Here is a 144,179-nt window from a genome sequence, read left to right as displayed (position 1 = left end):
GGCGGGCGTTCCGGCAAAGGTTTGAACTCTTCCTGGTAGCAGTCGACTACAGGACGTGGCCGATGCTGAAAAGACAGCTGAAAAGACAGAGCTTCTGCTCACCATCGCCGGTGCCAGAGCAGAAGAAATCTTTAAAAAAGTAAACTTCTCCAAAAGGCTAAACGGGAACAACTTCCAGGCAGTCCTGGACAAATTCGGTAAATATTGTCAAGAAAACACACTCCAACCAGCAAGAAAAGAAGAGAAATGTCAGTACTTACCACGAGGCCAAGATCCCGGAGCTGAGAACAATTTTGATCGGCGGCCATCTTTGTAAAGGAACTGCACGTGCGCAGTTGCAAGAGAAGCGCGCCAAACGGGAAGGTCCGTTTGCACATGTGCGAGAAGCCGCGCAACCAAAGTCTGTGATGCATATGCTATTTGTCTCTCCCATCCACCCTCCATGCGGTTGGGTAGTACTGCCCCTATACCATAAGGTGAGGTGTCACACATCACCAAAAGGGGCTTGGAAGATTCGTAATGGGTCAACAACACCGATGATGTTAGGTGCAGCTTAACCTGGCAAAGGCTTCCTCCTGAGGCACTTTTGGTGCTTCTTCAGCAATGCGTGTAGAGGTGCAAGGGTGGTTGCCAAGTAGGGATAAATTTCCCGCTGTAGTTTAGAAGATCTAAGAACTATTGCAACTCCATCGTGTTTTCAGGAATGGGGGCTTGTCTCATCGCTCGCACCTTCTCCTCAACTGGGTGTAGGCCATCATGATCAACTCAATATCCAACTTCCATGGTGTGGAAAACGCACTTTTGCCACTTAAGGCAGATATCTGTCTTGGAAAACCAGAGGAGTTCTTCCAGGTTGCCCACGTGCTCCCTTTCCGTGGCTCCGGTGACTAAGACATTGTCCATGTAGACTACCACGCACAGTTGCCCTCTGAGGATGTTCAACGTGATGCGCTGGAAATCTGCACAAGCTATTGACACTCCAAGGGGGGACCTGGTATATTCATAGAGGCTTCTGAGGGTATTGATGGTCACATAACGTCTGGAATCTGCACAAAACTCAAATTGGAGATAGACGTGATTCATATCAAGCTTGGAAAAGGAATGACCCCCCAGCTAACTTCGTGTAAGGGTCTTCTATCCTCGGCACTGGGTACCTGTCCAGTTGAGAGGCTTTGTTTACAGTCAACTTCTAATCCCCACACAGGGTACGGTTTTGTCAGCCTTTAGTACCAGGACTACTGGGGCTGCCCAATTGGCAAAATGTATCAGCTGGATGATACTGCGGCCTTCCAATTATCTGAGCTCATCCTTGACTTACGCCAGCATGCATAGGGGACCAGGCAGGCCCTGAAGTATGTTGGCTGGGCCTCAAGGTCTACCTGTATCTTGGCCACGTCCCCCCTTAATTTTGCCTAGGCACTCCCGGAAGACCTGTGGAGACTTCCCAAGACTTCGTAATGTCTTACGGTGCCCATCTGGAAGATCTGTTGGCAGCCCAGCCAGAGGTATTGTAACCAATCGCAGCACAGCAGACCTGGTCCAGGGCCCCTCACTGTTATTAATGGCAGCCTGACGGACTGCTGTCTAAAGGTGACTGGGTTCATTGTCGTCCCTGCTATGGTTAGGGGTTCCCTTGTTGGTTGCTAGTTTACCTTGGTGTGCCGCAAATCCAGCTGTTGAATCCCCATCTTAATTTTCTCAAATGTCTGCCTCCCTATTATTAAAACCATGGCCCCCGTGCCCAGCTCCTTATCCAACAGGTGATAGTTCACCTGGACAATTATTCGGATGGGAAGAACCCGCAGTGCGATAATGCAATTTAATTGTTTTTGAACCTGTTAGTGCATGTTCTTAGACTTTTATATCTCTTGCCTGATGGAAGAAGTTGGAAGAGAGAATAATCCAGGTGGGAGGGATCTTTGATTATCTGCCTGCTTTCACTCCAAAAGGCTAGCAGCGCCGATTGTGATTGCACTTTATCCTCATTGCCAATATGGTAGTCAAGGAGGAGTCTAGAAAGGAGAGTCAAAAATGGTTGACTTTCAACCCCTGGTTTAGGAAAAATATACGTAACTGTCCAAGTCCCAGCCGGGACTATTCTGACACCCCAGCTCCTACCTGGGCCGGGTTTATCCTATGGAATTAACGAGCCTGCTGATGGGCCTCCGCTCCTCAGAGGTGGAGCTCATACTACACAAGGCTCACAGGAACATTAACCGAGTTGTCCTCATGGGTCTCCTGGGGATTATAACAGAGCTTTTACTATGCGGCTAGAATATTTAACTTTTCACTGGCCTATTTCACAACGTAGTTTGTGTGTCGGGGGAGCGCCTCTCTAATGAAGTTGTTTAGTCAATGGATGCTATGCAAGATGGAATATCTGCTGCTCGTCTTGTTTATAATAGCGAGCTTAATATTTGACTTATGGTTTTATTTGGTTAAAGGTTTATTATCACACCATTGAGTTTTTGTTGGAGCAGTTTGGGAGTGGAGTGATTGTTCTGGGGAGGGAGGGGGTTGGGAAGGATTTTTTTTATCCTGACAGTTATTGTCTTTTTGTATTTGGCCATTCTCACTGTGTAATGGATCCTTTTGGCATTGGTTTATTTTCCTTTAATTTCTCTTATCTGTTGGTAAAGTCTTCTATACGCATGATTAGTTTAGGTAGCCAGGGAGGTACGGGGCTCTCAGAAGGTCAGGGCGTTGAGCATTCCAACAAGTTTTCAAATCTCAAAAGCCTTAACAGTGCTTTCAGGAAACGCTTCTTCCAACATCTTCCATCGGGCAGGAGATACAAAAGTCCGAGAACATGCATGAACAGCTTCTTCCCCGCTGTTACCAGACTCCGAACAACCCTCTTATGGACTGACCTGATTAATACTACACTCCTGTATGCTCCACCCGATGCCGGTGTCTAGGTATTTACATTGTGTACCTTGTGTTGCTCTATTATGTATTTTCTTTCATTTCATGTACTAAATTATCTGTTTGAGCTGCACTGTACCTCAGTATATGTGACAATAAACAAATCCAATGCAATCTTCATATTAATGATCACACCAGGTTACATAAAGCTTGAGTCGGCCAGGTTTTTCATTCCAACTTTAATGGCAAAGCTAGGGGGAGAGCAATTTTGATATAATCTCAGATCCTGGAAGACTGGTACAGTTTTTCAATCCCCTGTAATGTTGGTGAACAACTATGCCCCTAACTGGGACGATATAAAATTTATTGCATCGCTTCTATCCTCCATTCCCAATCCAGACACCCAACATCCTATTTTCGGAGAGGATCTAAATTGTGTCACAGATCCAGGACTGGATCGCTCAAGCCCCAAGACTTTCACCCCTCCGGCGTGGCCAGAATTTTCAGTAACTTCTTCCTGCAGTGTTAATGCAAGCCTACTTGAGACACTAATAAAGATTATTATTATTATTGCCGTTACTTCCACCAGGCACGAGGGACTTTTTCTACCTCTCGCATGTCCATCAGGCTTATTCGCGCATCGACTACATTTATTTTGGATGGAGCTCTCCCCCCTCAGTCAAAACAGCCGAGTATTTTGCCATAGTTATTTCGGACCATGCGCCCCACTTCCTCATTCAAGGCTGGAGGTCAGCCCCCGTGCAAATTTAACACATCCTTACTGTCTGACAAAGGATTTTGTAAAGTCATATCCACTAGTACAGCCGATTTTATTAAAATTCTCTGGCTATGAATTGAATGACACCAAAAGTGAGTGTTTCCCTATTAACCCTATTGCCAAACAGATCCTCCCAGGAGCTTTGCCGTTTTGCATGTCTATTGCTGATTATCGTTACTTCGGTGTGAACTCTCTTGCCTCTCTTCATAAAACAAACTTTACCAGCCTGGTCACCAAAGTTTTCTTTTATAAATTTAGACTACCCAATTCATTTTTTTTCCAATTAAGGGGCAATTTAGCGTGGCCAGTCCACCTACCCTGCACATCTTTGGATTGTGGGGACGAAACCCACGCAAACACGGGGAGAATAAGCAAACTCCACACGGACAGTGACCCAGAGCCGGGATTGAACCTGCGACCTCAGTGCCATGAGGCAGCAGGGCTAGTCCACAGCGCCACTGTGCTGCCCTGGTCACCAAAGTTAAGGCAGATTTACAGCACTGGGATAGTTTGCCTCTTTCCTTGGCCGGCAGAATGAACATTTTACCCACACTCTTGTTTCTTTTTCAAGGTTTCCTTTTCTTCTTACTTACCAAAATTATTCTTTATGATAAATACGTTGATATCAACATTAATCTGGGCAGGCAGGACTCATGGAGTCCGTAGAGTGACACTACAGAGTGGGAGATGGGATGGTGGGCTTGCATTACCTGACCTACCATACTATTATTGGGCTGCTGGTATTATTAGATTTTATTTTCAGAACTTTTATTTCTCAGCTGCAAAGTATTGCAATACATAACGTGTTTGTATTTAATTATTTTTTTTTAAATCCTCATCAGCAATCTCTTCACATTCTATCTTTCGGAGCTATGTTGAATTCACAACGATCTTGAGATTGTCGTTTAGACAAATGGATTATTAGATTTTAATATGGTGTCGCGATCTAGGGAAAAACTGGTGTCTTATGGAAGCGCATTCCTGCTGTTCACCCTCTCTTCCTGCCTTAATTTGTGCCCCGCTGTTCTGAGCGCCTTCTAAAAATATATCAAACCCTATCGTAATTTTCACTTTAAAAATATGGGGCGTGATTCTCCCAAACCGGGAGAAATCGTGAGGCTGGCGTCAAAAATGGGCGGGTTTGACGCCAGCCTCCGCCCCCCCGACCGGGAACCGATTCTGGTCCCCGGTCGGGGCTAGCATGCCGCGGCCGTGAACTCCGGCATCGCCGGCTTAACGAATTTCGTTAAGCCCGCTTGCCAGAGTTTGCGACGGCTGTCGCGTCACATGACGTCAGCCGCGCATGCGCGGATTGGAAGACTCCAACCCGCGCATGCGCCGATGACGTCATCGCGCATTTGCGCGAAACCCGCGCGGGCTGGGATGCCCTTCAGCCGCCCCGCGAATGGATACAGCGGGGCGGCGGAAGGACAAAGAGGGCGCGATTCTCCCAAAACGGGAGAAATCGTAAGGCTGGCGTCAAACCCGGGCGGGTTTGACGCCAGCGCGCCCCTTCCCGACCGGGAACCGATTCTGGTCCCCGGTCGGGGCTAGCAGCCCGACGCCGTAAGCTCCGGCATCATGGGCTTAACGAATTTCGTTAAGCCCGCTTGCCGGAGTTAACGCCGGCTGACGCGTCATATGACGTCAGCCGCACATGCGCGGATTGGAAGACTCCAACCCGCGCATGCGCGGATGACGTCATCGCGTATTTGTGCGAAACCCGCGCATGCGCGGGCCGGGATGCCCCTCAGCCACCCCGCGAATGGATACTGCGGGGCGGCGGAAGGACAAATAGTGCGCGGGCATCGGGCCCGCTGCCCGCGATCGGTGCCCACCGATCGCAGGACCATGGCACCCTTGGCACGGCCGTGGTACTGCCGTGCCAATCGGTGCCATGGTTATAAAAAGCGAGTTGTTCCCGCCGTTTTTACGAACGGCCAGACCAGGTCTGTTTGCCGTTCGTAAAAACAGCGTAAAGGGCTGGGACTTCGGCCCATCGAACAGCTGTGAATCGCTGCCGGCCGTAAAAAAAACGGCGGCAGCGATTCGTGTCGGGAGTTGGGCGGGGGGGGGGGGGGAGAATAGCGGGAGGGCGGGAAAAATGTCGGGAAGGCCCTCCCGCTATTCTCCGACCCGTCGTAGGGGTCGGAGAATTTCGCCCAGAGTGCGCGGGGTAGGTACCCGCTGCCCGCGATCGGTGCCCACCGATCGTGGGCCCTTGGCACGGCCGTGGTACTGCGGTGCCATGGTTCCCAAGATCACAACTTTACGCCCGTTTTTACGAACGGTCGGAAAGGGCTTGGACTTCGGCCCATCGGCCAGCTGAGAATCGCTGCTCGCCATAAAAAAAACGGCGGGCAGCGATTCGTGTCGGGAGGCGGGCGTGGGGGGGGGGGGGGCGGGGGAGAATAGGGGAGGGCGTCAGACCAGCGTGGCCGTAAAAGTTTACGACCCCCGCTATTCTCCGCACCATCGTGAGTGCGGAGAATCGCCCCCATGGAAACAATTACAACTGTATTTTAAACTCACGGCTCCTTCGCTAGCCATTTATAATGACCTATTTATAATGACCAGTTATTCTTGTTTTTCAAGCTTGACGTGGTATTTGCCTTTTGGAGCGAGAGAGGACTTGAGTGTTTTACTGATATGTTTGCAGATGGGTCTGTTCTCAGCTTTAACGAGCTTGCAGATAAATTTAACTTGTCCCAATCTAGTCTTTATGTCTATTTTCAAAGCCCATAGTTTTGTTCATTTTCATTGCCCATCCTTTTCTCAGTTACCTCATTACTGGAAGGGATTTTGACTCAAACTCGCGGAGGTTTTATTTCAAGACTGTACAAGACTGTACAATTGCTTGCTATCCTCTGGTCACTCCCCTCTTCAGAAGATAAGAAATGATTGAGAAGCAGAACTTAGGCTTGACCTTGTCGAGAATTGGTGAGACGGGTCCCTTTTTCAGGTCAACTGCACATCCTTCTGTGCTCAGGGTTTTTTATTAAGGGCCAATTTAGCGTGGCCAATCCATCTACCCTGCACATCTTTGGGTTGTGGGGGTGAGACCCACACAGACACAGGGAGAATGTGCAACTTTCACATGGACAGTGACCCGGGGCCGGGATCGAACTTCGATCCTCGGCGCGTGAGGCAGCAGTGCTAACCACTGCTGCACCTCCTGTGCTCAATTAAGCTCAATTCAATTTAAAGTTTTGCACAGAATTCACTTCACCAGGGTCAGAATTAGCAAATTTTGTTCCCCAGTACAAACAACATATGTGACCAGTGTTCACTTGCTCGAAACTGGCTGGTTTTTGGTTATCCTTGTTTGACATTCTTTCCAAAGTTTTAGATTTTGATTTGCAGCCGTGTCCTTTGATAGCCATATGTGGAGTCACATCTGCACTGACTAGTTTCACTAAGATTGAGGCAGACATCATTGCAATTGCTTCATTCATAACCCGCAGGAAGATTCTATTAACTTGTAGATTCCCCCAAACCATCCACTGCTTCATTGTGGTTCAAAGACTCACGGTGAGATTCTCCAGAAAAATTTCCAAGTGTGGTAGTGAACGGGAATTGCTGTGAGCTTCCTGGCGCTCGGCCTAGCGAAACCAGCAACATAATTTATCGTTAATTGGCCCACTTGACGAGACCTCATGGGCGTCTCGCCGCAAATAACGCTTCGACAGCTGATTTGCTAGGATCGCGCTCGACAGCCCCCCGCTAACAAGGTCAAGCAGCACTTAAACTGCACTTGCTCAGCCAACCCCAGCCAGCTCACAATAATGGTGCCGGGAAGACCGTCCCCAAAGTTCGGGGATGCTGACTTGGGGAGGCCGCTGGATGCAGTGGAGACCAGGAGAGATGTCCTGTTCCCCCAGGGGCAGCTACAGGCAGCCAGTGCTGCCTAAGGTGAGGTGGCGACAGTCCTTAATTCCAACAGTATAACCAAGAGGTTATACTGTACAGCAGTGCAGGAAGAAGGTCGACCCTTGGTAGCATGAGTGAGTAGACACCAAAACCCAACCCTCCCGCCCAAGGGAGCATCCATCTCCCAACTCTCCAAGTGACCAGCCCTCCCTCCCCCAACCCTGGCTTCACAGCCCGTCTCCCACGACTGAACCATGTGTGTGGCTAACGATGCCCCTTCAGTGCCTCCGCAGGAAAATCTCTCCTTCAATCAGCGGGAGAGGGCCCAGTCGGTGGGGTGCCAGACAAAAGAGTCCTCACTTCCTTCGAGGAGCGGGCCATGGAAGTGACTGGGGTGGCCAAAGACAGCTTGGTCACCCACGCGCAGGCTGGCGTGCACCGCAGAGATGAGGAACCACTGGGCTCCACCCAGGGGACCTGTCAAACGTGAGTACTGATTGCCTTACAGATTGACCCATCACTCCCACTAACTCCAGCTGGGCCCCAGCCTGATGCTGAACCTCTGGAAATGGGTTACCCGGAGCTGATGGAGACAATAGCGAGCAGCCGGGACATTCAGAGGAAGATGTCAGCCACTCATCTCTGACAATCACACCAGCAGAATCATTGCCGCTTGGAGGAGACCCAGAGGCTACGGGCGAAGGAAATGGCGCCAGCAATGCGTGGCACCGAGGCCAACACTGCTAGGGTGGTGACCGGAGTGGAGAGTCTGGTGCATTACGTCGACACTGTGAGTGAAGGTGTCCAAGGCAGTGCACAGTCGGTGACAGCTAGGCTGAGTCTCGACAGAACGCCCGTCTCGCTGGGGGCTGTCACCCAGTACCAGGCCTTCCTTGATGAGGTTTAGCGGGATAGAGGATGAGAAGGGAGTTTTCATAATGGGAGATGAGGAAATGGCTGAGGAACTGAACAGGTTTTTTGGGTCGGTCTTCACAGTGGAAGACACAAATAACATGCCAGTGACTGATAGAAATGAGGCTATGACAGGTGAGGACCTTGAGAGGATTGTTATCACTAAGGAGGTAGTGATGGGCAAGCTAATGGGGCTAAAGGTAGACAAGTCTCCTGGCCCTGATGGAATGCATCCCAGAGTGCTAAAAGAGATGGCTAGGGAAATTGCAGATGCACTAATGATGATTTACCAAAATTCACTAGACTCTGGGGTGGTCCCGGTGGATTGGAAATTAGCAAACGTGACACCACTGTTTAAAAAAGGAGGTAGGCAGAGAGCAGGAAATTATAGGCCAGAGAGCTTAACTTCGGTAGTAGGGAAGATGATGGAATCTATCATCAAGGAAGAAATAGCGAGGCATCTGGATAGAAATTGTCCCATTGGGCAGACGCAGCATGTGTTCATAAAGGGCAGGTCGTGCCTAACTAATTTAGTGGAATTTTTTGAGGACATTACCAGTGCAGTAGATAACGGGGAGCCAATGGATGTGGTATATCTGGATTTCCAGAAAGCCTTTGACAAGGTGCCACACAAAAGGTTGCTGCATAAGATAAAGATGCATGGCATTAAGGGTAAAGTAGTAGCATGGATAGAGGATTGGTTAATTAATAGAAAGCAAAGAGTGGGAATTAATGGGTGTTCCTCTGGTTGGCAATCAGTAGCTAGTGGTGTCCCTCAGGGATCCGTGTTGGGCCCACAATTGTTCACAATTTACATAGATGATTTGGAGTTGGGGACCAAGGGCAATGTGTCCAAGTTTGCAGATGACACTAAGATGAGAGGTAAAGCAAAAAGTGCAGAGGATCCTGGAAGTCTGCAGAGGGATTTGGATAGGTTAAGTGAATGGGCTAGGGTCTGGCAGATGGAATACAATGTTGACAAATGTGAGGTTATCCATTTTGGTAGGAATAACAGCAAACGGGATTATTATTTAAACAATAAAATATTAAAGCATGCCGCTGTGCAGAGAGACCTGGGTGTGTTAGTGCATGAGTCACAGAAAGTTGGTTTACATGTGCAACAGGTGATTAAGAAGGCAAATGGAATGTTGTCCTTCATTGCTAAAGGGATGGCGTTTAAGACTAGGGAGGTTATGTTGCAATTGTATAAGGTGTTAGTGAGGCCACACCTGGAGTATTGTGTTCAGTTTTGGTCTCCTTACTTGAGAAAGGACATGTTGGCACTGGAGGGTGTGCAGAGGAGATTCACTAGGTTAATCCCAGAGCTGAAGGGGTTGGATTATGAGTAGAGGTTGAGTAGACTGGGACTGTACTCGTTAGAATTTAGAAGGATGAGGGGGGATCTTATCGAAACATTTAAAATTATGAAGGGAATAGATAGGATAGATGCGGGCAGGTTGTTTCCACTGGCGGGTGAAAGCAGAACTAGGGGACATAGCCTCAAAGTAAGGGGAAGTAGATTTAGGACTGAGTTTAGGAGGAACTTCTTCACCCAAAGGGTTGTGAATCTATGGAATTCCTTGCCCAGTGAAGCAGTTGAGGCTCCTTCATTAAATGTTTTCAAGGTAAAGATAGATAGGTTTTTGAAGAATAAAGGGATTAAGGGTTATGGTGTTCAGGCCGGAAAGTGGAGCTGAGTCCACAAAAGATCAGCCATGATCTCGTTGAATGGCGGAGCAGGCTCGAGGGGCCAGGTGGCCTACTCCTGCTCCTAGTTCTTATGTTCTTCTGATATGTCCCGTTCTCAGATGGGCATGGCCGAGGTACTTCGGAGCTTGTCCCAGTCGCAGGTGGCTGTTGCAGAAGCGCTGCAGAGCATGTCCCAGTCACTGAGGATCATTGCCGAGGGCAGCAACACGATGGTGCGGACCATGGGGAACCGCCAGCAACTCCGGCAGCATGGAGTGGCGTGAACCACTCCAGCGTTGGGCCAACCCCGATTCCATACCTTCAGGGGCTAGGCCCGCCCCGGAGTGGTTTGCGCCCCGCTGGCTGGTGATAAAGGGGCTTGGCACAACGCCAACCAGCACCGAAGGGCCTCCGCCGGCAGGTGCAAGTTGGCGCATGCGCAGGAGCGTCAGTGCATGCTGGCGTCATCCCTGCGCATGCGCAGAGGGCTTTGTTTACGCGCCGGCAATGGCGGACTGGTACAGCCGCCGGTGTGGAACAATAGAGTGCCCCCACGGCACAGGCCCGCCCGCGGATCGGTGGGCCCCTATCGCAGGACATAAATAGGGTGGTCAGTAGGACAAGCGACAGGGAGCATGGAGTTAAATGGCAAGATACGCAGGAGGATAACATGTAGGCAGGTGGATTTAAGCTTGATGCAGACTAGGAATTCAACAAAAAGGAAGGATAACTTTGGACATCTTAGGACTTCCAATATCTGTAATGATAAGAAAGTTAGCATTAAGGTACTTTACCTGAATGCTCGTAGCATTTGTAACAAAGTAGACGAACTAATGGCACAGATCATCGTGAATGATTATGATGTGGTAGGCATCACAGAGACATGGCTGCAGGGGGTTCAGGACTGGCAGTTAAACATCCAAGGATATACAACCTATCGAAAAGACAGGGAGGTGGGCCGAGGGGGTGGGGTTGCCTTGTTAGTTAAGAACAAAATTAAATCTATGGCACTAAACGACATAGGGTCGGATGATGTGGAGTCTGTGTGGGTAGAATTGAGGAACCACAAAGGCAAAAAAACCATAATGGGAGTTATGTACAGACCTCCTAACAGTGGTCAGGACCAGGGGCGCAACATGTACCAGGAAATAGAAAAGGCATGTCAGAAAGGCAAGGTCCCGGTGATCATGGGGGACTTCAATATGCAGGTGGATTGGGTAAATAACGTAGCCAGTGGATCCAAAGAAAAGGAATTCATGGAATGCTTACAAGATGGCTTTTTGGAACAGCTTGTCATGGAGCCCACAAGGGAGCAGGCTATTCTGGACCTAGTGCTATGTAATGAACCAGACTTTATAAAAGATCTTAAAGTAAGGGAACACTTAGGAAGCAGCGATCATAATATGGTTGAGTTCAGTCTGCAGTTTGAAAGAGAGAAGGCAAAATCGGATGTAATGGTGTTACAGTTAAATAAAGGTAATTACGAGGGCATGAGAGAGGAACTGGCGAAAATCGACTGGAAGCAGACCCTAGTGGGGAAGACAGCAGAGCAAAAATGGCAGGAGTTTGTATGCATAATTGAGGACACTGTACAGAGGTTCATCCCCAAGAAAAGAAAGATTATCCGGGGAGGGATTAGACAGCCATGGCTGACAAAGGAGGTCAGGAAATGTATCAAAGAAAAAGAGAGATCCTATAAAGTGGCCAAAAGCACTGGGAAATCAGAAGATTGGGAAGGCTACAAAAACAAACAGAGGTTAACAAAGAGACAAATAAGGAAGGAGAGGATCAAATATGAAGGCAGGCTACCAGTAATATAAGAAATGATAGTAAAGGTTTCTTTCAATACATAAGAAACAAACGACAGGCCAAAGTAGACATTGGGCCAATTCAAACTGATTCCGGAAGGCTAGTGATGGGAGACGAGGAAATGGCTGGAGAACTTTTTTTTTTTATAAATGTTTTTATTCAGTTTTCGTATTTTATATTGAACAAATTACAAATTGTTAGGAGAGAGAAAAAAAAACAAACAAAAACAAACACGCAAAAATTAACACACATATTTACAGGTAAGCATCTTCGTAGTAGTAAATGCGCCCCCCCCCCCCCCCCCTCAACATGTTTATTTAGCTTGGTTTTGGGCCTTAGCTAGCCATCGAACCCCCGTAACGAACCTGTAGCCCCCCCCCCCCTCCCGCTACCTTCCCCCGACTATTCTTCCTCTTGTACATTGGCCACAAATAGGTCCCGGAACAGTTGCATGAATGGCTCCCACGTTCTGTGGAAGCCGTCGTCCGACCCTCGGATGGCAAATTTGATTTTCTCCATTTGGAGAGATTCCGAGAGGTCGGACAGCCAGTCCGCAGCTCTGGGCGGTGCTGCTGACCGCCAGCCAAACAGGATTCTACGGCGGGCGATCAGGGAGGCAAAGGCAAGGGCATCCGCCCTCCTCCCCAGGAATAGATCTGGCTGTTCTGAAACCCCGAAGACCGCCACTATCGGGCATGGCTCCACCCTCACTCCCACCACTTTGGACATTACCTCGAAGAAGGCTGTCCAGTACTCCACGAGTCTGGGGCAGGACCAGAACATGTGGGCGTGGTTGGCCGGGCCTCTTTGGCACCGTTCACATCTGTCTTCCACCTCCGGGAAGAACCTACTCATACGGGTTCTTGTTAAGTGGGCTCTATGTACCACTTTTAGTTGCGTCAGGCTGAGCCTTGCGCACGTGGAGGTGGAGTTGACCCTATGCAGTGCTTCGCTCCAGAGTCCCCACCCGATCTCCATCCCCAGGTCGTCCTCCCATTTCCTCCTTGTTGCGTCCAGTACGGTGTCGTCCCTATCTACCAGTCGGTCATACATGTCACTACAGTTCCCTTTCTCTAGGATACTTGCGTCCAGTAGGTCTTCCAGTAGTGTCTGTCGTGGCGGTTGTGGGTACGTCCTTGTCTCCTTTCGTAGGAAGTTTTTGAGCTGCAGGTACCGTAGCTCGTTCCCCCCAGCTAGCTGAAATTTCTCTGTCAGTTCGTCCAGTGTTGCGATCCTGTCGTCCGTGTACAGGTCCCTGACTGTCAGTGTCCCCCCGTCCTGCCTCCACCTTTTGAAGGTGGCGTCGGTCAGTGCTGGTTTGAACCTATGGTTGTTGCAGATGGGAGCCCTGTTCGACATTTTGGTCAGGCCAAGTTGCTGCCGCAGTTGGTTCCAGGATTGGAGGGTGGCTGTCACCACTGGGCTGCTGGAGTGTTTTTTGGGTGGGGATGGGAGTGCTGCCGTGGCGAGGGCCCGGAGGGAGGTTCCCATGCAGGAGGCCTCCTCCGCACGCACCCACTCAGCTTCTGGCTCCTGGATCCATCCCCTTACTCGCTCGGCTGTTGCTGCCCAGTGGTAGAGTTGTAGATTCGGGAGGGCTAACCCTCCCCTGGTTTTTGTTTTTTGTAAGACCTTCTTTGGGATCCTAGCATTTTTACCCCCCCATACGAACGCCATGATGAGTTTGTCCAGCGCTTTGAAAAAGGCCTTGGGGATGTAGATCGGAATGGATCTAAACAGGAAGAGGAACCTGGGCAGTACGTTCATTTTGATCGTCTGAACTCTCCCCGCGAGGGAGAGCGGGAGTGTGTTCCATCTTTGCAGGTCCTTTTTAACTTCCTCCGTCAGGCTGGTGAGGTTCCATTTGTGGATCCCTTTCCAGTCATGGGCTATTTGGATCCCCAGGTAGCGGAATTTATGTCGGGCTTGTTTGAACGGCAGCCCCTTTAGTGCTGCCCCCCCCCCCCCCTTGCGGGTGTAATGGGAAGATCTCACTTTTGCTCATGTTGAGTTTGTAGCCCGAGAAGGCTCCAAACTCTTTCAGGAGCGCGATGATCCCGTCCATGCTGCTTTGTGGGTCCGAGATATAGAGGAGCAGATCATCCGCATAGAGTGAGACTCTGTGCTCTCTACCTCCCCTTCGGATCCCCCTCCAATTTTTTGCTGCCCTGAGCGCGATTGCTAGCGGTTCGATTGCTAGTGCGAACAGCAGCGGGGACAGTGGGCATCCTTGTCTGGTGCCCCTGTGCAGCTGGAAGTATTGGGAGTTGGTATTGTTGGTCTGTACACTCGCCATGGGAGCGTTGTACAGGAGCTTTACCCAAGCGGTGAACCCTGTTCCAAGCCCGAACCGCTCCAGTACCTCTATGAGGTATTTCCATTCGACTCTGTCGAAGGCCTTTTCTGCGTCCAGGGAGACGATCACCTCTTGTGTTCTCTCCCCGGAGGGGGTCATTATCACGTTCAGCAGGCGCCTGATGTTCGCGGTCAGCTGTCTACCTTTGACAAAGCCCGTCTGGTCCTCTGTGACCACCTCAGGTACACAGTCTTCTAGCCTTTTGGCTAGGATTTTGGCCAGTATTTTGGCGTCTGCGTTCAGCAGAGATATGGGTCTGTATGACCCACATTCCGTTGGGTCTTTGTCTTTCTTAGGTATCAGCGAGATTGAGGCCTGTGCTAACGTGGGTGGCAACGTGCCCCTAGCTAGCGAGTCTGTGAACATCTCCCGCATGTGCGGGGCCAGCGCTGTCGCAAATTTTTTGTAGAAGTCCGCCGGGAATCCGTCCGGTCCCGGCGCCTTCCCCGCCTGCATGGAGCTAATGCTCTCCATGATCTCTCCCAGTGCTAGTGGTGCTTCCAGATCCCGTTTTCTGCCCTCTCCCACAACTGGTATGTTCAGTCCGTCAAGAAACCGGTTCATCCCAGCCTTCCCCGTTGGGGGCTCTGAGGTGTACAGCTCTTGGTAGAAGGCCTTGAAGGTTTTGTTAATCTTCTCTGGTTCTGTTTCCAACGTGCCTCTGGTATCTCTGATTTGCGCGATTTCTCTGCTGGCTGCCTGCTTTCTCAGCTGGTGGGCCAACAGGCGGCTGGCTTTGTCTCCGTGTTCGTATAGGGCCCCGCGTGCCTGGCGGAGTTGGTGTACTGCTTTCCTGGTGGAGAGCAGGTCAAAGTTCCTTTGTAATTCTTTTCTCTCCGCCAGGAGTTCTACAGTCGGGGCCTCGGAGTATTTATGGTCTACCTCCAGTATGGAGTCGACCAGCTTCTGCCTAGCCACCCTTTCCTCCCTATCTCTTTGTTGGCTGGAGAACTTAATAAGTACTTTGCGTCTGTCTTCACAGTGGAAGACATGAGTAATATCTCAAAAATTATAGAGGGTCAGGGGGCTGAGTTGAGTATGGTTGCCATTACAAAAGAGATGGTGCTAAAAAAGCTAAAAGGTCTTAAAATTGACAAATCTCCCGGCCCCGATGGGCTACACCCTAGAGTTCTGAGGGAGGTGGCTGAAGAAATAGCGGAAGCGTTGGTTGAGATCTTTCAAAAATCACTGGAGTCAGGGAAAGTCCCGGACGATTGGAAGATCGCTGTTGTAACCCCCTTGTTCAAGAAAGGATCAAGACAAAAGATGGAAAATTATAGGCCGATTAGCCTAACCTCGGTTGTTGGTAAAATTCTAGAATCGATCGTTAAGGATGAGATTTCTAAATTCTTGGAAGAGCAGGGTCGGATTAGAACAAGTCAACATGGATTTAGTAAGGGGAGGTCGTGCCTGACGAACCTGTTAGAATTCTTTGAGGAGGTGACAAGTAGGTTAGACCAGGGAAACCCAGTGGATGTGGTCTATCTGGATTTCCAAAAGGCCTTTGATAAGGTGCCACACAGGAGGCTGCTGAGTAAGGTGAGGGCCCATGGTGTTCGAGGTGAGCTACTGGCATGGATTGAGGATTGGCTGTCTGACAGAAGGCAGAGAGTTGGGATAAAAGGTTCTTTTTCGGAATGGCAGCCGGTGACCAGCGGTGTCCCACAGGGTTCAGTGTTGGGGCCACAGCTGTTCACCATATATATTAATGATCTGGATGAAGGGACTGGGGGCATTCTAGCGAAGTTTGCCGATGATACGAAGTTAGGTGGTCAGGCAGGTAGTGCTGAGGAAGTGGGGAGGCTGCAGAAGGATCTAGACAGTTTGGGAGAGTGGTGCAGGAAATAGCTGATGCAATTCAACGTGAGAAAATGTGAGGTCTTGCACTTTGGAAAAAAGAATCCAAGCATAGACTACTTTCTAAACGGTGAGAAAATTCATAATGCCAAAGTACAAAGGGATCTGGGAGTGCTAGTCGAGGATTCCCTAAAGGTAAACATGCAGGTTGAATCTGTGATTAAGAAAGCGAATGCAATGTTGTCATTTATCTCAAGAGGGTTGGAATATAAAAGCAGCGATGTGCTACTGAGCCTTTATAAGGCTCTGGTTAGGCCCCATTTGGAGTACTGTGTCCAGTTTTTGGCCCCACATCTCCGGAAGGACATACTGGCACTGGAGCGTGTCCAGCGGAGATTCACACGGATGATCCCTGGAATGGCGGGTCTAACATATGATGAACGGCTGAGGATCCTGGGATTGTATTCATTGGAGTTTAGAAGGTTAAGGGGAGATCTAATAGAAACTTACAAGATAATACATGGCTTAGAAAGGGTGGACGCAAAGAAACTGTTTCCGTTAGGCGAGGAGACGAGGACCCGTGGGCACAGCCTTAGAATTAGAGGGGGTAAATTCAGAACAGAAATGCGGAGACATTTCTTCAGCCAGAGAGTGGTGGGCCTGTGGAATTCATTGCCGCGGAGTGCAGTGGAGGCCGGGACACTAAATGGCTTCAAGGCAGATATAGATAAATTCTTGATGTCGCGAGGAATTAAGGGCTACGGGGAGAATGCTGGTAGGTGGAGTTGAAATGCCCATCAGCCATGATTGAATGGCGGAGTGGACTCGATGGGCCGAATGGCCTTACTTCCACTCCTATGTCTTATGGTCTTATGGACAGGCCACCGTGGGGGCACCTCCCGGGGACCGATCCCCCACGCCCCCCCAAGAACCCCGGAGGTCGCCCGTGTCACCAGGTCCCGCCGGTAAGGACCTACTCCAATTTACACCAGCGGGACTAGCAAAAAACGGGCGGGACTTCGGCCCATCGCAGGCCGGAGAATTCGGGCGGCCCGGAGCCGATTGAGTCACGCCGGTCTCCGCCATTCTCCGAGGCGGGCGACGCGACTCATGCCAGAGCCATTTTTGGGGGGCCGGAGAATTTGGAGGACGCGGGGGCGGGATTCACACCGACACCCGGCGATTCTCCGACCCGGCGGGGGGGGTCGGAGAATCCCGTCCCCTCTCTCTAATCAGGTAAATGGATCACATTCTTAATGGAATCCTTATCTGGGTTCAGCCCCTTTCTTAGTTTCATTAGTTCTAATTCTTCCTGAGACCCCCTTGATTCGTTCAGGAAAGTGTCAGTCACTGAACAGGCGATTGGTTAATTAGACATTAATCAATTGCTCCAAATTAATTATCTTTTCCACGACTCTTGTCCCACGTTCAAACTTCCTACGTCATGTGTGGTCTCAGTTACGATATTGTTTCAAACTTGGTGAATGTACCCTCATATCTCTTACTGTCAGTAAGAGTATTTGCAGTACATTATTCGTAACATTTGTGACAGTCATGGACAGTATTCAAAACATTAGCCCATTTTATAACTTATTCATATTTCTACAAATTCAGTAATTTTCAAGAATCATTTTTTTTCCAGCATATTTTAGCTAATATTTTAAAGGACCCCCCTCTATAATTCCCCTCATTATAGGAAATATGTGGATGCTTTGGAGAGGGTACAGAGGAGATTTACCAGGATGCTGCCTGGACTGGAGGGCATAGAACATAGCCCTCGATGTTGTGCCGAGCATTGTCCTAAACCAAGATCAAGCTATCCCACTCCCTGTCCTTATGGTGTGCTCCATGTGCCTATCCAATAACCGCTTGAAAGATCCTGAAGTGTCCGACTCCACTATCACAGCAGGCAGTCCATTCCACACCCTCACCACTCTCTGAGTAAAGAACCTACCTCGGACATCCCTCATATATCTCCCACCCTGAACCTTATAGTTATGCCCCCTTGTTACAGCTACATCCATCATGGAGATCAAATTGTGATGACACTTACAGTCAAACAGACCACCTGCTTTCACTGCTTAGAATCATAGAATTTACAGTGCATGTCTTATGAAGAAAGGTTGAGGGAGCTAGGACTTTTCTCACTGGAGCGAAGAAGGAAGAGAGGTGATTTGATAGAGGTGTACAACGTGATGAGAGGCATGAATAGAGTGGATAGCCAGAGACTTTTCCCCAGGGCGGAAATGGCTGTCACGAGGGGACATCATTTTAAGGTAATTTGAGGAAGATATAGGGGAGATGTCAGAGGTCGGTTCTTTACACAGAGTGGTGGGTGTGTGGAATGCACTGCCAGCAGAGGTGGAGTCAGAGTCATTAGGGACATTTAAGCGACTCTTGGACAGGCACATGGACAGCAGTAAATTGAAGGGGTGTAGGTTAGGTTGATCTTAGATTAGGATAAATGGTTGGCACAGCATCGTGGGCTGAAGGGCCTGTACTGTGCTGTACTGTTCTCTGTATAATTGTTGAATCCAACATTATCGTATTGTTTCTTTCTTTAACCAATTAAGTACTGTTGATAAGTAATTTAAATTAGGATTTTAATGCATTGGGGATGTTTGCTTGCTTGTTTACTGGTGGCGGAGGGGGGGGGGGGGGGGGGGGGGGAGCTGCGTCAATGTATTGCATTGTAATTTGTTTGTGTGGTCCTAACCTCTTTCTGAAAAGTAATAAAGGTTTATTTTGAAATGATGTAGGTCCTCACAGAAAGATTATGTTATATCTAAAGACAAGACAGAACAATTGTGAGGCTTGATTGGTCAGGGGAATTGGGTGGGCACTGAGATTAAACCAGACACCAGTTTTGGTATGATGGAGTTAAGGACTTATGATGCAACACCCTAAAGTACAGAATCTCACAGTCCACAGGGTCTCTTTATGTGCAGATGACCTACTCCTGTATATTTCTGACCCGTTAGGGGAGATGGGAGAGATTATGCAGATCTTAGGGGAATTTGGACGGTTTTCGGAGTACAAATTGAACATGGGTAAGAGGGAGGTTTTTGTGATCCATGCGAGGGGGCAGGAGAGGAGACTGAGGGCGTTGCTGTTTAAGGTGGTGAGAGGGAATTTTTGTTAATTGGGTATTCAGGTGTCACGGGGATGGGAGCAATTAAATTTGGCCCGGTTGGTTGAGCAAATGAAGGAGGACTTTGGGAGGTGGGACATGCTTCCATTGTCACTGGTGGGGAGGGTACAGACCGTAAAGATGAGGATTCTCCTGAGATTTCTGTTTGTTATCCAGTGCCTCCCTATTTTTATACCAAAGGCCTTTTTTAAGCGGGTGAATGCGATGATCTCTGGGTTTGTGTGGGCGGGTAAAACCTCCCAGGGAGGTTGGATGGAGGGTTTCGGAGGTGGCATAGAGCAGCGATTGAGAGGCGGGGGATCTATTTATTGATGGGAGCTTTCCCTGTTTGAAGGATCTGGAAGAGGAGTTTGAATTGCAGGGAGGGAATGGATTTCGATATCTGCAGGTGAGGGATTTTGTGCGAAGGCAGGTTTCGACCTTTCCGCTTCTGCCGCCACAGGGGATACAGGACAAGGTAGTCTCTAGAATGGGAGTCGGGGAGGGGAAGGTATAGTCAATCTATAAAGAATTTATTGGGCGGGATTCTCCAATAATGGGGCTATGTCCCCACGTCAGCTTCAAAACGCAGGTGTTTCACTCTGGACTTTCCTTAAGTAAGTCCAGAGTGATTCTCCTACCTGCAGGGGGCTAGCAGGGCCCCGGAGTGCTCATCGCAGCTCTGGCTGCCAAAACGGGGCCCTGCACTTCCAGTCAGGAGTCCGCAACATGGTGGAGTCATACCATGGACCATGATGAGCATGATGAACAAAGCAGGTCCCCCCCGAGATTGCTCGCGCCCACGGATCGGTGCCGCCCAATCGCTTGCCTGGCCATCTATGAGGCCCCCACGGTGATGGGTCCCCCCACCCCACTAGGGTGGCCGCGGGCTGAGTCCGCACCCACCACTGCCCGTTCCCGACAGACGAAGCGTGGTTAGAACCACGCAGTCGGGAAGTCAGCCAGTTTTCCTGGGAGAATCACCGTGGAGGTCTCTGCCAATCGCCCCCTACCCGCGCCACCTAGACCGCGGAGACCGGAGAATCACAGGAGTGGTGTCGGACCGGATTTTGTTGTTGCCACCCATTCGCCACCCCGTGCAGATCGCGATTTCGTATGGGCCGCGACGGGTAAGATTTGGATGGGATCCCCGGGTAGGGCGTGCTGTGCCGTACCCGAGCTTAGCTGACCAGAGGGGGGTCCTCAGACAGGGCGGGGACCACTGCTGTTACTCCACTGCCTGAGTGACCTGACAAGAACGGGCAAGAGTGTATTCATCGTGGGGGTTGCTGTAATGGTTCTACCTTCGGAACCAGAAGAGCAGTTATGAATGTGGCTCTGGCAAATTCCCAGAGGTTTCGGCCAATAAGACTACCGTCAAATCAGAGGAGCAGTTATGAAGGGGCTCTCAGCGGTTCTCAGCTGACAAGGATGCCGGCAAGTTCTGAGAGGTATCGGCGGACAAATTGATCGTGTGTCCGCAGAGCTGCTGTTCCTGGAAAAAAACAAACACAAACAAACAAACATGCAACACAAAACTTGCAGGTTCCATCAGAAAAGGACACCATTTCTCTCTCAAGCGTCATCTGGACACCTCAATCATCATCTTCTGCGAACAGGGTCGCAAAGGGGTTCTGGTTTTGGGAGTCAGACTCATTGTCATCCTCTTCTCCCGGATGCCATACTCGCGAATGAACAATGGCTGCTAAGGCTGCATGGTGTGACCGTGGGTCCATCTCATCATTCCGGACGAGCCTGAACGAATTATCGCGGTGCCAAAAAGTTGTGTCCAAATTCGAGTGTGCAAAGTCGGGGTCGTCATTGTGGAGCGGGGGCTCTGGGTCCGGGGCATTTATGTATGTGATCTCAAAGGGATCACTCGAGTCAGGTTCAAAGTCGCTGTGTGTGTGGTCTGTTGTGTCGGGGCAGTAACGAGGAGTGCTGTGGGTTTCGTCAGAGTCACAGTCGCTGTCGCTGCTGTAGCTGTTTGTGGGCATCTTGGGGCGGAGTCTAAAGTCAATGGGCGGAGTCGAGGTCGAGTCCGTGGAGGTGCTGGTCTGTGAGGGGGAGGGTGGAAATGCGTCTCTTGTGGGCGGGGTGTGCTACGTCAAGCATGACGTGGTGTGCGTGGTTAGACTGCGAGCCATAGGCCTTTAGCTGGTTTATGTGGAACCACGCAGTCTTTCCGTTGGGATACTTTATTTTATAAATGGAAGGGCTAACTTTGTCTGCAATGGAATACGGACCCAAATACTTTGGTGACAGAAATGTGCTGGGGTTGTAGACAGACAGCATGACCTGCTGTCCTACCTGAAACTCAGTCGCATGTACTGTCCTATCAAAACAGGCCTTGCTCTGTTTCCTTTTCGTGCCTAATTTTAGCCGATTTTACATTGTCAACCAATTGTTTTACTGCAGTCTCGTGGGTGAGGGCCGTCACTTCGGGGCTGGTCAAGTCAAGTCCTGAAAGGAATTCTGTACGTTTCATGGGGCATCCGGTCATGAGCGTGTGTGGGGTGAAACCTGTAGAAGTCGAAAGTGTTTCTCAAAAACATTAACGCGAACGGGAGGACTGAATCCCAAGTCGTGTTATTCTCTTGGACCATTTTCCTGAGGGTTGATTTTAGAGTCCGATTCATGCGCTCCACGATACCACTCGACTCGGGGTGGTATGCGATGTGGAATTTTTGTGTTATGCCAAATATCGTGAGGACGTTCTTCATGGCACGTCCCGTAAAATGGGAACCTTGGTCCGATTCAATGCTTCGGGGGAGTCCCCATCTTGTCAAGATGTGGTGTGTCAAAATCTTTGCCGTTGTTTTCGCTGTATTGGTTCTAGCTGGGAATGCATCTACCCATTTAGTGAATGTGTCAATCACAACCAAAATGTATTGATAGCCATTCCTGCATGGGGGCAATGGTCCTATAAAATCGATCTAGAGGTTAGTCCAGGGGCCATTAACGGGGCGAGTGTGGCTAAGCTGAGCTTTCTTGGCATATCTGTCCGGGTTATTCTGGGCATAGATAAGGCAATTCTCTATGTAATATGTAACATCGTCTTTTAAATTTGGCCACCAACAGAGCTGTCTCAGGTGGGCTGTGGTGGGGTCTATTCCCTGGTGTCCATGACTGTCATGGAACAAGCAAATCAATTGACTCTTGTCCTGTTCGAACCACATAAAGGTTGTCTTTGAGAACCACGCCATCATGTGTGGTCAGGGCATGTTTAAACTTGTCGTAAGCAGCACGGTAGCATTGTGGATAGCACAATCGCTTCACAGCTCCAGGGTCCCAGGTTCGATTCCGGCTTGGGTCACTGTCTGTGCGGAGTCTGCACATCCTCCTCGTGTGTGCGTGGGTTTCCTCCGGGTGCTCCGGTTTCCTCCCACAGTCCAAAGATGTGCAGGTTAGGTGGATTGGCCATGATAAATTGCCCTTAGTGTCCAAAATTGCCCTTAGTGTTGGGTGGGGTTACTGGGTTATGGGGATAGGGTGGAGGTGTTAACCTTGGGTAGGGTGCTCATTCCAGGAGCTGGTGCAGACACGATGGGTCGAATGGCCTCCTTCTGCACTGTAAATTCTATGTTCTATGTAAGGGGCCGCAAACTTTCCTTTTGAAATCTCCCTGAGATTGTTGTCCTGTTTTTGGGCCTGTACTAAATCTTCAATGTTGGTCTGTGAGACCTGAACTGCACTCACAGGGGCTCTTGCGGGGGGAGTCCAAAAATGTCCATGCCTGGAACTTGCTTTTGCCAGTGCGTCGGCTTTCACATTTCCAGGGGGGGATGAACGGTGATGACTTCTAACCTTAGTTATGCCAAAAATCCTATCCTTTGCTTTCTCTAGAATATGGCGGAGCAATGGGGCTGATGGGAGAGGCTTACCGTCTGCGGAAAACCTTGTGTCTTCCACAGGGGTAGGAACTCAGTTAAACTGTTGCAGACATAGAGACTATCTGAATAAATGTCTGCCGTGCTGGGGAAGGAATCTGGGCGCTCAACAATGTACGCAATGGCCGCGAGCTCTGCTGCCTGCGCGCCTAAGTGACCTGGTAATTTCAAAGCGATCTCCTCTAGTGCGCGTCCCTGCGCGTCCTCAACGTAGATGCCGCATCCTGTAATGCGCTCACCATTTAAAACAGTGGATGAACCATCCACATAAATCCTCAAGGGTGCACACGTGTCTGTGTGCTGGGGGCTTTTGGCTGAACCTCTTATCTTTTTGGGGGGTGTCCTTGCAATAAAGGGGCCTGTATTGTGAAGTGGGGATATGATCTCACATTCATGGGGTGTTCCTGGGTACTGGAGGTTATCTGACAAAAAGGTGTGTGTCTTTGTCCGTTTCACAGTGATGTCCCGTCCCTGCAAAAGAAGGGTCCATCTAGCTGCTCTGATTTGACAAACTGAACCGTCCTTCAGTCGTCCGTCTAATAAAAGCTGTGTGGGGGTGTGTTCGGTTAGAATCGTGATGGGGTTCAGTCTGGTTATGTACGAAAAGTACTGCACTCCCCAGAATACTGCGAGTAGCTGCCTCTCGCAGGCTGAAAATCCTTGCTCCACTGGGTCTAAAATTCTAGAGGCATAAGCCACTGGTCTTAGCTGCTCGTGCCGTTCCTGAAGGAGCACGGCCGAGAGGGTCAGATCTGTACTTGCTACCTCAATTGCATAGGGGGAAAGTGGGTCTGGAACTTGGAGTGCGGGGGCTGCGATAAGGGCTCTTTTTAAATCGTCCACAGCATCCGTATGCTGCGGAAGCCATTCCCAAGGGGCTCCTTTCTTGAGGAGGTTTGAAAGGGGGGCTGCCTTTGTCGCAAAACCGTCAATATGGTTCCAACAGTAGCCAACCAGTCCTAAAACCGACCGGAGGGCTGAAACATTTTGGGGAAGGGGCAATTTGACGATCGAGTCAATCCTTTTGTACTCGATCTCGCGTTTGCCGTGTGTGATGATTGTACCCAAATACATCACTTTACTCTCCAATATTTGGGCCTTTTTGGGGCTCACTTTACATCTAATTGACTGAAGCAGTTCCAGGAGTTCAGACAGAAGCGTGATGTGCTCTGCCTTGGTGTCTGTCTGCAGTAATAGGTCGTCCACATACTGGACCAGATATTCGGGGCGAGAGAATTTAGACAAACCATTTGCCAGCTATCGATGGAAAATGGAGGGAGAGTTGTGAAATCCTTGTGGAAGGCATGTCCACGTGTACTGCTGTCCTTTAAATGTGAAGGCAAATTTGTACTGGCACGCCTTTGCCAATGGAATGGACCAGAAGCCGTTACTGATATCCAAAACCGTAAAGTACTTTGAGTTGGGTCCCTGTTTGAGCATGGTCTCGGGATTTGTGTCTACCGTGGGGGCTACGTTGGGGGTGACTTTATTGAGTTCCCGATAATCGATGGTCAGTCGCCATGATCCATTGGGCTTTCTCACTGGCCAAATCGGGGCATTATTAGTTGAGGCTACTGATCGGAGTACGCCCTGCTCTAATAAGCTGTCGATAACTTTTGAGGTTTCGCCCTCTGCCTTCTGGGGAAATCCATATTGCCGTTGGGGTCTAGGGTCAGGTCCTGTAATTTGAACCGTCCAGACATTCTGCCACAGTCGTGCCTGTGACTGGCAAATGCTGATCTGTTGTTTTTCAAAACTGCCCTAACCTGTTTGTCCGTGCTGAGCGTGGTCGGATCAAAATAATACTCTCCGACTGCGCTAATCCTGTTTTCGTACTCACCTACTGTGAGCGTTGCGGGGGCTCTTTCTGACCTTGCCATTCGCCAGACACACTGATTGACTGGGTCGAACGACAGGCTGTGTGTATTCATGAAATCTATGCCGAGTATGTGTTCTGCTGTGTGGGGAAAATCTACTAAAACAATGGGGTGTCTGGTGGTGATATTCCCTAGCTGAATGGGTACAGGGGCTGTAATGTGTCCCTGCTGTGAGTGGCCTGTAAAGCCGCTGAGTGTGATTGTGGCTGTAGTGGACCATGTGTCCTTTTGGTACATAGTGGAGGCATTTATGGTCGTGCGGGACCCTCCTGTGTCCCAGAGTAATTCTATTGGCTGTCCCCGGATCTTTGCTGTGACTACCGGTCGTCCGGACCTGTCCCAAAGGGTGCCACAGACCCAAGTCGGGGAGCCCGAACACCGTCAGTCCGTTCCGTCCACGTCTGTCTGTTCTGAACGAATACCTACACGATGAATAGGCTTTGTCCTATTTCTGTTCAGAGTGCCTGTCTGTTGGCCTCTCTGTGATTTCTGCGGGGCGTTGCACTCTCGTGCAAAATGTCCTAACTGACCACAGTCGAAACATTCCTGTGGCTTCTGCGGGGGGGGTTGTTCTTTCCTTCATTCACCCAGGCGGGGTTTTGGTGCGCTCTGACTGCCTGAATATCAGCCTCTGCCTGCTGATCTTCGGGTTTCCAAACTGCGGGTTTACTATGGACAGATTGCTCCCAAGCGCGGGACAACCTTTTTAGTACCTATTTCTCATTGTGAGCGTCTTCTGATGGGTCATTATTCACGCACGCTTTCTGTCCTGCCTCCTCCAACGTTCTGTGGGTCTGGAAGGGCTGCTACCACGGAAGAGTCTAAACTCAAAACTGTGAGCTTAACCTGCTCACGCTCATCCAGGCCGTACATGGTCACCTGTTGCTTTACTCTCGCGAAGAATTGGTGGGGGTCTGAGGTGGGGAGGAACGGTGTGATTTTGTCGCACGCATCCCGTAATTGGGTCACGGTTAAGGGGGTGGTATAAGTGAAATCTGGTGCGCGTCTGCGGATGCTTTGCGTTGGATAGTGACTGGATTCATCGGTGCTGGTGCTATCTGCTCTGTGGGGGGTTGGGGTGCTTTCCTCTTCTGCGGTTTCTCTTGCGCACATGTTCCCTGAACATATCTCTGTGCTGTTTTGTTTAATTCCTGCCAATCAGGGCCTTCTTCCTCATCTAATTGTGTCCCAAAGGTGCTTTGGAACCCATTCTGTACAGAAAGCAGAGATTGCAGTTCCGCAATCTGCTTCCGGCATTTTGCGTGGTTCACTGAGCTTTGCCTCTGCTCAGTGGTGGCAGCATGGAGTGCTCTTAAAGCTGCCTTCAGGTCGCTGCATTGCTTCTGCAATGCCTCTACCTGCTTCTTGATTTCCTCTCTTATCAAGACTGCGCGCTGCATATCCTGATAGGCCTTTTCGTACTGTGTTTGGGAGCTGCTTAAGTGCGCCAGACAAGACTGGTGTGCCCTCTTGGCATCATCCACCTCTACATCTTTTGCTGCAAGCCTCCGTCTCAACTCTATATTCTCTCTTTCGACATCACTGACATCCACCTTACTCATCCTAATTCTTTCCTCTAAATCTGCGCGGAGCGTCCGAACGACCTCCTCTGTGCCTCGCAATTGTGCCAAACAGGACATGATTGCCATTGGCTTACGGGCTTTTCCTAAACTCTTTTTGTGTATCTCACTCAGGTTCTCCCACCAAGTATGTCCTATACTCCCGGGACCTGCTTCCTCATTTGAACAAGGGGCCATCCCTTCCCTTTGAGGTACTTTCTGATCTCGACTTCCCAAACGGGACACTGTCCTACTCTGCTGCTGGTCGCTGCAACCACGAATTCCTGGGGGTGCATGAGGCGTTCCATTGCCTGCATGGCCATCTTTCCTATCTGTGCTCTCCTTTAAATTTAGAACAAGGGGTACAAAGGCGGTGCTATAAATATGGGTACGGCTTTCGCTAATTTCCAAAGTATAAACTCCCGACAGTTTTTCGCAACAAAATCTCTCGGTTTTACCTTATAACCCTGTTAGTTACGCATGTAAAAACACACTTCCGAATTGTGAGGATTGATCAGAACTGCTTGAACACTTGTGATTGTTTCTGTTCCCAATTGGATTTCTAATTCAAATTGCTGGGTTCTCTCGGAGTGCGGGTGCCACTTCTAGTCGAGTCCCGTCAGAGGTCGCCACTAAATGTTGCTCGTTCTGGTGAGTGTGTTTTACACTCAATTGGCTCTGTTTTATTACTTAGCTCTAGAGTCGCCACGTATCGTTATGATACCACCACAAGGTTCAAGTTCAGATCAATGACTCAATACACCAATTAGTAAGGTTCAAAACAAGACACGTTTATTAATACACAGTTATTCGCTACTCATGCATATAATACTAAAAGACTAAACTATTCCTACCACTAATAGGCCAATACTTATCTGGATAAGGGAACCCGCCGGATCAGGGAACAATGGCCTCTTGCTCTGTACTGGATCTGCAGGCTTCCAGCTGGTATGGACTAAGGAGTCAGGAGTGTCTATCTCGTAGCGTGCGTTGTATGACACTTACTTGGTGGTACAGCAATCGGCCAGGCCTCTCCTTCTTACGGTCAAGTTCTTCGAGAGCTGCTAAAGTGTTCTGCTGGGAGGGCCGGCTAAGAGAGCGAACTGGACATGGGGCCTGTCTTTTATAGGTCCCAGGGGCTTCGCGCCCTTTTGGGCGGACCCCGAGCGTACTTTCAATCGCTTGGATCCCATACCAATCGATTGGTTTGAATTCCCCAATACTGGGGCCGTTTCTCGATCACTGGGCGGTTCTCCCTGGCTTGTTTGTCTCCTTTGTTTCAGACTCCAGTTGGCGCCGAGAAGTCTGACCTGCTGTAGAATGTCCCAAATGTAGCTAATCGTTATATCCATTGTTCCCGGGGATCGCTACATTAATATGCAAACTGCTGGTTTCGGTGCTGTCTGCTTTCTTTGCAGGCAGCATACACAGGAACACTGCAAAACTGCTTGTTTCTCTAGTATTGTCCAATTTTCCCTGCTGTCTTTGTGTTTCTCCATTTTGTGTGGGGAAGTGGCCAACTCAGGTGGCTACACAATCGCCCCCTACCCGCGCCATGTAGACCGTGGAGACCGGAGAATCGCAGGAGTAGCGTCGGACCGGATTTCCTTGTTGCCACCCATTCTCCACCCCCGCGCAGATCACGATTTCGGCGTGGAGGCTCAGAGAAGCCAGCCCAAGGAGTAGGAGGAAACCCAGATAGGTGAGTTAAAGCGTAAATGGGAAGATGAGTTGGGAAAGGGGCTGGAGGCAGGTCTGTGGGAGGATGCTCTGAGCAGAATCAACATGCCCTCATCATGTGCCAGGCTCAGCCTGATATAGTTTAAGGTGGTTCACCGGGCACACATGACGGTGGCCCGGATGAGCAGGTTTTTTGGGGTAGAGGACAGGTGTGTGAGGTGTGCTGGAGAGCCCACAAACCATGTCCACATGTTTTGGGCATGTCCAAAGCTTTGGGGATTCTGGCAGGAATTTACGAATGTCATGTCCACGGTACTAAAAATGAGGGTGGCACCGAGTCCAGGGGTGGCGCTTTTGGAGTCTCGGAAGATCCGGAAGTCCAGGGGATGAGAGAGGCTGACGTTTTGGCCTTTGCCTCCTTGGTAGCCTGGAGACGGATCTTATTAGCGTGGAGGGACTCGGAGCCCCCAAAATCGGGGGTATGGGTTAGCGACATGGCTGGGTTCCTCAGGGTTGAGAAAATTAAGTTTGCCCTGAGAGAATCAGTGTTAGGGTTTCGTCTGGAGGTGGCAGCCGTTTATCGACTTCTTCAGGGGAAACTAAACTGTTAGCAGTTTCAATAAGGGGGGGTTAGGGAGTAAGGGGGGCAGGAGGAGTTAGGTTAGCTTGGTTTAGCTTAGGCGGGAACAATGAGATATGGAGATATACACACTGAATTATGTTTTCATTTGTATTTGTATCTTTTGTTGTTATAAAACCATAAATGCCTTAATAAAATATTTGTTAAAACAAAAACCTCCCACTTTAACCAGCTTTTGGTCTTCTACAACTCCTTCTGTGGCTTTGAGTCAAATTCTGTTTGATAATGCGGACATCTTACTGTGTTAAAGGCGATATTTAAATACAAATGATTGCTGTAGCGTTAAGAGGGTATATGTAAATACAAGTAATCTGGGTTGTATCCTGGTTGCGGCAATGAACCTGGAACCATGTAAATCAGTAATTCCACCAGCAGGTGGTGCTAGCACCAGTGCAGGCGTGACATCACCTTCCAGATGGGTGAATTTAAATGAAGTGTTTATTCTTTCTTGGGATTTTTATTTTAACACATCCACCCACAAGTGGTGCTGAAGGCGCCCACAATCTAACAGAGGATCCTGTGAATATGATGGTATATTTTCCAGGCAATGGATTTTTGCCTCCAATGCTGAAGGCACACAAGGGCTGGGCAATCATCAGGGATTCCAGTCACTTGACCCCTGTGACTAAGATTTGATGGAGGCGGGCCTTCTAGCCAAGGATTTAGTCAAGCAGGAGGCGGGTAGGTGGCAGTGTCATAATATACACACTGGCATATGATGGTGCACAGACAGGCAGTGATTGACACACAGGATGACCAGTGAACACACAGAACACAGCAGCCAATCACCAGACAGGACATGACCACTATAAAGCCAGAGGGCACTAGTTTTCCCGCTCTCTCGGGATCCAGCCTCTGAGACAGTCAGAGCCCGTGAGCAGCAACTAGAACACACACCATGTGGTAGGAAGATAGTCTGGTCAGGTTAGCCTCAGGTCTCCAGTCCAGTCAGCATAGTGTCAACCCACAGTTAAAGTATGTATGATAGTTAAGAGTTCAATAAAATCGAGTTGCATTTCTTCAAGTGTTGGAAGCCTGTCTCTCTCACTACTGCAGTAAACGCAGTCCTCGCAGACCCAGCTTACCCAACACATCATGGTACCAGTGAGTCATGCTCGAGTTTGACGGACCTACCTTGAGATAGTCTGCCTTTGACCAGCGATCAGCCATCCGGTAACATGGACAGCGTCCGCCCTCCCCCGCAGCTCCGCATCGCCGGCAACCTCGGTGCTAACTGGAAGATTTTCAAGCAGAAGTTCCAGCTGTATCTTGAAGCCACTGACCTCGACGCTGCATCGGATGCCAGGAAGATCGCGCTCTTCCTCTCTACAGCCGGGACCACACTATCCACATCTTTAATTCCCTCACCTTTGCTGAAGGCGAGGACAAGACAAAGTTTAAAACAGTCCTGCTGAAGTTCGACAGCCACTGTGACATCGAAGTCAATGAGAGCTTTGAACGCTATGTGTTCCAGCAGAGGCTTCAGGGTAAGGATGAACCTTTTCAGTGCTTTTTAACCCATCTCCGTATCCTCGCGCAATCCTGCAACTACGGCTCCACTTCCGACTCCATGATCTGCGACCAGATCGTTTTCGGGGTTCACTCCGATCCCCTTCGCCAGCAGCTCCTTAAAGTTAAGCAGCTCACCCTTACCATCGCCATCGAAACCTGCGTGATCCACAAGCATGCTAACAACCTGTACTCCCATATCAAGGTGGCAGAGACGGCGCGGCAAGGCCCCCACGATGCGGAGTGGATGCAGGCCGTAAAACAGCTCCAGGACCTGAGTCTGGATGAGGGCGGCCATTTTGCATACTTTTCCCGGGCTCCTGCACATGCGCGCCACGACCAAGGGGACGGCGAGGCCAACGATCAAACTGCGCAGAAGCGCACATTGTTCAACCGCACCGCGCATGCGCGGTGGTGCACAGAGCGTCCTGACATCGGCGCCATGACGTGCAACAACTGTGGCTCCGCCCATTTAAAGCGGCAATGTTCCGCAAAATCTCGACGCTGTCTCCAGTGTGGCAAGCCTGGCCACGACGCAGCCCTGTGCAGATCTGCTCAACTGCCCAACATACAGCGATCCCAGCCGCAGCGCAGGAACATCCAGTCAGTACAGCAACCTGTTGCAGACTCCAACTCCGACATGATTCCAGTTCCCGACACCGAGGGTCTCACATCCCCATTCCGGGTGGGCATCATCACCAAGCATACGCTGCTTTCAGCAAAGAAGGTGAAACAACTCCCAGTGATGAGCACTGATCCGGACGATGAGTGGTGTGCCACCCTTATGGTCAACAAGGCTCGCATATACTTCAGGCTGGACACCGACGCTTCAGCGAACCTCATTTCAAAGTCTGACCTTGATACAGTCCGCGTCAAGCTACGCATTCTTCCACCGGCCTGCCAGCTCCTCGACTACAATGGCAATACCATTGCTGCCAGTGGCTCATGCCAGCTTGCCATCCCATCATTCGTCAAAACCAACCCTGCGTTTTGATATTGTAGGAACCAACAGAGATTCCCTGCTCGGTGCTCGGGCCTGCAAACTCCTGAATCTCATGCAGCGGGTTCTCATGAATCTCTGCAGAGACAAAGGCCTCGCCAGATGTCAACTTCCAAGCCCAATTAGATGACATCATAGCACAATACCACAGCGTCTTCGAAGGTATGGGCACACTCCCTTACAGATACAAGATACTGCTGAACCTGAATGCTACACCTGTGGTTCATGCACCGTGTCGGGTGCCGGCACCCCTTAAGGACCGCCTCAAGCTGCAGCCGCAAGACCTCCAGGACCAGGACGTCCTTTCTAAGGTCACGGAACCCACGGACTGGGTTAGCTCCATGGTTTGTGTCAAAAAACCGTCAGGGGAACTTCGTATTTGTATCGACCCCAAAGATATGAACCGTAACATCATGAGGGAACACTACCCTATACCTAAACTAGAAGAGCTCACCAGCGAAATGCTCACGCCAAATTTTTCACGAAGCTGGATGCCTCCAAGGGGTTTTGGCAAATACAGCTGGGCGCGTCCAGTCGCAAGCTCTGCACATTCAACACCCCGTTCGGTCGCTCCTGTACACACACACTCACTATTTATTGGCCTACACACATTTTTTTTAAAGTAAAAAAAAAGGGGGAGAGATGTCATAATATACACACTTGGTGCACAGACAGGCAGTGATGGACACACAGGATGACCAGTGAACACACGGAACACAGCAGCCAATCACCAGACAGGACATCAGACAGGACACGACCACTATAAAGCCAGAGGTCGCTACTGTTACAACCGGATGCCCTTTGGCATCATCTCCGCCTCGGAGGTGTTCCATCGCATAATGGAGCAAATTATGGAGGGCATCGAGGGGGTGCGAGTGTACGTCGATGATATCATCATCTGGTCCACAACCCCTCAGGAGCACATCGATCGCCTCAAGCGGGTGTTCCACAGGATCCACGAGCATGGCCTCCGACTCAATAGAGCCAAATGCTCGTTCGGTCAACCAGAATTCGTCGCCCGCCACGGAGACTGAATTTATAGACTGAATGTTGCATTACCTTGTGATCCATTTACACATCTAGAACATAGACCAGCACAGAACAGGCCCTTCAGCCCTCGATGTTGTGCCGAGCAATGATCACCCTACTCAAACCCACGTATCCACCCTATACCCGTAACCCAACAACCCCCCCCCCCCCCCCCCCCAACCTTAATTTTTTAGGACACTACGGGCAATTTAGCATGGCCAATCCACCTAACCCGCACATCTTTGGACTGTGGGAGGAAACCGGAGCACCCGGAGGAAACCCACGCACACACGGGGAGGACGTGCAGACTCCGTACAGACAGTGACCCAGCCGGGAACCGAACCTGGGACCCTGGAGCTGTGAAGCATTTATGCTAACCACCATGCTACCGTGGTGCCCCATGGTAACATCTGTACATATTGTTTCTTCCTACTTTGTTATCTGCCCTCTGTCTGCACTAGACACCTTCCCATGTAAATAGGTTAACATACTTTGCATATAGTCAGGCTCCTGTACACACACACTCACTATTTATTGACCTACACACATTTTTTTTAAAGTAAAAAAAAAGGGGGAGAGATGTCATAATATACACACATGGTGCACAGACAGGCAGTGATGGACACACAGGATGACCAGTGAACACACGGAACACAGCAGCCAATCACCAGACAGGATACCAGACAGGACACGACCACTATAAAGCCAGAGGGCACTAGTTTTCCCGCTCTCTTGGGATCCAGCCTGAGACAGTCAGAGCCCTTGAGCAACAACTAGAACACACACCATGTGGTAGTAAGATAGTCTGGTCAGGTTAGCCTCAGGTCTCCAGTAAAGTCAGCATAGTGTCAACCCACAATTAAAGTATGTATGATAGTTAAGAGTTCAATAAGATCGAGTTGCATTTCTTCAAGTGTTGGAAGCCTGTCTCTCTCACTACTGCAGTAAACGCAGTCCTCGCAGACCCAGCTTACCCAACACTCCACGTCTGGAAAAAGACCGCCCACATCACCAGACCGGGGGAGGGGAGGGCATTAAATACCACTCAAAGTTTTACAACTCGTCCAATAATACTCTCGACTAACTTCAATAAAATGTTGACTCAGGTAGGGATAAAGCTATCCTGTTACCTTCCTGCACAGCAGGTTGGGTTAAAATTGTTCCTGCTGGGCCCATTAGGTCTACAAAATTATGAGGGGCATAGACAGAGTGGATAGTCAGAGGCTTTTTCCCAGGGTAGAGGGGTCAATTATTAGGGGGCATAGGTTTAAGGTGCGACGGGCAAGGTTTAGAGGAGATGTACGAGGCAAGTTTTTTACAAAGAGGGTAGTGGGTACCTGGAACTCGCTGCCGGGGGAGGTGGTGGAAGCAGGGACGATAGTGACATTTAAGGGGCATCTTGACAAATACATGAATAGGATGGGAATAGAGTGATACGGACCCAGGAAGTGTAGAAGATTTTAGTTTAGACGGGCAGCATGGTCGGCACGGGCCTGGAGGGCCGAAGGGCCTGTTCCTGTGCTGTACTTTTCTTTGTTCTTTGTTGTATTTAGACTGGAATTTCCATTGCTGGATCCCTCACTGCGGCAACCACCATTCCTTTTTTTTTTAAAGTATTTTTATTCAAAAAATTTCCAACAGTTTTACAATTCACAACTCCACAAAACCCCCCCGCTCACCCAAACCCCCCCACCCCCAACAGTCAATGGAATCAACTCCCAAAAGTGCATGATAAACAAACCCCAACAACTCTAGATCCCATCACTCAGCCCCACCCCCCACACAGCAAATTTAATCTTCTCCAGGGTCAGAAACTCGAGCAGGTTCCCCCACCCCCCAATGCCGAGGCACAGGGTGGAGAAGTTGACCTCCACCCCAACAAGACCCGTCTACGAGCAATTCAGCAAGGCAAAAGCTAAAGCATCTGTCCACACACCCACCTACAGCTCGGATCAGCCTGATACCCCGAATATGGGGCGCAATTCTCCCAAAGGGAGACAAACAGCCGACGCCAGAGTGAAACCCAGAGTGTTTCACTCCGCCGTCGGAGGCCGCTCCTCGCCCCCTATTCTCCACCCCCCTCCCACCTCCCCCCCCCCCCCCCCCCCCCCCCACAGGGGGCTAGGAGTGGCGGCGCGTGAATTCCGAGTGCCCGGCCTTGACGCTTGCGTCAAAGCGACGCGCCGGTAATGACGCGGCCGGCGGCACCTAAGTGACGTCAGCTGCGCATGCGCAGGTTGTCGTCTTCCCCTCCGCTGCTCCGCAAGATATGGCGGCTTGATCTTGCGGGGCGGCGGAGGGAAAAGAGTGCGTCTTTTAGAGACGCTGGCCCGACGTTCGGTGGGCACCGATCGCCGGCAACGACCAGGTGTGTTTGGCGCCGGCGTGAACCGGTCAGGTTCGGCAGGCTGCTAGGCCCATCCGGGCCGGAGAATCGCCGGTCGTGTGAGAAACGGCGAGCGGCGATTCTCCGAGCGGTCTGTCGCAAAACCCGACACGCCATTTTGGGGGGGTGGAAGAATCGCGGGGGGTGCCAGGGCGACATGGCGTGATTCGCCTGGCCCTCCCGCGATTCTCCCACCCGGCATGGGGAGCAGAGAATCGTGCCCACGGTTTCTCGGGGACCGTGTTCCATGACCATATGGTGGCACGGTAGCACAGTGGTTAACACTGTTGCTTCACAGCGCCAGGGCCCCAGGTCGATTCATAGCTTGGGTCTGCATGTTCTCCCCATGTCTGTGTGAGTTCCCTCCGGGAGCTCCGGTTTCCTGCCACAAGTCACGAAGTGCTGTTAGATAATTTGGACATTCTGAATTCTCCCTCAGTGTACCCGAACAGGTGCAGGAGTGTGGCGACTAGGGGCTTTTCATAGTAACTTCATTGCAGTGTTAATGTAAACCTACTTTTGACAGTAATAAAGATTATTATTATTAAAGACAGCCAGAATGGAGCTGAACATCATCCTTCAAAACCTTTCCAGCATTGGGCAGGACCAAGAAATATGTACGTGATTCGCAGGCCCTCTCCCACATCGTTCACAGACATCCTCCACCGCTTCAAACAGCCGGCTTATCCTAGACTTTGTAAGGTGCACCCTGTACACTACATTCAGCTGTATCAGCCCCAGCCTCGCACACCAAGTTGAGGCATTTACCCTCCGCAGCACCTCGCACCACAGACCCTCATCCAGCACCACCCCCAACTCTTCCTCCCACTTTTCCTTACCCCCTCCATGGGCACCCCATCCTCCTCTAAAATCCTCCCATAAATCGCCGAGACAACCCTCCTCTTCAAACGCCCCACAATGAGGAGACAGGAGCTATCAGGAAGGTCGGGAAGACATTCCTCGCAAAGTTCCGTACCTGCATCTACCTGAAGCTTTCGCCCCGCGCTTGTTCAACATCTCGCCTAACTCTCCCAAACTCGCAATTTGTCCTCTCAGCAGATCCTTAATTTTCTTAATCCCCCTCTCTTCCCATCCCCGGAACCTTGCATCCATCCTCCTGGCTCAAACCTATGGTTCCCCCTAATCGCCATCTCCCTCCGACCCAGCTCCCAACCTAAAGTGTTGCCTGAACTACCTCCAGACCTTCAATGTGCCCACCACCACCGGACGCACCACATACTTCGCCTGGGCCATCGGGAGCGGGGTCGTTGCCAGCGCCCGCAACCCCGATCCCCTGCAAGAGCCCGCCTCCATCCTAACCTACAAAGCCCCCCTCCTAGCTTCAGCCCCGAACCTTCTCTGCATTTGCCGCCCAATAATAATACATCAAATTTGGGAGGCCTAACCACCCCCCCCCCCCCCCCCCCGCCTGTCTGCCATCCCCTCTGGAGTGTAAACGTCCAAATCTTAGCCACCTTCCCTGCCCAAACAAATGAGATCAGTCTGTACACTTCGCCCTAAAAAATGCCTTGGGCAAAAACATTGGCAGGCATTGAATCAAGAACAGGAAACACAGAAAAACATTCATCTTTACTTCCTGCACCCAGCCCGCCAACGACAGAGGGAGATTGTCCCACCTCAGCAAGTCAGCCTTCAACCTCCCCACCAAGCTAGTGAAATTCAACTTCCAAAGCCCTACCCAATCCCAGGCCACCTATACCCTTAGATACCTAAAATGAGACACCGCCAGCTGAAATAGCAGCACCCCATTCCCACTCCCGGAGGGGAGATCACAAAGTACTCACTTTTCCCGAAATTCAATTTGTACCCTGAAACGTCCCAAATCTCTGGAGCAGCCCCATTATACTCTCCTGCGAAGAACTCGGCTCCAAGATACACAGCAACCAGTCATCTGCATATAGGGACACCCTGTGTTCCACCCCCCCTCCCTCGTTATTCCCTTCCACAACCCGAGCCCCTCAGCGCAATGGCCAAGGACTCTATACCTAATGCAAGCAGATGGGAGAAATGTGGGGCATCGTTACCTCCTACCCCGGGGCTATGCAAAATACTGAGTTCATACTATTTGTGCGCACGCTCGCCATCAGCTCCTTATATAGCAGCTGCACCCATGCCACAAACTTCCTCCCAATCCCAAATTTCTCCAATAATGCCATCAAATAACTCCACTCCACGCAATCATACGCCTTCTCCGCATCCGACGCCACCACCACCTCTGTCTCCCTTCCGTCTGCTGGAGAAACAACCACATTCGACAGCCTCCTCACATTCTAGGACAACTGTCTTCCCTTGACGAACCCTGTCTGGTCCTCCCCAATTACCTTTGGAAGGCACCCTGCCAACCTTAACACTAACACCTTTACCAATATCTTGGTGCCTACATTCAGGTCAGATATGGGTCTATGTAACCCACACTCCACCGGGTCCTTGTCCTTCTTTAGCAGTAATGAGATGGAGGCCTGCCCCATTGTTTGTGGCAAGACACCCCGGACCATCGCGTCCTCAAACATTCCCACCATCAACGGTGCCATCCTACCCTTAAATCTTTTATGAAATTTGACAGGAAACCCGTCAGCCCCCACTGCCTTCCCTGCCTGCATCCTCCCAATTGCCAGCTTCACCTCCTCCTCCACCCCTACCAGTTCCTCCAACCCTGCCTTTTCGCCTCCCCAAGCTCAGGCACTCCAGCCCACTCAAAAACTCCCTCATCTCCCGCTCCCCCTCCAGTGGTCCCTATAAAACTCCTTGAACACTGTATTAATTTGTTCCAGACCCACCACCAACTCCCACGTCTTGAAATGAAAATCGCTTATTGTCACGAGTAGGCTTCAAATGATGTTACTGTGAAAAGCCCCTAGTCGCCACATTCCGGCGCCTGTTCGGGGAGGCTGTTACGGGATTGTACCGCACCCGATGAAGAGTGCGAGAGTTTTCGCGCACCTGAACTATCTCCCTTGTCGCAGCCTCCCTATGGAGCTGGGCCTGCCAACATACACCCTGCTTTCTCCCTGTACTCACAAACAGCCCCCCTCACCCTTCTCAACTGTCACACCACTTTCTCCATAGACAATAGGTCAAACCTCGCCTGCAACTCCTTCCTCTTTGCCAGGAGACCCAAGTCCAGGTGTCCCCCCCCCCCCCCCCCCCCCCCCGTACCTCCCACCACCTCCAAAATCTCTTCTATCAGTCATTGGTGTTCCTTCCTCTCTTCCCTATCCACCTTAGTAAGAAGTCTTACAACACCAGGTTAAAGTCCAACAGGCCTGTTGGACTTTAACCTGGTGTTGTAAGACTTCTTACTGTGCTCACCCCAGTCCAACGCCGGCATCTCCACATCATGGCTATCCACCTTAGCCTGAAACAAGATCACCTCCCCACCTTCAGAGCCTCCAAGACCACCGACCTTAAGATCTCCCACGTGCAACTAAACCCACATACTCCTCAATCACCTACGCTATCTTGTCACAGAAACTCCGATCCGTCAGTAACCTCACGTTCATTCTCCATCCCGGCCTCTGGGCTACCCCCGTCTCCAAAACCACATCCATCCATTTGGAAAGTGATCCAAGATCACAATTGCCCGGTACTCCGACCTCTTAATTCCGGCCAACAGCCCCTTTCCCACCTCAAATTGTCAATCCTCGACAATACCCAGTTCATTTCAGATCCTAACCATTCGTTGTGTGAATCCGTCTGCACCACACTCTCAGACAGTAAATTCCAGGTGCTAAAAACTCGCTGTGTGTCTGTCTTCACCACATTCAGACAGTACATTCCAGATCCCTTAGATGTAAAACTCGCCACAGGTCCACTCCCCTCATCTCCCCGATGAGCCCTGTAAAGTGATCACCCTCCCACCCCCCGACTGGGTCAGCGGGCACGACTGGCACCTGTCTACCTTCAGTTCCAGCACTATGTTCCAATCCCCCTTACTATCAGGTCATAGGCATCCAGATCCGGAATGGCATCCAACCTACTCCTCAACTCACCCATCACTATCACGTACCTGCCAACCTGGTCAGCCACCGCCTTCTCCATCTGAAACCTTACCTTCTTGCACACCAAGTTCGCCATCCCCCCGCCCCCGTCGAGCCCTACTATCGAACCCCGAATGAAACACCTGACTCACCCAACCCTTCCAAAGTCTCACTTGATCTTTCACCCTCAAATGCAGCACCACCACACCATTTAAACTCTTCAAGTGCGAGAAAACTCTCGCTCTCTTCACCAGTCCCCCTAACCCCCCTCACGTTCCACGTTACCATTCTGACCGGGGATCTCTCAACCCCCACCCCTCCTATCTGCCATCACCATTCCCCCAAGCTCTCCCCATCCAACCAGGCCTGCCCCATCCTTTTGTTACTGTTGAACCCCCCCACCCAGAAATCCCCATCCACTTCCTTTTGCAAACACCACACCCAGCCAGCATCGACGCCCTCCCCCCATCATTCACATCCCCGGCTCCATCAAAACCAGACTCCAACGACAGCAGAGAGAGGGGAGAGTCAGCGCGGGTTTTCTCCGGGTGCTCTGGTTTCCTCCCGCAAGTCCCAAAAGACGATCTGTTAGGTAATTGGAATTCTGAATTCTTCCTCTGTGTACCTGAACAGGCGTCGGAGTGTGGCGACTAGGAGCTTTTCACAGTAACTTCATTGCAATGCAAATGTAGGCATACGTGTGACAATAAAGGGCCAAATTTTGCTATGTTACTCTGTCACTGTTTGCAAATCATTTATATAGATTGTAAACAGTTGAGGTCCGAGGACTGATCCCTGCAGCACCCCGCTAATTAGTTAGCCAGCCAGCCATTTATCCTGACCCTCTGTTGTCTATCAGCCAATCCTCAATCCAATCTAGTACTCTACCCCAAATCCCCTGTGATCTCATATTCTGGATCCGTCTTTTATGATACCTTGTCAAATATCTTCTAACGTCGAGATATACCACAGCCACAGGTTCTCAATTATCCACCTTTCTGGTTACGTCCTCAAAGAATTCAAGCAACTTTGTCAAGCGTGACTTATCCTTCATAAAACCACGTTGACAGTGGTGGATTGAGCTTTGTCTTTCCAAATATTCAGCCATCTCCTCCTTAATGATTGATTCCAGCAACTTCCCCACCACAGAGGTCAATCTAACCAGTCTATAGTTTCCTACAGTTTGCCTCTGTACATTTTTGAATAGGGGCGTCACATTAGCGTATTTCCAATCCACCGGGACCCTTCCAGAATCCAGGGAATTCTTCACCCAGACACAGCTGTTAATCAAAGTCACTCATCCAAAAGAACCACCAGACCATCAATTAGACAAAAAAATTGAATTTGAACACGATGGCTTGATTCGTTGATCTGTGTTAAATATCTCAAATTACTCCTTGTCTGGTTCTTTTTAATGGCAGCAACCAAACCACGCAAAGCAAGATGAAAGTGAAATACTACAGATTCCGTAAATCTGTAATACAAGCAAAAAATGCTGGAAATACTCAGCATGTCTGGCAAAATCTGTGAAGAGGGAAACAAAGTTAACATATTGCCAGCATTTTCTTTTTCACTTCACGTGCAAGATTTACCTAAAATGTTTCCGATCACTTCCTTGCCATTAAGTATGACTTTAGACATGGGGGTGGCACAGTGATGCAGTGGTTAGCACTGCTGCCTATGGCTCTAAGGACCCAGTTTCGATCCCAGCCCCAGGTCACTGTCCGTGTGGAGTTTGCACATTCTCCCCGTGTCTGTGTGGGTCTCACCCCCACAACCCAAAGATGTGCCAGGTAGGTGGATTGGCCGCACTAATTGTCCCTTAATTGAAAAAAAATAATTGGGTACTCTAAATTTATAAATTAAAAAATAAAGTATGATTATAGACAGATTGTAATATAAATTCCTTAGACAGCAGCATTAACTGATCTTAACTCTACCTGCCCTCTAACTTGGAATAAACAGCCCAATAAGCAATCTCATCTGATGCTTCAGTTTTTTCACACCCACCTCCAGCACCAATTGAGAGGATGGTGTGGATTTGTTTTGTGTCCAAAGGTGGGCGCGATCCTCCGCAAATGCGACGAATCGTAAAGGCTGCCGTGAAACTGGCCGTGTTTCACGGCACCCTCGCGCCCCCTCCCGGGACCCGATTCTCCCCCCTGGGCGGGGCTAGCAGCGGGGCCCCATGAAGCACGGCATCGCGGCCTTAGCGACCGTCGTTAAGTCCGCGTGCCAAGCGTTACGCCGGCTGACACGCACGATGACGTCAGCCGCGCATGCGCGGGGCTGTCATCTCTCTCGGCCGCCCCGCGGACTGATCCTGCGGGGCGGCGGAGGGAGAAAGTGGGCGGAGTGGTACGGCCATGCCAATCGGGGCCCTGGATGCCCAGAACGGGAATGTTGCGGCCGTTTTTACGACGGCAGCAAGCAGGTGTGTTTGCTGCCGTAAAAACGTCCGTAAAGGCCTGGGAACTCGGCCTGGGGAGAATCGTTGTTCACCGTAAAAAACGGCGAGCAGCGATTTGTGTCGTGGGGCGGCCGTGGGGGGGAGAATAGCGGGAGGGCGTGAAAAATGTTGGGGACGCCCTCCCGCTATTCTCTGACCCATCGTGGGCAGCGGAGAATCGCGTCCCAACTCTGTGCAGTTGTCTCAGTTTTTTTCTCCATGCTGCCTACTTTCACCCATTCCTGACCTCAAATTATTCTTGAAAATCACTCTCATTTTCACTCAGTCTCATCAGGCTGAGCGCCACCAGAAGATCCAGTTCCTGCCTCTGCACCACCCTCCCTCAAACTAATAAACACATTTGTTACCATTGACCAGAACCTGAACTGGACCAGCCATATAAATACTGTAGCTATAAAAGCAGGTCAGAGGCTGGGAATCCTGTGGCGAGTAACTCGCCTCTTGACTCCCCAAAGCCTGACCACCATCTACAAGGCACAAGTCAGGAGTGTAATAGAATACTCACCACTTGCCTAGATGAGTGCAACTCCAACAACACTCAAGAAGTTCAACACCATCCAGGACAAAGCAGCCCGCTTGATTGGCACCCCATCCATCTGTAAAATTTACACCCTCCACCAGCAACGCACAGTAGCAGCCCTGTGTACCATCTACAAAATGCACTGCGGCAACTCTCCAAGGTTCCTTCAGCAGCACCTTCCAAATCCACAATCACTACAACCTAGAAGGACAAGAGCAGCACATTCATACGAACATCATCACCTGGAGGTTCCCCTCCAAGTCACTCACCATCGTGACTTGGAAATATATTGCCACTCCTTCAGTCTCTGATCAACTCCTGGAACTCCGTCCCTAACAGCATAGAGCATAGAACAGTACAACACAGAATAGGCCCTTCGGCCCTCGACGTTGTGCCTAGCAATGTCCGAAACCAAGATCAAGCTATCCCACTCCCTGTCATTCTAGTGTGCTCCATGTGCCTATCCAATAACCGCTTGAAAGTTCCTAAAGTGTCCGACTCCACTATCACAGCAGGCAGTCCATTCCACACCCTCACCACTCTCTGAGTAAAGAACCTACCTCGGACATCCCTCCTATATCTTCCACCCTGAACCTTATAGTTATGCCCCCTTTTAACAGCTACATCCATCCGAGGAAATAGTCTCTGAACGTCCACTCTACCTATCTCCCTCATCATCTTATAAACCTCTGCTAAGTCACCTCTAATCCTCCTACACCATATGGCTGCAGCAGTTCAAGGAGGCAGCTCATCACCACCTTCTCAAGGGCAACAAGGGATGGTCAATAAATGCTCCCTAGTCAGCAACGCCCACATCCCATAAATGAATAAGTAAATTAAACATTTTCTCTCCATCCACTCTATAAAACCCTCTCTTAATTTCAACAGATCTGTTAATGCTGAAAGAAGAGACATGCTAGCAAAGCTTTTCATCTTGCACTCTTCAGGGCAGATTCACAAGAATATCAATTGTAGAGGGATACTGCATGAGGAGAGTGTTGAATGAACTGATTGGCACAATTGTTGCCCTGTAGCGTGCACCATGAAGCAGTTAACTGGCAAGGTTTTGTTGAAATGCAAACCAGGCAGGTCGACTCTGATTGGGCAAGGCATTGTCATGGGGAATGTGATGCATGTAGAAACTGTTATATATTGTATTTCATATCTGTGGCAGTAATGTTATTAAAAACCCTGGTTTAAACTGCCTGCATGGCAGTTTGTCTACTAAAGCTGTAATTAAAGTCAAGTAATTGGGACAGCACGATAACACAAGTGGATAGCACTGTGGCTTCACAGCATCAGGGTCCCAAGTTCGATTCCCCGCTGGGTCTGTGCGGAGTCTGCATGTTGTCTGCGTGGGTTTCCTCTGGGTGCTCTGGTTTCTTCCCACAGTCCAAAGATGTGCAGGTTAGGTGGATTGGCCATGATAAATTGCCCTTGATGACCAAAAAGGTTAGGAGGGGTTATTGGGTTACAGGATTAGGATGGAAGTGAGGGCTTCAGTGGGTCAGTGCAGACTTGATTGGCTGAATGGCCTCCTGTACTGTATGTTCTATGTAAAAGGTGAGGTAATCACAGAGGGATTCCCTGGGGTGTAGATGATTTGAGGGATGTTTTTAGTCCGAGCTAAGCAGGTCATGTGACATCTTTGTGGACTTCACATATAATTAATAGGAGGAGGCAGGTCTCTCTGTCATTTGCAGTTTTGCCAAATGTTATTATGTTGAGCACAAGGGTCTGACAAAACAAGTGTACTGATCTGCTCTTGAAAGGGTCTCTCTCCAATTGTCTCTCCACAAAGGACCGCAAGTTAACTTTTTTCATTTATAAGAGGCATTTGAATTCTATTGAACTTGCTTGGTTGGAATATTTATTGTGACGGTGCAGGGCATAAATTAACGTTTTTCCTTTAGTTTTAACAACTGCTTAACTGTATTGTAGAGCTATTACTGTGATGTTAATGTGGTTAATACTGTGTTAAAAATAAAGTCTGACCGAAAAGATCCCTATTTATCAGTGGAATTCCTAGTGTAAACTATCCTTTCCTCAGTTTTACAAATTGCAGGAGTGTCTCGTCTGGTATCCTAACATAAATTGGAGTCTGGTCTGATAACCTTATCAGGAATGAACCAGGGAATGGCTGTCCAGAGCTTTTGTTAATTCAAAAAGGTATAATGTGTGAAGATGCTCCTTCTGTCAGCACAACTGGATAGCACTGTGGCTTCACAGCATCAGGGTCCCAGGTTCGATGACCCAGCGTCTTCATGTTCTCCCCGTGCCTGCGTGGGTTTCCTCCGGGTGCTCCGGTTTCCTCCCACAGGCCAAAGATGTGAAGATTAGGAGGATTGGCCATGATAAATTGCCCTTAGTAGTTAGGAGGGGTTATTGGGTTATGGGGATAGGGTGGAAGTGAGGGATTAAGTGGGTCGGTGCAGACTCGATGGGCCAAATGGCCTCCTTCTGCACTGTATGTTCTATGTTTGTCTGCAAAGGGCAGGGCGTTGTGTGTGAATATGTCTTCTAGCATAGGTAAATGAGCCACACTTCAAGCCTGAATAATAATTAAATATTAATCCCAAACTCAGCCCTAGGTTTATTAATGTCCTCTTATATTGCACTGAAGCAATCATTCAATGACCTGAGGCCGCCAGTCTGTAGGTGTCGCTGTGGTGCAGTGCGGACACCGTGGGGCATGATCTTGTCGCCACTGTGCGCTCTTCGCGTTTCCCGAGGTGATAAATAACTGCTGCTCAGCTTTCTGTCGCTGCTGCTCCTCACTCTCCCGGTCATGGCGATGTTTAACTGCTGCAGGATCTTCTCCACAGCCACGTACCATCCGGGCTTGGCCGCGCTCTCTGCCCGAGCCAGGTAATAAGTGGGAGAAAGCGGAGGGGCAGAGCGGGAACCACTGGGATTTTTTGAATCGGTCGCTGGGGTAACGGTTGGCGAGCAGAGGTCCTGGGTTTGGGGTTCACCACCGACCCGCTACTTTGAAGCGGAAGAATTGGATTCCGTGGCGGTGCAATTGGGGGGGGGGGGGGGGGCGACGGTGGCCACTCTCTGATTGGCAGAGGCGGCGCAAGGGAAAAGTCCCTCTTGAAGGTTCTGGACACTGATTGGTTTGAACGCCTGTCCGTCGTGGGTGCTGATTGACTGAGAGGCGCCCGAAACGGCAAGTGCTGGATGCTGATTGGTGGAGGCGCCGAAACAGCGCACCGATTGGCTGACCGGCGGGGCGCCGTCACCGGGTTGATTGACGGGCCGCGCGCCTCCCCGTGCCCTTGATGGAGGCGAGTTAAAGGGCACAGGAGGAGCACGTGTTCTCCAGTGACGGGCAGGAACTGTGGCCACGGGGGATTGACAACGATTGAATCAATAATGTCTTTCTAGATTTGTTAGTTAGGAGTACAATAATTATTCCAGTAAATGCTGAGTAGGCAGACACACTGCCTGGTGTGCTATTGTACCATCTGCAAGGTACCAGTTTGACCCTCTTGTGGATGCTGAGGGATGCTGTGATTTCCAGAGTGCCCTGTGTGGAGAAACCAGCCAGTGTTAAGCCTCCACATCACTCCTCAATGTCGCCCCAGTCGCATTCTCACCTCTTTAACTCAGAGCGTGGTGGGTTCAAGTCTCCACTCGAAGACTTGAGTCCAAAAGTAATGGGTGATTAGCACAGTCCAAAGTTGTGCAGTTTTGGTGGGGTAGGAGTAGGTAGGGTGCTCTTTCAGGGAGTAGGTGGAGACTTGCTGGGTCAAATGGCCTCCATTGTAGGAATTCTATAATTCTACAGCCCAGGGTGTTTTTATCTCATATACACCCTGTCCATCCAGCTTTTGACAGAAGTTAGGTTTTTAAACCTTCTGAGTTAATTTTAATCTTAAAGACACTTCTGTGGTAAAATGGGTGGAGACCTGCACAAATGGATATCCGGCAGTAGGCCTGTTTCCACCATACAGTTAGGTCATGACTGATCCATACCGAAACTCCATCGATTCATTCACCTTTGCTCCATATTTCTTGAAACCCTTTTAGCTCTGCATCCACAACCTTTTGAGATGCACAAGGAAAAGTAGCAGGAGTAGCCTGCATGGTTGTCGAGCTTGCTGTGCCCTTCAATACGATCATGGCTAATCTTGAGCTTCACCTCCCTTTTTCCCCACCCACTCCATATCCTTAATTCCCTGAGAGACTAAATATCTATATATCCTACAGCCTTAAATATATTCAATGATGAAGCATCCACTCTCAGGTAGAGAATTCCAATCTCAGTTGAGGCAACTGGTCCTCTTTCGCCCCCCCCCCCCCCCCCCCCCCAACCAATCAATCAGCAGAAACAACTCTGTGTTCACCCTATGAAGCACATTCATGTTATAGGTTTTCATGAAGTCGCCTCTCATTCCCCAAAACTGCAGAGATAATATAAGCCCTATTTACTCAGCCTCTTTTCCCAGGGACCAATGTAGTCACCTTTCACCGTACTGTCTCCCATGCATGTATTAAACTTCAGACTGCTGTTGTATCAAAAGGGTATCCAGATTTCACTTCTGTATCCTCCAGCTCCACCTGCAGGATATGACCACAAGAGGACATCAGCCTGATTTAAATCCCTTTGGGCAGGATTCTCCGACCCCCCCCTCCGGGTCGGAGAATCACCGGGGGTTGGCGTGAATCCCGCGCCTGCCAGCCGCCGAATTCTCCGGCTCTCCAAAAGTCAGCAAGGCGTGAGTCGCGCCGTCCGCCCCGTAGGATGGCGGGGACCGGCGCGACTCAATGGGCCCCGGGGCTGCCCGAAGTTCCGGCCCGCGATGGGCGGAAGTCCCGCTGGTTTTTTGCCGGACCCGCCGGCGTGAATCAGACTAGGTCCCTTACCGGCAGGACCTTAGCGGCGCGGACAGGCTCCTGGGGGCAGGCCTGTGCTGTCGGGGCACTCTTTTACTATGCAATGGCCGACGCGTAGGTGACCCTTGTGCATGCGCGGGGATGACATCAGCAGCCGCGGACTCGCCGGTCGGCCGTCAGAGTCCCTTCGGCCCAGGCTGGCGTGGCGCCAAAGGCTTTCCACGCTGGCCGGCGGGGCGCAAACCACTCCGGCGTCGGCCTAGCCCCTGAAGGTGCGGACCGACGCTGGAGTGGTTCACGCCACTCCGTCCCGCTGGGACCCCCACTCCGCCGGGTACAGGAGAATCCCGCCCTTTATTTTAAATATCTCGATTTGATCACCCCCTAATTTCTCCTAATTTCTATCAGCTTCAGCTCAGAAATTGCAGATTTGTCCAACTGCAAAACATAAGCTCAAAACTAAGGCTGATGTTCACTGGAGGAAACCCACCCAGACATGGGAAGCGGGACAGTCAACCAAGTTTGGAAACAGACCCGGGTCCCTGGTGCTGTGAGACAGCAGTGCCACCCTAATTTGGAACCAATTTGAAACTGCCCAGAATTATTTCATGAAGCATTTTTACAACTGTTGAGACATTTTCATTTAGTCGGGTCTGAATTGATTCCGTTCGTTGACGGCTCAGTTTTGGGGTTCTGTTCAGAGTCTTTGTTTCTCTCAACCTGTTCCTCAGTCTGGAACATACAGTCTTGCCACTTGAATAGCTGGAGTAAGCTGAAAAGGGATGCACCCTTTTTGATAAGATTTTTACAAATCATTTTAGAAAATGGGATTAACTAATTGTTGTTGAAACCAATGCACGATACGCAGCAGAGTGGGCGACCATGCTTCGTGTGCCCCCATTCTTATCATCTGACATATTTCACTCGGGTTAACTGGTTACTAATTGTTGGAGGCTCCATAATGTATACCCTCTATCTATTGAGCATCCTTGGAAGTACAGCACCTAAAGCCCACAGGGACTGTTGTAGTTGTAATCACTTAAAGGATTAATCCTCAATCCACCAGGACCAGTTGAATGGGTTACCTCTCTAATGCTCTGTGGGTAAGGACCAGGTGCCATTGTCACTGATGCTTTTTGCTGAGAATGCAGCCGTACCAGAGGTAGTGCAGTATGAGGTCAGCACTTGGCACACTGTCCCAGAGCTAACTCGATTCCCATTCTTATTTCAGGAGCTGCCTTCAGTAATGATACAACACCAGGTTAAAGTCCAACAGGTTTGTTTCAAATCACTAGCTTTCGGAGCACTGCTCCTTCCTCAGGTGAATGAAGAGGTCCTGAGGAAGGAGCAATGCTCCGAAAGCTAGTGATTTGAAACAAACCTGTTGGACTTTAACCTGGTGTTATAATACTTCTTACTGTGCTCACCCCAGTCCAACGCCGGCATCTCCACATCATTCACTAATGATGGCAGAGTTTGTACTCGTGTCCTCAATACAATCTGGGTGAAATCAGTAAGCAGCAGATCTGGCAATTTTACCCGTTATATCAAACGTAAATCGAATTTCCATGATCTTTAATGCTGATGAAAAATTCACACCGCACAGGTGCCAGGCAATGACCATCTTCAACAGGAGAGAATCTAACCATCACCCCATGTTGTCCAACACTGAATTCCCCAGAATCAACATCCTGGGGGTTACCATTCACCACAAACTGAACTGGACCAGTTACATAAATGCTGCGGCTACAAGAGCCAATCAGAGGCAGGAAATTAAACATAAACCATATAGTACGGAAGGAGGCCATTCGGCCCATCGAGTGCACCAACCCACTTAAGCCCTCACTTCCACTCTATCCCTGTAACCCAATAACCCCATCTAACCTTTTTGGACACTAAGAGCAATTTATCATGGTCAATCCACCTAATCTGCATATCTGTGGGAGGAAACCAGAGGAAACCCACGCAGACACGGGGAGAACACACACACACACAGGGAGAACGTGCAGACTCCGCACCGACAGTGACCCAGCGGGGAACCGAACCTGGGACCCTGGCACTGTGAAGCCACCATGCTATCCACTTGTGCTACCGTGCTGTTTGTGGCAAATTCTGTGGCAAGTAACTCGCCTCCTGATTCGCCAAAGCATGTTCACCATCTACGAGGCACAGGTCAGATGTGTGGTGGATACGCTCCACTTGCCTGGATGAGTGCAGCTCCAACAACAGTCAAGAAGCTCAACACCATCCAGGGACAAGCAACATGATTGGCATTCCATCCACCGCCTTAAACATTCACTCCCTCCACCACCGACACACAGTAGAAGCAGTGTGTATATCGACAAAATTTTTGATTACATCTTCCAAACCCACAGTTTCTACCATCTATAAGGACAAGGGCAGCAGAGACCTGGGTACACCACCACCTGGATGTTCCCCGTCAAGCTGTCCACCATCCTGACTTGGAAATATATCACCGTTGCTGGGTCAACATCCTGGAACCCCCTCGCCAACCGCACTGTACCTACACCACATGGATTACAGTTCACCACAGTTATAATTCAATGAGTAAATGAGGAATCTGGAGCCAGTCTTTCCTTCACGTGGGTATATTCGCAAAATAAGGGAGCACAGACTCACTTTTCCTGTTCCTCCATAACCGGTTCTTAAATAGGAATAATGCCCTAACTCTTTCCCAGACAGTAACTGCTGCTCTCACTTGCAACTAGAGTCTGCAATTCATTGTGACGACCACCTTCTCAGGGGGCAGTTGGAGATGGGCGACAAATTCTGGACTTGTCAGCGATCCCCACGTGAAAGAATAGGAAAAAGCATTTCACCAGAGGTTGGCCTTGCTCAGAACAGGCCTTGCCTGCAGAACTGCAAAATAAACCTGGTGGCTTTCAGGCACATGCACCCAGTCATGGCCTGTTAAATTGCTAATTTTCACATATTGAGAAGTGTTTAATTTGGGGTGCAACAATTACATTCCTAAATACTTGAGTATATTTTTAAGTCGTATCCAAGTATTTAAACTCCGATTATTCGTGGACAGAGGATGAGACGAAGAAACATTTAAAATTATGAAGGGAATAGATGGGATAGATGCGGGCAGGATGTTTCCACTGGCAGGTGAAAGCAGAACTAGGGGACATAGCCTCAAAATAAGGGGAAGTAGATTTAGGACTGCGTTTAGGAGGAACTTCTTCACCCAAAGGGTTGTGAATCTATGGAATTCCTTGCCCAGTGAAGCAGTTGAGGCTCCTTCATTAAATGTTTTTAAGGTAAAGATAGTTTTTTGAAGAATAAAGGGATTAAGGTTTATGGTGTTCGGGCAGGAAAGTGGAGCTGAGTCCACAAAAGATCAGCCATGATCTCATTGAATGGTGGAGCAGGCTCGAGGGGCCAGATGGCCTACTCCTGCTCCTAGTTCTTATGTTCTTATGAGAGACATTTATTAAAAATGCCTTTTTGATGCTGACCACATTTTCAGTTGTATCAATCAAACAGCACCAGGTTACCATTCTTAAATACACCAAAGAATATTCTATAATGCAAGAGACAAAAAGTAAGACATTATGTTCTGTAATATTTAACAAATTGGGCTGGTGCTGAAAGATTGCACCATTGTGATTATACAATTAACTTTTCACAAATAGCAGCATAATTTCAATTGCAAATTGTGCCCAATTACCTGTTTGATCTCATTGCAGAAACTATCCCCCTTGTGTTTAATGTGGGTTTTAATTTTCTCTCCCTTTCATCCTGGGAAACTACTAGTATTGCTGTGACAAGGTCAAATGTTAGTGGTATGAAGGACGCATTTCTTCCAAGTTGCACCATTCTGCTTTGCACGTCGGTACCTTATCTATAGCATCCTTGCATTCCTTGCTTTCCCCCTTTCCATTATCCATTGCCTCTCTCTAACTTCTCTCTTGTGATTTTATGATGTGCTGCATGGGTAGCCTCCTTGTATGGGATTTCAAAACAAGGAGAAATTAAGTGGCTGAATTTTTGTTCCACAAAAGGATGCCAGTTATCAAAATTAGATTTCAATCTTGGGTTCAGAGTGATCTTCAAAGCCCGAGACTATCATACTTCAGAAGTTTGTATGGTGACTCGTATCAGGATTAGTCTCCCAACAGCCCTTGCTGTATCCAGTTTCAAATGTCACCACAGAAAGCCAATTATTTAAAGTGTAGCATTGAGCTGTATTAATAGTGCAAAATAACTGACTGGACCAGCGGGGAGTCTGTGTAGTGCGGCGGACCAGCAGGGAGTCTGTGTAGTGCGGCGGACCAGCAGGGAGTCTGTGTAGTGCGGCGGACCAGCGGGGAGTCTGTGTAGTGCGGCGGACCAGCGGGGAGTCTGTGTAGTGCGGCGGACCAGCGGGGAGTCTGTGTAGTGCGGCGGACCAGCGGGGAGTCTGTGTAGTGCGGCGGACCAGCGGGGAGTCTGTGTAGTGCGGCGGACCAGCGGGGAGTCTGTGTAGTGCGGCGGACCAGCGGGGAGTCTGTGTAGTGCGGCGGACCAGCGGGGAGTCTGTGTGGTGCGGCGGACCAGCAGGGAGTCTGTGTAGTGCGGCGGACTAGCAATCTGCCCTTTCAGTTCTGGGACTTGCAGTTGAATTGCTGAGGACATTGGCGGAAACAGGATGAGAGTACTGTGTACAGTTTTGATCTCCTTATTTAAGAAAGCACATCATTACATTAGAAGCAGTTGAGAGAATGTTCACTTGACCAGTTCCTCCCTTGGAGCTTAGAAGGTTGAGAGGTGATGTTATTGAAACATATCAGATCCTGAGCGGATTTCACAGGGTGGATGTTTCTTGTGGGAGAGACCGGAATTAGGGAACACAGTTTAAAAATAAGGGGTTCTCTCATTTAGGATGGAGATTGAGTCACCTTTCGCGGAGGGTCGTGACTGTGTGGAACTCTGTTACCCGGAGAGCAGTAGGCTGAAACAGGACCATTAAATATGTTTACGGCAGAGGTAACAAGGGAGTCAAAGGTTATGGGGGGGACGGGGGTGGGGGGAGGGTTGGAGGGAATGTGGAATTGAGGCTACAGTCAGGCCAGTCGCGATCTTTTTTTTTATAAATTTAGATTAGCCAATTATTTTTTCCAATTAAGGGGCAATTTAGCGTGGCCAATCCACCTACTCTGCACATTTTTGGGTTGTGGGGGCGAAACCCACGCAGACACGGGGAGAATGTGCAAACTCCACACGGACAGTGACCCAGAGCCGGGATCGAACCTGGGACCTCAGCGCCGTGAGGCGGTTGTGCTAACCACTAGGCCACCGTGCTGCCCTCGGCCAGTCGCGATCTTATTGAATTGGGAAGCAGGCTCAAGGGACCAAATGGCGTACTCCTAATTCATCTGTTCGTATGAACGTTGATCTTTGTGTCAGAGACCTGCACTGGGACTGAAGTGCAGTTCGTAGCAGCAAGCCCCTACATCAAAAATTGCTCTTAATTCAGAAGCAGGAAATGCTACAAATATGCAGATGGTCAGTCAGAGTCTATGGCGAGATCAGTGGGACTTACTGTATAGGCGTGGAGCCATGTTCTAAAATGGAATATCAGGCTGACAGTTGTCTTCATAAGCGATGGTGTAATAGTATTGTCACTGGACTAGTAATCCAGAAACACGGTAATGATATGGGGACTGAGGTTCAAATCCCATCACAGCAGATTGTGAAATTTTAATTGAATAAAAAAAATCTGGAATTAAAAGTCTAATGGCCATGAAACCACTGTCGATTGTAGTAAAAACATATCTGGTTCAAATCTGTGTAATAAAAGCCACTGGTAAACCCAGAAGAATGCATGAGTCGGAATGATATGCCTTAAACATAATGGACAGAAACATTAAGACATAAAAAAATAAAGGATTTAAAAATATCCTAGGAAAGGGCGAAAGGTGGCACGGTGGCACAATGGTTAGCACTGTTGCTTCACAGCCCAGGGACCCAGGTTCGATTCCCGGCTTGGGTCACTGTCCGTGCAGAGTCTGCACGCTCTCCCTATGCGTGGGTTTCCTCTGGGTGCACCAGTTTCCTCCCTCGAGTCCCAAAAGTTGTGCAGGTTAGGTGAATTGGACGTTCTGAATTCTCCCTCTGTGTACCCGAGTAGGTGCCGGAATGTGGCAACTATGGGATTTTCATAGTAACTTCATTGCAGTGTTATTGTAAGCCTACTTGTGACATTAATAAAGATTATTATCATCAATAGAAAGGTAAGACATTGGAGGGATGGAAAATATGCGGGTCACTTGTAGAATTAAGTATATTTGAAAAGAAGGCTTTAGCTGAAGTTATTGAAGTCTGTGTTCACACCTGAGAGATGCAGGTGAAAGATGAGACATTTTTCTTGCAATTTTGAGTTGAGCTTCATTTGAACAGTGAACAATGCAAATAGCAACATTATCTGAGTAGATGGGGTAGATCACGGTAGCCTTGTGGATAGCACAATTGCTTCACAGCTCCAGGGTCCCAGGTTCGATTCCGGCTTGGGTCACTGTCTGTGTGGAGTCTGCACATCCTCCCCGTGTGTGCGTGGGTTTCCTCCGGGTGCTCCGTTTTCCTCCCACAGTCCAAAGATGTGCAGGTTAGGTGGATTGGCCATGATAAATTACCCTTAGTGTCCAAAATTGCCCTTAGTGTTGGGTGGGGTTACTGGGTTATGGGGATAAGGTGGAGGTGTTGACCTTGGGTAGGGTGCTCTTTCCAAGAGCCGGTGCAGACTCGATGGGCCGAATGGCTATCCTTCTGCACTGTAAATTCTATGATATCACAGAGAGCTCAGGGTCACGGCTGCAGACAGAAATATTTGATGAAGCAGTCATAATAATCCACATTTAGTCTCCGGTGTTGGAGAGAGAGCAGTGAACATAAAGATATAGGAGTGTGTTTGATTGTGGGGGAGGTATGAATGCAGCGTCACTGTGTTTGCACAGGACTATGCCACAGGAAAGACTGCTAATGGTGGGGCCAGTGGAAAAGTGAGCCAAGGACACTGCAGTGATGCTAGTCCCTCTAAAAAGTGTGAGGGTGAAAGTGTCTGAGAGTGGCAGGGGCGAGGAAAGTGGCAGTGGTGGGGTTATGTTGTAGATCAGGGGTGGGCAAACTTTTCCGTGCAAGGGTCACGTTCAGAAATTTACAATTTTAAAGGGCCACATAGTATATTAAGTAAAATAATTACTTCACCCGGTTATGATTCTGGGCGCCTCATATAGAACATAGAACAGTACAGCACAGAACAGGCCCTTGTTGTGCCGAGCAATGATCACCCTACTCAAGTCAACGTATCCACCCTATACCAGTAAGTAACCCAACAGCACCCTCCCATTAACCTTAAATTTTTTTAATTTTTAATTTTTTTTATGACTTGGTGGGCCACATAAAGACCTTTGGCGGGCCGCATGTGGCCCGTGGGCCATAGTTTGCCCACCCCTGTTGTAGATGGTCGAAGGAGATCTCTTGAATCTGGGGGTTTGTGAATGGATAATGAGGGCCAGCAGGACTCCCATCGTGGTTTTATAAACAAGTGGGAGGGTCTCCGTACAAGCCAGGGAAATGGAATACCTGTGTGAAGGGGCCTGCAGAGAGTAATTCGCAGTCAATGAAAAGAAGTATATTTCAGAAACTCTGGCGTGCAAGATAAAGTCATCAGAATAGGTTCAACAGAGAAAATGAGTAGGAATAGAATCTTTATATAATATGGGTAAGGGAAAAATAGTTGTGGGAGTTTATAACCTTGTAGCAAATTGTATTCAAAGTTCATCCGCATTTCTTTTATTTTGAAAATATTTTTAACGTTTTAGCATTTTATACAAAATTACAAAAAATACAAACAGTAACCCATAACCAAACGCAAACCCCAAAAGCGACCGTTCAATCTCCCAAGAAACAAAAGCCTCCCCTTTACTCCCCCCCCCCCCCCCCCCCCCCCATTTATATCCCCTCACCATTACCACTGTGATGTGTCATACATTCACCACTAGTTCCTAGAACCCAGGCCTACCTAAGATAGCCACTTGCCCCACCCAACAGGTGAGACAAAGAAAACCTCCTGGTCACTGTTAGGTCTCTGCCCCTCCTCTTCCCACACTCACCCCAAGCTGGCAGGCTGCCTCAACTCCCTCCCAAACAAACATTCTAGACTCAATGAGCCTTACCAATTGACCCAACAAGTTGCAGCCCCTCCCCCACACTACTCCCCCATTCACTAGCCTACCCCTTAGTGCTAGCAAGGTGCCCCACCCAAAAACAGACCAACAACACCATCCCCCAGTCCATCCTTCCTATTCCCTTGTCCGAATCCCAGCATCCTTACCATGCTGCGCTCTCCATCCAATTACCATATCTATATATCTGCTTTACCATGACCTTGGCCTCAAGAAATACTCCCTCTGACCTCTATGAAAAAGAACAATAAAGACATACCACAATATATTGCAATATTTACAATACACCCAACCTGACTTTCACATACAAAATCTCACCAGCCCTCCTCAAGCCAGTCCAGTCCTTTATCCTTGATGAAGCTCTGCCTACTCGGGCGTGTCAAAGTAGTGATCCTTCGAGTCCACAGTGATCCTCAGTCTCAATGGATACACCACTCCAAATTGCACACCCTTGTTGTGCAGTACCACCATGCCTTATTAAAGGCCGTCCGCTACTTTGCCAGATCGGTGCCAATGTCCTGATAGATGTGCACCGTGTGTCCGTCCCAGTCAATAAAACAAAGAACAAAGAAAAGTACAGCACAAGAACAGGCCCTCCAAGCCTGCGCTGACCATGCTGCCCGTCTAAACTAAAATCTTCTACACTTCTGCGGTCCGCATCCCTCGATTCCCATCCTGTTCATGTATTTGTCAAGATGCCCCTTCAATGTCACTATCGTCCCTGCTTCCACCACCTCCTCTGGCAGCGAGTTCCAGGCACCCACCACCCTCTGTGTAAAAAGCTTGCCTCGCACATCTCCTCTAAACTTTGCCCCTCGCACATTAAACCTATGCCCCCTAGTAATTGATTCCTCTATCCTGGGAAAAGCTCTCTGACTATCCACTCTGTCTATGCCCCTCATAATTTTGTAGACCTCTATCAGGTCGCCCCTCAACCTTCTTCGTTCCAGTGAGAACAAACCAAGTTTATTCAAATGTACCGATTCTTCTTGGCCCATTCCAGGACGCGCTCTTTCCTCTGAAAACTGTGAAAGCGGACGATCACCACCCTCGATGGCTCAATCTGCCATGGTTTCTGCTGCAGATCCTGATGAACCCTGTCCAATTCTGGAGGGGAGACTACTTCATTCCCCCCCCCCCCCCCCCCAAATCGAGAGAATCCCCTGCAAATTACTCGGTTGGTCTTGAGCCTTCCTCTCCCTCCAGAAAACCCACCATTCTGAGATTCGGGCACCTTGACCTGTTCTCCAGATCTTCACCTTTAGCCCTCAGGCTCTTATTCTTCTCCACCACGAGCAGCATTTCAGCTTCTAACGAGGCAACCTGACCTTCATGCCTCGACAAGGACTCCTCCACACCCTTCAGCGTCCTCTCTTGCTCCTTCACAGCTTTGGCCGCCTTGCCCAGCTGTTGTCCTATCGGGCCTAACGCCTCCTCGACGGTGGCTTTAAACAACACTTTAATCTCTTCCCTTGCCTCTCAAATTGCCCATCCATCTGCCTTCCAAACTTCTCCAACTTCTGTACCATTTCTAACGTGATGGGTGCGGCCACCTCCGCCATCTTTTCTCCCCCAGATTCTATTCCTATGGCCTTTTTCGCCAAGACCTTTGACATTCCTCTGTTATCCATTATCCACACCAACCTGTTGGGTTGATACCCAAAGTCTCCCGAAAAAACAAGCAAAAGGGATCAAAATACAAGGACCCTGGCAGGAATCACCTTTCGTGCAACTTGTTCTCACATGACGTCACCAGAAATCCCCATTCGTCAGCACTTCTTTTTTATAAATTTAGAATGCTCAATTATTTTTTTTCCAATTAAGAGGCAATTTAGCATGGCCAATTCACCTACCCTGCTCTTTAGGTTCTGGGGGTGAGACCCATGCAGACACTGGGAGAATGTGCAAACTCCACACAGACGGTGACCTGGAGCCGGGATCGGACCGGGTCCTTAGCACCGTAGGCAGCAGTGCTAACCACTTCCTATTCGTCATGGATGTTTAATCAGGTGTAAGCCGGGTAATAATAAGGGATGGTTGAAAATTAAGAGGATTTAATATTTAATTTGCAGTAAACCATCAGCCACACTGTCAAAAGACTGGCGACAAAACAATGCAGGTGGTGTAAAAGCTACTCACTCAAGTCCCACATTAAGGCATGTTAGCCACTGATACTGAGCTTTGATACTCGCTGTGCCTAATGCAGACAAGTTGCAAGCTGGACAATGGCTTTTTTTGTTATCCTAGCTTTGTGCTGTAGTGTTGGACTTTGGACACAGATTGTAAGACTACCTTCTCTTGCCAGTGCAAACATTTGTGTTCCTGTAGGACACAATTGGGTCAGACCGTGGCTTAGTTATATTGGATTAATGCTCTTCTGAGGTGAGTGGTGCAGACACTACGATTTCGATTCCCGTTCCCAGACTGTGGATCACAGCTCTCTTGGGCTCAGTTTCTTTCAATGTTTTAATTGAGCTCAGAAGACTATCGGTAACTACAAGTAACGTCTTCCCCACTCACTCAGTATCTATAAATCTCTGATTCTGTGGTTCAAGCTCTAGTTTCTGACTTGACTACGTCATGGTAGGATAATAAATCACTGTATGGACAGCGCGGTAGCACAGTGGGTCGCACTGTTGCTTCACAACATCAGGGTCCCAGGTTTGATTCCCGGCTTGGGTCACTGTCTGTGCAGTGTCTGCACGTTCTCCCTGTGTTTGCGTGGGTTTCCTCCGGGTGCTCCGGTTTCCTCCCACAAGTCCCACAAAATATCTGTCAGATAATTTGGACATTCTGAATTCTCCCTCAGTGTACCCGAACAGATGCCAGAATGTGGTGACTTGGGGCTTTTCAGAGTAACTTCATTGCAGTGTTAATGTAAGCCTACTTGTGACAATAAAGATTATTATCATTACTAGTACTGAGAGAATGCTGCATCATTGGAGGTGCTGTCTTTTCGATCAGGCATTTTAACCAAAGTGTTTGCTTGCTCAGGCAGACATAAAAGATCCCCAATTGCTGTTCAGAGATGTTTTTCCAGTGCTTTGGCCAAGATTTATCCCTCAAACATGACCATCGATTAACTGGCTATTCAGTAAATTACCGTTTGTTGGATACTTTGGTGTAGAAGTTTCCCAACAAGAAAACTGGTTGTTCCTGTGGCATGGTGGTATAGTGGCTATAGTACGGGACTATTAATTCCGAGGCCAAGCTAATGATCAAGCTATGGAATCGTAGAATGCTTACAGGACATGAGGCCAATCAGCCCATCGTGTTGATGATAGGTCTCTACAAGTTCTACTCTCCTGTCCTTTCCTCGTAGCTCTACTATTTTTTTCTCTTCAAATGCTTATTCAATTCCCTTGTGAAAACCATCTGCCTCCACCACACTTGCATGCCATCCTAAATATTCGCTGTGTAAGCGTGCTTTGTCCTCGTGTTGTTGTTCATTCTTTTGCCAATTACCTTAATTTGGCGTCCTCTGGTTCTTGACCCTTCCACCAATGGTAGGTTTCTGTATCTAATCCAGGGGTGGGCAAACTACGGCCCGTGGGCCGCATGCGGCCCGCCAAAGGTCTTTATGCGGCCCACCAAGTCATTAAAAAAAAAAATTTTAATTTTTTTTTTAAATTTCTTTTTTTTTAAGGTTAATGGGGGGGGGGGGGGGCTGTTGGGTTACTTACTGGTATAGGGTGGATACGTTGACTTGAGTAGGGTGATCATTGCTCGGCACAACGTTGAGGGCCGAAGGGCCTGTTCAGTGCTGCACTGTTCTATGTTCTATATGAGGCGCCCAGAATCATAACCAGGTGAAGTAATTATTTTACTTAATATACTATGCGGCCCTTTAAAATTGTGAATTTCTGAATGTGGCCCTTGCACGGAAAAGTTTGCCCACCCCTGATCTAATCTGTCTCCACCCCTTATAATTTTGAACTTCTTTATTAAATCCTGGTGACCATGAAGCTGTCGATTGTTATGAAAACGCATAGAATCTCTACAGTGCAGAAGGATGCCATTCGGCTTATCAGTCTGTACTGACCCTCCAAAAGAGTACCCTACCTAGGCCCACTCCCCTGCCCTATCCCCATTACCCCACGAATTGATCATATCCAACAGGAAAGAATCTTGAACAACGATAATGTTGCTTCTTCAACTGAAGCTTGTATTCAATCCTTGGAAAACCAGCTTTATGGTATGTCAGAGACCTTGGAAAATTTGGTGAACCTATGCCGGAGCAAGAATATCCAGGTCATCGGTCTGCCAGGAGTGAAGGGTAAGGCTCCTGCCACATTTACTTGGGCTGGATGTGAAGGCCTGGTGTTTCAAATTGGAAAGGGTGCACCATATCCTGCCTTTGAGACCGAGGGATAATCAACATCTCAGGCCTATAATTATTCACGTCCGCAATTTTAAAGATCGCTAAAGGGTCCTGAAGGTGGCGAGGCATGGCAGAGCCCTATTCCATGAGGGAGCGAGGATATCCTTTTTCCAGGACTTTTCGGCTGCAACACAACCAAAGTGTTGAGGCGTCGATTAAATTCCAAGGCAACCTTTAAGGCAGCTGGTATGAATTATGTTATGCATTATCCTGGAACCATGAAAGTGATACCCAACTACTCCGTAAGTCTTTCAATAACGCAACGAGTGCCTTGGCTTCGTCAACTCCAAGGAGGATTAGGAACTGGACTGATAGTCTGCAGCTGAGAAATCTTAAAAGCTCTATCCGGACTTTCTCCCTACTATGGTGTTTGTCTGATTTTATTGCCATGTATCCTGCTTAAAAGGAGATGTTAACACTTGAGCACTGTAATGAATGTCTTCACGTGCCTGAATGCTTTGGGGACATCATTCATGGTAGCTGTGCCTCATGCTTATCAGTTGTCTTTTCTTATTATCCGTGTCTTAATCATGGTAGAACCGAGTGGCACCATTGCTGGGTGATGGGTACAAGTCTTCGTGGGTGGGCTTAAAATGTGGGAGGGATGGTTCTTTTCTTGTGTTGGTGGTTGTTTCCTTTTTTAAAATAAATTTAGAGTACCCAATTCATTTTTTCCAATTAAGGGATAATTTAGCGTGGCCAATCCACCTATCCCACACATCTTTGGGTTGTGGGGGCGAAACCCAGGCAAACACAAGGAGAAAGTACAAACTCCACACGGACAGTGACCCAGAGCCGGGATCGAACCTGGGAGCTCGACGCCATGAGGCAGCAGGACTAACCCACTGCGCCACCGTGCTGCCCCGAGGTTGTTTCCTGATGGTAATGACAGTATCAGTTGTAGGGTTAGCCCGGCAGGCCCTGACTTTTGTTGAGGGGTGTCCTTTTAGAACTATTGCAGTCATGATTCTTTTGCAGTTTTGTTATGTTGGGGCCTCTTATGTTGTTGGCTATATCCTGCAATAATAGGCCAGTCTTTTATCCATGAGAGGAACAAGTTTCGGGATATTCTGGTGCCTATGGTTTAGGGGCTGGTTTAGCTCACTGGGCTAAATCGCTGGCTTTTCAAGCAGGCCAGCAGCACGGTTCGATTCCCGTACCAGCTTCCCCGGACAGGCGCCGGAATGTGGCGACTAGGGGCATTTCACAGTAACTCAATTGAAGCCTACTCGTGACAATTAGCGATTTTCATTTCATTTCATTTCTATGGCGTAAATTGAGATGGGGGTGGGGTGTTATGGTGCATGCCTGAATGTGGAATGAAAAACCTACCCTTTTCTTTTGCTAGTCTATGCAATGACAGTAACTAATTTTAAACTTTGCTCATGGGATGGATTCATCATACCATCAAAAGGAAAAAAGATCCTTTATTTTCTTAAGAAGGAGAAAGTGGACATAGCCTTGTTACAGAAACTCATTTGGATAACAAGGAGCACTTAAAATTCAGCTGGGAATAGGTAGGGCAGATCTTTTTTGCTTCTTTTCCAATGAGCAGTAGGGGTGTGGCAAACATGGTCAACAAGACTGTACCCTTGAAAGTGGAGAACTGAGTTCAGGATAAGAGTGGCAAGTATGTGATTGTTAAGGGGCTAGTACACAAGAGAAACTGTCTCAATAATCAATGTGTATGACCCACCAAAGTTTGTCACTAAGGCCTTTCTGGACTTTGCAGAGTTGGCCTCAGCTAACTGTTTTGTGGGCAGTGACTTTAGTTGTCATCTGAACCCCTTGATGGACAAGCTCCTGGTCACAAGCTCCCACCCTACAGGTTAGAGCACTGGCCTCGGCATGCAAGGAAATGGGATATCTGGACGTGTGGAGGACTTTGCATCCCAAAGATAGAGATTTTACTTTGTTCTCAGCCTCTCATCGGTGTCACACTAGAATTGACATTTTTGTTCCTTGGACTATCCCACATCCGGTCTCCTCTTCTTCTATATGTCATATTGTAATCTCTGACCGTGCTCCAGTTTTCCTGAAATGTTTGCACGAGGGCTTGCTCCCCCCCGCTCCCCTGGACTCGGTCATGACGGTTTGACACCTCCCTCCTTAAGGATAAATCCTTCACATTTTAAGAATGGGTTTGAGGTTTTTTTACTCCGTTAATTCTGCTTCTGATGTCGCTCCTTCCAATCTGTGGGAGACGTGTAAGGCCTTTGTTAGGGGGCTGGTTATTTCTTACACGGCCAACAAAAGGCGGAAAATGCTATGGAGCTAGCATCGGTTGGAGGCTTGTCCGGCTGAGGTCAAGCAGAGGGATGGGAGGGCTCCTAATAAGCAATTGTTGAAGGAGGTTAATACTGCTCTGGTGACTCTTGGTTCCTTATTGATGCAGCAGGCCGGGAGAAGCCTAAACCTGGCGAGGCAAAAACTGTATGAGTTTGGGAATAAGCCGAGTAAGTACTTGGTCTGTTTGACTAAGAAGAAGGCTGACTCTAGGGCTATGCCCTCTGTATGTTGTTCGGTGGGGTGGGTGGTCAATAAAGACTGGGGAGATTAATGGGGTGTTTAGGGATTTTGATGCTGAGTTATATATGTCAGGTCAGTCGGAGTATGTGATGACAGGCGTGGGACATTTCTTCTCTTCCCTTGGGCTCCCTATGGCTTTGGAGGATCCTCGTTTGGTCCTCAATGCTCTTATCTCTAAAGATGAGGTGGCAGTAACCATTAAGGAGCTTAATCGGGCAACGCCCAGGGTCAATGGTTTTGGGTGAGTTTCACAGGGAGTTTAAGGATCTGTTAATATAGCCACTGGTGGGTACATACTGTCATTCCTTTGAGACAGGTCTGTTGCCACCCACACTCTGGGAGGTAACATCTCAATTGTGAAAATGGGCAAAGATATGTAGGAATGTGCCTCTTACAGGCCAGTTTCTCTTCTGAATGTTGATTTGAAGTTGTTGTCTAAGGTTTCGGCAAGGCGGTGAGAGGGAATCCTTCTTGCGATTGTTTGGGAGGACCAGACTGGATTTGTAAAGGGCAGGTTCTCCAGTAATAATGTTAGAAGATTGTTGAGTGTGGCCCAGTGTTTCCAGAAGCGGGCACAGGACGGACTGTGATCTCCTTAGATGCAAATAAAGCCATTGATCGGCTTGAGGGGAATTATCCGATGTATATAATAGAATCATAGAATTGCTGCAGTGCAGAAGGAGGAAACCCACGCAAACACTGGGAGAACATGCAAACTCCACACACAAAGTCACCCAAGGCCAGAATCGAACCCAGGTCCCTGGCACTTAGAGGCTGCAGTGCTAACCACTGTGCCATCATGCCGCCCTGTAGATTTCCTGTAATTCCATTGGTAAGATGGTGTAATTGCAGCACGACAAGTTAGCAGAGGCATTACAAATGTGAATTGTTATAAAAGAACTTAACTGCTAATAATGTATTACAACACGGTTTAATTACTCTTAAATGAATGCAATATTGAAGTGAATTTGAATAAATTTCTGAAGAAAGTTATTGCTGAAACACGTTTTCTAATGGATTTCCAGTTCTGTGTGGTCACATGTGGAAATGGGCCCCCCTGATCCCATCCTGGGCGTTACCGAAGCCTTCAAGCGAGACAGCAACCCCAAGAAAATGAACTTGGGCGTCGGTGCATACCGTGATGACAAAGGCAAGCCGTATGTGTTGAACTGTGTCAGAAAGGTGAGTTGGATGTAGCCTCCTTGTTTTTAAAATGATTAATTGTGGAGAAATCCAGAACCTCTCATGTACTATCCAGGAATCAACGAACAATAGGCGCAGAAAGAGGCAATTCAGCTCATCGGGTCTGTGAAACCCCATCAATGAGCTGTCCAGTTGGTCCGGCTGCCAGGCTCTCTCCCCATATCTCTGCAATTTTAGTATTCATAGAATCTCTACAGTGCAAAAGGCAGCCATTCGGCCCATCAAATCCCAGTAACCCCACCTAATGTTTTGGACGCTAAGGGGCAATTGATCATGGCCAATCCATCTAACCTGCACATCCTTGGACTGTGGGAGGAAACCGGAGCACCCGGAGGAAACCCATGCAGACGCAGGGAGAAAGTGCAAACTCCACACAGACAGTCACCCGATGCCAGAATTGAACCCAGGTCCTTGATGCCGTGAGGCAGCAGTGCTAACCACCATCGTATGAGGCTGGAACGGGCTGAGGTTTGGTGCCCATCACATTGGGCCCATTGGCATCTGTTGTCTAAGCTCCCTGGACAGTGAACACCCACTTGTCTGTATCAAAGCAGGAGTGTGTAATCCCTGCAGAGAAGGGAAAAACTGACCTGAGGGAAGAATTTGCTAGGCAAACAAACCGGTCATGATGTGTTTGTTCGAGTCAGGAGATTTTAGACGTTGCCCATGCTAACCAAGACCTTTTCAACAACCTGCTTAGTTAATCCATCATGAAGAGCGTGTGCATATCTTTCATGGGATGATGGGTTGTCAAGAGGGTCTCCTGGGCATTAACATTCTGTCATAAATAACTCACTGACATGGTCCGAACCTGTTTTATACGTCCCTGTACAGAAGCTCTGATATTTTCCCGATTTAACAGTCAATTACTGATGCCACATTGAGAAGTTACTTAATTGCTGACAGCCCCCAGGCAAAGTGAATAAACAAATAGCCTTAAATCTGTATATTTAGAGGGGTGTGTGCAACAAGGTAGTTAACACTCATTGTCCTTCAAGCAACCTCCCAATTAAGTTGGACATCTCAGCCCATCGATTTGTAGATGCTTTGTAGACGTTGAAGTATCAGTCCTGTATTAAAAAGGTTCCTCTTCACTTGAAGTGTAATAGAGGAACCTGATACACAAGACAGAGAAATCGGCAGTTACAACTGTACCATTACCAAAACCAATCTTGGAAGATTTGTGGATAGCGCATCCATTTACACCATCCCGTGGGAATTGTGTCCCTGGTGGCCCTTTCAGGAAAGACATACCGTGAATAATCTCATTCGCGATTTTCAAGGAGGGTTGTAAGAAAGAAAGACTAGCATTTATATAGCGCTTTTCAAACATGATGTTACAAAGTGTGTTTTTGAAATACGTTTGTAGTGTAGCCGCTGTTATATAATGTGAAAAACGCAGCAGTCAACTTTCATCAACGGCAATGTGATAATAATAATCGCTTACTGTCACAAGTAGGCTTCAATGAGGTTACTGTGAAAAGCCCCTAGTCGCCACATTCTGGTGCTTGTTCGGGGAGGCCGGTACGGGAATTGAACTCACGCTGCTGGCCTTGTTCTGCATTACAAGCCAGCTGTTTAGCCTACTGTGCTTAAAAAGCTGATATTGAGATGCATACATTTCTTGCCTACAAAACCCATGTTTTGGGTGCAACAGAGTGACGTCTGCACTATCAGTGCACACAGACGGCCAGATTGTGTTAGCAAGGAGATACTGGAAATACAGCACCTCTGTCAGTGCAGCATTCCTTCCATACTGCACTGGTTGTCAACCTTGATTTTGTACGCTTGACCTGAAATGGGATTTGAACTGGAACCTTGTTGTTCAGAGGCAAGAGGGCTACCAACTGAGCTGTGACCGAAAGGTGCCCCACGCCATGCCCGACATTTCCAGAACTGATATGTATTCTGATTTTTGACATTCTCACAGGCTGAGGCACAAATTGCAGCAAAGAAGATGGACAAGGAGTACCTCCCTATTGGTGGTCTGGCAGACTTCAACAAGGCCTGTGCGGAGTTGGCTCTAGGAGACAACAGTGACGTGATTAAGAGTGGAAGGGTAAGGAGCTGCTATTTCTAGTAGATGGGAGTTGGGTAACGAGCACAAAGATGGGTGGCAGTATCCCTAGAACACTGAATTGAATGAATGGAACTGCTAAAGAGGACTTTAAGATAGATAAATATACCTATTGGATGAGGAAAATGTGGCCTGTGTATACCAAAGAAGGATTTCTTTTATAAAAGCTGGGTACTTGTTTAAGTCTGACTTTTATCCAATTAATATGAAACCATTAATAATCCATAAATGACCCTCAGAATCAGTGTTCTCACCAAGGTATATACAAGCTCAACCGCAGAGCAATTTAAAATGTGTGTCGTGTTTAACAGTGAGCTGTGTGAGTAGAGGCTGGCTACAGGACTGAGCATTCAATCCCAAAGTGTGACTGCCTGTCGGGAGTGAGGGATAACCTGCAGCTATGATTGGAAGAACAGTGAACGGGAGATAGAGTATCTGTGATTGGGGGAACCATGAAAGGCAGAGAGGGAATCTGTAATTGTTGGAATGATGAACAAGAGAGCGGGAATCTGTGATTGGAGGAACAGTGAATGGGAGTGAGAGAATTTGTTACTGGAGGAACGGAAAGCGCAGAAGAGGGAATCTGTGATTGGAGGAACTATGTGCAGCAGCAAGGGATATTGTTTGAAGGAGCTGCATGTGGAGGAGAGAGAATGTGTAATTGGAGGAGTGGTGTGAGAGAGAGGGAATGTGTGATTGGAGGAGGGGTATATGGGAGGGAGGGAATGTGTGATTGGAGGAGTGGTGTGTGGGAAAGAGGGAATGTGTGATTAGAGGAGCGGCATATGGGAGGGAGGTAATGTGTGATTGGAGGAGTGGCGTATGGGAAAGAGGGAATGTGTGATTGGAGGAGTGGCGTGTGGTAAAGAGGGAATGTGAGATTGGCAGAGCGGCATGTTGGAGAGTGGGAATGTGTGATTGGAGGAGAAGTGAGCTTTTTGAGTTGGGTGGGGGAAGTTGTGCACCCAGAATTGAGCAATGGGTGGTAAGAAGAGCGGAAGGTGAGGAGCCGGACAAGTCCTAGGAAGCTAGGCAGGCAGCACTATGTTTCAGAAACTGCAAGTGTTCTGGATTCGGTAGCGAGGCGGGACATCATTGGGAAAATTACCCAACAGTTAGTTACCCTGTTGGGAAGAGACTGATCCGAATAAAACTAATCAGACACAGTGTCAGGATTAGATTGAGAGGTGGATAAGCTCAGGCTTGGGACAGATGGATGAGATTGAATGCCCGGGCAACATGACATCTGAGCTACTGGAAGCTTGGTAATAACATTGTACGGTCAATGCTGAATTACTGTAGTGTGTGTTGAGACAGTTCTTCTGCGGTGATAATTTAAGGAAAAGAAACCTCAGAAATTAAATAGGCGTGATTTGGTAGAGGGGTTCTTCATAGTCTGCAGAAAACAGCAGCTGAATTGGCCAAGTAGAACCTTCCCTTATCTTATGCTGAGCCATGCCCCTGACTGTTGATTTGGTGACAGTGGCTTAATAAATATCTGATCATGCTGATTTTATCTGGCCATGTGGCATTAGAAACATGGGTAATTTACAGTACAAATTCAGCCCATCATGGTCTGCCAGCTACTTGTTGAAACTAACTGTTTTTATATTTCTAGCTAGCTTACTCTCCTACTCTAATTTCTCCCTCCTTTTTATATCATACTTTTCTGAGTTCTAAAATCTCTGACTTGCCACTAATCTTTTTATTCTTTCAAATTGAACTATCTGAAACTTATTTAGTTAGCCACAGGTGGTGCATCCTTCTCCCAGACTGTGTCTCAATTTAATATATATTTGCTCAGTTATGGAATATTTCCTTAATGTTTCTCTTCTGTCCTATCATTTAAACTATTGTTCCACTTCACTTTTGCCAACTCTCTCCTCATCCCCTTGTAATTGCCTTTATTTAAGTTTAAGATACTAGTCTTAGACCCACACCTCTCACTCTTCTCTCACTCAAACTGAATTTGAAATTCAATAATGTTATGATCACTGCTCCCAAGAGGATCCTTCACACTACATTGATTAATTAAAGCTGCCTCATTGCACATTGCCAAGTCTAGAATAACCTGCTCTCTGGTAGACTGTAGAATGTGCTGCTTTAAGAAATTGTCCTGAATTATTACCTTTGACTCATTATCTTGCCATGTCCTGAAACCTGGCACTGTGATTAGCACTGCTGTCTCACAGTACCAGCGACCTGGCTTTGTGTGACTGTGTGGAGTTTGCGCATTCTCCACGTGTCTGCGTAGGTTTCTTCCGGGTGCTCTGGTTCCTTCCTACAGTCCAAAGATGTGGAGGTTAGGTGGATTGGCCATACTAAGATTGCCCTTTAGTGTGCAACGGTGAGGTGGAATTACATGGATAGGGCAAGGGCGAGTGGGCATAGGTTAGGATGCCTACTTCTTGCCTAAACTGATTCTATATATTCATCTTTAGAACTAAGGTGAATTCTCACTGTTGTACTGATGTCATCTATAATTAACAGAGCTACCCCACCACCTTTTCCTAGCCTCCTTTCCTTCTGAAACGTCAAGTGCCCATAAATAATCAGGTCCCAGCTTTGGTCACCTTGCAGCCATGCCTATGAGGTGGCTACCAGGTCATACTTACTTGAGTGACAATTTGTCCATCTTGTTACCAATACTACACTCATTCAGAAGCAGAGCATTTGATTCTGTCTTATTAATTTTGAAAACTCCGGCCTTATCTGTTAGCGCACGCATTAGTTTGTGTACTCTTTCCCTTCCTCCCACACTCTGATTATCATCACCCTTATTCCTACCTTATTGTCTTGCCTTTTCTTTTAATTAACGCATTTTCCTTCACGTAATCCCTCACCCCCACTATTAGTTTTAAAGCACTCTCTACCGCCTAGTGATATAGCTCACATAGATACATAGAACATATAGTGCCGAAGGAGGCCATTCAGCCCATCAAGTCTGCACCAACCCACTTAAGCCCTCACTTCCACCCTATCCCCGTAACCCAATAACCCCATCTAACCTTTTTTGGTCACTAAGGAGCAATTTATCATGGCCAATCCACCTAACATGCACATCTTTGTACTGTGGGAGGAAACCAGAGCACCCGGAGGAAACCCATACAGACACTGGGAGAACGTGCAGACTCCGCACAGTGACCCAGCAGGGAATAGAACCTGGGACCCTGGCGCTGTGAAGCCACAGTGCTATCCACTTGTGCTACCGTGCTCACCTGAACACTGGTCCCAGTGTGGTTAGAGTGAAGTCCTGGTATGGCCCCCACTTTCCCCAGTACTGGTACCAGTGCCCAATGAAGCAAAATCCATTTCTCCCACACCAGTATTTGAGTGCATTTAACACACTCATCTCATTTACCCTATGCCAACATGCTTGTGGCTCAGGCAATATCTAGAGAATAATACCTTTGACTTTGTGCTTTTTAATTTAGCGCCTTGCTGCTCATACTTTCACTGGGAACCTCTTTCCTTGTTCTGTCTATGCCTTTAGTACCTATGTGCTCCATGAGGATGAATCCTTCCCCTTTCATTTGTCACAGTGACCCAAAGAACTTTGCAACCAATTAATGTCTTATGAAGGGCAGCACGGTAGCATGGTGGTTAGCATAAATGCTTCACAGCTCCAGGGTCCCAGGTTCGATTCCTGGCTGGGTTACTGTCTGTGTGGAGTCTGCATGTCCTCCCCGTGTGTGTGTGGGTTTCCTCCGGGTGCTCCGGTTTCCTCCCACAGTCCAAAGATGTGCGGGTTAGGTGGATTGGCCATGCTAACTTGTCCGTAGTGTCCTAAAAAGTAAGGTTATGGGGGGGTTGTTGGGTTACGGGTATAGGGTGGATACGTGGGTTTGAGTAGGGTGATCATTGCTCGGCACAACATCGAGGGCCGAAGGGCCTGTTCTGTGCTGTACTGTTCTATGTTCTAAGAGCAGTCACTGCTATGTAGGTCACCGACTAATTGGTGCACAGCAAACCAAAGATTAGAACCATAGAATCCTACAGGAGGCCATTCGGCCCATCATGTCTGCACCAATGCTCTGAAACAGCACCCTACCTAGTCCCAATTCCCCGCCCTAACTTCATCCCCTGCCATATCCCCATCACCCTACCTAACCTACACATCTTTGGACACTAAGGGGTAACTTAGCATTGCCAATCCACCTAACCTGCACATCTTTGGACTGTCGGAGAAAACCGGAGCACCCAGAAGGCACGCAGACATGGGGAGAACGTGCAAACTCCACACAGGCACCCAAGGCCAGAATTGAACGGGGTCCCTGGTCCTGGACGCAGCAGTGCTAACCACTGTGCCGCCATGCCGCCTCTACTTCAATTTACTCCTACTTGATTTTTCTGGTGATTATTGAGGAGAAAATATTAGCAAGAACTTTGGGCTTCCTCACCCAAACAACATTGCAATACTTCCTCAGAATCTTGTGACGTACAAGCAAAATGTTAACAGCTGAATCAAGCTGACACCATCAGTGAAAGCAGCTTGCATTTATTTAAGCAGCTTTAATGGGGAAAATAAATCAGAGGCCCTTCATGGTATAAAGAAAAAATGGATGCCAAGGCGAGCAAGGAGATATTAGAAAAGAACGCTCAAGAGCTTGGTGAAAGCGATGGGTATTAAAGAACATGTCACAGCAAAGAAGGAAAGTTTTAAGAAACCACTTGGGTGAATGGGAATGCACAGGAAACCAGAGTGATAGAAATGGAGATTTGTGGGAATGTTGGGGGGTGGTGGTGTAGCACTGACAAAAATTACAGAGACATTAATTTTAGACACAAACTAAGAATTGTTCAAATTTCAAACATTCGACAGCAGGTCAGTAAGGACAGGGTTATTAGAATGCCACAAGATGTAGGCAGCAGGGTTATGGATGAGCTGACGTTTGCAAAGAATGAAGGATGTGAGGCTTTCCACCTAACCTGCACATCTTTGGACTGTGGGAGGAAACCGGAGCACCTGGAGGAAACCCCCGCAAACATTGGGAGGATGTGCAGACTCCGCACAGACAGTAATGCAAGCGGGGGATCGAACCTGGGATCCTGGAGCTGTGAAGCAATTGTGCTAACCACTGTGCCACCGTTATTCTGAATGTTTGGCCAACGCAAAGTCTGTAATTAATGTTGTGCTCCATTTTGATTTCAGTATATCACTGTGCAGACCATTTCAGGAACTGGTTCTCTGAGGATTGGGGCCAATTTTCTGGTGAGTGGCATGCTGTCTATTGGAACATAGTTCACGTTACTTCTTTAGTGTTAACTTCTCTGAACTTGCCTTTCTCATTTCTCCTACAATGCAGATACAGTGTACAGCCTTTCTCCTCACTCTGTTAACACCAAGGTTTGTTGCATTGTTTCTTATGCAGACAGATTATTTCCCCAGGACTTCCGAACTGTGGCAATCCTTACCTCTGTTTGTCTTTCCTTCTTCCTACAGTCTTCAGCATTCTACTATACATGATTGTCTTGGCTGTATCCATATTTACCTTGTGCCTGTCATTCCTTTCAGCCTTGGTTGCATCCTACACCTGCGGCCCTTGATCCTTCAACTTTGGTTTCATGGGCGGGGAAGGGGGGGGAGCGGTGGTTACCAAACTTTTCCGAGAGAAGTGGGTGTGTTTAATGCTCTGCTTAGGAGGGGAATGGTCAGCCTTTTGCCCCTCCACTCCAAGCTGAAAAGGAGAGAAATAATGCAGAAGTTAACAAACATACAGTTTGGGAGTGAGAGAGAACTGTTGGTCTCCTGTAGGTACAAGGAAGCCATTCACTTGGGATAATCGAAAATCTCTAGATTTCTCGATTGGTTTGATCAAGTATTCTGAAGTGAAATAACAGTAAGACGCCGTTTTATTTTGAAGCATTTGGCATGTCTGATTATCACAACTGAGTGACTATTTTGACATCTGAAAGCTGCATATTTATTCATTGGGACCAGTCAATTGATCGCTGTCTAAACCAGTGTTCTTCAAACTTTTTCCCGGGGACCCATTTTTACCAACCGGCCAACCTTCGGAACCCAACCCGGCCGACCTTCGCAACGCACACCAGCCGACCTGAGCAACCCACCATTTTCTCTTACCTTGTTTGCTGCTGATTAAAATGGAGGAAATGGTTTTGGGTCCCTTTGGCCCTCGTACACACTCCTCCAATGGAACCTGTTGCCTTCCGGTGTCGGAAAGTATGGAGTCTCCATCTGTCCAAAGTTCGTCATTTTTTCCTGTAAAATGTTATCAAATAAAGCCCCCCGAACTTGTTAAAAAAGAATAAAATGAATAAAATAAATGAAAAAAATAAAAATGAATAAAACCCTCCAAACATGTAAAAAAAAGAATAAAATAAATGAAAAAAATAAAAATTAAATGAATAAAATAAATGAATAAAACCCCCCAGAACTTGTAAACAAAAAGCTGCGACCGTTTAAAAAAAATAGGGGCTAAAAAAATAGCAGCCGCACTGTGCATGAGCGCCCGCCCGATCATGACCCCTGACGATCAATAACCTGTCCAGGTTGTCCTTGAATATATTCAATGATCCAATTTCCACTGCTTTCTGGGGTAGTGAATTCCAAAGTTAAACAAATCACTGAGCCAAGAAATACCTCCGTCTTAAATGAGTGACCCCTTATTTTAAAGTTGTGCCCCCCAGCTCTAGATTCCCCTTTGAGGATAAACACCCTCTCAGCAGTCCCCCAGGAACTTTCTGTGTTTCAACAAGATAACCTTTCATTCTTCTAAACTCCAGTGAGTATAGGCCCAGCCTGATCAACCTCTGCTCATAAGACAACACCTTCACCCCAGTAATCAGTCCAGTGAACCTTTTTTTGAACTGCCTCCAATGCAAGTATCGATCCAGTTCTCTTCTCGCAGCTGGTGATGCACTAAGGCAGGCTTTTGTCTTTCTATAGCTAGGTATTCCTGGAACTGGTCGCTAGTCTGTCACCAGAGGTTTATAGCTTGAGGGGCGCCACTCTGCATCAAGCATGGCTGTCCAGGAGTCTCCTGCTCTTGCCACCAGCCATTGGCGTGTTAGAAGGATTGTGCAGGGTGACACTCAACATGTTTGACTACATTATGAACGCACCTTCCTTTGGCATCAAGTCCAAGGATGGGACTCGAACCCAAAGCTTCTAGCTCAGAGATAGGGATGCTACTTATTGAGCCACAAGAATGCAAGTATACCCCTTCTTAAATAAGAAGATCGGAACTCTTCCCACCCCAATTTTCCTTCCTCCTCCAATGTTTTCAATAAAATGTTTGTCATTTGTTCTGCAACATCAATGGTAAGAGTGATGTACAACAGAGTAAAGCAGGAGGTCACCTGTTTGGTGGGTGTTGGTAGGGGGTAGAGGAGAAGAGTACAGTAATAACACCCAAACTATAATATGTAGCGTTGGTGCATTCTTCTGCCTTGCAGCAACGGTTCTACAAGAACAGCCGAGAGGTCTATCTGCCCAAACCATCCTGGGGCAACCACACACCTATCTTCAGGGATGCTGGCTTGGAAATCAAAGGTTACCGCTATTATGATCCGAAGACTTGTGGATTTGATTTTGCAGGAGCACTAGAAGATATTTCGGTGAGTGTGCTTTTGAGCCAGTTCTTGGATATAAGGCTGGTGAGACTCCGAATAATATATTCTTGTAAGATTTTTGTGATGTATGCATGTTTATGTAATATATATACTTCAATGTAGCTTAATTGGAAAAAAGCATTGACAATGCAGTCGATGTTATTGATTCCAAAAATGGATTTCATTGTTGGTGACATCTGCCTGAAACTGGTTAATGGAATTTTGTGAACTTATTGATTTCTGGTGAATGGGATTGCTTAGGTAACAGTTCAGGGTTTCTTTCTTAATTTGCGTGAGGAGAAGGGCTGCGCAGTGGCTAGCACTGCTGCCTCACGGCGCCGAGGTCCCAGGTTTTATCCCGGCTCTGGGTCACTGTCTGTGTCGAGTTTGCACATTCTCCCTGTGTTTGCGTGGGTTTCACCCCCACAGGGTAGGTGGATTGGCCACGCTAAATTGCCCCTTAATTGGAAAAACATAATTGAGTATTTTAAATTTAAAAAAAAAATTGGGTGAGCAGTTTGTAAAGCTTTGTCACTTACTTTCTGTACTAGCATGGTCAAGAGGAAAAGAAAGCCGCTCAGGCTAATCAGTGTTTATCAGCCATTAACAAAAGTCTTTCCATGACCTGAAATTGCACTCCCATCACCTATGATTCATAATGACTGTACAACTCCAAACCATCTTTGAACACAGACAGTCTCTTACTGCAATGACGGGTGTTTTTCATACTCTCTATTTACAGCATATAAAGACAGATCAGTGTAATTCTCATTTTTCGGATGGGGTGAGGCCTGGGACCCCTATAATGAAAGAGAAAATAAACCTGGGGAGATGGTGCTAAATTATTTTGTATAGCATATGTTGATTCATACTAACTTGTTTTTTTGAGGAAGTAACAAGGAGGATCGATGACTGTAGTACAGTGGATGTTATCCACATGGATTTCAGTTAGGCATTTGGGAAAATGGTCGGAAAAGTGAGATCACATGGGATACAGGGGAAGGTGGCAGGTTGGACCAAAACTTGGCTCAGTAACAGGAAACAGAGGGTAATGGTCGATGGATTTTTCTGTGAATGGAAAACGCTTTCCAGTGGTGTTCCACGGGGCTCAGTGGGGCCCTTGCTGTTTGAAATTTGAAGATGACACAAAAGTTGGCTATGTAGTTGATAGTGAAGAAGATAACTGTCCACTCCAAAGTGTTTTGGGTTAGTGGTTAGAGAAGTGGCAAGTGGAATTCAGTCCGGAACAATGTACGGTAATGCATTTAGGAAGGGCAAACACAAAGCAAGGAAAGACTCTATAAACGGGAAAGTATTGAGAGGGATTGAGGAAGTGAGAGACCTTAGAGTGCATGTCCACCATAAGACAAAAAGGCAAAATTAGGCCACTCGGCCTAGCGAGTCTGCTCTGCCATTCAATCATGGCTGATATTTTTCTCATCTCCATTCTCCTGCCTTCTCCCATAACCCCTGATCCCCTTATTAATCAAGAACCTATCTATCTCTGTCTTAAAGACACTCAGTGATTTGGCCTCCACGGCCTTCTGTGGCAAAGAGTTCCACAGATTCACCACCCTCTGGCTGAAGAAATTCCTCCTCATCTCTGTTTTAAAGGATTGTCCCTTTAGTCTGAGATGGTGTCCTCTGGTTTTAGTTTTCCTACAAGTGGAAACATCCTCTCCACGTCCACTCTATCCAGGCCTTGCAGTATCCTGTAAGTTTCAAGAAGATCGCCCTTCATCCTTCTGAACTCCAACAAGTACGGACTCAAGAGTCCTCAACCATTCCTCATACTGCAAACTGTTCATTCCAGGGATCATTCCTGTGAACTTCCTCTGGACCATTTCCAAGGCCAGCACATCTTTCCTCAGATGCGGGGCCCAAAACTGCTCACAATATAAAGGGATCTGCCCAGAGCCTTATACAGCCTCAGAAGTGCATCTCTGGTCTTGTATTCTAGCCCTCGTACATAAATACTGACATTGCATTTGCCTTCCTAACTGCTGACTGAACCTGCACGTTAGCCTTAAGAGATTTGTGAACAAGGACTCCCAAGTCCCTTTGTGCTTCTGATTTCCGAAGCATTTCCGTTTTTAGAAAATATTCTGTGCCTAAATTCCTCCTTCCAAAGTGCATAACCTCACACTTTTCCACATTGTATTTCATATGCAACTTCATTGCCCACTCTCCAGCATGTCCAAATCCTTCTGCAGCCCCCTTGCTTCCTCAATACTACCTGTCCCTCTACAGACCTTTGTATCATCTGCAAACTTAGCAACAGTGCCTTCAGTTCCTTCCAGATCATTAATGTATATTGTGAGAAGTTGTGGTCCAAGTACAAACTCCTGAGGCATACCATTAGCCACCAGTCAGCCAATCCTCTATCCATGCCAGGATCTTACGCTGAACACCATGAGCTCTTAACTTATTTAACAATCTCCTATGCGGCACCTTGTCAAAAGCCTTCTGGAAATCTAAATAAATCACGTCCACTAGTTCTCCTTTGTCTAACTTCCTTGTTACCTCCTCAAAGAACTCTTAACAGATTTGTCAGAAGTGACCTCCCTTTGACAAAGCCTTGAAGGTGACAGGACAGATGGACAAGGTGGTCAAGAAAGCATCTGGAATACTTTCTTCGATTGGGCAAGGTATTGAATAAAAAAGCAGAATGTAATGATGCAACTGTATAAAACACTAGTTAGGTCATGCGTGGAATTTTATGTACAGTTCTGGTCACCACATTACTGGAAGGACATAATTGCTGTGGGGAAAGTGCAGAGGTCATTTGCAAGAATGTTGCCAGGGCTAGAAAATTGCAGCAACGAGAAGAGATTGGATAGGCCAGGATTGTTCTCCTTAGGACAGAGGAGGCTAAGAGTAGCCTGATCAGGGGCAACCACACACCCATCTTCAGAGATGCTGGCTTGGAAGTCAAAGGTTACCGCTATTGTGATCCGAAGACTTTTGGTTTTGACTTTGCAGGAGCACTAGAGGACAATTCCGTGAGTGTACTTTTGAGCCAGTTCTTGGATATAAGGCTGGTGACTCTCAGAATAATATATTTTTGTTTATCCGTTAAAACTTTAAAGGAAGTATATTTAGACTTTTCTATTTGTATTCTTCCTGTATCCCTTGCAGAATATTCCAGAGCAGTCGATCATCCTGTTTCACGCCTGTGCCCACAACCCCACAGGAGTAGACCCGAGGTCCGAGCAGTGGAAGGAGCTGGCAGCTGTGGTTAAGGTGAGGAATGGCTCTTTATCATTCCAAAGTGTTGAATCGTGTAGCCTAAACTTATTTTCCACAGCCACAAGAAATAGGAACAGGAGTAGGCCATTCAGCCCCTTGAGCCTGCTCTGCCATTCAATAGAATCAGGGCTGATCCGACAGTCCTCATATCCACTTTCCTGTTCTTTCCCCATAACCCTTGATTCCCTTACTGATCAAGAATCTATCTTACCTTTAAATATACAAAAAGATTCTGCCCCACAGCTGTCTGTGGCAAGGAGTTCCAAAGGCTCTCAATCCTCTAAGAGAAGAAATTCCTCCTCATTTCAGTCTCAAATTTCTACCTCTTTATTCTGAGACTATGCCCTCTGGTCCTAGACTCTCCCATGAGGGAATCCTTCTCTCAGCATTTAACCTGTCAAGCCCCTTAAGAATCTTATATGTTTCAAAGAGATCACCTCTCATTCTTCTAAATTCCAATGAGTCCCAACCTGTGCTCATAAGATGATCCTTCCATACCGGGACCATCCTAATGAACCTCCTCTAAGCCACCTCCAATGATTGAGATGTACAAACTCTTTAGGAAGTTCTTCCTGTTAAGAGATGAGATACACTACATAGTACTTCTGTACAGCATATTGTATCTAATAACAGGAGACCGAGTACAGTACATGACATAGTGTTTAAATCGGTTATACTCATTTCAATAAAATTATATCAAACTAATCAGTACCTTTAGCCTGAGTTTGTTTTGCTTTCTAGAAAAGGAATCTCTTCCCATTCTTCGACATGGCTTATCAGGGTTTTGCAAGTGGAGATGCTGACAAAGATGCCTGGGCTGTGCGCTTCTTCCTTGATCAAGGCATTAACTTGGTTCTGTCTCAGTCCTATGCCAAGAACATGGGGCTGTATGGTGAGTAAATATTGCTGGATGACTTCCAGTTAGTTTTTGCGGTTCATTTTAGGATTGAACAGCTCCAGATGTGTATGGACCCCGAATCAGTGACAGTATCATTTGGTACATTTACTTCCCAGTTACGTGGCTTATTAGAAGTAACTTTTTCTCCTCTTGTCACCTCTCCACATTGCCAAACATGCCTGCTGGAGAGATCAATTGGCAGCTCACACGCCTGGGCTGTTGTGAGTCCCACTTCACTATCCAAACACTGGGAGGTGTGTGGGAGTTGACATGGTGGACCCTGGCTCTCCTGATTCATTCCTTCTCTTTGTGGCTGTGACATGGCTGAGATCAGGAATGTTTTCCCCGTTGCATTATCGTGCTAAAAGACACCAGAAGGCCCAAAGTTGGTTTTTGGTCTGTACAGTTTTGGCTGATCTCAATTACATGACAGTCAGTTGGTGCCAGTGCCCCTGGATTCGAGGGGTGTAAAATTGATCAGAGGATCTCGCTGAAAATTGTCCTGAAAGTTAAACATTCATCATTAAAGCACATGTGGGAGTAGGCTCCAAATAATCTGTGACTAGTGAAGTAACGTTGAATTGTTACACGCTTGAGATGAGAGAAATACTCTTTGTTTTAAAGAGAAAGTTTTACAGGGGTAGCAATAAAGTTGTGCCACTAGGGAGGTTGATTGTGATGGCAAAGCTATCCTTGGCATCATCATCTCTGGGCTCAGATGGGAAATTTAAGCTACCAGCCAATCGTATCTTCTCCTGATCACTGCCTGCTGCTCACACCTGGAAAGTGCACTGTGAACATTAGCTAAGGACAGGCTCAGCTGTAACTGCTTTCCCGTTGTTGGATACCCTGTAGGGTTCCTTGAACAAGCTCCTGCACGAAAAATAGCAACATGGCGTCCTGCCTGTGCCAGTAGGGAAAGGATCCTTAGAAACAGTCAGTTAAAGCAGAAAACTGGAAACAATACTCTTGACCACTCAAGCTTAATGCAAAACTGCTGAATAAATTTTGTGGGCTTTCGCACTGTTGCCTATTGAGTTAATATTCAGCTGCAAAGGATTAACGGAGCTCCGCAACCTTTCAGGCGAGCGTGTTGGTGGCTTCACAGTAGTCTGCAGTGACACCGAAGAGGCAAAGCGGGTGGAATCACAGCTGAAGATCCTGATCCGCCCTATGTATTCTAACCCGCCTATGAACGGAGCTCGCATTGCCGCCACCATCATGAACACAGCTGATCTCCGAAAAGAATGGTGAGTGTGACTCAAAAGGCCGAGACCATGTTCAAGGTTTGCCTGCAGTGGCTGCTTTTTTAATGAAAAAACCTAACTCATCTGACGCGATTTAAATACTGAGGTGAAACAAAGCGCTCAATGGTTAAAAACAAAGGCCCTGCATAATGTGTTAACCATGGCTCAGTGGATAGAACTCTGCCCATTACATCTGAACGTGGTATACCGGGTTGCTGCTGGAATGGCCAAGAAGGAGCTGGAGCGTGCAGAGGGGGTCGGGATGGGGGTCTGTCGCTGTGGGGAACGGGCTGAGCAGGGGGTGCGGGCACGTGGCGGATTACGGAAGGGTGATGGCTAGTCGACAGGGGAGGGGGGCAGGTGGCCCTCCGATCCGGCTGATCACCTGGAATGTGAGGGGACTGAATGGGCAGTGGTGCTCTCGGGGGTGTGGGTTGGAGAGGGGAGGATCTCGGAAGCGTACCAGGTGATGCAGGAGGTAGATGAGGTTTCGGTGGAGGAGCTGAAAGGTAAATGGGAGGAGGAGCTGGGTGAGGAGATTGAGGAGAGGACGTGGGCGGATGCCCTGGAAAGGGTGAACTCCTCCTCTTCTTGTGCGAGGCTTAGCCTCATACAGTTTCAGGTGCTGCATAGGGCTCATATGACCGGGACAAGGATGAGCCAGTTTTTTGGGAGCGAGGACAGGTGTATTAGGTGCTCTGGGGGCCCAGCAAACCATGTCCACATGTTCTGGGCATGCCCAGCGCTGGGGTAATTTTGGAAGGGTGTAGCAAGGATGGTATCAAGGGTGGTAGGATCCAGGGTCAATCCAGGCTGGGGACTCAAAATATTTGGGGTTGCAGTGGAGCCGGGAGTGCAGGAGGCGAAAGAGGCCGGTATTCTGGCCTTTGCGTCCCTAGTAGCCCGGCGGAGGATTCTTCTTCAGTGGAAGGATGCGAGGCCACCCAAGCGTGGAGGCCTGGGTCAACGATATGGCGGGGTTTATTAAATTGGAGAGGGTGAAATTTGCCCTAAGGGGGGGTCAGTGCAGGGTTTTTTCAGGAGATGGCAACCATTCCTAGATCTCCTGGCAGAACGGTAAAATCCAACGGTCAGCAGCAGCAACCCCGGGGGGGGTTGTCTCCTTGTTTTTGATTTGGGTTGAATCTTTGCCAATGACGGGTGTTTATTTATTTTTTCTCTTTTGTATACACCGGGGGGGGGGGGGGGGGGGGGGTTGTTCTTTTTGTTTTTAGAATTTTCTGTTACTGTTTTCTTTTTCGTGAAAATTTGAATAAAAATTATTTTTTTTAAAAACATCTGAACGTGGTGAGTTCACGCCCATGCCAAAGAGACTTGAGCACTAAAGGCTGGAAATGGAGAAGTTGTCAGTGATAATTGGGAAATGGCAGACATGTTGAACAATTACTTTGCCTCCATATCTACAGTTGAAAAGGAGAATAATTTGCCAGAAGTCCTGAAAAAAGTAATAGTCGATAGAGGACAGGGGCTTAATACAATTAACGCAAGTACAGCATCAGGAACCAGACTGTTTCCATTTGAGGGTTTTGAAGGAGGGGAGCACATTATAGATGCCGTAACTATAATTTTTCAGAGGTTCCCAGATTCAGGAGTAATCCCTCTGGATTGGAAAATTGCACATGACACTACACTTTTTAAGATGAGGGAAACTAGGAAATTACAGACCGGCTAGCCCAACATCTGCGGTGGGGAAATTTCTGCAGTCAGGAATGGGGTAACTGAACACCGCAAAATTATGGTTGATCAGGGAGAGCCAGCGTGGATTTGTGAAGGGTAGGTCACACCTGACTACTCTTACGAATTTTTTTGAAGTGACTAAGGTGATGGACAGACAAATGTTCATGGATGTTATTTATGGACCTCCAGAAGGCATTTGATAAAATCCCACATGAGAAACTTAACTAAGGCAGGTTTATGGAGTTAGGTCACAGGTGAGCCATGATCTCATTAAATGGAGGGACAATCAAGTGGTTGAATGGCCTACTCCTGTTCCTATAATTATTTCCGTTATTTGGGGAATTTAGTGTTTGCTATATTCGTGTTTACTAATATTAAAAATATTTTGATCTGTTTATGTCTGGTGTCTCTTGTAAATCTATTGACATTTTCATGTATTGGATTATTCCATATAAAAAATGTATTGACTTAAAACCTGATTTTCTGCTTAAAAACTAACCTTTTTAATACAGACCATAAATGTTTTTGCCTTCAATCCTTTCTTGGTAGCTGTCTGCCCCATAGCATCTCCAGCGGATACAGTCTGTTATTGCAGCTGAAGATGGATGGTGCAAAATGTAGAGCAACAGTTACTGGAGGTTGTTAGTGTAGAAAGCATTCAGAGTCCACTAAACGTGGAGACAAGTAGAGCTGGCATGGAGTTGAATGCCTTCCTGCAAAAAATGTGGTTAAATATTATTTGACGTTTGGTCAGAAGCACATTGATTTAAAACTTTGAGGCATTGTCCCAGCCTGTCTGTAGGTTCACAGAAGCACCCATGTGTCACCAGGCTTGTATTCCATTTCACAATATGCTGGATTCACCGAATAATTAGATAGAACAGGAGCTACAGGGCACTGCAGTTTGAACCTGGCAATCGGCACAAACAGTTTGTAAGTCTGCTACTAAGGGCATCAGTAGTCAATTCTTGTTCAACTCCGAGCTATTCCGTTGCTGCTTATTTAACATAAACCATGAAAGCCTGTTCACAGCCCTCTGAAACAGTATTTTGTTTTGTCTGCCTTGCTTGTTACAAGCTTTAGGTTGGCCTTGTACGTTTCAGTTGTGTTAGAGTTACTGCTCTCCCCACAAAGTGTTCTCCAACCTCACAATCTGGCACTGAACCCGGGTCCTGGCGCTGTGAGACAGCAGTGCTAACCACTGTGCCACCATGCTGTAATAATATATTTATCCTCTTTCAGTTTATTTCAGTTCCTTCTTACCCTAGAGAAAATAATCGACTTTCCCACACTGCTGATCAGACCCTAACTGTAATTTGATTGCATCAATTCCTCGTTTGTAGGCTACAGCCTGGTCTACCTGCCAGGCCAAGTCTTCCCAACTGGTCGCCCTTATTCCTTGTTACGGTATCTGGACCAGACCCCAGTTTATATTAGGAAACTTGATGAGACCCCACAATTTTTCAATTTGTAAACTGTGAGGAAAGGATACTTCACTCCAGGAGTTATTCCACTGACACCGAGGAATCTTTTGTATGAAAACAAACTTTATTGTTAACACATAATTTGCCCCATTAGCATTTTTAAAAAAAACAGCTTTTCAATTAACAGTTAAACAGTTCTAAAAAAATAAAGGTCTTTGAGATGACTTTCCCATCTACTTCTAAAGTTTCAATTAAGCAAAATCCACACACACAGGTCAAACGCACAAGTAGATTTACATTTACACTGAAATGAAGTTGCTGTGAAAAGCCCCTACGTGGCGGGAGTAATCAGGATGTCCAAATGACCTAGTAGCACGTCTTTCGGGACTTGTGGGAAGAAACCGGAGCATCCGGAGGAAACCCACGCAGACACGGGGAAAACATGCAGACTCCACACAGACAGTGACCCAAGCCGGAAATCAACGTGGGACCCTGGAGCTGTGAAGCAACGGTGCTAACCACCGTGCTACCGTGCCAGTTAACACTCAGCTTACAGATTTATTCTGAGGAGGACATGTCCTTTCCTCAGAAACCTGGGGCGGGATCCTCCCCTACCCGGCGGGGCGGGGAGGTCCCGTAGCGGAGTGGCGCCAACCATTCCGGCGTCGGACCTCCCCAAGACCTCGCATTGAGGGGCTAGGCACATGCCGGAGCAGTTGGCACCACACACCGACTGGCGCCCAAACCGGCTCCAGTGGCCTTTGACTCCCGGGGCTGGCCGAAAGGCCTTCGCCGGTTCGCGCATACGCCGGTGCGTCAGCTGCCACTGACGTCACCACCGGCGCATGCAAGCTGGGGGATTCTCTTCCGCCTCCGTGGAGGCCGTGGCGGCAGCGGAAGAAAAAGAGTGCCCCCACGGCACTGGCCCGCCCGACGATAGGTGGGCCCCGATCACGGGCTTGGCCACCGTGGGGGCACCCCCCCCCCCCCCCCCCCCCCCCCCCGGGGTCCGGTCACCCCCCCCCCAGGACCCCGGGGGCCCGCTTGCACCGCCGATCCCGCCGCCACCAGAGGTGGTTCAAACCATGGCGGCAGGAGAGGCCTCCCAGCGGCGGGACTTCGGCCCATCGCGGGCCGGAGAATTGCCGCAGGGGGCTCGCCGATCGGCGGGGCGTGATTCCTGCTCCCACCAATTCCCGGGTGACGGAGAATTTCTGCCACGGCGGGGGCGGGATTTTCGGCGGCCCCGGGCGATTTCGCCCCAGAGCAGAACACTAAAAAGGAAACTAAAAACAACAGACACAGGGCAGGGTTGAAAACAAAACTGAAAACAGACCCAGTCCCTCCCATGAGTGACATCACATCTTGTATAGCTGTTAACCCCTTGACAGCTTTAGTAGATATATAATCTGGATACCATAAACCCAAGTTCATTTAATAATGTCATAACCCCCATGAGGACCACTGGGAAACCCTTTCCAGGTAGGGGGCGGAGGCAACCAAGCTGGAGCTCTTTAAAGACCTAAAAACCGTCCCAAGCAGAGTCCAGAGTTGTTGGTTATACCAACAGGGACTGGATTAGGAGAGAGTTACTGCTGTGGGCAGAGAATTGTGCATAGTTCAATAAACCGTTGTTCCACTACCACTGGCTTCCTCAAGTTACTAAAACATAAGTACAGCAGACTACAATATAGATAAAAATTTCCTACATTCATCACACTAAGACTTTTACATGGACGAAATATTGAACACACAGCCTACGATTTGCTCTGTTCGCTGTCCAAGGTTTGGCAGGCAGCGTTATCATTCAAACTTGTCCGTACAAATATTTCTTGGGGATGTTTTAACTTTGTAGCTCTAGATTCCTGGCATTGGAGATAACCCAGAACTATGGGTCCAGCTGGGACTAGCAGCACGCTGAAAGGAAAGCAAGGATATTATCAGTGCTCAGAAACCATGAGTTTCTTTCTCGTTAGAAAGGGGAAGGTGAAGCTTTAATGTAGGTGTTCAAAATGAAGAAGAAGTTGTTTCCACGGCAGGAGTGCAGCAACAAGAAGATTTAAGATAATTGGGGAAATCTGCCAGAGGGGAAATATTTTTAACATGGTGAGTTATGAAGAGCAGAGTCTTTGAATATTTTTAAAGCAGAGGTAGATGGATTCTTCATAAGCAAAGGGAGAGTGAAAAGTTATCTGGAATAGGCTGTAATGTGGGGTTGAGATTACAATCAGACCAGCCTTGATCTTATTGAATGGTGATGCAGACTCAAAGGGCCGAGTGGCCTACTCTTCCTTGTTCGTATGTTTGTATGATCTGGCGTACACTGCCTGAAAGGGAAATGGAAGTGGATTCAATAGGAACTTCCAAAAAGAAATTGGGCAAATATTTGAAGGGGAAAACATAGCAGGGTTATAGGGAAACGGCAGAGGACGGTGGCACGGCGGTGCAGTGGTTAGCACTACTGCCTCACGGCACCGAGGTCCCAGGTTCGATCCTGGCCCTGGGTTACTGTCTGTGTGGTGTTTGCACCTTCTCCCCTTGTCTGCGTGGGTCTCACCCCCACAATCCAAAGATGGGCAGGATAGGTGGATTGGCCACGCTAAATTGCCCCTTAATTGAAAGAAAATAATTGGGCACTTTAAATTATTTTTTTTTAAGAGCAGAGGAGAAGGAATAATAGGAAAGATGTGACAAAGGGTCAGCACAGGCACGATGTGCGAATGGACTCCAGTACTACATGATTCGCTTCTCATTGTCCTGTCAACAACATAGCAAAGCCTGGTGCATGTTCACTGTCCCTAACTTGACTGACTTAAGGATCATAAACAGAGTAAATCCACTGAGACCTTTTCAGAAGTTTGCACATTAAGTTGAACGACATTCTGTGGTTACCTTGTGCCTATATTTCCTCGCAGTTGGCAGTTGGTGCTGATTTTGTAAGAGGACAATGTTTGCTGTTCAAATACGTTTGCATGCCTCTCTAGTCAATTGCACAAACTCGGTTCCCCCTATTGCCACACTGGTTATCGGTGTGATGCAGCACCACCCCTTGAGGACATACTGGGAATTAATTGATATTACTCTCTTGCTTGCTAATGCTGCTTTTAAACATACATGCTGACATTTTGAAATGGTACTAATGTAGCTAATGGTAGCAGTGGTAAAGATTAGAGTAAATGGTTCTATCTTGTGGGTGAACTGATGCAGTAAGTTGGATAATTTCCTTCAGTCTCAAACAGCTAAAAAGCCTGCTAAATGGAAGTCGCTGTCTGCTGGTCATAAACTGAGTCGATGGGATTGGCAGTCGAGTCCATTTGCAAGTGAACAAGGGCATCGCTCCACAACTGTCCCTAATTTGGCACTGAAGTTTAGAACTAAGATGTGTTTGAGACAGAGTTGCAAGAGCCTCACATTAAACCTATCCTTTACCTAAGTTTGGGAGTGTTTGATTCTTGTACACGGTGCCTGAATTTGAAAGCACTGGCATATCTCACCTTGAGCAGATTTTAAACAAAAATTGAAGTGTCATCACTAAGGAAACCTGTTGTAGAGAATGATCCTTTCTTTGTCTTTCCCCTGACCAGGTTAGAGGAGGTGAAGGGAATGGCAAACCGCATCATCAGTATGAGAGACCAGCTGGTATCAAACCTGAAGAAAGAAGGTTCAATCCACAACTGGCAGCACATCACCGACCAGATTGGAATGTTTTGTTTCACAGGACTGAAACAGGAACAGGTATTTCAAAAACAGTTAGAGGAGTAATCTTTAACAATGTCAATTCATCGCAATGTGGAGCTGGCAGTTCATGTTGAATTGAAATGGAACGGTAGTCATCTCCTGCCACTGAGAGGTTGGGACAAGTAGAAGTGTTAATAATGCTGAGATTAGAAGTAGAGGCAAGGACAAAATCCAGTGAGGGTACCAGCACAGTCTAACATTCTGCATCTTTGCACTATTATTCAGTTATGTATTCTCCCCATCGACTGTCTTAACTCCAGATTGCCACAGAGAAACAGCAGGAGATGGGAGATCAAGTAATGTGCAGTTGAAAATCTAATGTATTTTTTGTTGTTGTTTGAGTGCAAGCCAATGTATTGTTCTGAGTTGCTACTTTACAGCTAAGTAGTGTGTGCTCAACCACTCCAGCGGTCTGGTCGGGTGTAGATCCCCTAAAAGCTTTGCATGTGTCTCGCACTTCCTGTCTGCAGATATTATTTCATGTGTCATAATTTGGAGTCAGTATTTAACATTGTAAATACCAATGTAAATATTTCGAATAGAAATTCATTAGATATTTACAGTGCCAAAACCTGTGAACATTACACTGTCAGATGGTTCAACTAATCAAATGACTCGATGCTATATTTTACAGCAACTTTATTATTTACGTACTGAATTGTTTCTTGTATCTTTTAATGTTATTACTTTAAGACTTGGACTTTAACTGGATATTTGTACACTGCTTGTGGACAAAGCTAACAGCCACATCATACCTCCTGAGCATGGAAATATTGCGGTCTGTTTTCAGAATGTATCGTGTGCTTCAGCTTAACATAATGTGAACCATCTCTGAAAGATATTTAAACAAGACAGATTGGGTTTTCAAAGCTTTAACTTGTGATCGTCTTTGTTGACGGTTAGAAAATACAAGTTTGACCTTCAAGACTAGAGTTTGTTGGTCACTCACCTCTGGAGACACTGCTGATGACAGGACTGCAGTGTGGCGGGGTTGGGTGGGAGTGTTTTGAGTGTCCTTAGAGGACAGCAGATTGACCAGGAACAGAGGCTGATGAGTAGGAATACAGAAATAGGAAATATGGTTGAGGGCAGTTAGGTTGTTCTGCTGAGTTCTCCTCTCTTTTCCTCCCCTAAACCCTTCCACCATTGCCCTCATATTTAACTCTTTGCCCACCATACTGTATTCATTTAGAAATGTACCTACAATTCCATGTTTATTTTCTACTACTCAGAGATATGGGTTAATGATTTTGTTTCTTACTGCAGGTAGAGCGTTTAACAAAGGAATTCTCCGTCTACATGACCAAGGATGGTCGAATCTCTGTCGCTGGAGTCACCTCTGCCAATGTGGAGTACCTCGCACATGCCATCCACAAAGTTTCCAAATAAAGTACCCAAGAAAGTGGGAAGACCCGAGGGAGGAGAAACTCCGCTTCCAACCACAGCCAGGAATAGGAGTATTTGTACAGAGTGTAGCAGTGAGATACTGTCATTTATTACTGTGTGATGGATGTGAATTGTAAAAAAGTCCAGTTTGATGATGGATGGGAAAACCTTCCGTCTTCTGGGGAGTTTTAAGTTATCAGAGTACATGTGGTCAGCCACTGAGGTATCAACTCTTATTTCCCTCTGCATTTGAGAAAAGTTACTTTTTTCATACTATCTCAAGTCTGCTTGTAAACTAACTGTGGCTGACCAAAGTATCTGCTTCCTATTCTTCCTTGAAGGCTTGGGGTTTATACAACAGAAATAGTTCATGTTTCCCTCTGCTACTTTTCTGCACCAAGTCCTTGCTCTCTGGGGCACTTCCAACACCCCCCCCCCCCCCAATCCTCGTCACATTTTCTTTCCCACAGCCTCAGAGTGACTCAGTCATTCACCTGTTTGCAATTGACCTGCACTAGTTCTGTTGTTACACCCTCATTTTGCTGTCAGCAGTGAGTATTGTTGTCCTGCACAAACCCGTGCCGTGCTCCAGTGTGCTTATCGGTGGAAAGTTCAGAGTGAATCCGGTGCTAAGTAGATGCAAAGGTCACTTTTGAGACTAGTGCACACTTGAAGCTAATGCTTAACTTCATGTTGTTAAATTGATATCAGTCAATGATTGGTCTGAAAGAAGCATTTCGTCCTTCTAAAATTAACCTGGAAATCTTGTGATCATGCTCTGTGAGGGTTGTAGTCTGGCACTGCAACAGACGTTTGATGGAACAGGTTACTTATGTCGTCAATTGATTTTATTTAGCGGGTGGTGGGGGTTACAATTGGCTGAAGTGTTGTGTTCACCATTGCACTTGTTCTAACCTTTGACCCTGTATTAGCCAAGAGGCAGCACAACCACAGGTGATATTCGAAAGTCAAAAAGCTGATCCAGCCAGATGTTACAAGGCTGTGGTAGCAAGCTTAGGTTTGCTGCAGGTTGATTAATTCTGTTTAAAAAGTATAATCTAGGGTCTTACAAACCGATACTCAATGGCTCAATAAAATGGTTACTTAAATTAACAATAACAATTAACTTTACTTCCATGTGTTTCTTGCATTCTGTATAATCTGTTTTATTGTGACTATATCCTACTGTTGATGAATTAAATCTTGTGCAAGGGTGGAGGTAAAGGTCAGGGTGGGATTCTCCATTAGCCAATGCTGAAATCAGGAAATGTGATTGGGCAGAGAATAGCTTCTGACCCCAAAATCGTGGCAGGCGCTGATTTGACGCCAAATCAAGATTCACCGTCACCTCAAACGGCGTCGATGCGTTTGACTCTGCACATACAGTAGGCACCATTTGCATGTCATTAGCGGGCACGACCTGGTACTCTCCAGGGCCTCCGCGATTCTCTGCCTCCGATGGCCGAGTTCCCGACGGCATGGTTCACTTGGGCTTTTAAAAATCATGAAACCAGCGTGGCAGCTGCTGAGGAAAAGAGAGAGGGGAAAGAGTCCAACATCGCCATCGTGTGCTGACAGTTGTGCTGCTGGCTGGAGGGATTCTGCCAGAGCTGGGGAAATAGTGGGGGGTGGCCAGGAGGCCGTGGGGTCGGGGTGGATGGGCACAGAGCACCATTGCCGCAGCCTGGAATGCAGCCATGCACCCCTAACTTCCCACTTTGAACCTGGTGCCATGGGTCATATATAGAACATAGAACAGTACAGCACAGAACAGGCCCTTCGGCCCTCAATGTTGTGCCGAGCCATGATCACCCCACTCAAACCCACGTATCCACCCTATACCCGTAACCCAACAACCCCCCCCTTAACCTTACTTTTATTAGGACACTACGGGCAATTTAGCATGGCCAATCCACCTAACCCGCACATCTTTGGACTGTGGGAGGAAACCGGAGCACCCAGAGGAAACCCACGCACACAGGGGGAGGACGTGCAGACTCCACACAGACAGTGACCCAGCCGGGAATCGAACCTGGGACCCTGGAGCTGTGAAGCATTTATGCTAACCACCATGCTACCCTGCTGCCATATAGATGTCGTTCTTCCTCCCCCCCCCCCCCCCCCCCCCCCCCCCCCGGGTGCCCTGTGGCCTGAGATGACCCATCAGTTGTGTGGGTGCGATCCAGCTCAACCAGTGCCATTGTTTTGGCTGGGATAAGTGTGTGTGGCTGCAGCTTGGCAGCTTCCCGAGTGTCACTGACCCGGCAAATCCCGCACCATTTTTCATTGGAATTGATTGTGTTCCACACTGCACCGGTGCTAGCCCCTCAACAGTAGCGGAATCGGTCCAGGTGTGGCGCCAGTTTTTCTGTGGTGAAAGTTCACAGATTCTCCATTGGCATCAACATTTAGTCTCAGAAACGGAGAATCCTGCCCATTGTCTTTAATTGCACCTCCAAAACAAAACAACATAAATAGGAGCAGGAAAAGCTCAAGGCTGCCAATAACACTCCAGAAGCTCAACACCATCCAGGACAAAGCAGCCCGCTTGATTGCTCCTCCCTCCACAAACATGCAAACCCTCCACAGCGACTAACAGTGACAGCCACATGTACCGTCTACAAGATGCATTGCAGTAACTCAACAAGGCTCCTTAGACAGCACCTTCCAAACCCACGACCATTACCATCTAGAAGGACAAGAGCAGCAGATACCTGGGAATCCCACCACCTGGAGGTTCACCTCAAAGTCACTCACTACCCTGACTTGGAAATATATCGCCGTTCCTTCACTGTCGCTGGGACAAAATCCTGGAACCCCCTCCCGAACAACACAGTGGGTGTACTTGCAGTGGTTCACCACCACCTTCTGAAAGGCAACTAGGGATGGGCAATAAATGCTGGCCTAACCAGTGACGTCCACATCCCGTAAATGAATTTTTTTTTAAATCAGTACGATTATGGTTGATCTCTGGTTTGAACATTTTCCTTCCCACTCCCAAGAGCCCTTGATTCCCTAGGACACCAAAAATCTGCCTACCCAGCCTTTACATTAAGCCTTGGGGCAGCATGGTAGCACAAGTGGATAACACTGTGGCTTCACAGTGCCAGGGTCCAGGTTCGATTCCCTGCTGGGTCACTGTCTGTGCGGAGTCTGCAAATTCTCCCCGTGTCTGCGTGGGTTTCCTGCCACAGTCCAAAGACGTGCAGGTTCGGTGGACTGGCCATGTTAAATTGCCCTTAGTGACCAAAAAGGTTAGATTGGGTTATGAGGATAGGGTGGAAGTGAGCATTTAAGTGGGTCGGTGCAGACTCGATGGGCCGAATGGCCTCTTTCTGCACTGTATGTTCTATAACTATGACTAGGAGAAAGTTATACTGAGGGCAGACTTTATTCGCTCTAAAATATACAAGGAAAAGTGATATATTCTTTGTGATGGTCCCTCCATTGAATTTAAGCTATTTCTCCCAGTCTGCAGAGGTCACTGGGGCTTATTGAATTGAGAAGCCGGTTGAGGAACAGTAAGTCCCTGCTGAAAGTTGTTGCTTAAAATTCTGACACTAAGTGAAACAACGTTACCCCAGCCAACATGGCTTACACAAACAGTGCCGCCTTCCCCTGCCCCCCCCCCCCCCCCCCCCCCCCCTCCGTTGGTTCTCCTGCCCTTACTCGTCTCCCATGCCTCCTCTTCTCCTCCTTCCCCCCCCCCCCCCCCCACCCCTGCTGACAACTTAATTTTTCTCGAAGAAGTCGATGAATGGCTGCCACCTCTGAGTAAACCACTGCCACAAACCCTTCAAGCCGAATTTAATTTTCTCGAGTCTGCAAAACTCCATCATGTCGCTAATCCATACCCCCGACTTTTGAGGGCTCCGAGTCCCTCCATCCTAGTAGGATCGATCTCCGGACCACCAGGGAGGCAAAGGCCAGGACATTGGCCTCTCGCCCCCTGGGCTCCCAGGTCTTTCGACACACCAAAGATCGCCACCTCTGGATTCTGTACCACCTTCACCTTTAATACTTCTGACATGACGTCAGCAAACACCTGCCAGAAGCCCCTCGGCCTCGGACATGCCCAAAACATATGGACATGGTTCACAGGACACCCCCCCCCCGCACATGGCTACACCTATCCTCCACCTCCTTAAAGAACCTGCTCATCTGGGCCACAGTCATGAGTGCCCTGTGGACCACCTGAAATTGTATAGTGCTGAGCCTGTCGTACAACGAGAATGCATTAACTCTGCTCAGGGCCTCCTCCCATAACCTGGCCTCCAACTCCCCACCCAGCTCTGAAACGAAAGGGAAAATGCTGCAAAATCTCAGCAAGTCTGGCAGCATCAGTAGGGAGAGAAAAGAGCTAACGTTTCGAGTCCGATGCTGGACCATGGACCAGACCATTGAACATCAAACCATTATCTCCAACACCATTAGTGATGAATGCCCACCCCACCCAACTCTTCTTCACACTTTCTCTTCACCTCCCTTATTGGGGCTCCCTCCCACTCCATCAGTTGCTTATAGATCTCTGAGACCTTCCCCTCTCTATTCCTGTTCTCGACACCACCTTATCCTGCAGTCCCCGGTGCGGCAGATGCGGAAGGTCGAAACCTGCCTCTGCACAAAATCCCTCACTTTTAAATGCCGGAACCTATTCCCACCTGCCAACTCAAACTCCTCCTCCAAGCTCGATAAACCGTCATCAATAAACAGATCTCCAAATCTGTCTCTCATTGCCTGCTGCCAACTTCAAAATTCCCCATTCAGTACCCCCGGGGTGAACCGGTGGTTATCACATACGTGCCCACACCGACACCCCCTCCAACCCCATGTGCTGCCTCCACTGTTCCCACACCCTCAGGGCTGCCACTACATGGCTTGTGGAGTACCGAGCCAGTGTGAATGGCAAAGATGCCATTAGCAGTGCCCCAAAACTCGAGCCTGCCCGTACATGAGGCCTCCTCCATCCGTTCCCAAACAGACCCATCCTCCACTTTTTGACCATGGCAATATTTGCTGCCCAGTAGTAATTAATAAAATTCATAAGAGCCAGCCCCCCCCCCCCCCCCCCCCCCCCCCACCTTCCAGCAGCGCCTTCTTCACCCGCAGGGTTTTACCCACCCTGCAAATCCCAAGATCACTGCTTTCACTTTTTTAAAGAACGCCTTGGGGATAAAGATTGGAAGGCTCTGTAAAACCTCAAGAGGACCGTCATTTTAACTGTCTGTACCCACCCCATCAATGACAACGGGAGCGCGTCCCACCTCCGAACGCCCCCCCCCCCCCCCAGCTTGTGCAGCTGCTCCCACTCCCGTGCCAGGGTGGAATCAATGTTAAAGAAGGAGTTTACTTCCTTCGAACATTTCCTGCCAGTGAAAACCGATGTACAAGTTGAAATACTGTACCATATATGTGGGGCACTGCATTCCCAACTGAAATAACTTGTAAAATAAAATCCCTAAAGTCTTTCAGTGAAGTAATTTCAGTTGAGTAATTTAGCACTTCTATGTTGGCTTGGTTGAAGACCTTGCTGTTGCATTGCCTTCCTTGCCAGTGGACTTGGATGATCTTTTGAAACACTGCTGGTGAGATCCTGCCTCATCTGCTGCAGGCTCAAACAAGGGTCAGACTTGGGGGCTCCAAAATTAATCAGATGATTACAGAGTCAGCCTATTGAAGGATAAGTAATGTGCGCCCTGTATTTTTCACCCAAACGAGCTCTGAGACTAAAACAATTTTGCCTGTGTACAGAAGCAAATGCCTCTCACTCTCGGCCTTTAAAATGGCCTCTGTGCCTCAGCCACAGCAGACAACCCTGGGACTGAAATCAGCTTTGAATCAAAATATTGACCTTTTCGCCACAGAAATGAGCAGCCCAGCATTCAACTTTTAGATTTCAAAAGACCCATTGCTTTGGATTGTGATTTCTTCAGGACTTTGCAGCATTTTCAAAAATTTTCTGGAGCCTAGTTTGAAGTTCCTCACTTTCTTCACAATAATGACACTTGAGTCACAGGATCTGACGTCAGATCAACGTTGAACAACGAACTGACGGCGGTGATGACACAACGCGATGACAACACAAGAGCAGAATGTAATGTAATTGTAATGTAAATCGGAGAAACAGGCTCTAAAGAATAAACAACTTAAAAATGACAATGTTAAGATGGGTGGGGTGCTTAGAGAGCGTACTTGCCATAGTTGGAAATTGCATACCAGTCATTAAAATGTTGAACTATCACTCACGCATTTGGAAAGTAAATGTCTCGAGGCTAATCAGCCACAGGAGCATTACAGCAGAGCCCATCTGATTATTACACGAGCACACGTTATAGCAAAGATCGCGAGTCGGGGGTAGACCAAATTGTATTGAAATTAGCTCCCCAGCTGCTGTGGTGAAATTTGAAGTCATGCCTCCAGATATTAGCTCAGGCCTCTGGACATAACCATCATGCTCCTGTCCTTCGTAAGTAATGCTGACTACAAAGTAGAAATCGTTTTTTGATAGTACAGAACTGAAGTACTGCTGAAAAAAAACATGTCTACATTTTTCAGCTTGCATTCATCAGGACACTTCAACAATACCAGTATAAGGGGAAACAACAATTCATACTGAGAAGCGAATGCTTATTGGTTGGGAAATGGACTCTGATTGGTAGAGGCATTGCCATAGTGAATGCACTAGTTGTTGGTGGCCGACAAGAGAACTGCCAAGCATTGTTTGAAATTTAAACCAGGCAGCTTTACCGTATTGGTCAAGGCAATACACTAGGGAATAATCAGCAAATGGCTGTTAATTATCCTGTTTAACTGAAATGGATGCAATGTATGTACATGTTCTTTCTGGCTGCAAGGAACAGAGTCCTGTGTATTAATACCTGCAGCTTCCAGTACATGCAAATGTGCCACATTGTGAATCTAATTTACAATTTTAAACTGGTAGCACACTGAGGATTATTTAGAAAATGTTGTCCAATCACGGAATCACATCTAATGTTAGACACTCTTTTGAGTTTTGCAAGCAGGGTCTGGTTAGGTCTGATCTGTACCTTGCTCGTTGCGATCGTCGGAAGGGACATGCTGTTTTATATGATCAGCTGGTCTTCGGGGGAACGGCCTTCATACCTAGCATCACACTGGCACTGAAATTCATATAGCATTACTCATTGTATGATAGGCAGAACACCTTTTCGTCTTGACTGCACCATCCTGTTAATGACTAATACCACTCATGTTACTACTGCATAACCATAGAAGCAGCATGACACAACTAGCTTCACCTATTGCTCATATATTTGAGATTCCTTGCCCTTCTTAGCTAATCTGAGGTAGCCTGGGCACTTCTTGCAAGAAGGAAAGCTTCAACGTGTCTCTTTTTTCAGCAATACGCAAACAGACTTTGTTTATATTTCTGAGCAACTTTTTTAGTTTAGACCAGGCATTTGTGATTTGACTTATTTGGGACAGAAGCTTCTCATGGTCCTTTGTTAATATCATCCTATTTAGCAAAAAGGAAAGCACAAAAGATGAGACAGAATTTTAACTGCCAACATGGGTGTGGGTTGGTGTGTTGGCAAAGGATTAAATCTTTGCAAAATGTGTAGATTGCTGGGAAACTGACAGGATCCTGCACACTTCCAGCTTTTACTGGGGCATGTCCGAGGCGAGCAGGAAGCACACAAAGCTTTATGGTCGAAGTGTGCTTTGTCAGTCAGCTGTACAGAACTCGGCAGGGTCCAAGCAAGAGTCCAGCTGGAGTCGTTGCTCAGTGAGTCTGACAGGCTGGATAATAGTTAACGACACACAGCTTCCCTGCCTTTGTGAAAAGCTTGTGCTCAAAACCTTCTGAGAGTAATTTCATTGCTCCACAGGTAATTTCCAACTTTTTGGAAGCCATTTCATCTACTTTTGTCTTTATTAACCATGACCTCAGCCTTCACTGTAGAATGGGGGCAGCTTCCACAGCTCTGCCCTTGGCCTCTGATGAGGAGCAGCCATACCAGCAGCAAGGGCAGGAACAACAGCTGCCTTCTCCACAGCCACATGTTGCTCCACAAGACAGAAGGGATATACAAGGAACCCCAGCTCAAGGGAGGTGATGCCACCAATACAGGGTCTCCGGGCCAGGGCTTCAGCTTCAATGTTTTGCAGCAACAGTACCTCAGAAAGATTCACCTCTTGTGGCAGATTCCTGCTGACACCCACAGCCTCCTGGAACAGGATCTCCTTACGAGAGGACCAGGTGGAAACACATTGCCATTGTCTGTCTAGATCCATTGCCCGGAATTTCTTCACTTCTGCTCCTTCCGTGGATCTACTGGTGAAAGCTTCAGCTATATATGTATCCCCTGGGTGAATGGTGAATACTGCTATGTTTGCTGAGACTGCCACTTTGACACTGATGAGGTCAGTCGGGCACGGGGCCCTCTCATTTGCAACAGTGGCTGGATTCACACTGGTTCAGGGAGTCATTCGCTGCACACGTGTGGCCCTCAGGCCAGCCCGGAATATTGGAAGGGATTTCAGTGTACACCAAGAACAATTTCAGGAATGGCAATCGTCTGCTGTCAGAGGGAGGTTTCATTTGTGGAACAATGGGTAGTGTCCTTTACTTCTGAGCCAGAAGCTTGGGTTTTGAGTCCCTTCCCAGGAACTGATCGCCAAAGATGTTATTCATAATGTGGCCAACCTGTGAAATTTACTTTTCGAATCTTTCCAATACCCCTATGGCAAGAGCAGGAGAGTCTCCTGGTCGACCAGAACTATGTGCTAGCTGCAGTGCCAATAGTCTTCCACATTAAAAGACTCCATATGCAAGCCCTTCATGTCAAGAATCCTCAATTAGAGAGACTGCTAGAGACAGAGAGAAGTTCACTGTGCCTTGAACAACACCATGGAGCTGCAGGAGGAAGAAATTGCAGACCACTCAGCATCCTCGGACAATGACGAGGAGCTGAAGTGAGTGGTGTTTGAGGCTGGGAGAATAGTGGCTGATAAAGGGGGTAGGTATATCATGGTCAGTGGGAAGCTGGAGGGGGTCCGAGTGGTGCTTGTGAATGTCTACACCCCGAACTGGGAGGATGTGGATTTTATGAGGCGTGTCTCAGGTAATATCCCGGACCTTCAATCACACAACTTGGTCATGGGAGGGAACTTTTATGGTCATTGAACCTGAATTGGATCGCTCAAAATCCAGGACAGGTAAGAGGCCAGCGGCGACAAGGGTGCTGAAGGGCTTTATGGAACAGATGGGGCGTAGACTCCTAAAGGTTTACATGGCCGAGGGTAAAGGAGTTTTCCTTCTTCTGCCATGTCCACAAAGTTTATTCCCATATTGATTTTGTCTTCTGGGCAGGGCGTTGATCCCAAAGGTGACGGGGATGGAATACTCGGCCATTACAGTTTCGGACCATGCCCTGCACTGGGTAGATTTACGGCTTGGAGAGGAGAGAGGGCAGCATTCACTGTGGCGACTAGACATGAGGTTGTTAGCAGACGAGGTGGTTTGCAGGCAGGTGAATAAGAGTATCCAGAACTATTTGGAAACAAATGACACGGGAGAGGTATCGGCAGTGACAGTCTGGGAAGCCCTGATTGATACAAGATGGAGTAGTGTCCGGTACCTGGGTGGGGGAGGGGAAGATGTCGGATATCTACCAGGAGCTGTTGGAGATGGAGGAAACCCCGGTGGAGGAGCTTAAAGGCAAGTGGGAGGAGGGGAGATAGAGTCGGGACTATGGGCAGAAGCCCTAAATAGGGTTGATTCCTCCACATCATGTGCCAGGCTCAGTTTAATAGTTTAAAGTGGTTCACTGGGCACACATGACGGCTGCGAGGATGAGCAAGTTTATCATGGTAGAAGACAGATGTGCGAGGTGTGCAGGGAGCCCAGCAAACCATGTCCATATGTTTTGGGCGTGCCCGAAGCTTGAGGGGTTCTGGCAGGGGTTTGCCAGGGGAATGTCCAAGGTGCTAGTAACACGGGTGGTGCCGTGTCCAGAGGTGGCGATCTTTGGGGTGTCAGAAGACCCGGGAGTTCAGAGAGTGAAAGAGGCTGACGTCCTGGCCTTTGCCTCCCTGGTAGCCCGGAGACGGATCCTTTTAATATGGAGGGACTCGAAGCCCCCGAGTGTAGACACCTGGGTTAGTGACATGGCTGGGTTTCTCAGCCTTGAAAAAATAAAGTTTGCCTAAAGAGGATCATTGTTTTTTTTTTGTTTTTTTTTTACATAGAATTTACAGTGCAGAAGGAGGCCATTCGGCCCATCGAGTCTGCACCGGCTCCTGGAAAGAGCACCCTACCAAGGTTAACACCTCCACCCTATCCCCATAACCCAGTAACCCCACCCAACACTAAGGGCAATTTATCATGGCCAATCCACCTAACCAGCACATCTTTGGACATTGTTAGGGTTCTCCTGGAGGTGGCAGTCATTCGTCGACTTTCTTGGGGAAAATTAATTTTTAAATGTCGGCAGTAGCAGCTTTCCGGGGGGGGGGGGGGGGGGGTAAGTGTTGTGTTTGTTTATTTTTTGTTATTTTCCGTGGTCTGTGAAGACCGAGCCGTTTGGGGAAATATCTATTTTTGCACTTTGTTAATGTTTAACGCTATTGTTCTTTTTCTGTTTTTGTTATAAAATTTTACAAATTATTCAATAAAAATATATTTTTTTTAATGATGAGAAGCTGATGTTACCAGACTAACCTGCACCTGCAAAATCTGACTACCTTCAGATAACTCCCAGTGTGAGCCCTGATAGCACCCACTTCATCACCACAATAACTGAACATCAGTCATTCCCACAGTCATCAATCTGTTTATCACATTCAAAACCTTTGCTCATCCTCCACTCAGGTCATTCCATTCCCCTGAAGCCCGTGCCCATGTGAAGATTAAGATGTGACAATGGAGATGGTAGATCAATGGAGTGTTCAAAAAGTATTGATTCATTTACAATTCCATGTACAGAACAATATTGTCAATGTAATTTAGGGACATAAGAATAGGCCATCAAGCCTGCTCCGTCATCCAATACAATCATGATTGATCATCAAAGCCTCATCCACAATATATCTCTTTGCCATTGGCATTTAGAAATATGACCACCTGCTTTAAATATACTCAATGACTGAGTTTCCACGGCCCTATCGATAAAGAACTCAAAAGATTCACAAGCCTCTGAGTAAAAAAACATTCTCCTCCTCTAAGTCATAAGTAGCTTCCCCATTATTTTGAAATTATTTCCCCACGTTCCAGACTCCTCAGCAGAGGGGGAGGGACATCTTACCTGAATCTATCCTGTCTATCCCTTTGCGTACTTTGCAAGTTTCAGTGAGGTTATTTCTCATGCTTTGAAACTCGAGAGAATATAGGCCCAGTTTCCCCAAATTCTCTTCATAGGACAATCCCATCATCTCATTCATTTTTCCAATTTAGCCCTCTTACTAATACTAATTTCCTTCAATTCCTCGTTCTCCCTAGTCCCTTGGATCTATAATTGTGGGAGAATCTTCCTCTGTGAAGAAAGTAATTATTTCGCTTCTCTGTCATTTATCTATTCCCCATTAAAAATTCTCCTGACTCTGCTTGTAAAGGAACCACATTTGTCTTAGCCAAACACTTCTTTTTTTAAATACTTGGCGCTTTTATAGTTTGTTTTTATGTTTTTACTAGTTTACTTTCATATTCTGTTCTCCCTTTATCAGTTTCTTGTGTAATGTCATAACTTTTAATGTATTTTCCTACTCCACCTCAACCAATTGGCCCCTAGTCCCTTCATAACTTCCTTTGTTCAAATTTAACACCTTGGCTTCAGATTGAACACCTCACTTTCAAACGTATCATATTATGATCACTCATCCTTCAAAGTTCTCATCAAGGTTATTAATAAGCCCTTTCTCATTTCATGACACTGCATCTAAAAAAGCCTGTTCACTATTCGGTTCCTTAACATAGTGCTCTAGAAAACCGTCCCTAACACACTCCAGAAACGTGTCTTCTTTCATAATAGTGCTCATTAGGTTTAACCAGTAAGATTGAAGTCACCCTTGATTACTGTATTACCCATACTGCAATTCATCATGTGCAGGTCCTATCAGCCCCAGAACTGGTCCTGATGTCTCAGGAATCTAACTGCCTTCCCTCCTATGTCAATTCTGCAGCCAGGTATTCAATTGCTCAATCCTCCTATTCCTATACTTGCTAGCATGTGCTACTGGGATATTCCTGAGATTTATGCTTTCGGGGTCCTGCTTTATCATTTCTTTCCTATCTCCCTAAAATCTACTTAGAGGGCCTTGCCCCTCTTCCTATCTATGTCATTGATACCAATGTGGACCACAACCTCTGGATGTTCACCTTCCCCCAGAAGGACATCCTGCAGCCGTTCTGTGACATCCTGGTCAGAGAGGCTATACGCCATCTAGGAGTCATATTTACAGCCGCAGAAATGTCTGCCTGATGCCCTGACTATAGAATTCCCTATCATTATTGCACTTCCACTTTTCTCCTCCCCTCCTGTTCAGCTGATCCACCCATGGTGCCACAGACTTGGCTCCGACAGCACTGCCCTGACAATGCTACAAACACTCAAGATAGTCCCTTCTGACAACTATGAAGTCTTCCTTTACTGGTTTCTATTTCTCCTACTTATCCATGTGGCTTCAACAGAGCTGGAGACAGGTGAAGATATAGCCAAAGATTGCCCCATCTGCAACTGCACAGGTCAGCTCAGCCACAGGACAGGAGGCAGCATGTAGGGCTCTGTCTTGGGGAGGTGAGGCAAGGGTTGAGAAGTCCAGCACCTTGAGAAGAGTCCCGACTTCCATTTGTAATTGCCTGAATTTCCTTCTCATGGCCCCACCTGCACTTCACTGCTAGCCAATGTCGCTGTGAAATAGAGCAGGACTTATCTGCGGAAGGATGACAAGGTGATAACTGGGTACAAAAGGTCACAACAGGAAAGCAGGAGTGTAGATATTCAATGTTTGGGTTTCTCTTCCCAGTCCCATTGATTCATCTGTATTCAGAAGATGGATCCAACACTCATTTATCCAAGCCACTGTCTGGTCCTTTGGTTTCACCATGTAAACAGGCATAGATTGGTACCTCATCCCTCCTCCAATCACTGTGCAATCCCAATAGATCCTCCCCAAACATACAGTCCCACAAGAACATGAGATAGTAACAGAAGGTATTGAGTATTGTATGGCCCGTTGAGCCCACTCCGCCATTCAATACAATCATTGTTGATCTCGAGTTTCAAATTCACTTTATCCTATCTGCTCACTATTTCCCTTGATTTCCTGAGAGACCAAACATCTATCCCAGTCTTAAATGTATTCGCTGATGGTTTTTTAAATAGTTCATGGGATGTGGGCATTGCTAGCTACCCAGCATTTGTTGCCCACTCCTAATTGCCCTTGAGAAGAGGCTGGTGAGTTGCTTCCTTGAACCGCTGCAGTCCATGTGGTTTAGGTACATCTACGGTGCTGTCAGGGAGGGAGTTCCAGGATTTTAGCCCAGCAAAAGTGAAGTAATGGCCGATATAGTTCCAAGTCGGAACGGTGTGTGGCTTGGAGGAGGACCTCGGGAGGTGATGACAAATCCCCCCTACATTACCCCCATTCTACCTCCTTCAACCCCATCTCCCCTCCATCACCTCCCATTTTCCCTCCTGATCCCATCCCTCACCCCACATTCACTTCCCATTAGCCTCCATTTCCTCCAATCCCTCCACTTCCCAAATCCCCCCTTTCACCCACTTTCCCCTTCCTTCACCCCACCCCCTCCTTCACCCACAAACCTGCTCCATCGCCTCCCATTTCCCCTCCTTCACCTCCATCCCCCTTCTTCCTTCATCCCCAACAACCCCCCCCCCCGAATTCCCCATTTCACCACCTATCCATCCTCCTTCACACCCTCACCGTCTCCTCTCCTTCACCTCCAACCTCCAATAGGAAAATGCTGATTGTGTGGAAGTGAGCGTGTGAGTGACCCGTTTGTATCCAGACTCCTTCAGGAGTGAGCCGATCCTTACAGCGGCCTCCACTCGGGAGGTGTCCCCCAGCATTGCCATGCAGTTGGCTACTGGAAGTGTTCAAGGGGCAGCCACCATTGTAGTTGGATATGGTAAACAGGAGTACATCACCATTTCACTGTGAGAGAGAAGCACGTTCTGCAGGTAAATCTCTCACCCTAGCACTGAGGTTTGCAATCCCTCAGAATGAACAATGTACTTTTTGATTAATATCCTTTTGTCCTTTGTGTTATCGCAAGCAGGAGTGAATCAAGGCAGTGACCTCTATTATAGAATCTTAGCACCAGGGTTGTGATCTCTTAAGGCCTATCAACCTAATAAATATTTTATAAGGATTAAGACTTGGGTCACTTAAAGCCAAATTTTCCAAGGTTTTGTCAATCACTTAATTCGTCATATTTGAAGCATAACCACAATACCTAAAATTGGCTAGGTATACGATGAAATAATGATAATTGGTCAAAATTAGGATCTGTTACCTTGTTCAATAGATAGTATGGCCGGCAAAAGATAGCTGAGGGCAGGCAAGAATTTCTTCGTTACTCAACATGTTGTGAAGTAATGGATTTAGTCAGTAGCAGTATTCCTGAGATGATATCCGATTTCCATTTGGGAACCATAGAATTTCACAGCACAGAAGGAAGGAAGCTATTTAGCTCATCATAGCCATTGCACTAATCTCAGAAAGAACTATCCACGCCATCCTATTTCTCACACTTCTCTATTTCTTTTTGAAATTTCAGATGTGAAACATAAGATGGAACCTATTCCTGCCACTGTTTCTAGTGGGAACATTCCACAAAAGTAAGCGAGCACTTTTCCAGGAGACACAGCCGGAGTGAGACTCATACAGAGTGAGAGATTTAAACTTGGTAATTTGGTGCAGTGAGGTAATTCGGTGCAGAGTGTGAGGAGGTGCTTTTTAACCCTGGTAAGTGACTGGTAAGTAGTCTCTCTCTTTCTTTTCATTGTCTAATTTATTTATTTTTATTTTGAGATTCTAGTTGTTTAAGTTTACCAAGGGTTTAAGACATGGTAGGAGATCCCAGACCCGTGTCATGCTCCTCGTGTGCGATGTGGGAGCTCAGGGACACGTCCACTGTCCCTGGCTCCTTCACGTGCAAGAGGTGTGTTCAGTTGCAGCTCTTGTTAGACCGCTTGACGGCTCTGGAGCTGCGGATGGACTCACTTTGGAGCATCCGCGATGCTGAGGAGGTCGTGGATAGCACGTTTAGCGAGTTGGTCACACCGCAGGTGAAGGTTACTGAGGGAGATAGAAAATGGGTGACCAAAAGAAAGAGCAAGAGTAGGAAGGCAGTGCAGGTGTCCCCTGCGGTCATCTCCCTGCAAAACAGATATACCGCTTTGGATACTGTTGAGGGAGATGGCTCACCAGGGGAAGGCAGCAGCAGCCAGGTTCATGGCACCGTGGCTGGCTCTGCTGCACAGCAGGGCAGGAAGAAAAATGGCAGGGCTATAGTGATAGGGGACTCGATCGTAAGGGGAATAGACAGGCGGTTCTGTGGACGCAATCGAGACTCCAGGATGGTATGTTGCCTCCCTGGTGCAAGGGTCAAGGATGTCTCGGAGCGGCTGCAGGACATTCTGGGGGGGGGAGGGTGAACAGCCAGCTGTCGTGGTGCACATAGGCACCAACGATATAGGTAGAAAACGGGATGAGGTCCTACAAGCGGAATTCAGGGAGTTAGGAGTTAAACTAAAAAGTAGGACCTCAAAGGTAGTAATCTCAGGATTGCTACCAGTGCCACGAGCTAGTCAGAGTAGGAATATCAGGATAGATAGGATGAATGCGTGGCTCGAGAGATGGTGCAAGAGGGAGGGATTCAAATTCCTGGGGCATTGGGATCGGTTCTGGGGGAGGTGGGACCAGTACAAACCGGACGGTCTGCACTTGGGCAGGACTGGAACCGATGTCCTAGGGGGGGTGTTTTCTAGAGCTGTTGGGGAGGGTTTAAACTAATGTGGCAGGGGGATGGGAACCAATGCTGGAAGTTGGAAGGTAGTAAAACAGGGACAGAAACAAAAGAAAGTAAGGGGAAAAGTGCAAGGCAGAGAAGACATAGTCAGAAATCCATAAGGGCGACAGTACAAGGTACAGTGACTGAGGGGAGCACAGTGAATAGGCCCAGTAATAACAAAAGGAATAAAACTGGAGATGTTAAGATTCAAAACAGAGGTAAAAAAAACAACATAAGTGTACTTTACCTGAATGCTCGTAGTATTCGGAATAAAGTAAATGAGTTGGTGGCACAAATCATCGTAAATGACTATGATTTAGTGGCCATTACTGAAACATGGTTAAAGGATGGTCACGACTGGGAGTTAAATATCCGAGGGTATCAAACTATTCGGAAGGACAGAGTGGATGGTAAGGGAGGTGGTGTTGCTCTGTTATTTAAGGATGACATCCGGGCAATAGTAAGGGATGACATCGGTGCTATGGAGGATAAGGTTGAATCCATTTGGGTGGAAATCAGGAATAGTAAGGCGAAAAAGTCACTGATAGGAGTAGTCTATCGGCCACCAAATAGTAACGATATGGTGGGGCAGGCAATAAACAAAGAAATAACTGATGCATGTAGAAATGGTACAGCAGTTATCATGGGGGATTTTAATCTACATGTCGATTGGTTTAACCAGGTCGGTCAAGGCAACCATGAGGAGGAGTTTATAGAATGTATCCGCGATAGTTTCCTAGAACAGTATGTAATGGAACCTACGAGGGAACAAGCGGTCCTAGATCTTGTCCTGTGTAATGAGACAGGATTGATTCATGATCTCATAGTTAGGGATCCTCTCGGAAGGAGCGATCACAATATGGTGGAATTTAAAATACAGATGGAGGGTGAGAAAGTAAAATCAAATACTAGTGTTTTGTGTTTAAACAAAGGAGATTACAAGGGGATGAGAGAAGAACTAGCTAAGGTAGACTGGGAGCTAAGACTTTATGGTGGAACAGTTGAGGAACAGTGGAGAACCTTCCAAGCGATTTTTCACAGTGCTCAGCAAAGGTTTATACCAACAAAAAGGAAGGACGGAAGAAAGAGCGAAAATCGACCGTGGATATCTAAGGAAATAAGGGAGAGTATCAAATTGAAGGAAAAAGCATATAAAGTGGCAAAGATTGCTGGGAGATTAGAGGACTGGGAAATCTTTAGGGGGCAACAGAAAGCTACTAAAAAAGCTATAAAGAAGAGTAAGATAGAGTATGAGAGTAAACTTGCTCAGAATATAAAAACAGACAGTAAAAGTTTTTACAAATATATAAGACAAAAAAGAGTGGCTAAGGTAAATATTGGTCCTTTAGAGGATGAGAAGGGAGTTTTAATAATGGGAAATGAGGAAATGGCTGAGGAACTGAACAGGTTTTTTGGGTCGGTCTTCACAGTGGAAGACACAAATAACATGCCAGCGACTGATAGAAATGAGGCTATGACAGGTGAGGACCTTGAGAGGATTGTTATCACTAAGGAGGGAGTGATGGGCAAGCTAATGGGGCTAAAGGTAGACAAGTCTCCTGGCCCTGATGGAATGCATCCCAGAGTGCTAAAAGAGATGGCTAGGGAAATTGCAGATGCACTAGTGATAATTTACCGAAATTCACTAGACTCTGGGGTGGTCCCGGTGGATTGGAAATTAGCAAACGTGACGCCACTGTTTAAAAAAGGAGGTAGGCAGAAAGCAGGAAATTATAGGCCAGTGAGTTTAACTTCGGTAATAGGGAAGATGCTGGCATCTGGATAGAAATTGTCCCATTGGGCAGACGCAGCATGGGTTCGTTAAAGGCAGGTCATGCCTAACTAATTTAGTGGAATTTTTTGAGGACATTACCAGTGCAGTAGATAACGGGGAGCCGATGGATGTGGTATATCTGGATTTCCAGAAAGCCTTTGACAAGGTGCCACACAAAAGGTTGCTGCATAAGATAAAGATGCATGGCATTAAGGGTAAAGTAGTAGCATGGATAGAGGATTGGTTAATTAATAGAAAGCAAAGAGTTGGGATAAATGGGTGTTTCTCTGGTTGGCCATCAGTAGCTAGTGGTGTCCATCAGGGATCTGTGTTGGGCCCACAATTGTTCACAATTTACATTGATGATTTGGAGTTGGGGACCAAGGGCAATGTGTCCAAGTTTGCAGATGACACTAAGATGAGTGGTAAAGCGAAAAGTGCAGAGGATACTGGAAGTCTGCAGAGGGATTTGGATAGGTTAAGTGAATGGGCTCGGGTCTGGCAGATGGAATACAATGTTGACAAATGTGAGGTTATCCATTTTGGTAGGAATAACAGCAAACGGGATTATTATTTAAACGATAAAATATTAAAGCATGCCGCTGTTCAGAGAGACTTGGGTGTGCTAGTGCATGAGTCACAGAAGGTTGGTTTACAAGTGCAACAGGTGATTAAGAAGGCAAATGGAATTTTGTCCTTCATTGCTAGAGGGATGGAGTTTAAGACTAGGGAGGTTATGTTGCAACTGTATAAGGTGTTAGTGCGGCCACACCTGGAGTATTGTGTTCAGTTTTGGTCTCCGTACTTGAGAAAGGACGTACTGGCACTGGAGGGTGTGCAGAGGAGATTCACTAGGTTAATCCCAGAGCTGAAGGGGTTGGATTATGAGGAGAGGTTGAGTAGACTGGGACTGTACTCGTTGGAATTTAGAAGGATGAGGGGGGATCTTATAGAAACATTTAAAATTATGAAGGGAATAGATAGGATAGATGCGGGCAGGTTGTTTCCACTGGCGGGTGACAGCAGAACTAGGGGGCATAGCCTCAAAATAAGGGGAAGTAGATTTAGGACTGAGTTTAGGAGGAACTTCTTCACCCAAAGGGTTGTGAATCTATGGAATTCCTTGCCCAGTGAAGCAGTTGAGGCTCCTTCATTACATGTTTTTAAGGTAAAGATAGATAGTTTTTTGAAGAATAAAGGGATTAAGGGTTATGGTGTTCGGGCCGGAAAGTGGAGCTGAGTCCACAAAAGATCAGCCATGATCTAATTGAATGGCGGAGCAGGCTCGAGGGGCCAGATGGCCTACTCCTGCTCCTAGTTCTTATGTTCTTATGTTCTTATGTGCTAACAGCCCCTCAATTCATATCAATAGTCATTATATCATCAGATTTCATTTGGTTGAGAAAATGATTACTGCAGACAACTTGCTGTAACTGCTGTAAGGTTAAATTTTCAGGTGTAAAAGTTTCAAAAATGGAGATTGGAGCGTGCTGGAGGCCACGTTTTGAGAAACGTTGGAGGCGGTGGTCCGAAGAGAGATTATCTCGTTCAAGGCTCACAGGAATAAGAGCAGGAGGGAGGAGCAGCAGGAGGGAGGACCATGGACAATTGCTGGGTGAGATAGTCAAGCTGGACAATAGATACTTGGGGGCTTCCACTAAGGAGTTGTTGGCAGAGTGGAAGAGGTTGCAGGGGCAGTTTGATAAGTTGACAATGGGAAGGACAGTGGGGCAGCTATGGAGGGCGAGGGGGGTGCAATATGAGTATGGAGAGAAGGTGAGCTTTTTGCTGGCCCTTCAGCTGCGGCGGCGGGCTGCGCACAGGGAAATTCTAAGGGTGCGAACAGAGAAGTGGGAGATAGTGTCAGAGCCGGGGAGGATCAATGAGGTATTATCAGGGGGCATTATGAGAAGCTGTACAAGGCCAAGCCAGGTGGAGAGGAAGGGGATAAGGGCCAGTTTTTAGATGGGTTATAGTTTCCAAGGTTGGAGAAAGAGAGGAGGCAGGTGTGACCAGCTGCTGGGGCTGAGGGATAGCATTAGAGGGAAGAAGCCAGGGTTGGCTCCAGGGTTGAATGGCTTTCTGGCGGAGTTTTATAAGGTGTTTGTGTGCCGTATGGGTCCGTTTCATTATTCAATACAGACGTGCTGGCTAAGTTGTTGGCGGGGATGATGGAGCGATGTGTGCCAGGGGTGATCACTGAGGATCAAACAGATTTTGTAAAGGACAGGCAGCTCTCCAGTAACATCAGAAGGCTGTTAAATCTGGTTATGACCTTGTCAGTGGCGCGGGAGCTGGAGGTTATTGGCTATGAATGCTGAGAAGGCTTTTGATCAGGGAGTGGAGGTATTTATATGAGATCCTGGGTATATTTGGGTTTGGCCCGAAGTTTGTGGCAAGGGTGCGTCTGTTGTATATAGCCCCGGAAGCAAGCGTAGGGCAGCACGGTAACATTGTGGATAGCACAAATGCTTCACAGCTCCAGGATCCCAGGTTCGATTCCCGGCTGGGTCACTGTCTGTGCGGAGTCTGCACATCCTCCCCGTGTCTCCGTGGGTTTCCTCCGGGTACTCCGGTTTCCTCCCACAGTCCAAAGATGTGCAGGTTAGGTGGATTGACCATGCTAAATTGCCCTTGGTGTCCAAAATTGCCCTTAGTGTTGGGTGGGGTTACTGGGTTATGGGGATAGGGTGGAGGTGTTGACCTTGGGTAGGGTGCTCTTTCCAAGAGCCGGTGCAGACTCGATGGGCCGAATGGCCTCCTTCTGCACTGTAAATTCTATGATAAATTCTATGAAATGGGATGAGTTTTTTTATTAAAACATTTTCTTAAGGCATTTATGATTTTACAATAACAAAGTACAAAAACAAATGTAAAAATAATTCAGTACATAACACCCCCCCAGCCAACAACCATACCCAGCCAACATGGCTTATACACACAATTCCCCTCCATCTCCTCTCGCTAATCCCGCCTGAACTAAACAAAACTAGCTCCCTCTAACCACCCCCCCCCCCCATGTTCTCTAACCACCCCCCCTCCTCCTCCTATTGTATCAGCTAACAGTTTAGTTTTCCCCAAAGGGGAAACAGCTGCCACTTCCGAAGAAACCCTAACATCGATCCTCTCACGGCGAACTTCAATTTCTGAAGCCTGAGAAACCCAGCCATGTCGCTAACCCATAACCCCGATTCGGGGGCTTCGACTCCCTCCAGGATAATGGGATCCATCTCCGGGCTGCCAAGGAGGCAAAGGCCAAAACATCAGCCTCTCTCCCCACTGCACTCCCGGGTTTCTGACACTCCAAAGATCACTACCTCTGGACTCTGGATCCCTGCCAGAATCCCCTAAGGTTTGGACATGCCCAAAACATGTGGACATGATTTACGGGCCCTCCCGCACACCTCAAACACCTGCCCTCCACCCCAAAAAAGCTGCTAATTCGGGCCATCATCATGCGTGCCCGGTGAAATGGGTTAGGTACGTTTTGGCGCGGCTGTTGTGGCGCGGCTGTTTTGGCGCCGAACGTTTTGGCCATAATAACATTTCTTTATTTGTAAATTAGCCTCAGTTGAGTTGGCTGCTGGTGCGGGTCCGCTGTCACAAGTGTTTTGTTCTATCACCATCTTTTTATATATTTTTTAACTAAACCAATTCGCATACCCATATGATGGCTGAGGAAGTATCAACGAAACGTGGTAAAGAAAAATTTGTTCATAACGGATTCCTTTACTTCTTTGACAAAACAAGCAAAGGTGACAGCGAAGTGAAATTTTGGCGTTGTGAGCAAAAAAAAACGGTGCAAAGCACGGCTCCATACTAAAGCTGCAATCGTGGTGAGGCAGCAGAACAGCCATTTGCATGATGCTTCTGCTGCACAAGTAGAGGTTGCACTCGTGAAAACTAAAATAAAAAAGAGAGCACAGGAAACCCTTGAGGCACCGACTGTAGTTGTTAATGAATGTTTGACAGACATATCCCAAGCTAGTCTACCAGCCATTCCTAATATATCTGCTTTGAGGAGAATGATAAGCAGAAAGCGTAATTATGTATTGAACGCCCCCACCAATCCAAGTGATTTACAACAATTGATGTGCCAGAATGCTACAGGATATATGTCCCTCAACCAGGAGCGGAAGAAAATGTTTTACTTTGTGATAGCGGACCAGGTCACGACCGGATATTAATCTTCAGAAGACAGAGCTGGCTACAGCACTTATTGACATCTGATATGTGGTTTGCAGATGGCACATTCAGTATTGCTCCCAGCCTCTTTTCTCAGATTTATGTAATTATGGTAAAAAAACACGGAGGAGTTACTCCTACGGTTTATGCTCTTTTGCCCAACAAGCAACGCACCACATATGCGAGAATGTTCGCATTATTGAAAGAAATCGAACCCAACTTGAAACCCAGTTCAATCGTCTGTGATTATGAACAAGCTGCGCACAGTGCTATGAAAGACATATTCCCAGATGTTCAGATAAAAGGATGTTTTTTTCATTTAGCTCAAAATATGCAAAAACATCTAGCTAGTATGGGGTTCCGTAGTTTATATAACACTGATCCAGATTTCGCGTTAAAAGCTAAAATGATTATTGCCATTGCCTTTGTACCTTTGAACAAAATCGATGAATATCTGGATGCTTTAGCAACCCAACTGCCGCAAGAACTTCAAGATTTACTCAACTGGTTTGAAGATACATATGTTGGTCATCTGAACAGACGAGGAAATGGTAGACGAACACCTTTATTTCGCCCTGAGATTTGGAACCTTTATCAGAGAACATTAAACGGGGAAGACCGCACAAACAATAATGCGGAGGCAGCCCACCGTCGATTGAAATATGAACTTGGCATGCATCATCCCACCATATGGAAACTAATTGATGGCCTGCGTAAAGTACAGAAAGGTAGAGATGCATATTATGAAAGGTTACTAGCCGGCCATGAACCGCCACAAAAACTAAAAAAGTATAGAGATGCAGATAAAAGAATACATGAAACTGTTCTTAAATTTGAAAACATGGATGCTATCGAGTACTTGAGGAGCCTTGCTCATAATTACCAAATGAATTAAACTAAATGAACTAATTTAAGGTTTTTAACTAAATGAACTAATTTAAGGTTTTTAATTTACAATAAAGTTAGTTTAAAAACTTTTTAAAGCTCATCTTTTAATTTACAGTTTTAAGCTTGCTTTTAAGTCCTTCCTTCGAATGATTCTGAATCTTGCAACAATTTACTTGCAACAATTTACTAGCCACAAAAACTAAAAAAAATTCTGTCGTCTGCGCCCAAACAGCCGCGCCAAATTGGCTGCGCCCAATTGTCCCATGGCGCCCAAACGGCTGCGTCCAAACGGCCGCGCCAAAACGGCTGCGCCCAATTGTACCATACCGCGGTGAAACACCTTGAATTGTATCAGGCTGAGCCTGGCACATAATGCGGCTGTGTTGACTCCACTCAGAGCATCCTCCCACAGACCTGCCTCTAGCTCTTAGCCAGCTCATCTTCGCACTTGCACTTTACCTCCCCTATCTGAGTTCCCTCCCACTCCATGAGCTCTTTATAAATTTCTGAGACCTTCCCTTCCCCCACACCCATTTTTGAAACTACCTTATCCTGTATCCCCTATGGCGGTAGAAGCGGAAAGGTCGGAACCTGCCTTTGTACAAAGTCCCTCACCTACAGAAACCCATTCCCACCCGGCAATTCAAACTCCTCCTCCAAACAAGGAAAGCTCCCATCAATAAACAGATCCCCCAGCCGCTCAATCCCGGCTCTCTGCCACCTCCGAAACCCCCCATCAACATCCCCGGGATAAAACGGTGATTGTCACAAATTGGAGCCCACACCGACACTCCCTCCACTCTCATATGCTTCTGCCACTGCCCCCATACCCTCAGAGCCACACCACCACCGGGCTTGTGGAGTACCAAGCCGGCATGAATGGCAGTGGTGCCGTTACCAGTGCCACTACAAGCCGCTGCCTCCACCCGCTCCCACACCGACCCCTCCCCCACTTTCTGAGCATAGCTATATTTGCCGCCCAGTAGTAATTTCTAAAGTTGAGGCAAGGGTGTCTGTTGTTGTTTACGCTGACGATTGAGCCCTTGCCGATGGTCCGTCGGGGGTCAATGGAGTGGCAGGGGATTGTGAGAGGGAGCAGGGAATACAGGGTGTTGTTGTACGCAGATAACTTCTTGTAGTTTGTGTCGGACCCGCTGTTGAGTATGAGAAGGATCAGGGGAATGTTGGAGAGGTTTGGGGCCTTCTTTGGGTACAAGTTAAATGTCGGGATGAGTCAGGTGTTTCCGGTGAATGTGGCGGGGCGAGGATCTTATAAGATGGGATACATTACACCTGACATTGACAGGGAGTGTGCAGGTGGTAAAGATGGATGTGCTGCCAAGGGTCCTATTTGTTTTCCAGACCCTCCCAATTTTTCTCCCTAAGACCTTCTTTTCCGCAAATTAGAAACATAGATTTTGGATGAACTTGATTTGGTTCAAGGTGGTGCACAGGGTACATATGAGCAGACAAAGATGAGTGGGTTCTTCCAAGGGGTGGCTGATGAATGTGCAAAGTATAAAGGAGAGGGCTGGCGAATCATGCACATATGTTTTGGGATTGCAAGAAGATGTAGAGATACTGGGAAGCGATGTTTGGGACGCAATCTAAGATAATGGGGGTGGAGATCAGACCGGACCCAATGGTGGTGATCTTTGGGGTATCAGAAGTGCCGGAGCTGATGGAGGGGAAAGGGGCTGATGTTGTGGCTTTTGCCTCTATAACTGCCCGGCGAAATATCTTGCTAAATTGGAGGTTGGATACACGACCAGGGGTGGCGGTTTGGCTGGGCGACTTGCACGATTTTAACTAGTTGGAAAATTGTGAGTTGAGGGGACCAGCGAGGGCATTGAGGCACGGTGGGGGTTGTTCATGACAATGTTTGATGAACTGTTTGTCAAGGGGTAGAGAAAAAGGAGGGAATGATTGTACAAACTGTGGACTGCGAATATGTGAAGTGTTTTTGTAAATGTTGCTGTGTTTTTTTACACGTTGGGAATAAAATCCATATTTGAAAAAAAAAAGGAACTGAACTCCCGGCTCCCTCTTGATAGAGGTCCACAAATTATGAGGGACACAGACAGAGTGGATAGTCAGAGGCTTTTCCCCAGGGTAGAGGGGTCAATTACTAGGGGGCATAGGTTTAAGGTGCGAGGGGCAAGGTTTACAGGAGATGTGCGAGGCAAGTGTTTTTTACACAGAGCGTAGTGGGTGCCTGGAACTCGCTGCTGGAGGAGGTGGTGGAAGCAGGGATGATAGTGACATTTATGGGGCATCTTGACAAATACATGAATAGGATGGGAATAGAGGGGTACGGACTCAGGAAGTGTATAAGATTTTAGTTTAGACGGGCAGCATGGTCGGCATGGGCTTGGAGGGCCGAAGGGCCTGTTCCTGTGCTGTACTTTTCTTTGTTCTTTGTTTTGTTCTCACTGTTTTAATCTGAACTCCCCACTCCCTCACTGTTTAATCTGAACTTCCGACTCCCTCACTGTTTAATCTGAACTCCCGGCTCCCTCACTGTTTAACCTGAACTCCCCACTCCCTCACTGTTTAACCTGAACTCCCCACTCCCTCGCTGTTTGATCTGAACTCCCCACTCCCTCAGTGTTTAATCTGAACTCCCCACTCCCTCACTGTTTAATCTGAACTCCCCACTCCCTCACTGTTTGATCTGAACTCCCCACTCCCTCACTGTTTGATCTGAACTCCCCACTCCCTCACTGTTTAATCTGAACTCCCGACTCTCCTCACTGTTTAATCTGAACTCCCGACTCTCCTCACTGTTTAATCTGAACTCCCGGCTCCCTCAGTGTTTAAACTGAACTCCCGACTCCCTCACTGTTTAATCTGAACTCCCCACTCCCTCACTGTTTAACCTGAACTCCCCACTCCCTCACTGTTTAACCTGAACTCCCCACTCCCTCACTGTTTAACCTGAACTCCCCACTCCCTCACTGTTTAATCTGAACTCCCCACTCCCTCACTGTTTTAATCTGAACTCCCCACTCCCTCACTGTTTAATCTGAACTCCCCACTCCCTCACTGTTTAACCTGAACTCCCCACTCCCTCACTGTTTAATCTGAAATCCCCACTCCCTCACTGTTTTAATCTGAACTCCCCACTCCCTCACTGTTTAATCTGAACTCCCCACTCCCTCACTGTTTAACCTGAACTCCCCACTCCCTCACTGTTTAATCTGAACTCCCGACTCCCTCACTGTTTAATCTGAACTCCCCACTCCCTCACTGTTTAATCTGAACTCCCCACTCCCTCACTGTTTGATCTGAACTCCCCACTCCCTCACTGTTTAATCTGAACTCCCCACTCCCTCACTGTTTAATCTGAACTCCCCACTCCCTCACTGTTTTAATCTGAACTCCCCACTCCCTCACTGTTTTAATCTGAACTCCCCACTCCCTCACTGTTTAATCTGAACTCCCCACTCCCTCACTGTTTTAATCTGAACTCCCCACTCCCTCACTGTTTAATCTGAACTCCCCACTCCCTCACTGTTTTAATCTGAACTCCCCACTCCCTCACTGTTTAATCTGAACTCCCCAATCCCTCATTGTTTAATCTGAACTCCCGACTCCCTCATTGTTTTAATCTGACCTCCCGACTCATAGATAGATAGAATTTACAATGCAGAAGGAGGCCATTCGGCCAATCGAGTCTGCACCGGCTCTTAGAAAGAGCATCCTACCCAAGGTCAGCACCTCTACACTATCCCCATAACCCAGTAACCCCACCCAACACTAAGGGCAATTTTGGACACTAAGGTCAATTTAGCCTGGCCAATCCACCTCACCTGCACATCTTTGGACTGTGGGAGGAAACTGGAGCACCCGGAGGAAACCCACGCACACACGGGGAGGATGTGCAGACTCCGCACAGACAGTGACCCAAGCCGGAATCGAACCTGGGACCCTGGAGCTATGAAGCGATTGTGCTATCCACAATGCTACCGTGCTGCCCCTCAGCCCCACAGCCCCACAGACTCCCTCAGTGTTTAATCTGAATTCCCGACTCCCTCACTGTTTTAATCTGAACTCCCTACTCTCCTCACTATTTAATCTGAACTCCCGACTCTCCTCACTGTTTAATCTGAACTCCCGACTCTCCTCACTATTTAATCTGAACTCCCCACTCCCTCAGTGTTTTAATCTGAATTCCCGACACCCTCACTGTTTTAATCTGAACTCCCGACTCCCTCACTGTTTAATCTGAACTCCCCACTCCCTCACTGTTTAATCTGAACTCCCGGCTCCCTCACTGTTTAATCTGAACTCCCCACTCCCTCACTGTTTTAATCTGAACTCCCGACTCCCTCACTGTTTAATCTGAACTCCCCACTCCCTCACTGTTTAATCTGAACTCCCCACTCCCTCACTGTTTAATCTGAACTCCCCACTCCCTCACTGTTTAATCTGAACTCCCCACTCCCTCACTGTTTAATCTGAACTCCCCACTCCCTCATTGTTTAATCTGAACTCCCCAATCCCTCATTGTTTAATCTGAACTCCCGACTCCCTCACTGTTTAATCTGAACTCCCCACTCCCTCACTGTTTAATCTGAACTCCCCACTCCCTCACTGTTTAATCTGAACTCCCCACTCCCTCACTGTTTAATCTGAACTCCCCACTCCCTCATTGTTTAATCTGAACTCCCCAATCCCTCATTGTTTAATCTGAACTACCCACTCCCTCACTGTTTAATCTGAACTCCCCACTCCCTCATTGTTTTAATCTGAACTCCCCGCTCCCTCACTGTTTAATCTGAACTCCCCACTCCCTCACTGTTTAATCTGAACTCCCCACTCCCTCACTGTTTAATCTGAACTCCCGACTCCCTCACTGTTTAATCTGAACTCCCCACTCCCTCATTGTTTAATCTGAACTCCCCAATCCCTCATTGTTTAATCTGAACTCCCGACTCCCTCACTGTTTAATCTGAACTCCCCACTCCCTCACTGTTTAACCTGAACTCCCCACTCCCTCATTGTTTAATCTGAACTCCCCACTCCCTCACTGTTTAATCTGAACTCCCGACTCCCTCACTGTTTAATCTGAACTCCCCACTCCCTCACTGTTTAACCTGAACTCCCCACTCCCTCATTGTTTAATCTGAACTCCCCACTCCCTCACTGTTTAATCTGAACTCCCCACTCCCTCACTGTTTAACCTGAACTCCCCACTCCCTCATTGTTTAATCTGAACTCCCCACTCCCTCATTGTTTTAATCTGAACTCCCCACTCCCTCATTGTTTTAATCTGAACTCCCCACTCCCTCATTGTTTTAATCTGAACCCCCGACTCCCTCACTGTTTAATCTGAACTCCCCACTCCCTCACTGTTTAATCTGAACTCCCCACTCCCTCATTGTTTTAATCTGAACTCCCCACTCCCTCATTGTTTTAATCTGAACTCCCCACTCCCTCATTGTTTTAATCTGAACTCCCCACTCCCTCACCGTTTAATCTGAACTCCCCACTCCCTCACGGTTTTAATCTGAACTCCCCACTCCCTCACTGTTTTAATCTGAACTCCCCACTCCCTCACTGTTTAATCTGAACTCCCCACTCCCTCATTGTTTTAATCTGAACTCCCCACTCCCTCATTGTTTTAATCTGAACTCCCCACTCCCTCACTGTTTAATCTGAACTCCCCACTCCCTCACGGTTTTAATCTGAACTCCCCACTCCCTCACTGTTTTAATCTGAACTCCCCACTCCCTCACTGTTTAATCTGAACTCCCCACTCCCTCACTGTTTAATCTGAACTCCCCACTCCCTCACTGTTTAACCTGAACTCCCCACTCCCTCAGTGTTTAATCTGAACTCCCGACTCCCTCATTGTTTAATCTGAACTCCCCACTCCCTCACTGTTTTAATCTGAACTCTTGACTCCCTCACTGTTTTAATCTGAACTCCCGACTCTCCTCACTGTTTAATCTGAAGTCCCAGCTCCCTCACTGTTTTAAACTAAATGAATGTTTCTGGTGCTGTTGCTGCAGCCATCCCCACCTCTCTCTGTCTCTCATTGTGATGTTGTACGAAGTAACTAATGGCATTCTGGGAAAACCGGTCAACTTTTGGTACAATGTAAGAAAAGTCGAGCTCACATAACCTAAAGCCTGAATAAGATCAGGAAAGGTCAAGTTGTTCCAAAAACTGCGTGACTCTCTAAACTCTGATTAAACTAACTCGTCATAACCCAAAGCAGTCTAAATACGACAAGATAGGCCAGAACTAGTCTCTTATGATACTTAAACAAGTCTGCTCCATTTCTTAAACATGTGATCAAAAGACAAGATAATGATATGAGACCCCGAGTCCTGAAAGGTCAGCAATGTGACGGCAGTTTTATGATATTGCTTATGTTTTTACTTCTGATTAAATTCCTGACCAAACTGTATTCACGTAATCTTGATTCATATAATGTATAAATATTGTCCTTTTTCTCTGTAACAGCGCAGACGTGGGAAGGACCCAGCAGTTTGTATTTGACTGCTCTCCGACTCCAAGTTTCAGCCATTTCTGCATGCAGTTGTAATTCGCAAATAAAGCTTTGTTTTGTTTTCTTAACGAGTGTTGTTGAATCTTTCTATTACAGTCCAGAAGCGGGAAAAATATTGACTTTGACATTGTTGTAGCGGGGAGGTGTGTGCCATACCTGTACACAGACAAACAGATCACCACAACCGATGTCACCACCCAACGCCGCACCCCTGGCCTCCATGCTGCTGAACACTGGAACTCTGCTCACCTGGCACTGTTATAAAAAACAGGAAAGAATATGGTGTAAGAGTGGACAGGCAAGCCATCTGAATTATTTATATATAGGGTGGAAGAACACAGTTATTGCCCCTTCCAGCTAAATAAACCCTGGGCTCTGACAGAAATGGCTCAATGGCCCCTGGAGTTGCAATAGCAAGGTTCTATCACTGGGTGGTGATATTGCTCTTTATATCGACAAGAAGACTTAGAATAGAACAGTAGAACAGTACAGCACAGAACAGGCCCTTCGGCCCTCGATGTTGTGCCGAGCAATGATCACCCTACTCAAGCCAACGTATCCACCCTATACCAGTAACCCCCCCCCCCCCCCAAATTAACCTTATTTTTTAGGACACTAAGGGCAATTTATCATGGCCAATCCACCTAAACCGCACATCTTTGGACTGTGGGAGGAAACCGGAGTACCTGGAGGAAACCCACGCGCACACGGGGAGGACGTGCAGACTCCGCACAGACAGTGACCCAGCCGGGAACTGAACTTGGGACCCTGGAGCTGTGAAGCATTTATGCTAACCACCATGCTACCGTGCTGCCCCCTAAACTTGTTTAGTTTATTTGACCAGGTGCGTACAGAACAACCCCACTGGCATTTATTCTTTAATTGGATCCACTGTTCTGACTTCAATCATCTGTCCCTAGATCCGCCTCATTGGTACCTCACCTCCACCTGTAAACCCTGAACCAGCTGAGGCCCCTTCTCCTGCCCTGTCACACTGGCTGTTATTGAAAATACAGCACATCAGTCAGAGCAGGAGTTGTACAACTATTTGGCCAACACCTTCCCAAAGACAAGACCAAACAATTGTAAAGTTTAAGTGGATATAAGTGTGAAGAGTAATGTAAGCAGTGGGACATTTTCATTTGCTCACATATACAGGACTCTCATGGCAGCTACCCATGGTGGGATACAATCCACTGAACCAGCCACTCAATATCTAATCAAAGTGCTGATTGTCCATATTCATGTTGGCTCATGTTAGCCACACAGTGTGGGAGGAACAGAGCTGCTAGTTGGTGTGGTGATCGTAGATCTGAGTAGATGCAATACAACTGAGCAAGCACTAGAGGGAGCACAGGAGAGCTATATATACACAGGGACAGGAAGTGATGACACACTTCACGGAAGGCAGAACTCGTAGCAGGACACAGACACAAGCAGGCAGCATTTGAGGTAGCCGTAAGCTATGCTCTAAAGAGAGAACGAATTCACAATAAAGCATCTTCTCCAAATTTGAGACTACGAGCTTTATTAAGACACGAGGAACAACACATGGTACCCGACTGAGGGGAATGTTGTGTTCTGTGATATAACCATTGTGATGATGTACATAGATAAACAAGTTGTTTAACTAGAAAGATGATTTATTAAACATGTGGAAGGATGACTAACAGACTACTATAGAGACAAAATGAATTCAGTGAATGTGCCTGGAACTACTTTATGTGCGACTATCCTCTTGCATGTCTTACTACCAGCTGGCAGGTATCTTAAGTCACAATATAGATGTCTGCACCACCAGCTGGCTGGAGGTCGCATTGTTGACTATATACAGGACTGTGCACAGGCATATCACCACATGGAATGATCCAGCTCTTTGCCAGCAAATTCCTAAAGTGATCCCATTGCTCTGCACTCTTGCCCAAAGAACTCAATGTGGTAACTTTGTACTAGTTTCCACCTCTGTAGATGTCACAGTTCCAGTATTACAGCACAGGATTGTAACCAATGCCATCCCGGTATTATGGCACAAGATTGTAACCAATACCATCCCAATATTACAGGACAAGTCCGTAACTAACTGTGGTAGTCACCACTAGCAGTATTATGTATTACAGTAAGACACATATATTAGAGGTACATGGGTAAATCCCTGCCTGCTGACTCCGTCCAATAGACGGCGTATAATTGTGTGTGCTCGCCGGTGCTGCAGCCTTTCTGATAGCAGCTACAGGAGGCACAATATCTTTGCTCAATAAAGCCTCGATTATTCCACTACTTTCGTCTTTGTTGTAATTGATAGTGCACCACTAACACCATCCCAGTATTACAGGACAAGATTGTGACCCTAACCATCCCAGTATTACAGGGCAGGGTTGTAACCAATTCCACCCCAGTATTACAGGACAAGATTCTGACTAACACCATCCAGCTATTACAGGACAAGGTGGCAACTAATAGAATCCCAGTATTACAGAACACAATTGTAACCAACATCATCCCAGATTTGCAGGTCTGGGGCAGGATTCTCCCCTACCCGGCGTGACGGGGGGTCCCGGCGTAGCGGAGTGGTGCCAACCACTCCGGGGTCGGGCCTCCCCAAAGGTGGGGAATTCTCCGCACCTTTGGGGGCTAGCCCCGCGCCGGAGCGGTTGGCACCAGCAGACTGGCGCAAAAAACCAGCGCTAGCGGCCGTTCAGGCCCGCCGCCCGGCAGCGGGGCTGGCCGAAAGGCTTTCGCCGGCGCATGCGCGATGTGGGTTTCTCTTCCGCTTCCGCCATGGCGGAGGCCGTGGCGGCGGTGGAAGGGAAAGAGTACACCCAGGGCACTGGCCCGGAGTCTTAGCGGGGGCCCCCGATTGCGGGCCTGGCCACCGTGGGGGCACCCCCCGGGGTCCGATCGCCCCGCGCCCCCCCAGAACCCCGGGGGCTCGGTCGCGCCGCCGATCCCGCCAAACCAGAGGTTGTTCAAACCTCGGCGGCGGGAGAGGCCTCCCAGCGGCGGGACTTCGGCCCATCCGGGCCGGAGAATCACCGCAGGGGCCTCGCCGATCGGAGTGGCGTGATTCCCGCCGCCGCCACTTCCCGGGTGGCGGACAATCGCTACCATGGCAGGGCCGGGATTTTCGGCGACCCCAGGCGATTCTCCGACCCTGCTGGGGGTCGGAGAATTTTGCCCCAGGATTGTAACTCACACCATCCAAATATTACAGGACTAGATGGTAACCTAAACTATCCCAGTATTACAGTGCAACCAACGATCACTTCTGGCAGGAGCTCTCCGGGTGCCTTGCCAGTGTTTTCGCTCGGATTTTTGCATCAGTATTTAAGAGAGATATGAGTCTGTATGATTCACACTCTGTTGGGTCCTTGTCCTTTTTTGGGATCAATGAGATCAAGGCCTCTGTCAGCATGGGCGGCAGGGCCCCCTTGGACAGCAAATTGTTGAACATTTGCCCCAAGTGCGGGACCAATGCTGTTGCAAACTCATCTGGTCATGGCACTTTCCCTGACTGCATGGAATTAATGCAATCCATGATCTCCGACAGCCCCAGGGGTGCTTCCAGCTCTTGTCTCTTTTCCTCCCCCACCACCGGAATTTTCAGTCTGTTAAGGAACTGTTTCATCTCTGAAACACCCTCCGTTGGAGGTGTACAGACCCCAGTAAAAGTTTGCAAAGGCCTTGCTAATTTTATTCAGGGCTGCCACCATCCTACTGTTCGTGTCCCTAACTTACACTATTTATTTTGCGGCAGCCTGCTTTCTTAGTTGGTACGGCAGCTATGGCTGGCTTTGTCTCCATGTTCGCATAAGACTCTCCCTGACTGGTGGAGCTGATGAACTGCTTTCCTTGTGGATAGCAAATTCCGTCTGCAGCTTTTTCCTCTCCGCCAGCAGTTCCATGGTTGGGCCATGGAGAGCCATCTCCAGTATGGAGTTGATCAGCCGCTACCAGTGTTAGCAATTTTGGAAAGTGTAAAAATAGATAAGTCCCCTGGGCCAGATGGGATTTATCCTAGAATTCTCTGGGAAGCCAGGGAGGAGATTGCAGAGCCTTTGTCCTTGATCTTTATGTCGTCTTTGTCGACAGGAATAGTGCCGGAAGACTGGAGGATAGCAAATGTTGTCCCCTTGTTCAAGAAGGGGAGTAGAGACAACCCTGGTAATTATAGGCCTGTGAGCCTTACTTCGGTTGTGGGTAAAATGTTGGAAAAGGTTATAAGAGATAGGGTTTATAATCATCTTGAAAAGAACAAGTTGATTAGCGATAGTCAACACGGTTTTGTGAAGGGTAGGTCATGCCTCACAAACCTTATTGAGTTTTTTGAGAAGGTGACCAAACAGGTGGATGAGGGTAAAGCGGTTGATGTGGTGTATATGGATTTCAGTAAGGCGTTTGATAAGATTCCACACGGTAGGCTATTGCAGAAAATAAGGAAGTATGGGATTGAAGGTGATTTAGCGGTTTGGATCAGTAATTGGCTAGCTGAAAGGAGACAGAGGATGGTGGTTGATGGCAAATGTTCATCCTGGAGTTCAGTTACTAGTGGTGTACCGTAAGGATCTGTTTTGGGGCCACTGCTGTTTGTCATTTTTATAAATGACCTGGAAGAGGGTGTAGAAGGATGGGTTAGTAAATTTGCAGATGACACGAAGGTCAGTGGAGTTGTGGATAGTGCTGAAGGATGTTATAGGATACAGAGGGACATAGATAAGCTGCAGAGCTGGGCTGAGAGGTGGCAGATGGAGTTTAATGCGGAAAAGTGTGAGGTGGTTCACTTTGGAAGGAGTAACAGGAATGCAGAGTACTGGGCTAATGGCAAGATTCTTGGTAGTGTAGATGAACAGAGAGATCTCGGCATCCAGGTACATAAATCCCTGAAAGTTGCCACCCAGGGTAATAGGGCTGTTAAGAAGGCATATGGTGTGCTAGCCTTTATCAGTAGGGATTGAGTTTCGGAGCCCTCTATACCCGTGTAATCCCCCTCCCTGTCCCCCCCTCCAATCCTGGCTTTACCCCACTCTCAACCGCCCCCCTCTCCCCACGTTTCCTCCCAGGAGGTGCACAGCGGCCTCCTCCTTCTCTATACCTCCTTACACCAGCCTATTCGCTAGTGTAGAGGATCCGCTCAATGGTTGGATTCCCCAAATAACCCCATATACTTCTCGCTCTCGTTTCCCTTCTGCCCACCACATGAGGGGTTGAATCCCAGTGGGTCAGAATGGAGGAGAGTTTGTGCAAGGGATCGGGGCTGAAGGCACTAGCAACGGCCCCGCTCCCGATAGCTCCGGGGAAATACTCAAGGAGCCCGGTAGTAATAGCTTCATTGAAAATCTGGAGGCAGTTTCGCCAACACTTCGGGTTGGGGGCAGGGTCGAGGGAAATGCCGATCCGGGAGAACCACAGATTTGAGCCAGGGAGGTGGGACGGACGCTTTCGGAAATGGGAAGAGAAGGGGATTAAGATTCTAAAAGATTTGTTTCTTCGGGGTCGATTTGCAGGATTGAGGGAGTTGGAAGCGAAGTAAGGGCTGGAGAAGGGAGAAGTGTTTAGGTATATGCAGGTTCGGGACTTTGCCAGGAAGGAGATACAGAGCTTCCCGGAGAAACCGGCCTCCACGTTGTTGGAGGAGGTGCTGGCGGCAAGGGGACTGGAGACGGGGACAGTGTCAGCGGTATATGGAGCTATGTTGGAAAAGGATAAGGCACCACTGGAAGGGATCAAAGCGAAGTGGGAATAAGAGTTGGGAGAGGTTATAGAGGAGGGGGTCTGGTGTGAGGTGCTCCGTAGAGTGAATGCCTCCACCTCGTGTACGAGGTTGGGGCTGATACAGCTGAAGGTGGTGTACAGGGCGCCGATTCTTCGAAGGGGTAGAAGATGTGTGTGAGCGTTGTGGGGGGGGGGGGGGGGGGGTGGCCCGCTAATCACATTCATATGTTTTGGTTGGGGAGTACTGGAAGGAGGTGTTTAGGGTAATTTCCAAGGTGGTGCATGTGAAGCTGGACCCGGGTCCCCGGGAGGCCATATTCGGGGTGTCGGATCAGCCAGGGTTGGAAACGGGTGCGGAGGCCGATATCATAGCTTTCGCCTCGTTGATCGCCCGAAGGCGGATCCTGCTGGGATGGAGAGCGGCCTCTCCACCCTGTGCCCTGGCGTGGCATGGGGACCTGTTGGAATACTTGACCCTTGAGAAGGTTAAGTTCGAACTGAGGGGAAGCTCGGAGGGGTTCTACAAGTCATGGGCACTATTTATTATGCACTTTCAAGAACTGGATAACATCGAACATTAGTGGGGGGGGGGAAGGGTGGGTGGGGTGCGGGGGGAGGGGGGCTGTGTATGTTGAAGGTGGCTATGGGTAATCCCTGCTTCCTTTTTTCCTTTGTCGTTTGTTTATGTTAACATGCAGGCTGATGTCTGGGCATGGTGGGAGGATGGGATCGTTGTTACTGTTATGGGGTTTGAGATATTTGTTGTTGATTATTGATTGTTGTTGGGTGTAAATTCAGGAGAAAAATTGTGAAAAAGAAGGAGAATAAAAATATTTTTTAAAAAACAATACACCTAACCTGCACATCTTTGGGTTGTGGGGGTGAAACCCTCGCAGACATGGGGAAAATGTGCAAACTCCACACGGGCAGTGACCCAGGGCCAGGATTCGAACCTGGGACCTCAGTGCCGCAGTCCCAGTGCTAACCACTGCGTCACATGACGTCCTGGGATTACATCTTCGAGACGGCAGAGGGTCTTGGACTGAACTGAGAATGGTGCAAGGGATACTTTGCTGTGAAATGAGGGTGGCTGTTGGAGGGCTACGTTTTGTGGTTTCTTTGTTGTATTTGGAGCCTTATGTTTTCTTTGCCTTTTGGTATTATTAATCGTTAATTGAAAATTGATTTGGGGGACTGTTCGATGGATTGGGATGCCTCTCTCCCTTTTTTCTTTTGTAGTTTTTATGGGCGGGGACAATGGTGTTTGGAAAGATGTGGTGACAGTGGAGGGTCTGTTGTTGATTTTTGGATGAAGGGGACTCTGGTGGGGTGGCACCCTGCTAGCAAACTGCAGTTCACTAGTAAACGCTGTGGTAAACCACTGTTGCACCTATAATTAGGTGATGTATGGTAGGACCTGTACTACAGGTACGACGGTAGTCCCTGTCTGCTGGCTCCGGACAGTAGGCGGAGTATAAATATGTGTGTCCTCCGTGTAGCAGTCATTCCGCCAGTTGCTGTGGGAGGCCACACATCTTAGAGCAATAAAGCCTCAGTTGTATCCAACTCTCGTCTCTGTGCAATTGGTCGTGCATCAATTTATTGCTCTAAGATTTTCAGAAGAAGGACCTCCGTATCAAGCAGGATCGCCTGCAGCTGGATGCGCAATCAAGCGACGCCAAAAAGGACTTTCAGCACTGGCTAGCTTGTTTCAAGGCGTACATCAACTCGGCGCCAAGCCCTGTTCCGGAGGCTCAGAAAATACAGATACTGTACTCGGGGTTGAGCTCCAACGTCTTTCCGCTGATCCAGGATGTGCCAAACTACGCCGAAGCCATGACGCTACTTAAAGAAAATAATGCCCAGAAGACGAACATGCTCTTCGTCAGGCACGTGCTCACCACTCGCTCTCAACTCCCTGGTGAGTCCATAGAAGTCTTCTGGCGAGCCTTAATCCCACTAGTCCGGGACTTTGACTGTCAGGCCGTTACGGCCACTGAACATTCTAACCTCCTTATGCGGGACGCTTTTGTTACGGGGATTGGGTCGGACCTCATACGCCAACGACTTTTAGAAGGGGCCACACTCGATCTCGCAGAGACAGAGAAGCTAGCGCTTTCTATGACGGTCGCCTCGCGCAACATTCAGGCCTACACCCCCAGCCGTGCGGCCCACCCCTTCCTATGCATCGTGGACCCCACAGACTGCCGCCCCAGCGGGGGCCTTACCCAGCCAATACGCCTGCGCCACGCGCCAGCCAGCGAACCTCGGGGGTCCCCGATGTTACTTTTGCTGCCAGCAGAAACACCCCCACCAATTCTGCCCGGCCCGCACTGCCCTTTGTAAGGCTTGCGGTAAGAAGGGGTACTTCGCCACGGCCTGCCAGGCCCGCGCAGTTGCCTCTATCGCCCCCACCCCCATTGTCACGGACAATGGGCGCTGCCATCTTCACCTCCCTGGACCACGTGCGGCCAATGGGCGGCGCCTTCTCTCCCTCAGACAAAGTGCAGCCAGTGGGTGCCGCCATCTTCCCTCTGCGCAACACGTGAGGCTCGTGGGCGCCGCCAACTTTTTCAACCCCCGCCACGTGCGGCCCATGGGTGCCGTCATTTTGTCCTCCCCAAGATCTCCAGGCGCCGCCATCTTGTCTCCCCCATGGCACATGGGCACCACCAGCGTTCCAGGACCCGTGCTCCCCAGGCACCCCATCATCCGACACCAGTGACGACCAACCACGACTCGCCTCAGTGATCATCGACCAGTCTCGTCTGCCGACGCGAGCAAGGTGGAGCTGTGGCCTGCTGATCCTGTTTGTGCAGGTTTTGGCGTGCCTAGGAGATGTGATGGTGGGGGTATGGGGGAGATAATACCATTGGTGTTATGGGGGGCATTGAAGCAGATGTGTGAGGAGAGATAATTGCAAATAAGGCACAGGTGGATAGGGAAGGAAGGGAGGAACACCAGCTGCTGTGGATGGGATTCTGGAGGTTGACAGTAAATATGCGGCGGGTCCCACCCCGGAGCTATTGGCTAGTGGGAAGGTATTGCAGATGTAGTTTAACCTGGCGACCTATGGGAGGAAACCGGAGCACCCCGAAGAAACCTATGCAGACACTGGGAGAAAGTGCAAACTCCACACCGATAGTAACCCGAGGCCGGAATTGAACCCGGAATCCTGGAGCTGTGAGGCGGCAGTGCTAACCATTGTGCTACCGTGAGTTGGACAGGGGGGAGATTTTGGAGGGTTGGAGTGTCCCACATTGGATGAGGAGGATCAGCAAAGATCAGAGGATCGATTGGAGTGGGGGCTGGCGGGGGAAATTTGGCAGGCAATTCGAAATATGCAGGCAGGTAAGGTGCCAGGGCCGGATCAGTTCCTGTTGGAAGTTTATAAAATGTTTGCTGATCGGCTGGTATCATTGTTATTGGAGGCATTTGAGGACTTAGTGGCTCAGGGGTCACTCCCAGAGACGATGATGCAAGCACCTATCCCGCTCCTTCTAAAGAAGAACCCAGTGGAATGCGGGTTGTATCGGCCGATTTCATTATTGAATGTGGATGCAAAGATTCTGGCAACGGTGCTGGCGCTTAGATTGGAGGCATGCCTCCCGAGCATTGCCAGCAGGATGCCCCGTCCTCCTGAGTCCCCCTCACCCAAAAATCAGGGAGGAGGATCAAACCGGGTTTATGAAGGGTAGGCGGTTGCCCCCTAATGTACGACGCCTGTTTTCTGTGATCCTATCCCTGCCGGGGGGGGGGGGGGGGGGGGGGGGGGGTTTGGTTGCAGGGGCCATAGGATTGGGCCCAAGTTTGTGTCGTGGATAAGAGAGAGTGTTATACAAGGAACCACAGGCTAGCGTTCACACAAGTAACATGAGCTCAAAGTATTTTCAGCTGTTTCGGGGAACTAGGGAGGGCTTCCCTTTGTCTCAGCTCTTGCATTGGCGATTGAGTCTTTGGTATTCGCATTGAGAAACTCGGGTGGGTGGAAGCGGATAGTGAGAGGGGAGTGGAATATAGAATCTCCCTGTGTGCTGATGATTGTTACTGCACATTTCAGACCCCAATCCCTGCAATGCGGGCATAATGGCACTGTTGAAGCGTTTTGGTGCGTTCTCTGGGTACAAGTTAAACTGGAGAAGAGTGAGTGTTTTTCAGTTACCCTCCTGGAGAAAGGAGCTAATTTGGGGTTTTGTTTCATGGGCGCTCATTTTAGGTTTTTCGGGGAGCAGGCAGCGTGGGATTGAGCTCAACTTCGCAAGTTAAACTTTACGAGCCTGGTTGGCAGGGTTAAGGTGGACCTACAGAGGTGGGATAGCCTCCCTCTGTCCTTGGTAGGCCAAGTGCAGTCTGTAAAGATGAACATTTTGCCACGTTTTCTGTTCCTATTCCAAAACTTGCCCTTTTTTTGGCAAACGCATTTTTGCAGGGATGGAGAGGCTGATTTCAACCTTTATTTTGTCGGGTAAGTTTGCTCGGATTTGTCAAAAGGGTCCTGCAAAGGGACTGGCTTTCGGGGGTTTGGTGTTGCTGAGTATCAGGAGGGTGTGGGTGAGGATGGAGTTGGGCTCAAGTAAGGGGAAGGGGCTGCGGGCACTGCCGACGCTCACGCTGCCGTTCTCTCCAGGGAAGTATTCAGGTAATCCGGTAGTGGTTGTGACATTGAAAATCTGACATTAATTTCGGCAGCAATTAGGTAGGATGTCGAAGTGGCCATCGATTTATAATAATCATATCTTTGAGACGGCAAGACTGGATGCCAAGTTCCGGGGCTCATGGATAAGGGGGGGAACGGCATGGGGGACATGTTTTTGGAGGGGCGATTCAGAGAAGTTCAGGTTTTCACAGAAGGGAAGCTTTGCGTATCTGCAGGTGAGGGTCTTTGCGAGAATGGTTTTCCTGTTATTTCCAGTAGCGCCTCCATCCTCACTGTTGGAAAGAGTTTGGACGCTGGCGGGGCTAGAAGAGGACCTCAGGGATTCACAGGAGGATAATGGTGGAGGATACTGCATCTCTAGTGAGATTAAGGCCAAGTGGCAGGAGGAGTTGGGGGTGGCACCGGAGGAGGGGGTATCGTGTTAGGCCTTGCATAAGGTGAACGCCACTGCATCGTGTGTGAGACTGAGTTTGATACAGTTGAAGGTGGTACACCAGGCACACTTAATTAGGGCTATGTTGAGTCGGATGTTTGAGGGAGTGAAAGATAACTATGAGCGCTGTGTGAGAGGCCCGGAAAATCATGTGCATATGTTCTGAGCGTGTGGTGAGCTGGTGAGATTCTGGGTCTCCTTCTTCAGCGCCATGTTGGAGATTTTACAGATGGATTTGGAGCCCAGTCCCCGAGCAGCCATATTTGGGATGTCAGACCTGCCAAAGTTGCAGACAGGTGCGGGGCGGATGTCTTAGACTTTGCCTCGTTGATCACTCGCAGGCGGGTTCTGTTGGAGTGGAGGTCTGCCTCTCCACCCAGTACCTCAGTGTGGCTGGGGGCTCTCATGGAGTTCTTGCATCTTGAGAAAGTTAAACACACACTAAGGGGTGCAATTGAGGTGCTCTTAAAAAGATGGCGGCCTTTTATTATGTTCTTTAAAGAGCTAGTCACCGTCAACTGTTAAGGGAGGTGGGTTGATGCTACTGTGTTTGGTTGTTTGTTTTACTTTATGGTTTTGTATTTATTAAAAAATGTTGACTAAAAATATTATTATTTTTTAAAAATTCAATCCAAGCAAGGCTACATCTGTGTGTCCTCGAGACCACGACTGACTTTGGGGCTGAGCACAATCGTTTTAATGTGGATGACATTGGCTGCGAGCTGCACATCCACCCAACTCATTGGGTGTCATCCAACCCACTCCTTTGCTACCCAACATGTCCCCAATCCTGATCTCCCCAATAGTCACAGTCATCTGAGATGGTATTGGTGGATGAGTGGATGCCTGAGCATCAGCTACCTAATGATAGCCAGTACTCCCGACGGGGAGAACTGCAGCACGAGATTACCGTGTTCCAGACTTTGATCAGCTAAAAATGCTCTTTACTCACAAACAAAATATAAATTAAGCAAAAATGAAAGGCGGTGGGGCACTGTCACTAAAACAAAATGACAACAGAAAATTAACTAACTAAACCAAAATGTAATTCCCTAAGGTGATGATGCACCCCAGCCCTCTCAAGCAAGTCGGTGGACATCGCATGCTCCCTCGAAGGCCACTTGGCAGCAAACGTAGCTGCAGGAAAGGTGCAGAAAATCGGGTTGGGCAACCGCCTGCTGCCTGGACCTGTTAATGGCCAATTTAGCCATGCCTAGGAGCAGACCTATGAGGAGGACTGCCTCCCTCCCTACCGGGTGACCAAAGATGAGGAGTGTGGAGTTGAAATACAACGAGAGGTTGAGGAGCAGCCCCTTCAAATAATGAAAAGGGGCTGCAACCTCGTACAACCTATAGAAACAGGGAGCATTGATTCCCCTTGGCCATAGAAATAGCATGCAGCCTGGGGGTCCGTGAACCACCTTAGTCTGTGAGTGGCAAGGCACGGAGGGAATTTCCGTGAGACTGTTCAAATTGTGGGGTTGCGGTTCGCGAGGGAGCAGGACGAATGTGGAATTCCGTCCAAACAGCCATCCGTTCGGACAGGGGTCCACCACATGCTTGAGCCACCTTGACACCACGAGTGTGGCCAGGTCCGAGCATCACAATTTTCAACGCTGTGAATGGCGTGGGCCGCAAGCTGGGCATTTACCGAGTTCTTGCAGCGGCGTCCAGCCCGTTCCCCTGCCACCCAGCACGTCCTCAACTCTGGTCATCCCAACAACCCGATCCTTTCTTCTGCCAGCCACCTGAAATACTATTGGCTCCCTGATGATAGCCTCTGCACCTGACCAGGGAGAACTGCAGCGTGAGGTGACCATGTTCCAGGCGTTGATCAGGTAACGGTGCTATATATGTACAAATTGTTGCTATTGTCTTGAATGATTATTCAGTTGACCTTTCATATCGAGAGATCACTTGGGATGCCATGTGTCAATTGTAAATCCAATTGGGAAGTTAATTATAGTCAGGCATTACTTGGGAAATCTCTTATGCGCATGAGAGTAGACGGGAGTTTATTAATTTGCTTAATAGTTAATTCATTTATTTTAGAAGAGTATATATAAGAGCAGACAGAAAGTATTCTTTTTGATAGGAGATGCATCCTCGGGTGGATGAAGCTGTTACAAGGGGGCATAACTATAAGATTCATGGTGGGAGATATAGGAGGGATGTCCGAGGTAGGTTCTTTACTCAGAGTGGTTAGAGTGTGGAATAGGCTGCCTGCTGTGATAGTGGAGTCAGACACTTTAGGAACTTTCAAGCGGTTATTGGATAGGCACATGGAGCACACCAGAATGACATGGAGTGGGATAGCTTGATCTTGGTTTCGGACAAAGCTCGGCATAACATCGAGGGCCGAAGGGCCTGTTCTGTGCTGTACTGTTCTATGTTCTATGCATGATATGCTTTATTTGTCTGTTAATCAAAGCTTAGAGGTGTTTAGAGACTGGACTGCAGTGTTTGTTCCATCACTACCTGGCTATCTGAGTTTACACCATGGGCGGGATTCTCCGTCGGCTGACGCTGCAATCGCAAAACTCAATTAGGCGGACAATTGGTTCTGATGCCGAAATCGCGCCGTAGCCAATTTCACACCAAATTGCAATTCTCTGTCACCTCGACAGCAGCATCAATGTGGTGCACATACAGTGAATACTATTTGCATATCATTAGTGAGCCCAAGACGGTATTCTCCGGGGCCTCTGCGATTCTCTGCCTCCGATGGGCGGAATTACCAACGGCGAGGTTCACGTGTGCTTTTAAAAATGGTGAAACCGGCATCATGGCTGATGAGGGAGAGGGGATACGGAAAGTGTCGAACATCGCCATCGTTTGCTGACAGTTGTGCCGCTGGTTGGGGGTTTCTGTCAGGGGGAACAGTGGGGGCTGCAGCTTGTCAACCTCCCGAGTGTCAATCACGGACCTGGCGAATCCGGCACCATTTCTCATTGGAATCGATTGTGTTTCGCAGTCACTGAATCGGTCCAGGTTCAGTGCCAGTTTTGCTGTCTTGGAAGTCCACGAACCCTGCTCCGGCCTCAACACTTAAGATGGGATTCTCGGCTCCCGGGGTCAATGGACTTTTCCATAGTTCGCGTCCCGCTCATGGCAATCTTGCACAGGGTGGAAGAATCAATAGTTAGTATCTGGAGTAAAGTACCCTCTGATGATCCTTGTTTCATTTACCTTGATTTTGGATGACGAAAGGGTGCACTCCAGACCAATGTAGAGGGCAGAAGGTCCACATGTGAAAATGATCAGTGATGCTGAACCTGAGCAAGTATTTAGTGCAAAACAAACTCCACAAAAATTATGATGGAACCTTTTTTTTTTATTTGTTCAGCATGAGAGAGACTGGTTAGGAGAGCATAGTTCAAGCCTAGGGCCCTTAAACTTTGCAGAGAATTAGATTTCAGGGGCTGGTTTAGCACAGTGGGCTAACAGCTGACTTGGAATGCAGAACAAAGCCAGCCGCGCAGGTTCAATTCCCGTACCAATCTCCCCGAATAGGCGCCGGAATGTGGCGAATAGGAGCTTTTCACAGTAACTTCATTGAAGCCTACTTGTGACAATAAGCGATTATTATCATAATTATTATTATTTAAAGAGGGAAATAGAAGTTGTTCTGAATCCATTTGGGGGTGGATAGACTAAAGGAAGAAATGTAAAAAGTTCTACTTCAAGTGGGGTATCCAAGAACATTTATAGATGCAGAGGAACTATGGGCTGAATCATCAGATAAATGCTAGGATAATCCTTATCCTTTCACTTCAATGCTGATGGGGATCAGGAGCCAGATAGTCACCTGATCAATATTTTTCATTTGTCAAGCACTGAAAAGAGGCGCCTTTCTAATGTCACAAGTAACATACTCATTGAGAGTTTGTGAAGCCCTCTGAACTCCCTCCACAATTTGTTTACTGTTCCTACACCCTCACATACTCAAAATCTAGGTAAATGATATTACGACCCAGGGGTCAAAAATGGAGACTTTTACTCTCTCACTGACAACTGGAATATGAAGCTTCCCATTCTGTGTACTCTCTCTCTCTGAAAGGTAAATGGGTGAACCTGAAGTGAAGCTATTGTGTACCTGACCTTTATACAGTTCAATATATATGTTGGAACCAACAATTCTACGGACACGTGCTTGTAGGATTAGAATAGCGGTTTTAATATACTCACAACAGAGCCAGCCGGTTAGCCATTGAACTTTCGGTGAACTGGCTGGCTGACCATGTGGCACTGAGCTTTTATACAGCAGCTTCCGGGGGAGGAGTCCTGGGCAGAGCCAAGGGAGAAGCCCCGTACAACTCGAGCATTCCCAGAGCTACTCCCCCTGGAGGACAGGTAGTGCAACTGCACTTACAATACAGACACATGTATATACAGATTATAATCCGGTGTGAATCACATTCACCACAATATAATTTTAACAGAAACATGGATGGTGTGACTGCACTCGAGAGAGAGAGAGAGAGTACAGTGGAGATTTACCAGGATGTTGCCGAGGCTGCAAAAGGTTATTTATGAGGAAGATTAGGTCGGCCGGGGTTGTTTCCACTGGAGACCGAGAGAAGGTTTTTGAGGTTTACAAAGTTATCAGGAGCCCATGGATAAGAAGGATCTATTTCATTTACCAGTTAGGTCAATAACCAGCGGTTGGTAAAAGGATTCCAGGGGAGTTGAGGAGCAAATGCGATGGGGTCTGGAATTTACAGTCTGAGTAAAGAGTGTTCGAGCCATAAGATCTCATCATGTTTTTTTTTTTTAATTTGGATTTAAATGTAGTCGAGGTGGCCTATGAGCTGCGGACCAAGAGTTGAAATATGGGATTAGGTTATAGATAGTTTTTTCAGTTCACATGGACACGAGTACAGGAGCAAGGATGTCTTGCTGCAATTATACAGGACCCTGGTGAGGCCACACCTGGAATGTTGTGTACAGTTTTGGTCTCCTTATCTGAGGAAAGATCTTCTTGCTCGAGAGAGAGAGAGAGAGAGAGAGAGAGAGAGTACAGCGAAGGTTTATCAGACTGATTCTTGGGATGGCAGGCCAGACATGTGAGGAGAGATTGAATCAGTTAGGATTGTATTCGCTGGTGTTCAGAAAAATGAGGGGGGATCTCATAGAAATCTTTAAAATTCTAACAGGACTGGACAGGGTAAATGCAGGAAGGATGTTCGCAATGGTGGATGTTGTTGTGATGATATACATAAGCAATCGTGTAAATAGTAATGTATATGACTTCCAACCAGCAGGTGGCAGTGGAGAACAACCACGTGACTGTTACCTGGAGGGGTCTGGAGATAGTCGTCGTAGTAGATGGTCATATTTGTAGTAGCTCTTGGATAATTTATAATAGTTTGTAGTTTTTGATAATTCTCTCATGTTTATCTAACCCACGTATTTAGTTAATAATAAACATTGACCTAGTCAAAGAACTAGACGTTCTCCAGTGCATGATTCCACACTGGCCAAGCACCAGAATGTAACAGGTGTGTCCAGAACCAGGAGTAACAGTCTGAGGATACAGGATAGACCATTTAGGAGAGAGATGATAAGAAATTTCTTCACCCAGAGAGTGATGAGCCTGTGAGATTTGTTACCACAGGAAGTAGTTGAGGCCAAAACATCGTATGTTTTCAAGCAGCAGTTAGATATATAGCACTTAGGGCAGCACGGTGGCACAATGGTTAGCATTGCTGCCTACGGCGCTAAGGACCTGGGTTCGAATCCCGGCCCTGGGTCACTGTCCGTGTGGAGTTTGCACGTTCTCCCCGTGTCTGCGTGGGTTTCACCCCCACAACCCAAAGATGTGCAGGATAGGTAGATTGGCCACGCTAAATTGCCCCTTAATTGGAAAAAATAATTGGGTACGCTAAATTTATAAAAAAAAAAGATATATAGCACTTAGGGTGAAGGGGATCAAAGGATATGGGGGAGAAAGCAGGATTCGGCTATTAAGTTGGATGATCAGCCATGAATGGCCTCTTGCTGTGCTTTAGCTGTGTAGAATTTTGGCCTCCTTGCTTAAGAAAGGTATACTTGCATTAGAAGTAGTTCACATAAAGGGCAGCACGGTGGCCTAGTGCCGCTGAGGACCCGGGGTCGATCTCAGCCCTGGGCCACTCCCCATGTCTCCCCATATGCAGTGTAGGTGGATTGGCCACACTAAATTGCCCCTTAATTGGAAATAAATAGTTGGTACTCTAAATTTATTTTCAAAGAGTAGTTCAAAGAAGGTTTACTTGACTCTTTCTGGGGATGAAGGATATCCTATGAGGTAAGGTTGGGCCAGTATATTGGAATTTAGAAGAATGAGAGGTGATTTTATTGAAACACATAAGAATCTGAAGGGACTTGACGGTCAATACTGAGATGATGTTTCCCTTTGTGGGACAGACTAGAACTCGGGGACACTGAAAGTGTCTCCCATTTAAAATGGAGATGAGGAGAAACGTCTCTCTCAGAGTATCGAGAGTCTGTGCAGTTCCCTTCCTCAGAGAGAAGTAGAGGCAGGGTCATTGGATATATTCAAAGCTGAGTCATTCAGGTTGTTGATTAACAAAAGGAATCAAAGGTTACAAAGGGTAGGCAGGAAAATGGAGTTGAGGCCACAATCTGATCAGCCACAATCTTCTCAAATGGCCAGGCAGGCTCAAGGGGCCGAGTGGCCTATTCCTGTTGCTAGTTCATATGTATACATACATTTCTGGGATTACTTGATATGTTAGTATGTAAGAATGGCCAGAGTAGAAAATGTTGGTATGTGAGTTAGCAGCAGCCACATAGAAGCTCCCCTCCCACATGTGCATTGCTGCTCACTCTGTTTACTGTTCTCCAGACGTTTCACATGATTGAGCAGACAGGATGCCCTTGGCAAGGGGGAGGAGAATGGCGGGCAGCACTTATCTTTTTGGATATTTCCAAAACACCATCACCAGCTTGTCCTTGAACAACAGCAATATTGAAGGCCATAGAGAAGGTTAAGTTGTAGTGAATCAGCCATTGGGCTATGTGGGAAATGGAGTCTGTGGGCAGAGGCAGTGGAATTGTCAAAGCGTGGATATCCTGCCATCTGCTCTGGTGTCTTTTCAGAATGAGGGAAGAGAAACTGCCCCAGAACAGATTTCAATATTGTGCTCAAATGGTTCTGACAAGTGCTGTCAGCTTTCTCCTTGGCTTCCTGAGAGACGTTACAGGTGAATGCTTCCTTTACTGAAGGGTAATAATTGAGTTTTACTGTTGGATAACCTCAGTCAGCACAGCAGTGTTGGTTTTAACTCTCTCCCAGGCTGGCGGGAAGGAAACAGCCAGGGCTCCTATCTCTGTCCTGACCCAATACCCACCTACCAACCCGAGATGACAAGTATTTGGAGGACCCTACCCCAGAGCTTTTGGTGAACAGGAAGCTTTAGGCGGCACAATTTGACCTGGTGTCCACATATAAGGTGGCGCGGCAGTTGAAACCGGCGAGGGGGGCAGTTTATGAGAATGGGGAGAAGGCCAACAGCTGAGGTGGCAGGCAGCATCCTGGGTCATCATTCAGGTACGGTGGGTGGTGCAGGGGGATTGAGAAGGTGTATAGTGTACTTGAGGCATTTTACAAAAGATTGTATAGGTCAGAACCTCCGGAGGACGATTCAGACATGGCTGATTTTTTAGAGGGACTGGATTGTCCAACTGTGGAGGAGGATTACCGTGAAGGATCAGAGGAGCACTGGGGGCAGAGGAAGTAAGGAAGGCAATTGGGAATATGCAGACGAGGAAGGCACTGGGACCAGATGGGTTCCTGATGGAATTTTATAAAACATTCATGGACAGATTGGTCCCGCTGCTGGTGGAGGCATTTGAGGATGCGGTGGCTCGGGGAGTGCTCCCAAAACGATGTGTCAGGCCTCCATTTCACTCCTTCTAAAGAAGGATAGGGGGCCAGTGGAATGTGGTCATACCAACCAATCTCATTGTTGAATGTGGAATGTAGCCACCTGGGTTGGCCACTTCCCTAGTTTAAAATGGAGATTTGCAAAGAACGCAGGGAAAAATGGACAGCATTCGAAAACAAGCAGTTTGCAAAGTTTTCCTGTATATTCACGGTATACAGGGGGCCTCACGGTAGCATAGTGGTTAGCATCAATGCTTCACAGCTCCAGGGTCCCAGGTTCGATTCCCGGCTGGGTCACTGTCTGTGTGGAGTCTACACGTCCTCCCCGTGTGTGCGTGGGTTTCCTCCGGGTGCTCCGGTTTCCTCCCACAGTCCAAAGATGTGCGGGTTAGGTGGATTGGCCATGTTAAATTGCCCGTAGTGTAAGGTTAATGGGGGGATTGTTGGGTTACGGGTATACGGGTTACGTGGGTTTAAGTGGGGTGATCATTGTTCGGCACAACATCGAGGGCCGAAGGGCCTGTTCTGTGCTGTACTGTTCTATGTTCTATATTCGACTCGCAGAAAGCAGACAGCATTGAAACCAGCAATCTGAATATTAATGAGCGATTCCCGGGCACAATGGTAACAATCGAGAATGGTCAAAACAAGTCAGACTCCTCGGCGCCAGCAGGAGTCCAAGACAAAAAAGGCTAATGAGCCCCACGGAACGCCCAGCGATCAGGGAACAGCCCCAGTATTGGGGAATTCAAACCGATCAATTGGTCCGTGAACCAATCGATTGGAGTCAGGAACGGGGTCCGCCCAAAAGGGTACGAAGCCCCTGGGGCCTATAAAAGACAGGTCCCAAGTTCAATTCGGTCTCTTAGCCGGCCCTCCAAGCAGAACATCTTAGCAGCTTGGAAGAACTCAGACCGTGAGAAGGAGAGGCCTAGCTAACAGCTACACCGACAAGTAAGTGTCCAGTCAACGCACGCTACGAGATAGGCGCTCCTGACCCTTAGTCCGTACCAGTTGGAAGCCCGCAGCCCCAGGATTGAACAAGAGGCCATTGTTCCCTGACCCAGTGGGTTCTTTTCCAAAGGTAAGTATTGGCCTGTAGTGGTAGAGATAGTCTAGTTTTGTAGTGTTAATGCATGAGTAGCGATTAACTGTGTATATAATAAACGTATTTTGAATCGAACCTTACTAATTGGTGTACCGAGTTATTGATCAGCACTTGAACTTGAACCTCGTGGTGGTATCATAAAGATACCTGGCGACTCTAGAGCAAGATAATAAAACAGAGCCAATTGAGTGTACAGCACACTCACCAGAACGAGCAACAGGAAGCAAAGATTTTAGCGAAGGTGTTGGCACTCAGGTTGGAGGGCTGTCTCTCACAGGTCTTTGGGGAAGGTCAGACGGGATTTGTGATAGATAGGTGATTGTCTTCCAATGTGCCGCCTGTTGAATGTGGTGTTGTCTCAGGCAGAGGGGGATGAGCAGGAAGTGATTGTGGTGCTGGATGCAAAGAAGGCCTTTGAGAGGGTATCTGTTCGCGGTGCTGGAGCGATTTGGGATGGGGCCGAAGTTTGTTTTACGTGTGTTAAGTTGTTTACCAGGAGCCAAAGGCTAGGATCTGGATAAATCATGTAAGCTCAGGCTACTTCCAACTGCACAGATGAATAAGGCAGGGGTTCCCCATGTCCCCTCTCCTATTCGCATTGTCTTGAGGAGCTCAGATAAGTGGAGGGGGATAATGGGGGTGGGGGGGGGGGGGGGGGAGCATAGAGCATCTCTGTATGCCAACGACCTATTGGTGTATGTCACGGATCCAGTCCCAGTGATGTGGGACGTAACGGGGATACTAAAGCGATTCGGAGCTTCTTCCGGGTATAAATCGAATTGGGACAGAAGTCAATGTTTTCCGGTCACCCTGTCGGGGAGGGGAGTTAATTTAGGGATGTTGTCATTCAGGCTGACAAACTCGCATTTCAGGTACTTTTAAAATTTTACAAGCTTGGTGAGCACGGTGAAGACAGACCTACAGAGATGGGATAGTCTCCCACTGTCGTTAGCTGGGCGAGTGAAATCGGTGAAGATGAATGTCTTGCCAGGGTGTACTAGCTAGATGAATAAAGAACTGGCTGGGCAACAGGAGACAGAGAGTAGTGGTGGAAGGGAGTGTCTCAAAATGGAGAAGGGTGACTAGTGGTGTTCCACAGGGATCCGTACTCGGACCACTGTTGTTTGTGATCTACGTAAATGACCTGGAGGAAGGTATAGGTGGTCTGATTAACAAGTTTGCAGATGATACTAAGATTGGTGGAGTTGCACGTAGCGAGGAGGACTGTCAGAGAATACAGCAAAATATAGATAGATTGGAGAGTTGGGCAGAGAAATGGCAGATGGAGTTCAATCCAGGCAAATGTGAGGTAATGCATTTTGGAAGATCAAATTCAAGAGCGGACTATATGGTCAATAGAAGGGTCTTGGGGAAAATTGATGTACAGAGAGATCTGGGAGTTCAGGTCCATTGTACCCTGAAGGTGGCAACGCAGGTGGATAGAGTGGTCAAGAAGGCACACAGCATGCTTACCTTCATCGGACGGGGTATTGAGTACAAGAGTCGGCAGGTCATGTTACAGTTGTATAGGACTTTGGTTTGGCCACATTTGGACTACTGCGTGCAGTTCTGGTCGCCACATTACCAGAAGGATGTGGATGCTTTAGAGAGGGTGCAGAGGAGGTTCACCAGAATGTTGCCTGGTATGGAGGGTGCTAGCTATGAAGAAAGGTTGAGTAGATTAGGATTGTTTTCATTGGAAAGACGGAGGTTGAGGGGGACCTGATTGAGGTCTACAGAATTATGAGAGGTATGGACAGGGTGGATAGCAACAAGCTTTTTCCAAGAGTGGGGGTGTCAGTTATAAGGGGTCACGATTTCAAGGTGAGAGGGGGAAAGTTTAAGGGAGATGTGTGTGGAAAGTTTTTTACGCAGAGGGTGGTGGGTGCCTGGAACGCTTTACCAGCGGAGATGGTAGAGGCGGGCACGATAGCATCATTTTAGAGGCATCTAGACAGGTATATGAACGGGCGGGAACAGAGGGAAGTAGACCTTTGGAAAATAGGAGACAGGTTTAGATAAAGGATCTGGATCGGCGCAGGCTGGGAGGGCCGAAATGGCCTGTTCCTGTGCTGTAATTTTCTTTGTTCTTTGTTCTTTGTTGCTGTTTCAATGCCTGTTGGTGTTTCTACCAAAGGCGTTCTTTGTAAGGGTCTAAAGCAGGGGTGGGCAAACTACAGCCCGCGGGCCGCATGCGGCCCGCCAAAGGTATTTCTGCGGCCCACCAAGTCATTAAAAAAAAAAAAAAAATTTTTTTTAAATTTTTTTTTTTAAGGTTAATGGCGGGGGGGGGGGGGGCTGTTGGGTTACTTACTGGTATAGGGTGGATACGTTGACTTGAGTAGGGTGATCATTGCTCGGCACAACGTCGAGGGCCGAAGGGCCTGTTCTGTGCTGTTCTATGTTCTATATGAGGCGCCCAGAATCATAACCGGGTGAAGTAATTATTTTACTTAATATACTATGCGGCCCTTTGTGAATTGTGAATTTCTGAATGTGGCCCTTGCACGGAAAAGTTTGCCCACCCCTGGTCTAAAGCATGATTTTGTCATTTACATGGGCAGCAAAGGTGGCGAGGATCCGAAGAGTGTTCTTGCAAAGGGATCGGCAGTCAAGGGGTTGGGACTGCTGAACCTGCTTTACTACTATTGGAGGGTGAATGCGGGGGTGTTAGGTTGGTGGGAATTAGTTTGGGCAAAGATGGAGGCCAGGTCATGTGAGGGGATGGGATTAAGGTGCTGGTGCCAGCCCCACACCTGTTTCTCCCCCCCCCCCCCGCCCCGAGGATTTCTTTGGGAAATCCAGTTGTCGTGGCTACGTTAAAAATATGGAGGCAATTATGGCAGCACTTTAAAGCAGGGAGAGAGTTGAGGATTGTACCGATCTGGGACAACCATATTTTTGAGCTGGCGAGAGTGGAAACCAGGTTTAGGGGTTGGGAGGATAGAGGGCTGGCAGTAATGGGGGACTTGTTCCTGGAGGTGTGGTTTGTGAGTGTAAGGAGTTAGTGGAGAAGGATAGACTCGCGCAGATGGAGATGATCAGGTACTTGCAAGTCGTGAATTTAGCAAGGAAGGTTTATTCGAGGGTTCCGGTTGGTGGAGAGAGTACTGTCGCTGGTGCCGGCCACGTAAATGACGCGGCGCCGCTCCTAGCCCCCCAGCGTCGGGACTTAGTCTCCCGATGGGAGAAACTCGCCCCATGTTTCTAAACTGGCTGTGTTTCCTGACTGGGACATGTGCCTTTGTAATGTGAAGCTGCTTCTCTCACGCTGCAGGTCCCTCACTCCACTTCCTCCATTTGGAATCCGAAACACCAACTCTTGGCTCAGCGTTTCCACTGGGAAAGGGTTTAGGATTTCACTCTGCTAACCTGCCTTCTCAATATCAAAGAAGGATTTAATCATTAGGTAAATAATAGGCACAAAGAACTCTTGGCCCTGGCACGGTGACTGCAGTCTGGTGACAGAACTAACCTCCTCTTATCCCTTAACTTTATTAAATACACATTGAAATCTTTCATTAATTAATGGAAAACTCTGACCGTTGGACACAGGAAGGTACAGAAAAACATTGGACAGGATTCTCCGGCTGCACCCGCCCGGACACCGGAGAATCCCGCCTGAGGTCAATGGATTTCTCCATTGTCCGTGTCTCGTCCAAGGTGATCTTGCGGTGGGCGAGAATCCAGCCTATTGTTTATCTGAGCACTCCCATCTGATACTCCCTGATCAGTCGCTGCCTCAAATATCTATCCAATTCACCCTTCCCCTCATCAGTCCATTTCACATGTTCACCACCATCTTCGTGGAGTAGTTTAAACTAAGTCGACTGGGCATCTTCCCTCTTAAAATACCCACTGGTTCTAGAGCTGGTATCAATGGTGAATTTATTATTGAGGTTCAATTTTCAGTCCTCCTCTGATGTCTGACCCTTATTCTATACATTCCTACTTTGTATTCTGATCACTTATTTGATAATAGTGTCGGAACCTCTGAGATCTGAACAATTCAAAGATGTCAGATCACCAGGATTTCACAACTTGTTCTGTAGCGACAAATAATTTAAATTGGGTCAAGGAACGAAAAAAATCTTGGGTTCGATTCTCTATTTCAGCGGCTAAGTGCCGGCTCAAATGGAGAATTTTCCAGCGTTTTACGACCCGGAAATTGACGCCAAACCCTCACCGATTCCAGGACCGGTGAGGGGCTAGCAGCGGCGCCAGGTGGAACTCCTGGCTACTGTGGCAAAAACGGCTGGAGAATGACCGGTCCCTGGCCACGCATGCGCACGGCAAAGACCTGCAGCGGTCGCGCCATACAACATGTTGCTGGCCGTGTGCAGACCGACCCGCCATCCGCGACCCCACTAGAGCCACTCTCCTCCAGTCCCCTCAGCCCTTGCTGTCTGGAGCCGCCACGTTGAGTTCCCAACCACTGAGACCACACGTCCCCCGCGTAGTTGGGAACTCGGCCCATCTGGGGTGGGGCATCGCGTGAGGGTCTGCCGAAGACATGTCAACGCCGTTCCAACGGCGTGTGGGAGGCGACGCGATTACGCCACTACCAAGGGGGCGGAGCATGGCTGACCTGGCTCCTATTTGGGCAGAGTGGATTCTCCGTCCAATCGCCTGTTACGATATCGGCGTCAGGCAATGGAGAATTCGCCCCTTGTATTTCTCTGGTGCTTCATTTTGGCAAAGCTTTTCGTTTTGCACTCATCAGGACATTTGCAGGAATACCAATGTCAGGGGAATCAACTTTATACTGTATGAGAAGAGACAGCTGAATGGTTGGCAAGTGAACTCTGATTGGTAGAGGCATTCCCATGGAGGATGCACCAGTTGATGGTGACTGACAGTTAACTGCCAAGTATTATTATTTTAATCAAACAGTTTGACTCTGATTGGTCAGCGTGTTACCATGTGGAATGAACCTGTGACTCATAGATTCCTCATATTCAAAAAGAATATAAATGCATTTTTTATATTTTTACGTAACCTTTAATATTTTTGCAGTAGTTTGATGGTACATGGTTTCAGACATAAGGCAATGTCCCACCATTATACACAGTCCATAATCCCTCCCATTGAAATATTTGTATTGAGGAGGGGATAATATAAACAGAATTAACTAAATTAACTAGCTCAATTCATTGCGATTGAAATTTGTGGAATCTACAGTAATTTATCATGTGTTAGAATTGCATTAATAACAATGCATATCAACTTTTTTTTTCTTCTTTTTTTTTTTACAAATTTAGAGTACCCAATTATTATTTTTTCCAATTAAGGGGCAATTTTTTTAGCATGGCCAATCCACCTAACTTGCACATCTTTGGGTTGAGGGTGAAACCCACGCACAGGGAGAATGTGCAATATCCACACAGACAGTGACCTGTGGCAAGGTTAGCATGGCCAATCCACCTAACCTGCACATCTTTGGGTTGTGGGAGTGAAACCCACGCAGACACGGGGAGAATGTGCAAACTCCACACAGACAGTGATCCAGGGCCGGGATCAAACATAGAACATAGAACATAGAACACTACAGCGCAGTACGGGCCCTTCGGCCCTCGATGTTGCGCCGACCTGTGAAACCATCTGAAGCCTATCTGACCTACACTATTCCATTTTCATCCATATGTCTTTTTCACGTGAGTAAATTATATGCAATAACTTTAAATAAGACACACCAAACAATCGCGTCCCGGTATTTGGAAAGGAGGTCGGCATCCAGACAGATACATTTTAAAGCGCACAGCCCACACTTTTTTTCTCTCCGGGATCAATTGTGGATCTTGGGCGTTTTAACCGCCGCGGAAACAAAACGCCCCAGCAAATAAATAGCGGTGCAGCTGCAGAAACCCCCTCCTCCCCAAAACCATATCATTTGGCGGCGCTGACAAAATAAATCCCCCACAACAAGACAATATCCTCACTCAGATGTATCATGTACTCATTGAAATTCTCGCTTGCGTACAAGCTCCAAACGCCTAGAAACGCATCGACCATTGTTGCTGGTGTATGGGCGCCGATCCAAACCTGGGTCCTCAGCACCATAAGGAGCAGTGCTAACCACTGCGCCACCGTGCCACCCATTAATGCTTATTCACATACTGGTTGAAATAATCTCTCTAAATGTTCCTTAAATTGGTGGGCTACTTTCTCCTCTGAGCACTAATTCTGTCCATTGACAAATCGCATTTCAAAGCAGCCTCTTTAATTTCAATGGATGATATACGGTGGAATTTTATAAGGAGTTTGCGACGGACCTGGCACCGCATCTTTTGGGGGTGTTTAATGTGGCGTTGGAGAAAGGGGAGCTGCTGGAGATGATGATGCATACTGTGATTATGTTAATCCCAAAAAAGGGGAAAGACCCGGTGGAATGGTATAGGCCCATATCACTGTTGAATACAGATGTGAAAGTGCTGCCTAAGTTGATGGCGGGTAGGAAGGAGGGTTGTGTCCCGTGGCGGTTGCAGAGGATCAAACAAGCTTTGTAAAAGCAGGCAGCTCTCGAGCAATATAAGGAGGTTATTAAATATAGTCATGAATCCGTCGGGAGCCCAGGTACCGGAGGTAGTGGTGTTCATGGACTTGGAGAAGACATTCGACCAGGTGGAGTGGCGGTACTTGTTTGATGTTCTGGGAAAGTTTGTGTTTGGACCGAGGTTTGTGGCATAAATCTGCTTGCTATATGTGGCACCGAGGGCGAGTGTGCGAACGAATGATATGAGCTCACAGAGCTTCAAATTGCACAGGAGAAAAAGGCAAGGGTGCCCGCTGTCACCGCTGTTGTTTGAGTTGGCTATAGAGCTTTTGCGATGGCTCTTAGGGGGTCGGCGGGGTGGCAGGGGATTGAGGGGACAGAGGGTGCATCGGGTGTCGCTCTTTGCTGACGACCTACTTGCATAGGTAATCCAGGGAAATATTCAAGATACGTATTGAGGCTGGGGATGTGGTGTCCCAGCTGGGGAAGATAAACGAGGCATTTAGGGAGTATTACCAGGGATTGTACAAAGCAGACCCCGGGGAAGAAGAGGGGCTCATGGGACAGCATACCCATGATACTATCCAGCACCTCCCTCAGCCCCAGGGGCTTCTCCAACGCCTGTCTCTTTACTTCCTACAGCTGAGGAAACTCCAGCTCGTCTAAAATCCATCCCATGAGCCCCTCTTCTTCCCCAGGTCTGATTTGTACAATCCCTGGTAATGCTCCCTAAACGCCTCGTTTATCTTCCCCAGCTGCGACACCACATCCCCAGCCTCAATTGGGCAGCACGGTAGCATGGTGGTTAGCATAAATGCTTCACAGCTCCAGGGTCCCAGGTTCGGTTCCCGGCTGGGTCACTGTCTGTGCGGAGTCTGCACGTCCTCCCCGTGTGTGCGTGGGTTTCCTCCGGGTGCTCCGGTTTCCTCCCACAGTCCAAAGATGTGCGGGTTAGGTGGATTGGCCATGCTAAATTGCCCGTTGTTGGGTTACGGTTATAGGGTGGATACGTGGGTTTGAGTAGGGTGATCATTGCTCGGCACAACATCGAGGGCCGAAGGGCCTGTTCTGTGCTGTACTGTTCTATGTTCTATGTTCAATATGTATCTGCAATATTTCCTTGGACGCGGCATGCCTCCGCAGCTGGTGCACCAGCATGTGGCTTGCCTTCTCCCTATATTTATACTGCACCTCTCTTACCCTACGCAGTTGCCATACCGCACTCCCTTTTTCCTCTTTTTCCTCCTCGCCTATCCTTCTGTGGTCGTCACCCTTGAATATGCCCTATCCACCTCCACTATCTCGCTCATTAGACGGTCATATTCTTCCCTCCTTTCCCTATCTGTGTGAGCTTTGAATGAGATAATCTGCCCCCGGCCACTACCTTTCGCACTTCCCAAAATGTGGCCGCCGACACCTCTCCATTCTAATTCAACTCCACATAATCCTTAATTGCCGTCCGCACCTAGTCACTAAAACCTCCATCCGCCAACATCCCCAAGTCAAACCAGTGGTCCAAGATAACTATTCCCACATACTCTGCCCCCTCCACCCCAATCAAAATCTCCCAGCTCACTACAAAGTAATCGATCCTCAAATACACCTTATAAACATGCAAAAAAAAAGGGATACTCCCCCCCACCCCCCAGACCCCCAGGTTCTTAAAGCGCCACGGATCCACCATACCCATCCTCTCCATAAACCTGCCCAGCTCCTTTGCCATTCGCCCCATACCCATTGACCTGGGGCTTGACATATCCACCTTCGGCTCTAGAACACACTTAAAATCTCATCCCATAATCAACTGGTGCGTGGCCAAGTCCGGGATTGCTGCCAGCAGCCCCCTCATAAAACCCACATCATCCCAATTTGGTACATACACGTTTACCAACACCACCGGCAACCCTTCCAATACCCCACTCACAATCGCGTATCTCCCACCCGGACCCTCACTTCCTTCGCACTCACAAACCCCATTTTCTTGCTCATTAAAATTGCCACTTCCCGTGATTTTGAATCAAATCCCGTGTAGAAAACTTGCCCGACCCACCCCATCCTTCACCTAACTTGGTCCTTTATGTGGAGGTGTGTCTCCTGCAGAAACACCACCCCCGCTTTCAAGCTCCTGAGGAGCGCAAACACCTGCAATCTTTTAATTGTTCCATTAAGCCCAAGGACATTCCAAGTTATCAGCCTTCTGGAGGCTTACGCCTCCATTCCCCTCTACCGTCCGTCATCTTCCCCACTTAACTCCAGCACCGTTGAATCCACCCTGTAACTAGCTCATCCCAGATGGCACCCTT

General features: G+C 47.9%; 1 protein-coding gene across 1 annotated transcript; it reads left to right on the top strand.

Moving 5' to 3' along the window:
* The first annotated feature begins 44,454 nt into the window (after positions 1–44,454).
* On the top strand, positions 44,455–87,331 carry LOC119971516 (aspartate aminotransferase, mitochondrial-like). The gene is made up of 10 exons (XM_038807137.1): positions 44,455–44,632; positions 62,731–62,887; positions 64,839–64,967; positions 70,138–70,197; positions 72,405–72,566; positions 75,699–75,803; positions 76,551–76,701; positions 77,792–77,957; positions 84,661–84,811; positions 86,081–87,331. The coding sequence occupies exons 1-10, from the start codon at positions 44,553–44,555 to the stop codon at positions 86,201–86,203; spliced, it is 1,284 nt and encodes a 427-aa protein (XP_038663065.1). The 5' UTR covers positions 44,455–44,552; the 3' UTR covers positions 86,204–87,331.
* Positions 87,332–144,179: the final 56,848 nt, after the last annotated feature.

This window comes from Scyliorhinus canicula, chromosome 9, assembly GCF_902713615.1.
Source record: "Scyliorhinus canicula chromosome 9, sScyCan1.1, whole genome shotgun sequence".
In the NCBI taxonomy this organism is placed as follows: domain Eukaryota; kingdom Metazoa; phylum Chordata; class Chondrichthyes; order Carcharhiniformes; family Scyliorhinidae; genus Scyliorhinus; species Scyliorhinus canicula.
Note: the sequence above shows the minus strand (reverse complement) of the source record. Positions and strands in the feature narration are given on the sequence as shown.

Bases quoted from the DNA above. Each gene is read 5' to 3' on its own strand.
- LOC119971516 (XM_038807137.1), top strand. From the start codon at position 44,553: ATGGCGATGTTTAACTGCTGCAGGATCTTCTCCACAGCCACGTACCAT. The intron at 62,888-64,838 runs GTGAGTTGGATG...ACATTCTCACAG, and splicing joins TGTTGAACTGTGTCAGAAAG to GCTGAGGCACAAATTGCAGC. The intron at 64,968-70,137 runs GTAAGGAGCTGC...TTTTGATTTCAG, and splicing joins ACGTGATTAAGAGTGGAAGG to TATATCACTGTGCAGACCAT.